The sequence below is a fragment of the Schistocerca piceifrons genome, chromosome 1 (genome assembly GCF_021461385.2).
Source record: "Schistocerca piceifrons isolate TAMUIC-IGC-003096 chromosome 1, iqSchPice1.1, whole genome shotgun sequence".
NCBI lineage: Eukaryota > Metazoa > Arthropoda > Insecta > Orthoptera > Acrididae > Schistocerca > Schistocerca piceifrons.
The window spans coordinates 1,243,951,235-1,244,095,413 of record NC_060138.1 but is presented as its reverse complement, the minus strand read 5'-3'; positions in this window follow the sequence as shown (position 1 = coordinate 1,244,095,413).

Below are 144,179 nucleotides of genomic sequence, written 5' to 3'. Positions count from 1 at the left end.
TTTAGATCTTTACCACCTAATTCAGCACATCTCAGTCAAACTCAGGACGTTTCGTTCGTTGCACCTCTCAAGAAATGCTGGAGGGAAATTCTAACAGCCTCCTCTGCTGTTGAAAAGGGACTGTTTCCTTGAAAGAAGAAAATCTCTTTTGAGGCCTGGGTAAAGACAGAGATAGGAAAAATGCTTTTTCACTTGTGGTACTCAGCCACGTAAGAAAATCAAGTTAACAGAGTGTGCCAGCCTGCATGGCATTGTCCCTATGAGTGATGATGTAGCTGAAAACAATGTAGTTAACACTTCACTTTTTAAGTACTTGAAGGAACTGATACACCCTACCAAGGAGGCCATCACATCACTGAAATAGAAGGAACTAAACGTAATTCCAGGAATATTTATTTCAGTTGGGAACACTCCAGTGAAAAACGATTCCACCAGGTCCAAAGATGTCACTTCAGCCACTGAGAAAGCTCGAAGGAAAGTGTATCAGGAATACTCTGCCAGTTCTGATGGGGAAGACGATGAAACTGATGGAGCTGGTAGTAAAGTAACTAACAGACGCGCCTGTATATTACAGTTTTCTTTGCTTATAAAAATTTAGTGGAACACAATGTGGAGAAAGTTCTTAGGAAATGCGAATGACACCTGGATGTTACATTTCTTCGTAGAAAGGAGTCTCCTTTTGTGTGACCAGTAATTTCGCGATTCAAACAGAATCGGGATTCCAGATGTTGTAAGAAATTTGCTAAACCCAGTACGTGGAAGAAGGGGGAACTTTTCTTGTCGGGGTTCAGTGTAGATTGAGCATATTTTTGGATGTTTTTGTTCGGAGTCTCAGAAAGCAAACTTGTGATCATATTTTTTGTCCTTAAACTTACTATTAAGATTTAATTATTATGCTAGATCTATTTTTCAGATATTAATAGAGTTTCAGAACAATTAAAGTCACCCTAGAGCCATAAAAAATGTACACTTATCTCATAAAGGATGAGCGGTTAAATTTATCCCTAGATGGGGTGAATTTGCCCGAAGGGTACTGTTTTTCTTATGTTCTGATCTCAAAAAATTGTTCAAATGGCTCTAAGCACTATGGGACTTAACATCTGTGGTCACCTGGCCCCTAGACTCAGAACTACTTACACGCAACTAACCTAAGGACATCGCACACAAACATGCCCGGGGCAGGATTCGAGCCTGCGACCGTAGCAGCCGCGTGGTTCGAACTGAAGTGCCTAGAACCGCTCGGCTACAGCGGCTGGCTGTTCCGATCTCTTAGAGCAAATGGTAAGGTAATAAAGACTAACAATTCTGTAACTACGGCTCAATACCCATGCTCTGAAAGACTAACCAATGTGTTAATTTTCTTTGTTTTCAGAAATAGTTCAGTTTTAAGCTCAAAATCTGTCAACTTCACCCCTTTGTACTGTCTGACACGGTTAAATAACATTTGCTGCAAGAATTGTTCTAAATAATCGTCTGTGTGGCAACAGTGTTCTGTTAGCTGTAGTGGATGTGCTACTTAATAATACGGTACGTTAAAAATAAAGTAGTGCACTTAACAGTGAACTATTATTCATAATTTGGATTTGCAACTCCTTGTGTTTTCCGTGTTTGCAGCAAAAAAATGTTGGATATAAGGTCCGCCAGTTACTTAGAACACCGTTTTTTCCAAGTTCCAAAACATGTTTCAGCTCCTCTGTGCAATCATCAGCGGGTTTAGATTTATTTAATCTTTACATTCGGTTAGCAAGGTTTTGCAGGACCACTTGCGTATTATTTCTTACAGGTAGCTTGTCATGTGTTTGTGTGACAAGTCCATTTTTATCAGCATCCTGATGAGGTTTTGTGAAGCACACGTAAATATAACAAATATTTTCGGGGATTTGGTCGTAAAAGCACTTCGCCTTTATGCCATGCAAAAACCATGCAAACAGAATGTAAAGATCAAATAAAACAGAAACTCACTGATGATGGCACAGAGATGCTGAAACATGTTTGGGAACTTGGAAGAAACGGTGTTTTGCATAACTGACGGACCATACACCCAACAAGTGAACTATTAATGTAGTTGTCAATGATAAAATCCGATGTCGTTGTAAAAACTATTTATTTATAAAAAGGAAAGCACTACCCGGTTTCAAGTGGTATGGCTCACCTTCTAGTGCATCTGAAAACTTTAAAAAAATAAAAATAACTACCAACACAGTTAAGATAATCAAAGCTAAACAGTACAACAGAAGTTCTTAGAAAAAAAAAGAAACCTATACGTACATTAAAGTAGGTGTCCAGAAGGACTCTCAACTAAGATTAAAACAGTTTAAAATATGTTAAAGTAGTGCATCCGTGGTACATGACAAGCAGGAGAATATCCTCTTCAGTCCTAGGTCTGCCAGAAAGCCTCTCGCTGAGTAAGACCTACATAAAAGGATAAAGGACCCCAACTAGAAGAGCGGAAACCACCGTTAGATGGAATAAAACATATGAAGAATTAACGGCCCGCAGTTAAAAGACTTACAACGGTGCAGGTTAAGGGGAGCGCCACTCATGTATCCACATGAAGACAGATGGGAGGTCTTTCGAGCACTGAAACGTGCAAAAAAAAGAAAAGAAAAAAAGAGGGGGAGGGGGTGTTACATAGACTGCGGACTGCGCACCTGTATGTGTGGGAAACAGTGTCACGCCCTGAGAGTAATGTTTGCGACTCACCAGTGCTTCATTGACACACATCAGACCAGTGCACAACACAACCCAAAGTTGAAGTGCCGGCGAGAGCAGCCGTGTATCCGTGACGTTAGCGAATGACCTGCTCACGCCAGATGACGATCAAAATTTATGTTAAAGTACACAACAAGGCTGGTCTAGAAAACCAACAACTGTCATCCGCTGCAGTGAAGGCGCATCGAGGCATTAATTACAGATTCTTGCACGTGAATACGCTGCAAACAAACTAACCAATTGGGTCAAACCAAAGTAATTGACATAATTCCTCCAGTGTCAGTCAAGAATTCTTGTGACACACTTAGGGAGCATAGCCTCAAATTGTCACTAGTTTGTAAAAATGTTCAAATGTGTGTGAAATATTATGGGACTTAACTGCTAAGGTCATCAGTCCCTAAGCTTACACACTACTTAACCTAAATTATCCTAAGGACAAACACAAACACCCTTGCCCGAGGGAGGACTCGAACCTTCGCCGGGACCAGCCGCACAGTCCATGACTGCAGCGCCTTAGACCACTCGGCTAATCCCTCGCGGCCACTAGTTTGTACATGCATAAAGTTGTGGAACAGCTAATACAAATGGAAGAAAACCCATAAAGCATTTGTAGCGTAGCAGCAATTAGGCCTATAGCAGAAGCAGCTAAGTTAGAGCACTATTGATCACATTAAGAATAGATTTTTTTTAGAATTTTTGTTGATTCTGTTTAGTTTTGATTATTTTAACCATGTGAATAGGTATTTTTATTCTTTCAAAATTTTGTAGATGCAGCTGAAGATGGCATATATGTTCTGAAACCGGTTAGTGTTTTCATTTTTAGAAATAAATAATTTTTACAGCTGTAGCTGATTGTATCATTGAAAATTTTTGGCAGTTGTTCGATTTTCCATTAATAGAACCGCGTATTAATTTAGTTCATTACCTTTAATGTAACAATTTTTTTTTTCATCTTAGATGTATTGTAAGAGATTCGACTGCAATAGTTTCATTATCGGCTCAGTAATTCCTCCCAGGTAAAATTTTAAGTAGAAATCATCTGATGAGTCTGTTGATATAGCGGAAACATCGTTTAATATTCAGGTGTTAGCAATTCCTAGAGGTAGTGGAGGTGATAAAAAAATAATAAATCTAGCTGAAGACAAAAAGACGAAGAGTTGCATCACAAGAATTACAAATGATGATAATCTGTGCTGTCCTAGAGCTGTAATTGTGGCTTCGACATATCAAACAAATAATATTTTGGGAAGAGAACTAACTAAAAACGAGATTAAGAAAATCAGAGAAGGAGGTGAATACAAATTACAGAAAGATTTAATTGATATATTATGTAATCAGTTGGGTGAATAGATTATACTAAAAATGTTGAAGAATTGTTGGATATCCAAATAAATGTCGTATGTGCTCAAAATGTCAATGCGGTTATCTGTAGTGGTCCTGAGAAAGAAATAAAGATTTGTCTGTATAAAGACCACAACCATTTCGATGTAATTAACAGTATGACTGCTTTCTTCGGATCTTCATATTTCTGTAACAAACGCAAGAAAGCTTATCACAACAAGGATGCTCACAGATGTAAAATAGACAGAAAAAAGTGCATATTATGCAAACGTCCAAACATGAAAGTGAAGAAAATAAGATTTATTGTGAGAAATGCAATAGATACTGTTATAATGAAGAACGCTTGAACAATCACCAAGAAGTTTGTGATACGGCTTACAAGTGTGAAGGATGCAAAAAGATTTGTTTAACATCTAAAGAACATAAATGTGGTTTTGAACTTTGCAGAAATTGTGAACAAGTAGTAGAAATTGGGAATCATAAGTGTTATATGCAACCTGTATTGCAAAAAGGTGGTATCTGTGAAAGAAAGGGATAGAACCTATGACTTCAGTAGCTGCGCTGCTGAATATCTCTATACATTAAACTTCCATGCATTTTGTACAAAGTCAGAAAGTAACCTCCGGTTGATTTAGAAATATACACCAAGTTAAATAAAAATATTTTAATATATACATCTTACAACTACATCTTTGCACTATTTTTCTACATAGTCTCCATAGCGATTGAGGCACTTATCGTATCTCTTCACAAGCTTTGAAATTCCTTCTGCATAAAAATCACCCGCTTGTGGAGCCAGCCTGTGACCGCATCTTTGAGCTCTTCGTCGTCATCAAACCGCTGTGACCCGAGCCATTTCTTCAAATGCATGAAGAGGTGATAATCACTTGGCGCCAGGTCTGGGCTGTAAGGTGGATGGTTGATAACGTCCCACTTGAAGGACTCAAGAAGGGCCGTTGTTCTGCGAGCAGAGTGATGGACGGGCGTTATCGTGCAAAAAAACGATACCGGAAGTCAGCATACTACGGCGTTTGTTCTGTATAGCCCGTCGTAACTTTTTTATTGTTTCACAGTACACGTCTTGATTAATGGTCGTACCACGTTCCATGAATTCAACCAACAACACCCCTTTGGCATCCCAAAACACCGTTGCCATCAGTTTTCTGGCAGAAAAATCTTGCGAGGCTTTTCTTGGTTTGGTAGGCGAATTTGAGTGTGCCCACATCTTTGATCGTTCTTTTGTCTCAGGGTTCACGTACTTAATCCAGGTTTCGTCACCGGTCACGATTCTGTTTTACAATGGTTCTCCTTCGTCCTCATAACGTGACAGAAAGTCTAATGCAGAGGCCATTCTTTGAGTTTTGTGGTGGTCGGTAAGAATTTTGGGCACCCATCGTGCACAGAACTTACGGTAACCCAATCTTGCTGTCACTATCTCGTAGAAGAGAGTCTTAGAAATCTGTGGAAAACCAGTAGACAACTCCGACATTGAGAAACGTCGATTTTCACGAACTTTTGCATCAACTGTCTGAACGAGTTCGTCAGTCACCAATGATGGTCTACCACTCCTCTCTTCATCATGAACGTTTTCTCGTCCACTTTTAAATAAACGTACCCATTCACGGACAACTCCTTCACTCATAACTCTTGGTCCGTACACGGCACAAAGCTCACGATGAATAGCTGCTGCAGAATATCCTTTGGCTGTAAAAAACCTTATGACAGCACGCACTTCACATTTGGCGGGGTTTTCTACTGCAGCACACATTTCAAACTGCCACAAAAACTAAACTAGCGCAGGTACGACGTTCTCTCGACCACGGCTTGATGCCGACTGACCTGTTGAGTGCGTGAACGCATAGATGGCGTCGCTACTCCCCCCACAACCCGCACTGTGACCAATCGGAGGTTACTTTCTGAACCGCCCTCGTATTTTCTGAAGCAGAACTACGAACTATCGCTACATATGGATTAGCAGCTAAAAACTCCCTCTTGGTTTTGTCTTTAGCTGAACCTGGTCAGTTTCTAAAAGTGTTGCTGGTGTCCTTGATCGATGCAGCGTAACAAATGGGAACCATCTTTATTCCTAAGTTCAACCTTCGTTTTTACGTAGGAGACGCAGAGGAGACAGCTTGGTTGGTCGATTTCTGTGAGCAACCCCATTAGCTGTTGCATGCGTCCCCCTCAGCAGTAGCGACGGGGTCGGCTTCCCGCCGATTGCCCTGCTGCTCCCTGTCTTGTTCGACACACACTGATAACCAAGTCGTCTTCTCTCTTCTGATATTCCTTGTCCTCACTGAATCGGAATCTTTTCCAGGATTTGGCAGTATTAGTGGCAGAGGGTGGCTGGATGTCCTTTCTACGCGTGCGTGCGTGCGGGTGGGAAAGGACGGCGGCTCTGTCCTTCTTGCTTCTAGTTGTCCAAGAATCTGGACAATGTACAGTAGATTTGTTATTTTTAGTGGACCTGAGTCTACTTGTTTACCTTCTGAAATACGTATTTCACGGAAAATTACCGGAGTGTATTAAATGTGGTGACTGCTGCCATGAATTCCGACTGCCTGGGTACACTTAGTTGTATTGACCCTACGACTTATCTTAGAAAATAGATTGAGGAAAGACAAACCTACATTTCTAGCATTTGTAGACTTAGAGAAAGCTTTTGACAATGTTGACTAGAATACTCTCTTTCAAATTCTGAAGGTGGCAGGGGTAAAATAAAGCGAGCGAAAGCTATTTACAATTTGTACGGAAACCAGATGGCAGTTATAAGAGTCGAGGAGCATGAAAAGAAAGCAGTGATTGGGAAGGGAGTGAGACGGGGTTGTAGCCTATCCCAGATGTTATTCAATCTGTATATTGAGCAAGCAGTAAAGGAAACAAAATAAAAATTCCGAGTAGGAATGAATATCCATGGAGAAAAAAACTTTGAGGTTCGCCGATGAGATTGTAATTCTGTCAGAGACAGCAAAGGACCTGAAAGAGCAGATGAACGGAATGGACGGTGTCATGAAAGGAGGATATAAGATGAACATCAACAAAAGCAAATCGAGGATAATGGAATGTAGTCGAATTAAGTCGGGTGATGCTGAGTGAATTAGATTAGGAAATGAGACACTTAAAGTAGTAATGGAGTTTTGCTATTTGGGGAGAAAAATAACTGATGATGGTCGAAGTAGAGCGATATAAAATGTAGACTAGCAATGACAAGAAAAGCGTTTGTGAGGAAGAGAATTTTGTTAACAGCGAGTATAGACTAAGTGTCAGGAAATCGATTCTGAAAGTATTTGTATGGAGTGTAGCCATGTATGGAAGTGAAACAAGGACGATAAATAGTTTGGACAAGAAGAGAATAGAAGCTTTCGAAATGTGGTGCTACAGAAGAATGTTGAAGATTAGATGAGTAGATCACATAACTAACGAGGAGGAGTTTGTGGCACAACTTGACTAGGAAAAGGGATAGGTTGGTAGGGCATATTCTGAGGCATCAAGGGATCACCAATTTAGTATTGGATGGCAGCGTGGAGGGTAAGAATCGTAGAGGGAGACCAAGAGATGAATACACTAGACAGATTCAGTAGGTTGTAGGTTGCCGTAGGTACTGGGAGATGAAGCACCTTGCACAGCATAAAGTAGCATGGAGACCTGCTTCAAACCAGTCTCTGGACTGAAGACCACAACATCAACACCGCCCTTCCAAATTCTAAGTTTCCTTGCTTTCCCTAAGTAACATAAAGCGAGTGTCCAATTCGTCCTTTGCAAAGGCAGGCTGAATAGTTTCCTCACGTTGTAAATTCTAAGCGTGTTCAATATCTTTCATAGCCGCGTCCTAAACGGGAACTTAAGCCGTAATTTTCCTTCTCCAAGATATATCTGCTCGTGACGGCTAAACCAGCCATTAAGCAGTTTTAAAAGGCACTCGCCGTCGCCGATAGATTTAGGTGCGGCCTCCCCTGCGTAACTTGTTTGCTCTGGGGAACTGCGGTATCCAACGCGCCCCCTGCTACTGGCAGTACAGTTCCACCCAGTCGCGGGCAGAGTCGGCAGTTGTGATTCATTGATTCCGCGAGCGGTCCTGAATAATGACTCACGAGGCCCTCGACCTGTACAGTATGACTCAGTGATATAACAGAGTTTGCCTAAAGGAGAGGGCCGCGCCCGCACAATGGAATAAGACAACTGGCCATTTGTTCCTCCCCACACTGCTCTCGCTCGATAATAGCGGTCAGAGGAGGCTGCTGGCTGGACGAACTGCTACCGCACACAGCAGCGATGCCTGACTGTATGGGGTACCGGATATTTCGCGCCGCTCACTTTCGTAGGGTTTTATTAGACGATGATGACAGATGCATAATTTCCGCGTCAAGCGGTATATATCGGCAGAGGAAAATATCGTTGATCAGTATACTGGCAGTGTTCTTTTGTAGAGTAGAGTATCGTGATAATAATTCGGACCATCCAGGAATGAGATTTTCACTCTGCAGCGGAGTGTGCGTTGATATGAAACTTCCTGGCAGATTAAAACTGTGTGCCGGACCGAGACTCTAACTGCGGACCTTTGCCTTTCGCGGGCAAGTGTTCTACCATCTTCTTTTTTTTTTTTTAACTCATTTTGTTCGCTTTTATTCGTTGCATCTGCTCGGGGCGGACGTCATAAGACATCCTTTTAAGTTCGTTGTTGATCTATTTACTCAGTTTTTTTTTATTAAAGAGGGTAGCTACCCCTCTGACCGAACACGCTGAGCTACCAAGCTACCGAAGCACGACTCACGCCCGGTCCTCACAACGTTACTTCTGCCAGTATCTCGTCTCCTACCTTCCAAAGCTTGCCCGCGAAAGGCAAAGGTCCCGAGTTCGAGTCTCGGTCCGGCACACAGTTTTAATCTGCCAGAAAGTTTCAATTCTGATTATGTTTGTACAACCTGGTTGTGGAGTAACAGCGATTGAAATAAATTAACTTAGTATTAAAAAACAGTCTTAATTCCGTTTTTTATTTGTTTACTGCCGATTATTCTTGTTTTTCTAATATCAGTGTGTAATGTAACAAAATAAAAATTATTTGTGACTCTTTTTCTTTGCTATCAGCGTAATGTAATAGAATGAATATGAGCAGTGACTTATATAAAAAAAGAAACACACATTAATGCAATGGCTCGGCATAAAAGAGAAATAACCAATGTAGGAATATTATTAACAGTGTAATATGTTGTTTAATTTAGCCGGACGTGTATAAGCACTCAGTAAACTAGCTCAGTTCTCAGGGTAGTTACGTAATCGTCGATAATTAATTGTCCTTTTCTTATTTACCCAACACTACAGATATTATTCCAGCCTCGTGAGAAGTCGTGTGCTTATTGCACCAGAGAATATTTGCCAAGTCTGTTCGATGAACACTACTTAGTACGTAACTTATCGTCGTTTCGTCTCGATTCCCCAATATAACAAGAGTGGCATCTACAAATGAAATCCTATATTGGAACTGGAATTCTGTGTCCAGACCTTTTCTGCCTGGGATGTTATCTCGTTACATAAAGAATAACTGTAAATAAAATTGTTAAATTAGTAGTAGCTGCCACCGGTCTCGTGGGATATGAAATAAAGTTAATTGTCCTAACCGATGGCACGTCTCGTAGTTGAGCTAAAGGAAAAGTGTTAAAGATTTTTCTAAGATGGCGCCTAACAATGAAAATTATTTGTTAAGGCCCATATCTACTTAAGGCAATAGAGGTATCAGACTCACAATAGATTGACCACATACACAAATTCTTTTGACAAAATAACCATTATATTTTTCGGGTTTTAGGTACAACTTACATTATCAGCTGGTACAGCAAGATGAGCTTCACACAAGAATGTCCTCTTAAGTCCGAATCCAAGCAGATAAGATAGTTCATGCATATAAGCGCAAGAGTCCATGGAATAACATTGTAGTTCTATTTCTTCTTCTTTGGGTGTACTTGTCGATTATTTATAAAATTTATCGTAGTATTAAGTTTACATTTTTTTAAACCCAAATCCACCCAGGAGAAACAATACAAGTGATATATTTCTCAGCTTATGTTTTTGAATTTCATTCTCTATTTTTATAATGTTATTTCCAATTGCTTCTATTTCCATTCGGTTTTCGGTGCAATAATGGTTGTGGGGAACTCTTTTTGGCAGAAGTACACATTGAATTTTGGCATAAAAGTGGAGGAAGATAAATAAACAGGTATGAGTTACCCTGACAACGACTCTCAACACAGCAGGAGGATCATGTGCTCTTCAACGGGTTGCCAATTGAGAGGGAACAACTTAGCATTACAATTGTGGTCATTTGATGCTGTCGATGATAAAGCTATGGCACTGTCGACTTTGATCGTTGATTCAGCTATCATCATCATCATCATCATCTTCTTCATCATCACCATCACCATCATCTTCCCTTCGAGGATTAGACTGTTGCCTTTTCTGAACTCACAAACAAAAACATTCCCATTTTTTCGACGTCTTCCAATATATCCATTCCCATTTAGCTTATAGCTGAGTATCTTCTGCTAAATACTATGACCTGGCATTCTCTTGAGGTGTTTTCTCCAATCTTCACGATATTTTTGAATCTATTCATTCATTTTGAAAATACGTAATTCTGCTCTAATATCTTCACTTGTAATTATGTCTCTACTTGTGCAGCCCTTTGTCGTTCTTAGTAATCTCATCCCTGCTGTTTAAATTTTACTTTCTTGTCTCTTTTTCTCGTAACACAGCTTTCGCTTGCATAGGGTAACGCAGAAACTGCAATTACTTTATGCCATTTCATGATGGTCTCCTACTGCACTTTATGGCCTAATGTTCTGCTAATGGTACCACAGACAGCCTGGAAGTTTTGTATTCTACTTTCGGCACAGCCTAAATAAGATATTTGAGACATTTGGTCTAAAAGTGAATTAACCAAAATAATTTTCCATCTGGATGTTTTCCTTGATATGCCATTCCTTCCGTTTTATTACTAGAAATTTTAAATATGTACTTCTTGCAAATTTCGTTCAGCAGATATACTGTTCTTTGGACGTCATCTTTATTCTTTTGTTTAATAACGATGTCATCAGGAAAGAAAATTCCATTCAGTTATTCCTCGTTCAGTACCTTAATTTCTTTATTTACCTTACATTTCCATTTGCAAAGAAAGAAGTCAGTGTATTTATTGAAAAGGGTAGGTGATGGTCCACACCCTTGTCTAACGTCTTGGTTAATAATTATTCCTTCTAATCGATTTCTACCAGTTTCTATTAGAATGTTCGTAGTTTTGTAAAGACTTTTCGCCACCTCTGTTAGGTGATAAGGATGTCGACATTCAGACATAATCTTAAATAGGCTTACACGGAGAAAGGCCTTTTCAAGTACGATAAAGGCCATATGGTTTCCTATATTAAATTCTCTATGTTTTCCTATATTGTTTTTAATTACAAACGCATTGATTATTCATGAATGACTTGATATAAATCCATTTTGTTTTTCAGAAATAATAGCTTCTGTGATATCCTTCATGTTGTTACTGAATATCTTTATGTATAGTTTGTAGCCAGTGTTTAGAATACGCATCAGTTTTTACAGTCGTTACGTTACCCTATCTTGGTAAGAGAGATTACTTCTGCTGTATACCCAGCGTATGGGATCTTTCAGTTCGTCAAACATTTAGTTACTAATCGTAAAAGTCTTTTATGTAGTGGTAACTCTCCTTTTTAATTTACTTCTACATTTCTTCCATCTATTCCAGTAGCTTTTCTGTTCTCCATGCCTTTCAACCCTCCCATGAACCGTGGACCTTGCCGTTGGTGGGGAGGCTTGCTAGCCTCAACGATACAGATAGACGTACCTTAGGTGCAACCACAACGGAGGGCTATCTGTTGAGAGGCCAGACAAACGTGTGGTTCCTGAAGAGGGGCAGCAGCCTTTTCAGTAGTTGCAGGGGCAACACTCTGGATGGTTGACTGATCTGGCCCTGTAACACTAACCAAAACGGCCTTGCTGTTGTGGTATTGCGAACGGCTGAAAGCAAGGGGAAACTACGGCCGTAATTTTTCCCGAGGGCATACAGCTTTACTGTATGATTAAATGGTGATGGCGTCCTCTTGGGTAAAATATTCCGGAGGTAAAATAGTACCCCCTTCGGATATCCGGGCGGGGACTACTCAAGAGGACGTTGTTATCAGGAGAAAGAAAACTGGCGTTCTACGGATCGGAGCGTGGAATGTCAGGTCCCTTAATCGGGCAGGTAGGTTAGAAAATTTAAAAAGGGAAATAGATAGGTTAAAGTTAGATATAGTGGGAATTAGTGAATTTCGGTGGCAGGAGGAACAAGACTTTTGGACAGGGTTATAAAAACAAAATCAAATAGGGGTAATGCAGGAGTTGGTTTAATAATGAATAAAAAAAATAGGAGTGCGGGTAAGGTAGTACAAACAGCATAGTGAAGGCATTATTGTGGCCAAGATAGACACGAAGCCCTTGCCTGCTATAGTAGTACAACTTTATATGCCAACTAGTTCTGCAGATGATGAAGAAATTGATGAAATGTATGATGAGATGAAAGAAATTATTTAGGTAGTGAAGGGAGACGAAAATTTAATAGTCATGGGTGACTGGAATTCGACGGTAGGAAAAGGAAGAGAAGGAAACGTAGTAGGTGAATATGGATTGGGGCTAAGAAATGAAAGAGGAAGCCGCCTGGTAGAATTTTGCACAGAGCATAACTTCATCATGGCTAACACTCGGTTCAAGAATCATGAAAAAAGGTTGTATACATGGAAGAACCCTGGAGATACTAAAAGGTATCAGATAGGTTATATAATGGTAAGACAGAGATTTAGGAACCAGATCTTAAACTGTAAGACATTTCCAGGGGCAGATGTGGACTCTGACCACAATCTATTAGTTATGAACTGTAGATTAAAACTGAAGAAACTGCAAAAAGGTGGAATTTTAAGGAGATGGGACGTGGATAAACTGAAAGAACCAGAGGTTGTACAGAGTTTCACGGAGAGCATAAGGGAACAATTGACAGGAATGGGGGAAAGAAATGCAGTAGAAGAAGAATGGGTAGCTTTGAGGAATGAAATAGTGAAGGCAGCAGAGGATCAAGTAGGTACAAAGATGAGGGCTAGTAGAATTCCTTGGGTAACAGAAGAGATATTGAATTTAATTGATGAACGGAGAAAATACAAAAATGCAATATTTAAAGCAGGCAAAAAGGAATACAAACGTCTCAAAAATGAGATCAACAGGAAGTGCAAAATGGCTAAGCAGGGATGGCTAGAGGACAAACGTATGGATGTAGAGGCTTATCTCACGAGGGGAAGATAGATACAGCCTACAGGAAAATTAAAGAGACCTTTGGAGGAAAGAAAACCACTTGTATGAATATCAAGAACTCAGATGGAAACCCAATATAAGAAAAGAAGAGAAAGCAGAAAGGTGGAAGGAGTATATAGAGGGTCTATACAAGGACGATGTACTTGAGGACAATATTATGGAAATGGAAGAGGATGTAGACGAAGATGAAATGGGAGATATGATACTGCGTGAAGAGTTTGACAGAGCACTGAAAAACCTAAGTCGAAACGAGGCCCCGGGAGTAGACAACATTCCATTAGAACTACTGACAGCCTTGGTAGAGCTAGTCCTGACAAAACTCTACCATCTGGTGAGCAAGATGTATGAGACAGGCGAAATTCCCTCAGACTTCAAGCAGAATATAATAATTCCAATCCCGAAGAAAGCAGGCGTTGACAGATGTGAAAATTACCGAACTATCAGTTTAATAAGTCACAGCTGCAAAATACTACCGCGAATTCTTTACCGACGAATAGAAAGACTGGTAGAAGCCGACCTCGGGGAAGATCAGTTTGGATTCCGTAGAAATATTGGAACACGTGAGGCAATATTGCCCCTACGACTTATCTTAGAAGAAAGATTAAGGAAAGGCAAACCTACGTTTCTAGCCTTTGTAGACTTTGAGAAAGCTTTTGACAATGTTGACTGGAATACTCTCTTTCAAATTCTGAAGATGGCAGGGGTAAAATACAGTGAGCGAAAGGCTATTTACAATTTGTACACAAAGCAGATGGCGGTTACAAGAGTCGAGGGACATGAAAGGGAGGCAGTGTTTGGGAAGGGAGTGAGACAGGGTTGTAGCTTCTCTCCGATGCTCTTCAATCTGTACATTGAGCAAGCAGTAAAGGAAACAAAGGAAAAGTTCGGAGTAGGAGGAGAATCCATGGAGGAGAAATAAAAACATTGAGGTTCGCCGATGACATTGTAATTCTGTCCGAGACAGCAAAGGACTTGGAGGAGCAGTTGAACGGAATGGACAGTGTCTTGAAAGGAGGATATAAGATGAAGATCAACAAAAGCAAAACGAGAATAATGGATTGTAGTCGAATTAAGTCGTGAGATGCTGAGGGAATTAGATTAGGAAGTGAGACACTTAAAGTAGTAAAGGAGTTTTGCTATTTGGGGAGCAAAATAACTGATGATGGTCGAAGTAGAGAGGATATAAAATGGAGACTGGCAATGGCAAAGAAAGCGTTTCTGAAGAAGAGAAATTTGTTATCATTGAGTATTGATTTAAGTGTCAGGAAGTCGTTTCTGAAAGTATTTGTATGGAGTGTAGCCAGTATGGAAGTGAAACATGGACGATAAATAGTTTGGACAAGAAGAGAATAGAAGCTTTCGAAATGTGGTGCTACAGAAGAATGCTGAAGATTAGATGGGTAGATCACATAAGTAATGAGGAAGTACTGAATAGGATTGGGGAGAAGAGAAGTTTGTGGCACAACTTGACCAGAAGAAGGGATCGGTTGGTAGGACATGTTCTGAGGCATCAAGGGATCACAAATTTAGCATTGGAGTGCAGTGTGGAGGGTAAAAATCGTAGAGGGAGACCAAGAGATGAATACACTAAGCAGATTCAGAAGGATGTTGATTGCAGTAGGTACTGGGAGATGAATAAGCTTGCACAGTATAGAGTAGCATGGAGTGCTGCATCAAACCAGTCTCAGGACTGAAGACCACAATAACAACAACAGTTTCTCCAGTATGATCTTTGGCCTTCTGTGTACACCACAAGTCTGTGTAATGATTTCTTCATTGTTCGCCCTATATGCACATGGCCGACTTCTGTGTAAATCGTGTTCCACGATTCTTATTAGCGGGTCCCACGACTTTTGGTATCCTTTGCGGAGTATTTGTTTTACAGCGTTTCTTTTCGTTTATCGAGCAAGGTGGTGCAATGACCAGCAAATTGAACTCGCATTCGGAAGGACGTCGGTTCCAACTCGCGTCCGGCCACTCTCATTTAGATTTTCCGTGATTTTCCTAAATCTCTTCACGTGAATGCCGATATGGTCTCTTTGAAAGGGCACGGCCCCACCCTTCCCTAATGCAAGCTTCCGCTCCGTCTCTAATGACCTCGTCGTTGATGGGACCTTAAAAACTAATCTCCTCCTCCTTCCTTCACTCCTTTCCGTTTTGTTTGTTTCCCAACTCTCACATGTTTTTGTCTGTAGGAGCTCTAAATAACCTATTTTTTATGCATTCTTTACTTTCCGTGTTCCAAACTCTGTGTCATTTTCTCTCCACCTGTTTTCTTCCTTTTATCAAGTCCTTCTGAGGCTGCTTCGATGATGCAGGTTTTGACAATATTAGTCTCCATTCTACATCGATGACTTTATTGATTGGTAGTGCAGCAAGTTTTTCTTGGAGTCCCTACTGACAATTCCCTAATACTGCATTCCGCTTACTTTGAACAACTCATGTTGTGGCTTCTTTGGGAATTTCTTTGTTTCCTTCCACTGTGATAGTACCCTATCTTACTTCCTAAAAGGAAGTGATAGCTACATATTTCGCTTCCTCTCTAAACGCGTATATCATGCATAAGATGTATGTATGTATTAAACCAGCGACCTAGAAACACGGAGAGAGGGTTCATCCTGCTGTAGTCCTCAGAGGTTCACCAGCACACAACAGGCCACAGCAGTCCACTCACCCCACCGCCGTCTCACACCGAACCCGGGGTTATTGTGCAGTTCGGACCACGGTGGACCCGCCCCCCCCCCCCCCCCCCCCCTCCACCGGGGAATGTCTCATACCACAGACGAGTGTAGCCCCGAATGTTTGCATGGTAGAGTAGAGTAACTGAGACGGAATAAGGGGAACCAGCCCGCAGTCGCTGAGATAGATGGAAAACCGCCTTAAAAACCATTCACAGGCTGGCCGGCACACCGGGCCTCCACACTAATACACCAGGCGTATTCGTGCCGGGAACTGGCACGCCTTCCCTCTCGAAAAGCAGCGAGCTAGACCAAGCGGATAGCCGGGTGGGCACATCCATAAGATTCTTCATCTTATCATTAATTAAGTTCATTTATTTCATTGAATTTACCGGGTGATACAAGTTATTTTCCAGAACTGAAAGTTGAGTTGCACGAGTAATATAAGCAAAAGGCAGGCTCCACGCTCTGGCCTTGATGGGCCATTCAGGGTCGACTGACAGCCGTGTCGCCCTTTATCAATGGCGACAGAGGACGTCGTATGGACGGGTGAGTCCTCAGCACACCGATCTGTGGGCCGTTGCCAGTTTTATTGACCTTGGATCCACTACTTCTCAAGCAGCTCATCATTCGACATTCCGATTCTGAGTGCACCCTGTACTAGTCCTCGCACCAAAGAAAAATCTCTAGCAGACCAGGAGTAAGACTCTGGTTCTCTGTATATGGTCAGACACTGAGTTAAATAGTTGGGCCAGGTCTTAATATGACCTGGATTAACGTTATACACCCAGAAAAATCATTGGCTATCTTGAAACAACATACTAAATGTACGAGCACAGTTTCACCAGAGAACAGAGAGAGAAGCAAAATAGTACATTGCTTTTTAAAAAGTACTGAGTTTTCGCTCATAGCCTAATGAGCACATAATAAGGAATGGGTGTAAAATAAAGAAAGACGAAAGTAATTGGGGAGGAGCAGAAATGAGATTAGTGATTAATTTAACGTCGAAATTGGGTATCACGCAGGAGATGACGCGAAGGAATTCTGCTAGCATGGAGGCGAGAAAAGAAGCAAGAAGAATATAGAAACCAAAATAGCACAGCCAAAAGGTGGTTTCTCCCTAAAAGAAGTCTACTAGCATAAAATATAAGTTTCAGTTTATGAATATGCGTCTGGCAGTTATTCATGGACAGTGGGACAATAGGAAAATAAGTGAAGTGAAGGAATTGAGATGTATCTTCTGGTAAACCTTCTGGGATGTAAGGTCGTGGTCCATGAAGCTCTTCACCTCCTAACGTTTCGTTCAGAGCTGCGCTAGACATCTTCAGAGGAGTGTTTCTCCTCCGGTAAGTCTTGCCGACTGACGTGTCGGACGTCTGAGAGCGACTTATGTATCGTAGAAAGTGGGCGTGACCAGAGTTACACGTGATATGCAGAGATAATCTTCGTCAGAGATAAAACTTAACTATCGATCGTAATCTCGTCACGGATAAAACTGTCTAGCACTTCTGTACTGCTACTGTCCAAATATCACTAAGTTTCATGGTCTCTTCTTTCCGATTAAAATTATCCCTATGTTTATATATTTCAATTGCTTCTCTACAAAGCCGTGGGTAATAGTTCGTCGTCGTAGATAAAATTTTTGTTTCGGAAAACTTCACTTGATGATTTCCTGACTGAAAAGCGTGTTCTGCTACAGCCGATTTATCTGTTTTTCCTAATCGGCAAAGACTTTTGTGTTCTTTTAACCGTGTATTTACGCTTCTTTTTTTTGTTCCAATATAAACTTTACCACATGTACACGGAATTTTATATACGCCACTGGCTGATAGAGGAGCGCGTTTATCTTTTGCAGACCGGAGAACATGACAAATTTTCTTCGTTGGTCTAAAAACAGGTCTAATATCATTTAAATTAAATTAAAAAAATAATTTTAATCGGAAAGAAGAGACCATGAAACTTAGTGATATTTGGACAGTAGCACTACAGAATTGCTAGACAGTTTTATCCGTGACGAGATGACGATCAATAGTTAAGTTTTATCTCTGACAAAGATTATCTCTGCGTATGACGTGTAACTCTGGTCACGCCCACTTTCTACGCTGTCAGACGTCCGACCCGTCAGTCGGCAAGACTCACCGGAGGAGAAACACCCCTCTGAAGATGTCCAGCGCAGCTCTGGGCGAAACGTTAGGAGCTGAAGAGTTTCATGGACCACGACCTTACATCCTGGAAGGTTTACCAGAAGATATGTCATCCGGTCGTGAAAGCCTTCATACTATGATTTGAGATGTGTTCCTGACCAGCTCGTTTTCTCTGTGGGCCACAACCATTCTTTTCTATGATGTCCACTATGACAGATAAGGGCAGCCTCCAGATGACATTCGCATCCTCTGCGGACAGTGTGACCAGAAATCGCACGCACGTGCGCGCACACACACACACACACACACACACACACACACACACACACACATACACACACACACATAGCACATTTGTCCCACTATATAACAGATTCATAGTTACAGCCGACGAGAGGCATCCTTGTACACATGCATGAGAAATCTCCCCCGTTACCAAATTACTATGAGCCAATCACAGGTCTCGTTACAAGATTGTGAACAAATATTTCAGCTGGCCTCCTCTGGGTCCCACACTAAAAGCCTCATGTTTTTTCTCCAGTCCTCCATATCTGTATCTTTGCTAAAAGAGATTACTTTCGCTTAATTCACCCTGAAGTTTTAGGACTGGCTGGCAGCCTTCACCAGTTGCTCCTTCTGCGCTCATTGTCAGTGGGCAGATAGCTCTCCATCTACACTTATCCGCACGACAGACTGATTTTCAGCAGACACATCCGTTCGACCTATGGTGTTCCCCCTACTCACTCTTCCCTATCACCAGCCAGCTACAAGCCCCAAGGCTGCATTAATAGCAACGCTCCTTCGCCATATTAAAAGGAAAAGAAACAGAGAAATTAGAACTGCGATCATTAGCAGTTGTTTTTGGTTTTGGTGCCTGTCTCACTGCTTTGTCATCTATTCAAAGTGCTGGACCGAATGATCCTCAAACGCATAACTGATTATGTGGACAAAGCCCTCATTAACGAACAAGCTGGATTTCGACCAGAAAAATCGTGCTGTGGCCAAATTCTTAATCTCACACAGTACATCGAAGACGGTTGTCAGAGAGGAGAAGTAACTGGGGTCGCGTTCCTGGATCTCAGTGCCGCATATGACTCAGTTAACCATAAGTCGCTTACCCAGAGAGTGTATAACGTCACTAAGGATTACACCCTTTCTATGTTCGTGCAATGCACGCTACAGCACAGACGCTACTATGTAACCTTACAATCTAAAAACAGCCGATGGAGGACATAGAAAAATGGACTTGCACAGGGCAGTGTCTTGGCTCCAATATTATTTAACATCTATACCAACGATCTTCCCATCAGCCACCAGACACGAATGTTCATATACGCTGATGATGCAGCAGTGGCCACTCAGGATAAAACCTTTGAACAAGTGGAGGAGAATCTCACAGGAGCCTTAACAGAACTTGCTACCTCTTACGAAGGCAATAATCTCAAACCAAACCCTAGTAAATCTCAAGTATCCGCCTTCCATCTTAGGAACAAACAAGGCAAACGGAAACTCCGACTCATGTGGCAAGGGGAAGAGCTGAAGCATACAAACAGCCCAAAATACCTGGGAGTAACACTGGACAGAGCACTTACTTTTAAGCAGCACTATCACAACACTAAAAAAAAGGTCTGTGGCAGGAACAACATACTGCGGAAGCTAACAGGCTCATCGTAGTTTCGCTTCGTAAGCTCTTTTCTGTTTATTTTGTTTTATTATTATTATTATTATTATTATTTGCGTAACAACGCATATACGAAAAGAGCCGCGAAATACCCTTTAGTAATGCTGTGCCATGAAGTTCTGTATAATCATTAATTCTCAACAAAACAGAATATATTGTATTCTTATTGTTCTGTATCTGGCTTTCTATTAAAGGAACATTTTTCGTTACTGTAACTCACTATAAAACTCAACATATCTTCCCTACTTTATAGTTATTGAAAATGTTAATGAAAATTACTTTGTTATGAATACTGATGTTACAGTTCGCAATGATTGTTCAACAACAAAATTTTGCAGTGGATTTTTGTTATCAGTAAAACACCAATAAGTACCACGACTAGCACAAGAACATGAGACTATTATCGGAGAAAAATACGTTTTTTACTATAAGGTTAGCCAGACCAGAACTAAGCACAGCAAGATTCCTATTATATAACGAAGGTAAATTATCTTTTTTGTACTGTTAGTAATATATTATCAGCAGTCCGCGTCAACCTGCAAAACACATCATAAAATCTGCTGCTCTGCTCTGCAAGTCCGGAAGCCGAAAGAAATAATTTTATTTCACTATTACCTTCCCGCTTCTTTACGGTATGATAGATTTCATTTAATGCAGTTTGAATACGCCGCGGCAGCGGCTCGTTCGTTCGTAGCGCAGCTCTGCACCACGGATAATATTTAAATAACTGAAAATGTCTTTAAGGGATGGGATAACATGCCAAGCAAGCTACTACAAATAATAATGCAAGGTTTCATTAAATAACTCTATTCAAAACATTTAAATATGTTAATTAATACACACCTTTAAAATGAGTACGTAATGGCGTACATCTCTCAGTCTCGACAAAAGAATGCTACGTTAGCATACAATACAACGTCACAGGCTATCCTACTCACGTAACTCCAAGAAGAAGACAGAGAAATTAATGTTCGTTCTGTATTATTTATACTAGTCACATATTCTCATCTTTGTTTGATATTTATCGTCTGTGGCCGACACAGATATTATCTCAAATAAATAATAAAAAAAGTACCTAATTTTGTACAATAACAAAACATGATACACGATGTTTTCTCTTTATCACATAATATGTCTTTTGCTAAGAGACGTTACAGTGGGGAGCTCAACCACGTGTTTTGCGAACCACGGCTCTGGCGCTGAGTATCTCAGCAGCGGAATACGCGGCGTCAGTTTGGAGGAACTCTGCTCACACTAAGCAAGTTGATGTCGTCGTAAACGAAACTGTTTGTATTGCCACAGGATGCCTCAAACCAACTCCCAAAGACAAAATTTATCCCATCATAGGCATAGCACCACCCACTATCCGCAGACAAGTAGCCGTCGAGATCGAAAAGAATGATCCTCGACACCCGATGAATATGCACCGAAAACAACGTGTCCTGCTGAAATCCAGCAGGAGTTTCATTGAAACTACTGAAGAGCTCGCCATCGAGCCCTTCGCAAGGCGGCTATCTCTTTGGGAAGAAATGGTGCCACACTCCACAATGGAACTACCTGAGGAGGGATCTGCAGGATTTCAACTACCTTTTACAACTTAGAGGTCATTAAACCGGCTGCGCACTGGAGTAAATGAGTGCAAATCAAACCTATTTAAATGGGGCTACAGTGATAGCGATATGTATGAATGTGGAGCAATACAGGACTTGGACCACCTATTGATTTGCCCAGATATGTCTATAACATGCACTAAAGCGATATTTTGAAAGTCAATGACAAAGGAACCTACGTTGCTAATTACTGGGAAGGGAAGATATAATTGGTGCATCCGGATACGGAAGAAGAAGAAGAAGCAGTTGTTTTTATTGTCTGCCGTTTTCATGCAGCGTTAGTGATTAAATTTTATTAAATGGCTGGGTCAAATGGCTCTGAGCACTATGGGACTTAACATCTGTGGTCATCAGTCCCCTAGAACTTAGAACTACTTAAACTTAACTAACCTAAGGACATCACACACATCCATGCCCGAGGCAGGATTCGAACCTGTAGCAGTCGCGCGGCTCCGGACTGAGCGCCTAGAACCGCGAGACCACCGCGGCCGGCAAATTTTATTAGCTGGCCAAATCTGTATATTGGATTATTAAACAGGTTATGTGACAGTTCTTGCAAGAAGCTGTCCCGTAACAGCTACACACCCACCCAAATTCTCGTTTCACCAGCGATATATGGCGCTAAAAGATTATATTAACTGCACTGAAAAACGTTTAGTTACTTGTACACCATGGCACATAAGAAGTTTTGCTTGTTAACCATCTGTAAAATTAGACAACTCTCATCTTTGGGTGATATCGTTTGCCAAATATTAATTTCCACACCTTGAACAGTTTATGAAATGTTATGGATGTCACATATGTATTTTTCGCAGGGAGAGCCGGAAGTGAGTGCACTATATATGTGGTAATCAGTTGCCTCAACGCTGGAGATAAACATAGATCTTCTCCCAATTTCAAAGAAAATTTCTCTATGTTAACTCCATTTCATACGCATCAATATATGAGCTAACAAGTACCAAAAATGAACTCATTGTAATTACAAATTACTAGAATAGTGTGTGGTGAGTTAGTTAACTTGAAAATATAGGCGGTTCACTATGAAGCCGACGAATGTGAAGGAATACTTTTTCCGACTTGTTTCTACGAAATCGTTTTTGGAAGATAGCAGAGCAGCCAGCATGTGTGTGCAGCCATTCATGCAATGTAGCCATTCATCCGGTGTAGTGAGTCAGTCAAAAATGTAGAAAGGTGTATATAACAATGACCGGCCTCTGTATGGACATCATACAGCTAAATTCAAACTGGAGTCCAGAGAAAAGTTTCTTAGCTGTACATATAATTTATGTACCATATTTAGCTTATCTAGACTCCATATGTGGCGAGATAGACTCAACGATTTAAAGAACAACATCTTTCCTACACTACTCCTACTATCTGGCATAAAATCTGGATCAGAAAATTTGGAGTAAGAAGAACAAAAGTTTCTGTGGTAAGATGGTGTATCCTTGGGGGCCAAATCGACCTGTGAGTTGTCAGAGAGCTGCAAACCGTCTAGCAGTTGGTCTGTTGCCTGTGTACATGGTTAGGGAAGGGAGTACAAGGTTGTTGGATTTCGCTTACGACGACAACGTACAGAAGGTCGAGCGGTCAGAACTTGTAAGTGGGTTTGCAGGGCTGTCGTTATATGACAGAACAAGAGATTAGGTAAAATAAAGACATATTTCAGTGTACGGTATATAAGGGGGGCGCATAGGTTCGTAAGTTACTAGGTTTAGGGCAGTCTAGGAAGTCGAACAACTAATTGAAATGGACAGCGGAAGAGGAGGTGCTTCATGTTACTTGATGTCGGTGGCCGGCTCTGCTTCCTAAGGAAGACGCCTGTCCTGTTCGAGGTCTGGATCAGAAGAGCGAGCGAGTGGCAACTGTGCTCTGCAGCAACTTGTGTCACGTAAGCACAGCCGAAGCTGCTCTGGGAGAAACATGCAAAGATTTGACTGGGCCTTTGAAATAAATTTTTTAAACAACTTTCCTAAAGTTTCCTCGACTGGTTGCCACATTGTTCAAAAAAATGGTTCAAATGGCTCTGAGCACTATGGGACTCAACTGCTGAGGTCATTAGTCCCCTAGAACTTAGAACTAGTTAAACCTAACTAACCTAAGGACATCACAAACATCCATGCCCGAGGCAGGATTCGAACCTGCGACCGTAGCGGTCTTGCGGTTCCAGACTGCAGCGCCTTTAACCGCACGGCCACTTCGGCCGGCTTGCCACATTGTATACCTGTTTGTGTCTCACAACATGTTCACTAAGCTCTACTTTGCCAAAGACAGTGCTGGGAACCCAGCAATCTTCTCGACTGAAATATTTAATACATTTGCCAGATTAATTATTATCGAAGTTTTGAACTCATATTTACTACCGGTTTTCATGTGAGGCTTGTTTGATTTTTGCACGCAAATGGGTTATCTATTCACTGCTGGCATGCTAGGCGTATCATAGCTTCAACGGTGGCCCAGTGGCCGTCGTTTTTCAAGTTCCTGTAAGACCTTCACAGCTACCGTTGTGGTCTCAGGTCACAAAGTCCCCACTGTACTTCGCCCCTACAGAAAATCACCTAGTTCATGTGATTGCCTCCGCGCGGGATTCGCCGAGCGGTGTAAGGTGCTGCAGTCATGGACTGTGCGGCTGGTCCCGGCGGAGGTTCGAGTCCTCCCTCGGGCATGGGTGAGTGTGTTTGTCCGTAGGATATGACCTAAGCAGTTAAGTCCCATAAGATTTCACACACACACACACACACATGTCATTGCCCTTCTCCGACGGCGTGGACGAGCGATGGACAAGTACCTGAACTGCATTGTAATAGATGGCAAGAAATGAGAATGGTTCAGAACAGAGGGATGCGACGAGGAAGCGTGCTCTCTCCAGCCCTCTTTAATGTAAGTCACGGACAGCATCGTAAGAAAAGTTCGTCAAGGGTCAGTGGCACATAATATGAAAATTTAGCATATGCAGATGATGTAATGATTTGGGAAGAAAACGAGCAGAAAGTGGAAGAGAAACTAAATATCTCGCAGAGAGTAAGAGAAGAAGCAGGCGTGGAAAAAACTTAAAAAAAGAGAAAAAATGGGGTAATGATAATCAGCAGGAGAAATGAAAAAAATGAAGGACTTAGGTTGTAATAGAAAAATTACTAAATAGTAGATGCTTTCAAATATCTAGGATGCGTGGACCAGAATTGTGGACTTGGACAAAGGAAGATCTGAGCGGACTCGTACAAGCGATAGAGTTGCCGTTTCTGAGAGAGATGTTGGGTAAGGCGAGAAGGTACAGGATAAGGAGTGAAACAATACGAAATACTCTTCAGATCAGTCCCCTAAAAGAAGCTACGGAGGAAGATAGGCTTAAACGATTTGGCTACGTTAAGGTGGTTGAAATGTCTCTGAGCACTATGGACTTAATTGCTAAGGTCATCAGTCCCCTAGAACATAGAACTTCTTAAAATTAACTAACCTAACGACATCACAGACGTCCATGCTGAGGCAGAATTCGAAGCTGCGACCGTAGCGGTCGCGCGGTTCCAGACTGTGGCTACGTTAAGAGATTTAGGCAAGAAAAACTTCCAAGAAGAATTCTAGAATGGACAGATTCTGGACGGGCACCAATTGGAAGACCACGACCAAGATGGAGAGACCAGATGTGGGATGATGAGCACCGAAGAAGGCTCCAGTGGGAGGGAATTGTGAAGGGTAGATTGTGGGAGAAAAGAGAAACTTGGAAGAGGCTCTGCGAACAGGAAGAATAAGAAGAAGAAGGAGAAGAGATTTACTATTGTTGCTATCCACTTTCTTTAGCGTTTTCTTGATGTTCTTCAAGTGCTCTGGCACATGTATAATTTATAAATGCAACTCGTATTGTCTTGTTACTAAAAGTGTAATTTACATGGTTACCGTATTAAAAATGAAATATATAATTGCGTTCAAAAAAAAGCACTCCGTCTTCAGGCCACAAGTGGCTCACCGGGACCATCCGACCGCAGTGTCATCCTCAACTGAGGATTCGCATAGGAAGGACGTGTGGTCAGCACACAGCTCTCCCGGTCGTTATGATGGTTTTCTTTGACCGGAGCCGCTACTATACGGTCGAGTAGCTCCTCAATTGGCATCACGAGGCTGAGTGCACCCCGAAAAACTGCAACAGAGATCTTGGGTAAGGCGAGAAGGTACAGGATAAGGAGTGAAACAATACGGAATACTCTTCAGATCAATCCCCTAAAAGAAGCTACGGAGGAAGATAGGCTTAAACGATTTGGCTACGTTAAGATGGTTCAAATGGCTCTGAGCACTATGGACCTAACTGCTGAGGTCATCAGTCCCTTAGAACTTACAACTACTTAAACCTAACTAACCTGCAACCGTACCTGTCGCGCTGTTCCAGACTGTAGCTACGTTAAGAGATTTAGGCAAGAAAGACTTCCAAGAAGAGTTCTAGAATGAACAGATTCTGGACGGACACCAATTGGAAGACCACGACCAAGATGGAGAGACCTGATGTGGGATGAGCACCGATTAAGGCTCCAGTGGGAGGGAGTTGTGAAGAATAGATTGTGGGGGAAAAGAGAAACTTGAAAGAGGCTCCGTGAACAGGAAGAATAGGAAGAAGAAGAAGGAGAAGAGTTTTACTATTGTTGCTAACCACTTTCTTTACCGTTTTCTTGATGTTCTTCAATTGCTCTGGTACATGTATAATTTATAAATCCAGCTCGTAGTGACTTGTTTCTAAAACTGTAATGTTTACGGTATTGAAAACGAAATATGTAATTGCGTTGAAAAAAAGCACTCCGCTTTCAGGCCACAAGTGTCCCATCGGGACCATCCGACCGCCATTTCATCCTCAGCTGAGGATTCGGATAGGAGGAACGTGTGGTCAGCACACTGCTCTCCCGGTCGTTATGATAGTTTTCTTTGACCGGAGCCGCAACTATTTGGTCGAGCAGCTCCTCAATTGGCATCAAGAGGCTGAGTGCACCCCGAAAAATGGCAACAATGCACGGCGGCCGGATGGTCACCCATCCAAGTGCCGGCCACGCCCGACAGTGCTTTTCTCCGGTGACCTGACGGGAACCCGTGTACCCACTGCGGCAAGGCCGTTGCCATGCGTTGAAAAAAGCACGCAGAGAATGTTTCGATTGGCCTACTCTCTGGCCGGCGCCTTCCCGGTGCTGTCGGCGCTGCCACTGTGTGTTACCCCGTTAACTAACACGTGGGCAATCCTCCGCCGCCTCAGGCTGGCCCCTAGTACACGGGCAAGCAGCTTCCCTTTTGTGTGCACTCCGTGTCGCCAGATTCTGATCGAGCCGGTGTCGCCCCGACGTCTGGGCGGATTGTTGCGCGACCAGTAGCGCGGTGCGCCAAGTGGATCGCGAGCGACTGGCGCGCGGCGGCAGGTGCGCTCCGCCAGCCGGCAGCCGGCAGCTGGGCGTCGCTGCTCCGCGTCGCGCCAGATGGCCGGCCAGCCACTCAGCGCGCGGATCAATACCCGGCTAGGGTAGGCCGTGCTGTGCTCTGCCGTGCCGCTCCGTGCTCTCTGCTATCGACCTGGCGCGAGGCCGCGCAGTCGACTAGGCCGCAGTCGCAGTCGCAGGAGCAGCTGCCCGCCGCCCGCTGCCCGCGGCACGCCGCACGCGTCCTCCGCCGTCGCCCACAGCGGCAGCGAGCCTCGCCTTCACTACTAGCACCCAGTGGTGGCTGTCGACGCTCGCCTTCCTCTCTTAAGATAGTACCCAGTGGCCAGCCAGGTGGTCGGACACCCTAACCACCTTTTCTTCAGATGTGAGCTCTGTCACAACTCTCTAGATGTAATGAAGTCAATGCTTATCATCATCTCGTAATCCGGCCGTTGTGACCGAGCGCTTCTAGGCACTTCAGTCTGGAACCGCGATGCTGCTACGGTCCTGCCTCGGGCATGGATGTGTGTGATGTCCTTAGGTTCGTTACATTTAAGTACTTCTAAGTTCTATGAGACTGATGACCTCAGATGTTAAGTCCCATAGTTCTCAGAGCCATTTGATTTGAACCATCATCTCTTAAGCTACAATCTGAATAGTTCTCAACAAACTAAAATCGTCTATGTAAAGCAGACATCTTCTCAGAATCATTTTCTGTATCATGAACCCAACTTTTGGAGCGATGTTCCTCAATATTTCTTTCAAATTTCTATAGCCAATCAATGATCCATCTTGAATCCCTAGGCTTCCCCATATACTTGTCTGCAATTCACTCTTGTCAAACCCTCAGCCCCCAGCTCCATTCACCACTTTTCCCATCCCCTTGTCAACGGTCCTGTATTGAAAATGCTCTTTCCTGACTGCTATTGTCACTGTCACTTCAAATTTCTCTTGTTTCATTGTCACTTCCATTTCTGATTAAACGTGGCTCCAAATGTGCGAAACTAATCGATATTCTCGTCAAACTTTAGGCCCAGTAAATAATTTTTATTGGTCCTGTCACATTAATGTGACCACCTGCCAAAAACCCTCCTTTTGCAGCCGGCCGGGGTGGCCGAGAGGTTCTAGGCGCTACACTGTGGAACCGCGTAACCGCTACGGTCGCAGGTTCGAATCCTGCCTCGGGCATGGATGTGTGTGATGTCCTTAGGTTAGGTTTTAGTAGTTCTAAGTTCTAGGGGACTGATGACCTCAGAAGTTAAGTCTCATAGTGCTCAGAGCCATTTGAACCATTTGAACCCTCCTTTTCCAGTTCGGACGTGAAGAAAGAGAGTCAGTGAGGTTCTGGAAGGACCAACAGGTACATGACGCCCTGCTGAGTCGAATGCCGTGGCCAGCTACACTGGGTTTCTCGGTTGAATATCCATCGTACAAACAGCCCAATCAGGGTGGTCCCACAGATTCTCGATTGGGTTTTGATCTAGGGAGGCACGGTAAACTTATCCTGGTGCTCTTCCAGCCACGAACGGACGCTGAAAGCTGTGTGGCAGTTCGCATTGACCTCCTTGTAGATGCCACTGTGCTGAGGAAAATCCAAACTCCATATGAGGGTGGACGTGGTCTCCTGGCATAGATGCATACTCATATTGATACATTGTACCACTTTGCCTTCCAGAATGACGAGAGCATCCAGGGAATGCTACCAAAACATTCCCCAGAACATAACGTTCTCTCCTCTCGCCTGAATCCTTCCGCCGTTTGTTGCAGAACCGTACACGCCATCTGTCCGATGGAGTGTGAAACGAGATTCGTCTGGAAAGACCACTTGTCGCCACTCAGTGAACATCCATTTGTAGTTCCACAGTGCAAATTCCAGCCTTCATCACCGATGAACAGCAGTCAGCATGGGTGCATGAAGCAAGCGCCTGCTGTGGAAGCCCATAAGTAACAAAGTTCGCTGAACACTTGAGGAGATTCTGTTCGTAGCCCGTTGATTCATCGCGTGGTCAGTTCCTCAACAGTTGCACGTTTGTTCGGCCGTGCACATCTCTGCAGCCGTCAGTTAACCCTGTCACCTAAGACCAGTGGTGCACCACGGTTACCTCGGCGCCGGTTTTCGGTGACTTGCACTGTATGCCGTTGGAAGGAACACATAGAAAATGTTATGGGGAAGGCTAACTAAAGACTGCGTTTTATGGGCAGGACATTTAGAAAATCTTACAGACCTACTAAGGAGACTGCCTACACTATGTTTGACCGTCCTCTTTTAGAATACTGCTGCGCGGTGTGGGATCCTTACCAGGTAGGACTGACGGAGTACATCGAAGAAGTTCAAAGAAAGGTAGCACGTTTTGTATTATCGCGAAATATGGGAAAGAGTGTCACAGAAATGATACAGGATTTGGGCTGGAAATGATTAAAAGAAAGGCGTTTTTCGTTGCGACGGAATCTTCTCACGAAATTCCAAACTTTCTCTTCCGAATGCGAAAATACGTTATTGACACCGACCTACATAGGGAGGAACGATAACCACGATAGAATGAGGGAAATCAGAGCTCGTACGGAAAGATATAGATGTTCATTCTTCCCGCGCGCTATTAAGAGATTGGGATAATAGAAAATTGTGAAGGTGGTTCTCTGAACCCCCTGCCAGGCCCTTGAATGTGATTTGCAAAGTATCCATGTAGATGTGGCACGTGCAATATTTCCTAACGTAGTTGTTTCAAAAATGCATCCACACTCGACCCGAAATCCAATGATCATCAACATTTGAACGTCAGACAAATCGTTCCGTTTCCACATTATGACAACGACTGAACTTTTTTCTGCAGTCCCCCCGACACGCTTAATGTATCCTCCGCTGCTTGTGCTGCCATCTGCCGTCTGTGAGTGGTTGTTGCACGTTGACGTCGAACACCTGTGGGGGTCACGTTAATGCGACTGGATCTTGTATAATTGTTATGTACCTACAGCACACTACAGGGCCATGCGAAGCGTCTACTTGATGTGAGATTTTCTCGGATACCCCCACTTCTCTCATCTTCTCACTATGCCTTTTCCTTCCTTCTGACCACGTTGTTCATCTCTTGTACCTCTTGACATTTTCGCTCACTTTCAACTTTCGAGTACTTTGTGGCTGAATGTCTGTCATGCACATTTAAGTCTGTTATACCAGCATCCTTCAGGCCTTTTTTGACAACAGTGATCAACCTTACGTTCCTAATGCCTTCTGTGTACTTCTGTTTAGTTTGTCGGGTGTCCGGGCATTCTCTTGATATCAGTCGACTTTCTCCATGTCTTGTACTATGTTGGATATCTGGTCGGTCTCTTGTATATTCTGCATCCGTCTTACTGGGCCCTAATTTTTTTCTCATCATTCTACTCTCTTGTTTCTTGATCTTTCCTACTCCACCTTTCCGACCCATGACTGATTCGTGTAAGTTTTCTGGCTTCATGACGGTATTCTAATGTCTCAGTTTTACATTACACGATGGGTATGACTTTAATGTAGATGTTTCCATTCTTCTAAAGTGCTCTACTCATCTTTTGATTTCTCAGGTCGCGAACTTCTTACTCTGTCGCGTTCGCCATATTGTTTATAGTGATTGTTGTTGCCGTGCGGGGTTAGCCGAGCGGTCTTAGGCGCTGCAGTTATGGGCTGTGCGGTTGGTCCCGGCGGAGGTTCGAGTCCTCCCTCGGGCATGGGTGTGTGTGTTTGTCCTTAGGATAATTTAGGTTAAGTAGTGTGTAAGCTTAGGGACTGATGACCTTAGCAGTTAAGTCCCATAAGATTTCACACACAATTGAAGATTTGATTGTTGTTTTTATTATTCCTGTTACTACTACTGTTATGAAGACCGATTATTACCACTATCCACTTTTGTTATTTATGTTAGTATTAATAAATGTTCCCATAATGACTCCTCAGACGTACGTAATTGAGTCAGAAGAATACACAGAAACTGAGAATGTTTTACAATATATATTTTGATACGTGTTGTTTCTGGTAGAAGAGTGCCTTACGGTCTTAACCTGGTTAGGCTAAACAAAGAATAAATAAATAAACAGTAAAAAATTGTAGACAGACAGAAAGTAGATGATGACTGACAGTTTTCAGCCTGGACTTAGAATTAGGCTGACTGCATGCAGTACATTTACAGTAATTCACAAGTAATGTATTACACGTTAAACATTGCAAAACAAAATAAAAGTCTTCACCAGACGGGCTTGTTTGCTGAAATTTGATACTTGAATCCTTACTCAAAACAAACTATATAAACAGAGGTGACGTCACTACTCTAAAGATATTTTGAAAACTATTAATGTTGAAAGATTTAAAATGCAGCATTACACCATTATTATTAAGACTATGACTTCCCTAGGACTAGGGAGATGGGAACGTAAAAACCATGGCCTACACCTGCACAGTAAGGAGAAGGGCAGAGAACTCAGCATTTTGCATTCCCTTCTTCTCATTATCACGAATACGGCTCTTTATAGGATTTCTAGTTAAGAAGCCATTCTGTACATTTAAATACGAAAGGTAAAAGACAGTTATGGATGTTATGCACCGCGGTCAGAATGGTCTGTGGGCAGCGTCTTTGACTAACAATCAAAACGTTCTGGGACAAGGTTCGAACATCCGAAGCTTTGCATAAAACTCCCCAACAATGGCAACAGGAGACTTTTAGCGTAAGGAATCACCCTCGATCTGCCCACGGCCTTGCCAAAAAGGGCGGAGGACCGGAAAGAGGGGCCAGCCGGAGTGGCCGCGCGGTTCTGGGCACTTCAGCCTGGAACCGCGAGACCTCTACGGTCGCAGGTTCGAATCCTGCCTCGGGCATGGATGTGTGTGATGTCTTTAGGTTAGTTAGATTTAAGTAGTTCTAAGTTCTAGGGGACTAATGACCTCAGAAGTTAAGTCCCATAGTGCTCAGAGCCATTTGAACCGGAAAGAGGCTCAGTGCACCCCCTTGCCCTTGGGGTGGGAAACTGCTGCTAAAAGGGGAAAGATCAAAGACTTTAGGACGGAGAAGGCAATGGGAACCACTTTCATAATGACATACAATTTGTTTCCACAGGACGTGTGGCCTGTAATCGAAAGAGTGTCGTAACGATTTCTCCATTGGCAAAGGATTACAGGTAACCCCATTAGAATATCTGGGAAGGATCTGCCAAGAAGGATCTGACCATGATAAAAACAGTCAATAACTAGCAGGAGGGTAACATATTTCGAGTCAGAAAGTGGAATGTAAGATGTCTGATCTTGTGTAAAGGTTCAGCCTAGATACAGAGTGGATCAGTGAAATGAAAGTGAAATCAGATACGTTTTTCTGGTCAGATGAACACAGGGTAATAACAGTAGAAATAACGCTACAGGTGTAGGATTCATACTCAATAGGAAAAGAGGGCAGAGTGTGAGTAGCTGTGAACAATGCAGAGGTCGGGTTGACCTTATCAAAGTCCGCAGCAAACAGACTGCAACAACAATAGTTGAGATCCATATGTCGACATCGCGATGAAGTGATAGAGGAAGTATATGAGGATATTGACCGGATAATTCAGCATGTAAAGGGAGATGAAAATCTAATAATAATGTGCAATTGAAAAGTTGCATTAGGGGAAAAGAAGAAGATATGTTTATGGGAAAGAACCAGACAGATAGGGTGGACCTAAGCCGTAACTCTTTACTGATGACGCTGTAATACGTTGTAATGGTCGTTGAGTGACTGTAAAAGGATACAGGATAACTTAGACTGAATTTATATTTGGTGTTAAAATATCACCTTGCTCTAAGTGTAGTTTTGTGCGTGGGTCTGCTCCTGAGATCTGCAAAATAGGCCGACTGAAGGAAGCGAGTAGGAGCAGGTGAGGTAAAGCACTTCGGTTCTGCATGTAAAGTTAAAGCACCTTTACTGGTGTATAAAACTATACACACACATTACTTAATTTTTGGTACAGATGCGCACGTAGTTGCGAAGCCGTTCGTGTATCAACGTTTCAAAGGCAAAGCCTATAATGGCTAGCCCCCCTACAAGTAGAAGCTAAGTTGCTAGGTCGTCTGCTCTTGATCAACTGGGCAGGAAGTAGAGCGGCGCTCGTTGAGTTCCACAGCGTCGGCTAGATGGCGCTGTGGTCGGGGTAGTTCGTCCGCTCTCGTAGTGACAACCGACGAGCGTGCACCCGCGCAGTGGCGTCGGAACCATAGATACCACATGTAGAAACATGTGAGTTGATACAAATGAGTAGAAGAAAACATGCTGTAATGTTCAAATGCTGCTTGGCACAGTCACGTCGTTTGTAATATCTGGACGCAACATTGTCAAGCGACATGAAATGGAACGGGCATGTAAGGACGGTAGTAGGGAAAACTAATGGTTGATTTCGATTTACTGGGAGAGCTTTAGGAAAGTGTAGCTCTTCTACAAAAAGTGTGTATATAGAACACTTGTGCGAAAAATTATTGAGTATTTCCCTGGTGTTTGAGAGCCCAGCCATATCGGATTAAAGGTAGACATCGAAGCAAGATAGGAGGATGCTGCTAGGTGTATTACTGGCAGGTTCGATCAACACACAGGTATTAAGATGTTTCGTGAACTGAAATGGGAATCTCTGGAGAGAAGTTCTGTTGGCGAAACCGTTAAAGTTTACAGAACACGCGTTTACGGCTGACTGAAGAACGACTCTGCTGGAGCTAACGTGCGTGCATTTCGCGTAAGGATCGCTAAGATATGATATGAAAAATTAGGGCTCATACTGAGGCATATAAACAGTCGCTCGGGTGGACTGGGGATGGAATGACTAGTAGTGTTAAATGATACCCTCCCCCATACAGAATATGGTGGGTTGCTGTGTGTGTATGTAGATGTGGATGTAGTTCTAGAATATGGGCTCCGATAGTAGGGAAGAGAGACGAGACGAGTAATAGATCTCTGAAGTACGATAATACCACAGGCACAGCTATTTCAAAAAAATCTAACTAACCTTGGTTGGTTGGTTGGTTTTGGGGAAGGAGACCAGACAGCGTGGTCATCGGTCTCATCGGATTAGGGAAGGATGGGGAAGGAAGTCGGCCGTGCCCTTTCAGAGGAACCATCCCGGCATTTGCCTGGAGTGATTTAGGGAAATCACGCAAAACCTAAATCAGGATGGCCGGACGCGGGATTGAACCGTCGTCCTCCCGAATGCGAGTCTAGTGTCTAACCACTGCGCCACCTCGCTCGGTAAACTAACCTTGTTGTCTCTTGACAGTATATGGTATTGTATCACTGATAGTAAAAATTGTAGACACTATGGTACTAGTCGTAGTTGTAGACAGATAGTGACTGCGACGTCGGAAGCAGCTCTTCAGAGCTCTGTCTGAGCCAACTGCAGGCACTGAAGTTAACTGTCTGACTGATGGTGAGGAAATGACTGAGTATTCGCTGTAGAAGAATTGCCAGGTTCTCCAGTATGAGACGCAAGCAAAGCAGTCCGCGGTCGACTGAATTTACTATTGGTTGTCCATATTATCGGCGGACGTACGCGATACGCCGGAGGAAGTGAAACAAAAGCAGGAAGAGTTTCACGTTTGTGAGCGCCATTTGGAGGTTGCTGCACAGAAGTGAGAGGTGCCAGGGGAGTGATTGTGACTTTGTGGCTGTGGCCTATAATGATATTTGTTGTTTTACCTCTTACTTGGTACACAACAGATTCTAAATTTCATTACGGAATAAATATATTGCGAAGCAACTGTTAGTCTCCCACGTTCCATGAACAGGCCTCTGCAGAATGTTATTTACTTTACACCATTAATGATTTATATTACACACTTGGAAAACTTTAACTTAGCTCGATACGTTACCTCATAAAATGATCCACTGTGACATTGTGAACTGGAATTAAACGAAATAAGCTAGCTCTTTTATTTTTATATCATCTATGTCTGACAATATCTGCATTACAATTAAAGATATCTGTAAGCGCTTCAGCAGTTCTGTGGTATGTTCCTCCCAATATAATCCACTTGCAAACCCAACAATTTAACGTAGTCAACCTCCTAACTCTATCTTGTATATGCAGAATTCAGGAAGACTCTGCTGACTGCTGTGGGTAAGCTGGTCATTGACTGGACTGTTTTTCGATCCGAGGTTGTACTTTCCTTTGTTGTTGGTAAACCTAGCGCAGTATTTTAACTGAGAAAGGCGTCTATTTTTTTTCTCCCGCTCTCTGGGGGTCTGTGTTCATCGAGGCGAGAATAACGCTGGGTTAGTTGTCTCTGTAAGTCACCTCCACCGTTAGCTCTAGACTGACGTTCCTGTATTTACTTTTATCTTCTGTGGACTGACTGATTCCATGTGGAGAATTGCTGAGTGCAATGAATGCACAAGCACTGAGTGCAAAGCATATCCTCTTTGCTGAGTTTTTTTTTTTTCAATCGTTCCGTTTGGCCTATTCTTGTTCAGTCGCATTGTGTCGAATATTCTTTTAAATCAAACAACGAGACGAGAAATATACATTAATTTGGGATTTATTGGGGTCACATAATCCACGACAAGGGAGAAATCGTTGTGTATTGGTGCTCCCAGACATTTAGGTCTGTCTTTTACGAATTGGCATAATTAATGACGGAGCAGTTTAGTCGATTCATAACCCTTTTGAAAGGTTGTCTTTTTTTCAGTACTTCCTTAGGTTAAAACAGCACAGTTTTGGTGTGTACTAGGTTGTTACTTACGGTTCGTGAGTGCACGACATACAAAGTAACAACCTAGGACACACCAAAACTGTTTCCACAACACTGCCGCAATCCCAGATGTATAACGCTGACATAGTTAACTGTTTGCTTACTGACAGCCGCTCACTCAGTTGCAGATGACCTAAAGTATGCCGAGAAAAATGGCAACAGAAAAAGCACAAAAAATATGCCGTAAACAGCGACAACAACTCTTAAAAACATGCTGCAAGGTACAATAAATAAGATAGTACGGAAGTATCCACAGAAAACTATATTCAAAAAACAAACAGAAAAAAAATGTAATAATATGTTACAGAGTTTAGTGTAACTATGCTATTTTCAGCATGTTTTAGATTTAAAGAACCCACTGATGATGGATTTATTGAGTCGCTGAAAATTAGTTTGGGGAATAAATAAGTAAATAAATAACAAAAAGTGTTTCGCATCGAGGCGGACTCTTCATTCCCATGCTGTTGTTTTTCTATGTAAACCAAATGGAAGAGTTCCAAGATAAAGGTATTGTCATCTTAAAAAGTGCGTTCAGTTGTGTTCAAATTTAACTTCCGTTGTTGAGAGAGAGAGAGACTGCGGCCCATGCACGTGGTACAGTATCGGTCATTCGTTCGTTCGTCTGTAAGGTCGGCGTATTGACTACATCACATACGCGTTCATTTAAATATGTTCATTTATTTATACATTTTTCCTATCTAATGGACTTGCGTATCACGTGGTCCATCAGAGGGAAAGTGTAATCTTTCATTTGTTATCTCAGTAATCTTGAATTTAACTAAAATATGTGCGATTTATTTTCCTTCTACAGTCATTCGAGTGAAACCCCTGCTAAAAATTCCGTTGCACACGTGATTTTGTATTCGCTTTCGAATTTGTATTTAATCTGAGCAGTAACTTCATTGTGAAAGCTGACTTCAGCAGATATTAATGAATACGAAGCCATTCTGAGATCAGCAGATGCGTTCTTCTATCTACTGGATGTCTTAACAGCTAAGGTAATTAGTGCTGCAGAGATTCCAAGGCTACCTGCTGTCTACCCGCTTCTGTTCCAGGCGCTGATGACCGCGCAGTTGAGCGCCACACAAACCAAGCATCATCATCATCATCATCATCATCATCACCACCACCACCACCACCACCACCCGATTCTGTTCGACGTGGTTATCATATTTCATGTTCTTGTATGGTCACGTGTTGGGCTGTGAGACAGACTCACATTCTAGTAACTCTCGGTCTGCCTGCAAGGAAGATGACCGACTCAGGTTACGAAATTTCTAGAAATAATGGTGATTTTAAATTTATACACATATCCATCCAGTCCTTCATTTCTTTCCGTTGCATCCTCTACTCCTGAATATATTTATGAAACCGTGGTGAGATAGCCTTATAGCAGATTATTTCTTTCTGTATAAAAGGAGCACGTGTTCGAAACGGTTTTAGTTTCGTTAAAAATAAAGTTAGGAGCCTCACAAGCTGTGGTGTGTAACATGTAAAAAATTGCCTAACCGGCTTATATGAGAGCCGTAAGATTTCTGATATCGATAAAGTTAAATACTTTTAAGAGATAAATAAGTAAAGAAATAACCAGAATATTAATACCGAAATTAACCTTGATGGTACTGTACAATACAGAAGTGGTTTTCTCGTGCACCGCGACAACGAATAACTTCTAAGATATCTTAATATTGAAATTATCTTTTCTTTTCTCATATGTCTCACGCGGTGATGGTGTATGCAACTGGCGTAGAAAGTGTTATCTTCCACGGATTGACTTTTGAGGGCGTTTCATACAACCTTGGAAGTCAGGAACGCCATATCGGGAGCAAGTTCCCTTTATGCCCTTTAGGCACGGAAGACATCGTCACGTTGGAGGGTGGCTCCAAAGGCACGCAGCCAGAAAGTTATTTGGCCCTTAAAGGCGAACAAAAGGGCTTTGCTGCAAAAGCGAGAGAACTGTCAGATAGATCCTTTACCCACTGTTACAGATTATTTCAGCTCGTAACTAAATTTAATCACTGCATCTGGGCCATTGTGACTCAGTTTCCTTCTAGATAATTCCAATACAATTGATCAGCAGTATGATAAATATTTTGGACAGTCTGCCTGCGTGCACCATTATTTTTTTTACTTTTGACGGAGTAATTGTTTGAATATACACTATTCCTTGTCGCTGTACGGTTTCGGCCATTTGAGACATTCTAAGGTATGTATCAGACATGTATTCAAAATAGTTATGTCCGAATGAAAGTCCATGTACTTGGTGTCACACAGTTCCCATCATAAAGTACTCGCCTTGAAAAATAATAATGAAATACAGAAAATAATAATAACATATTTTAATGCGGAAGAGGGGCGTCTCTTTGAAAATATATCGTTCGTGAAACTAATGTTTAAGAAAATAATATTTCACCATGAAAATGTGTCTGTCATTTTGTAAACTGCTTTCACAACGCCAAAAACAGATACTGAGCATCTATATTTTTGGAATATATGCTGATTTTTATTCAGTCCCCCTCCATCAGTTCCCGTTTCCAAAGAAACTTGCGGCTGAAAACGTTTCGATCATGTTGAAGAGTTTATGGCAGCCGTAAATGGGTATGTTTCAGGCCGACGAGGAAATTTTTCCGTACCTCACATAGAACGAGATTATTAGAGAGCACAAGTTGGAATTAGACAGACATGGAGCATCACGGGTGGATTTAATTTTCGTACGTGGCTGGCAGACGATGAAAATGGCAACCCTATCGGAGACAAGGAAAAAGCTGTTGCGATGTGGAAAGAGTACAGTAAGAAGTTGTAGTCTAGGATTAACAACAGTAGTTGAAAGGGTCCTGTACCCACCTTTCACTAGTCCGGTAGCCCATTTTCACCAGTATTTCTCTTTCTTTCCTTGTTTATCTTTTCTCATAACTCATAGTGGTGTGATTGAATGAAGGTCGTTGTGTGTCACGTTGCTAGACCGTGGCGTAGTCTGCTGCAGAAAGTCTGCGATAGTCAAACAGATTCAGCAGCAGTTGTACAGAATAGCCAACTCTCGTAGTGGTCAAGTAGGCAAAGACGTTTGCGCTACTTGTGAGAAATCCACCTGCGTTAGGTTGGTGGCGGAAATGGCATCTTTGGGTTTTCCGGTCCACGCGGAGCGTGGAGGAGGCTGGAGAGGAAACAGTCTGCCGCCGGTACGGGAAGCGTCCACAGCTGTGCTCCAGTCGAAGAAGGGTGAGTTAGACTGACCGCGTGGCGCGCTGTTACTTGGCGAGGGGAGAGCTGTTAGCCTTTGGTCTCGCTTTTCAAATCTGGAAGATTGCTTTGCCTTGTCGCAGTAAGGAATACAAAACTTTGGCAGATTTTTCTTTTAGCAAATTTCTGTAGCAGACTTGGATCCGCTGGAAGAGCGCCACACAAAGGTGTAGATAAGAACTGAGCACTCGCTTCTGTATGAATGTCTGTTTGCCTTTAGCTGTGTCTGCATAAGCTTTCACCTTTCTAAATATTTAGAGCTTTGCCTTCTCGTAAATTTTCCTTGCTTTCCGTGTCTTTCGTCCGTGGGGAGCCAACCACGTGGAAGAACATTATAGTTGTTGGGCTACCGGCATCACTAACTGTCCGATTTGTTTTAGATAATGTTAACATGGTTGTGTGATGTGATATTGTTGGAATTTGGGCACTATACCTAGAAATTGTGTCTCTACAAACCACGTGTTATCAGGAATCGTGTACATGCCTCACATCGTTATCTTAGGAATAAATGATTTTATCTACAATTTTCTCTTGTGTTCCGAGATTACGTTTATGCGCCTAAGCCACTTACTCCGTAGCTTTCCCGTTAGCACATCCAACGCGTTTCCTTATGCACAGGTCCAGTGATTAGTCTCCCCTTGTATTTTATAACAAATGCTTTAGATTAAGTCTTATTTTCAGGTGTGTTGCTGGGAGCTGATCTTCTGCACAGTGTTCTTGCATGTGCTATTTTATTTTAAATGTTTGATTGTCGTGAACAGTGCACGGGGAACACTATTAATTACATCGTATCCCCTATGAGCGACATCACAACGTATGCATTTTTGTGAGTTTTTGGTCCGTGATCAAATTAATTTATTTTCCGACTCGACCAAATCTTTGATTAGTTGTATGGTTAGAGTCGGTGGCGACCCTACTCTTCTCACGTTAATTTCATAAGCAATAAGTATTTCCATTCCCAATAATAAGGAATAACCCGTAGTAACACGTTAGTTACATAGTCACGAAATTGAGCAACTTACACTGGAACCTACCGCGTTATGTGACGAAATAGAGAACACGATACAACATCTGAAGAACTATAAATCCCCTGATCTAGACAATAGATCTGGTGAGCCGATCGAGGAAATGAGGCAGGAAGGCGCTGGTGTGCTGCTTTCATTGTGTACAAGAGTATGGGAAACTGAGGAGCGGCCAGAAGACTGGTCAAAGCATCTTCATCCGCCTACACAGGAAAGGGTCAGTCAGGAACTGCTACAGCTACCGCACCATTACTATCATAACCCACGCAAGCAAAATTTTACTCTACATCTGGAACCAGTGGTTGATGCCACATATTCAGCCTCACATGTCCACAGGACAAGCAGGTTTTGTTGAGGGAAAAGGGACTCGCGAACAGATTCTCAACATATGACAAATAACTGAGAAATCGCAAGAGTTTTGTGTTCCTTTCTCCATCTGCTTCCTTGACTGCACGAAAGCCTTTGTTTTGTTGTCTTGGAAAAGCTGTGGAAGGTACTTACAGATTTCGGTGTCTCATCACATTTGACAGCACTGATCAGTAGTCATCTTGGAGTTGAAGCTCTTTTTCCCGTATTTGCTTTAACAAAGCGTATGGTTTTGAATAGGGTCCGAGATGGAGCACGCTAAGGCGAGTGGCTATCAAGAAGTTTACCAAAATCTGGCAGAAGAGAGCGGTGACGAACACGGCAAAGGATTGTTGCAACATTCGTGTTTTCCATCTTGTTTTATGGCTGCGAGACATGGACCTTCAAAGCCAGAGACAAGCAGCACATCGATGCATTTAGCTTTGGTGCTAGTGCATAAAATGGACTGAAGGAACAACAAATATCCACACTGCAGCGGAGTGTGCCCTGATATGAAACTTCCTGCCAGATTAAAAGTGTGTGACGGACCGAGACTCGAACTCGAGACCTTTGCCTTTCGCGGCAAAGTGCTCTACCATCATTCTTTTTTATTATCAGAATGACTTGGTACTACCATGACACTTCAGTAGACCATAGTCAAATCATTGTGTAATAAAGACTGCAAAAGGGAGAAAAAATTAATTATAATAACACATTAACAAATAAAAGAAAAGAAAACCGAAAGCGGAGCAGACAAACCACCACCAAGTTCGCAAGATATGTAATTTTCTAATTTTTTTATTTTGTGTATTTTATATATTTTTATAGTACGTAATGGAATCTATAAGTAGAAGGAAAACGAAACAAGATTACATTCGAAATATGCAAACTAAAACAAAATCCCAAGTTGAGTGCAAAGATTGTATACGCTCACGTGTGTCTATACTTCGACGATACACATTTGAAAATAGAACTGGAGCGATGCTGAGTCAAAATACAAGACAAAACGAACAGGAAAACCAGGACAGGAGAAACCGAAGCACAACAGATGGGAACATACGTAACAAAGAAAAACACTTATCATCCCAATAAATTTAATTTGCCGACGCAAAACAATATTCAACATGTTGGCGAAGAGATCTCGATATGGAGCCATTCACAAGTATTTCCAATAGGCCGTGATCATGTACTGCATGAAGTTCTTCTGATCGTCCCGCTCGCCTTATACAATATAATGAACGAAGTGTCCCAGCAACCACATAACAGTATGGCTTCTCGATCGTGGAAAGAAAGAAGAATCTAGGCGCAATATGATGTCCGTAGTGTAGGCAGGCTCAGAAGATCGAGTTGTTGTTGTTGTTGTGTTGTTGTTGTGGTCTTCAGTCCTGAGACTGGTTTGATGCAGCTCTCCATGCTACTCTATTCTGTGCAAGCTTCTTCATCTCCCAGTACCTACTGCAACCTACATCCTTCTGAATCTGCTTAGTGTATTCATCTCTTGGTCTCCCTCTACGATTTTTACCCTCCACGCTGCCCTCCAATGCTAAATTTGTGATCCCTTGATGCCTCAAAACATGTCCTACCAACCGATCCCTTCTTCTAGTCAAGTTGTGCCACAAACTTCTCTTCTCCCCAATCCTATTCAATACCTCCTCATTAGTTACGTGATCTACCCACCTTATCTTCAGCATTCTTCTGTAGCACCACATTTCGAAAGCTTCTATTCTCTTCTTGTCCAAACTATTTATCGTCCATGTTTCACTTCCATACATGGCTACACTCCCTACAAATACTTTCAGAAACGACTTCCTGACACTTAAATCTATACTCGATGTTAACAGATTTCTCTTCTTCAGAAACGATTTCCTCGCCATTGCCAGTTTCCATTTTATATCTTCTCTACTTCGACCATCATCAGTTATTTTACTCCCTAAATAGCAAAACTCCTTTACTACTTTAAGTGTCTCATTTCCAAATCTAATCCCCTCAGTAAGATCGGGTAAGGAAGGCCAATTGTGTCGAGGGCCAGTTCGACAATATTTTCCACACAAGCGACGCATTACTTTCACTGGTGTCAGTTTTCGCTAGTAACCGTGATACAAACTGTATACAAATCTTATATGTGGGCACTCCACTCAGTGTGGCACCTCAAACAGCAGGTTGTGTCGCTTGTGGCTTAAACCGATCCTGACCCAGACCCCAATTGTGCTCATGAATTCACTGGAGATACACCAAGCCATCTGCATGCAAGCAAATAGAGGTGAAATTTCGCACTGATCTGCTGAAATACGGCATATTCTTCAGGGAACCCTCATCCCAGATATGATTCCCACGAGAAAATCATTTTGTACATAATACTTATCAACTCTTGGGTTTCAAAATTAGTGTCACAACTGTTTGAACTACGGTAGGGGAGGAATGGGGTGGAAATTGTTTAAACATACCACAAGCAGACTTAAACTGATGACAATTGATCTGTAACATCATAGAAGTGGGGAGACCAAAAGAATTTTTTTTAAATTTCTGGCCATTTTACGCTGAGGATAAGTGATCTGACAATTATACAGACTTGACCAGTACGCACCTATTCTGACACCTTATATTCTGCCCGCATCTAAGTTCTAGGGGACTTATGACCACAGCAGTTGAGTCCCATAGTGCTCAGAGCCATTTGAACCTTATATTCTAATGTCACTCAGTATGCTGTCAGAAGTGTCTGCTACGGTCGCAGGTTCGAATCCTGCCACGGGCACGGATGTGTGTGACGTCCTTAGGTTAGTTAGGTTTAAGTAGTTCTAAGTTCTGTGCCACTGATGGCCTCAGATGTTAAGTCCCATAGAGCTTAGAGCTATTTGAACCATTTGAAGTGTCTGCTGAGATCACATTTCGCCGCTTTTTATGTAAGTGCATGTAAAGTGAAGTAGTGGACGGAGATTTGTGAAAAACAGAGTGAAAACAATCCACTAAATAGCAGTCGATTGAGACACAAATCAGGGACACGAAACAGGACGAAAAATGTACAAAAACATACATAACCTCTACCCTCGAAACAGCTCTCCACAAATACCGAATAATTTTTTTCATGGCTAGTTTTCAGATGGCACGTTGTCAAAAAAAAAAAAAAAAAAAAACACCTACGAAATCGAGCGCTAAAACCGATAATACAGTTGAGTTTGCGATGTAACTTTATCGTGAGTCTCTAAACAAAACGAAGCAGGTTACAAATATTGTATTTCGTAGGCCTACAGCAGTTAAATTATTATAAATGTGATATTGTACTTTACAGATATAAAAATATTACCCACAGCAAATGACACATTGGTGTCGAAACATGTCTGGTTAAATATAAAAATAAACGAATTGTGTTTGCATAAGGCTGATTTCCAAAACAACCCAGTGGTCCTAAAATGCAGTCCACGGTAAAAGAAGAGTGGATTAGAACAAAAGATCTCTACCAGTTGGATAAAGCCATAGTTCACCAATTATGGTCCCATGTTCGCTGTCTGTTAACCCGGCGACTTGCTGCCGTGTTCACTGCAAACCTGTCTGTAACAGACTGCTCACACATCGCGTCTCCAAATGTGCGACTTGCCGCTTCTAACCGCAACATTCACACGGAATACACAGAGTACCTTCGAAAGAAACAGCCCTTCCCTTAGTTCTTGATTACTCGGTTTAATTCCTAAACGCTTTTATAGCATCGTGCTGTGTGTTGCTCGGCTAAGGGATGAAAAAAGGCGTGGGCGTATAATATGGCTGTCTGTTGCTCGGCTAAAGGATGGAAAAAGGTATGAACGTATAATATTGCTAAATATACCTAAATGTAGAACACTACAAGACTGAATTTAAATTGTAACTGACAGTGCATACTGTGAAACTTAAAAAAGAGCAGCGTATGCACTGACGAGCCAAACCAATATGACAGCCTCTGGAACGCAATACAGCAGCGATAAATGTTGGCATGGATTCAACAGAGTCTTGAAATGTTTCCGTTGGTAAGTGGAACCTGGTCTGTAGGCAAAGACGACAGAACTCTCGAAACATTACGGACGCGGAGGTGGGGCCGGGTAGCGCGCCACGTGTGCTCCACTGGAGTCAGATCAGGCGCCGCTGGTGCCCAATATGTCAATGTAAGTTTACTATCGCGTTCCTGAAATTAGTGTAGCGCGATTCTGGCCTTGTGACACAAACAATTATCCTGCAGGACACAGCCAACATCGTCGGGGGAGACAGCAAGCATGAAGAGCTGCCGGCCGTCTGCAATAACATTCAAGTATTTCACGTACACTATTACTTCACTCGTAATCTAGGGTTAGTGTATTTGACTAATAATCACAGCGTCGTGGGTCCTGGATCTCAACCGCGTCATTGCTCAGATTCTGAACAAAAACTATCAGAATTGGCGGCTGATGACTTCCGGCGTAAAAAGTCACCCTCATTCTGCCAAAGGTCTTGTCAAAGGGGGCGGAGAAGCGGATAGAGGTTCAGAGCACTTTCTTATCTTGGGGGTGGGAAACTGCCCATGAAGGCGGAAGAATCAGCTATGAAAAACGGCATGAGGATGCAGAAGGCAATGGAAACCACTTGTATTAAACACACATAATATGTATCCACAGGGCATGTGGCCTGTAATTGAAGAAGTGTCTAAATGATCTCTGCATTGGCAAAAGGCTCCGGACTAGTTCCCCATTCGGATCTCCGGGAGGGCACTGCCAAGGGACAGGTGACCATGATAAGAAGATTGGATAAGCAACGAGAAGGTAACTTTCTACGACTCGGGACATGGTAGGGAAGCTAGGAAATCTCAAAAGGGAAATGCTAAGGCTCAGTCCACATATAGTGGTTGGTTGGTTTGGGGGAAGAGACCAAACAGCGAGGTCATCGGTCTCATCGGATTAGGGAAGGATGGAGAAGGAAGTCGGCCGTGCCCTTTCGAAGGAACCATCCCGGCATTTGCCTGGAGTGATTTAGGGAAATCACGGAAAACCTAAATCAGGATGGCCGGACGCGGAATTGAACCGTCGTCCTCCCGAATGCGAGTCCAGTGTTTAACCACCACATGTAGTGGACGTCAGTCAAATGAAATGGAAAGGAGACAAGAACTTCTGGTCAGAAGACTGTAGGATAATATCAGCAGTAGCAGAAAATGGTATAACGGGAGTAGAATTCGTTATGGACAGGGTTGTTCATCTGAAAATCTAAGGAAATCAACTCCGTCAACAATGATTCAGGTACACATGCCGACATCGGAAGCAGAAGATGAGCGGACAGAGAAAGTATATGAGGATACTGGACAGGTAATTCAATGCGTGAAGGGAGTTGAAAACCTAATAGTCATGAGAAATTGGAATGCGGTTGTAGGGGATGGAGTAAAAAAAGGGTTAGAAGAGAATATGGGCTTGGTAGTAGGAATGAGAGATGTGAAAGACTGTGTTTTGCAATTAATCTACGGATTAATACCCAGGTCAGGATGTCTGTGCTAGGAAGGGCTGGGCCATAGGGAGACTGAACATCATCCGTGTTGTGAACTTTCTCTTTATTTCAACAGAACACATTGAGTTAGATTCATTAAACATCTACTGGAACACTTTCCGTGGTACTGACTACTAATAAGAGAATAATTTACAATCATAAAACTGTATCGGACTGAATCACTGCAAGCAGATTAAATACAGTAATATAAACTCTAGCAGTACAATAAAAGACCTAAAAATTCTTTTTCGAAAGAAACTCTTAAGATTTAAAACCCAAAATAGAGGTATCTCCGCAAATAAGCACCATATAAGAAAATTACTATACCACCCGACAGTGGAGGTGCGCAAGGCACGCAAAAGAAAGAACCGGACAAAGCTGACGTTAAATACTGCGCTTTAAGTGGTACAAACAGTCAAGGAGAACCTTCATGAAATTCACAGATCTTTAATCTCCTTGTGTTTGGCCAGTTAAAAAACCATCAGTGCATACAAGGAGTAAGATTAATAACCGTTCAATTGGCTCAGCCACACTTGCTTGAACACCCTTAAGTAAATAAATCTAGTAATTAATCAACTGGAAAATTAGCCTGTAAATACTTCAAAAATTTACATGAGCCAGAAATAAAAGAAAAAATTAAACGGAAAGCTGCAGTAGACGCGCAGCAATTAAGACTGAAATACGAGGGCAGTTCAATAAGTAATGCAACACATTTTTTTTTCTCGGCCAATTTTGGTTGAAAAAACCGGAAATTTTGTTGTGAAATATTTTCAAACATTCCCGCTTCGTCTCGTATAGTTTCATTGACTTCCGACAGGTGGCAGCGCTGTACGGAGCTGTTAAAATGGCGTCTGTAACGGATGTGCGTTGCAAACAACGGGCAGTGATCGAGTTTCTTTTGGCGGAAAACCAGGGCATCTCAGATATTCATAGGCGCTTGCAGAATGTCTACGGTGATCTGGCAGTGGACAAAAGCACGATGAGTCGTTGGGCAAAGCGTGTGTCATCATCGCCGTAAGGTCAAGCAAGACTGTCTGATCTCCCGCGTGCGGGCCGGCCGTGCACAGCTGTGACTCCTGGCTGAGGGTGACAATTTTTTGTCAAAGATTGTTACAGGCGATGAAACATGGGTTCATCACTTCGAACCTGAAACAAAATGGCAATCAATGGAGTGGCGCCACACCCACTCCCCTACCAAGAAAAAGTTTAAAGCCATACCCTCAGCCGGTAAAGTCATGGTTACAGTCTTCTGGGACGCTGAAGGGGTTATTCTGTTCTATGTCCTTCCCCATGGTCAAACGATCAACTCTGAAGTGTATTGTGCTACTCTTCAGAAATTGAAGAAACGACTTCAGCGTGTTCGTAGGCACAAAAATCTGAACGAACTTCTCCTTCTTCATGACAACGCAAGACCTCACACAAGTCTTCGCACCCGAGAGGAGCTCACAAAACTTCAGTGGACTGTTCTTCCTCATGCACCCTACAGCCCCGATCTCGCACCGTCGGATTTCCATATGTTTGGCCCAATGAAGGACGCAATCCGTGGGAGGCACTACGCGGATGATGAAGAAGTTATAGATGCAGTACGACGTTGGCTCCGACATCGACCAGTGGAATGGTACCGTGCAGGCATACAGGCCCTCATTTCAAGGTGGCGTAAGGCCGTAGCATTGAATCGAGATTACGTTGAAAAATAGTGTTGTGTAGTTAAAAGATTGGGAAATAACCTGGTGTATTTCAATGTTGAATATAACAACCCCTGTTTCAGAAGAAAAATGTGTTGCATTACTTATTGAACTGCCCTCGTAACTACATTCACGTGTTGTACAACTCTGTCTTGGCAATGCATAGCGGGCTCGGGAAGATTAAGTAGTGTAGGACTACCTGCACCCGGCTGGCTGTTCGATCGAACGCTGACGTGACTCCGCTTTCGGACGCTGCGATTTCACTCAAGTCACACCAACAGAATCACAAATGGTAGCCTAATTAACAGAGAAATACAGAAGTTAGTACAGGCCTCTGCTATAGACCGAACATCGCCGCCTAGCAGTAAAAATTACAGCAACAATAAAAACAAGTTAGCTATATTTCAGTGAGTTAACGGAGTCAAATTACTGAAACTTGTAACGCTTCCAAAATGTAAACACAGTTACAGAGCAGGAAGTTCGACTGTTAACTACATTTTGTACCAAACGCACGCCACTTGAGCGAGCGGTAGACAAGTGCCGGCCGCGGTGGTCGTGCGGTTCTAGGCGCTGCAGTCCGCAACCGCGGGACTGCTACGGTCGCAAGTTCGAATCCTGCCTCGGGCATGGATGTGTGTGATGTCCTTAGGTTAGTTAGGTTCAAGTAGTTCTAAGTTCTAGGGGACTGATGACCTAAGATGTTAAGTCCCATAGTGCTCAGCGCCATTTGAACCATTTTTTTGGTAGACCAGTAACCGCGACGCGGAGCGGAGCACTAAACCCCAAGCTAACGCGTTCAGTTGGCTAAAGAACACCCGGTTAACAGCAGATAGAACATAACCTTTTGAGTAACATTACATGCACGTATAAAATAGTAGCAACAAACTACAATTAAAGTCCTCACTGAGACAGACGTAGTAATTAACAGGCCCCACAAGCTTACAAACAAGGAAAGAAACACAAACTTGGTAGTGTAAACACCCAATAAAGCAACAGATGAAATTTTGCGCTCCAGTAATAGTGGTTGCAGGACGTGGCACAGGAAATGAACCCACGTAATATGTAAACGCGCGACGCCAGAAATCTGAGGCCTTACAGCAGGCAACTAGGATGTTGAGACCAAACTTGGCAAATAACAGTCCGAATGGAGCACTAAATAAAGAAATAAAACCAGTAGTTTTATAGGAGTGCACACATAACTTTCCTGCCTAGAGACAGAAGCGGATCAGTAATCAGAAGTCTGATACGAAAGTGCGCGGAAATATATATAAAAATATGTATAATATAATAAATGTTATTATTAATATTAATCGAATTACTTACGAAGCCTTGATTTACAAATTTTGTAAACTGTAAGTCAGTGGAGGCGTGGACTTACGTCGATTTTGCTTGCTTTACCCCGTTGAGATTTACGGCATTTGATTACATGCTTCTTCTTCCGCCATAACTACTTCTCAATTTTGTCCGTGAATGCAATACTGATTTTTATCGGACTTCCTCTTCAGATGCAAGCAGCTACAGTGACATGACATTAGCATAATGCGCGGAAGGAAACTTCGTGGTTTTGCACTATAAAGAACTCTCACACTTCGTACTTTCATAGAAATTATTATTCATGTAACACAATGTCTACTACACACTTCTTACAAGAATACGTGTTGTCCCCAAGAGAACTATAGAGAAAGTCTTCTAAATAATTGAGAAAAAAATTTAATGAAGTTTCTATCATTTGTATTTGTAGCAAAATACATCTTTTCCGATGCTTACAGCGGTCGCGCTAATGATCATTATCATTGGTTTTAAATTTTTGTCGTAGCTTGTTGGGGCTTCTCCTTATATACCGGGTGATCTAAAAGTCAGTATAAATTTGAAAAGTGAATAAATCACGGAATAATGTAGATAGAGAGGTACAAATTGACACACATGCTTGTAATGACATGGGGTTTTATTAGAACCAAAAAAATACAAACGTTCAAAAAATGTCCGACAGATGGCGCTTGATCTGATCAGAATAGCATAATTAGCATAACAAAGTAAGACAAAGCAAAGATTATGTTCTTTATAGGAAATGTTCAATATGTCCACCATAATTCCTCAACAATAGCTCTAGTCGAGGAATAATGTTGTGAACAGCACTGTAAAGCATGTCCGGAGTTATGATGAGGCATTGGCATCGGATGTTGTCTTTCAGCATCCCTAGAGATGTCGGTCGATCACGATACACTTGCGACTTCAGGTAACCCCAAAGCCAATAATCGCACGGACTGAGGTCTGGGGACCTGGGAGGCCAAGCATGACTAAAGTGACGGCTGAGTTCACGATCATCACCAAACGACGCGCGCAAGATATCTTTCACGCGTCTAGCAATACTTTGCTTTTTTTTTGGTTCTAGTAGAATCCCATGTCATTCCAAGCATGTGTGTCAATTTTTACCTCTCTATCTACATTATTCCGTGGTTTATTAAGTTTTCAAATTTATACTGACTTTTTGATCAACCGGTACAAATACAAGCAGACTTGAACCTCAAACACACAACCAGAAAACTACCTAACTTAACAGTAACAGTACTGGTACAGGAAATGGCGATTATTGGTATGATTACAGCCGATGCTCGTCTCACCTGCACTGGATAAAGTAAATCGGACACTTATCACACATATCCGTACAATGATCGAGGAATGAAAGCGTGAAGCCGCTGCCAGGTCCGGCCGGTCGCCGAAGCACACAACACGCTTCTTTCCTAGGCATGCGTCCCACACGTCCAATGGTTCGCTATCCAGTAACCCGTCTGTCTCTTTCCGGTATCGCTACTACCCTTAGAGCCAGTAACTGTTAACTGCCAGCAGACTACCTGTCTACCACTCGCTCAAGTGGCGTGCGTTTGGTACTAATTGTAGTTCCAACTCGGCCGCCTAAGCCCAAGCGATCTGTTTCACCTTCCCGGTCGCACAGTCACAGCCTCCGCGCCTTTGATCTCCACGCGAACCACGGCATACTAAGGCAAAGATGTTGTACTAGAGAACGTGGCGCGATGTATCGATAGCGTAACGGTTCAAATTTCAGCTAGTAACGGCGATTACTCGGTTCAATAATTACAAGAGAAAGAGGAATAATTGCAAAAGACCGGGATATGCGGGAAGATTAGAGTTAAATCACATCATGGACCTGCAGAGATTCCAAAATCGGACATTACATTGTAAGGTGTACCAAAAGCCGATATATACTCAGATAATAATTTAGCAATGGAAGGATCAAAGCGCAAAGAAGTGCGATACGCAGGTACTAAGGAAACAACCGATACATTTGAAGTTCTCTGGAGGCTATGGATACTGCGGTAATGACTAGGTTATAGGCAGTTTAGTTGAAAAGGAATGCATATCTCTAAAAAGGGCAATCACGGAAGTTGGAAAGGTAAACGTCGGCACAAGGAAGGTAACAACTAAGAAACCATGGCTAACAGAAGACATTCTAGTTCAGGGGCGGGCAGGAATCCTGCACATGTGCGGTGCACTTGCAAGCGTGCAGTTAACAGGTGTTCCGCGTGCACACAGGGGCAAGCTGGCCACCCGCTTACCTCCCCTCCCCACCATACCTTCTGTCCGCTTCTTCTGTAATGCGTTTTGTTTCCTAGCTTGCTTTATTGGGTGAATGAATAAGGTTAGTAGGAGTGTTTGAAGGCAATCATGGTTTGAAAGAGTACCTATTACCTACGATACGTTTTATTTAATTATCACAGGTGGAGTTTACAATACGCTTAATATCTGGAACAAAATTTCTACATACAGACAAACACAAACAGTTACGTAAATTTTCATCACTGATGTTTGCTCTTAACCGAGACTTATTAATTCAGCAAATGGTTTTCCAGCTCTCGCTATATTAAGCGCAGTCTTATTACTTGCACATTCCGCTGGGCTGTTATTGTTGTCGTCCTGAAAACTTGAAAACAGTGCTCCGTAAAATTTTAAATCAGTTAGATGAGAAACAAGACGAGAGAAAGTCGCAGATCTCTCGTGACAACAGCAACTACGACAAATTCAAATGGCTCTGAGCACTATGGGACTTAACTGCTGTGGTCATCAGTCCCCTAGAACGTAGAACTACTTAACCCTAAGTAACCTAAGGACATCACACACATCCATGCCCGAGGCAGGATTCGAACCAGCGACTATAGCGGTCGCGCGGGTCCAGACTGTAGTGCCTAGAACCGCTCGACCACTCCGGCCGGCCAACTACGACAGATTCATATGGTATCGTCAGATCGCTCTTCTTAAGCTCAGTCAATTCCCCATCCGCTCAGAATCTGACAATAAATTGTACTCGTCCTTGTGAAATTTATTATAATGGCCTTCAATACTAAACTTCCGTTGACCAGCGAGAATGCTGCCACATATTAAACATTTCGAATTTTCACGTTTTTGCACAAAGAAAAAATGATTCTCCCATTACTTTTTAAAAGATAGCAAATCTCCACTTCTCCGTTTCTTGAAATACAACGTTCACTACATAGTGCTCGCTTCGCATCAACGTCCGCAGCTTAGCCTGGCACTACACTGCCGCAACCTGCCGGCTGTCGCCACAGCCCCGGCCGACGGCTGCACGCGAGCAGCACACGTGCTGCGCTGTGCGCTCATGAGCCGCGAGCAACGTTTGCCCGCCCCTGTTCTAGTTGATCGACGAAAGAGTAAATTCAGGAATAGGGAAAAACAGATAACTTAGGAATGAAGTAAATACGAAGTGCAGGGAAGGTAAGGCGAATTGGCTTAATGAAACATGTGAACGAAATGAAAAGAAATGATTCTCGGAATGACTGACTCAACATACAGAAAAGTGAAAACAAAGTTTGGTGAATTTAATGCTGAAAGCAGAATTAATTGGGAGAAAAGGAAAAAAAAATATTGAGACTCGCAGCCTCTTTCCCACTCGTTTACACCGTGAATTTTGCTAACAACATGACCAGTATGTAACCACAGCCCTCCATAAAGAGCTTGTTATCTCTCCTGTTTCGTCCATTTCGAAGTTTCCAAAGAACGACCACAAACTCGCTTACAGCCTCGTGCTTTCACAGATATGTTTTGTAACACGAGTCTGGACGTCTGGGCGCCAGTGACCTCTCCCACGGAAATTCGCACAACGCACACAGATGTTGTGTCAGCTTCCTGCCTAACAAGGCCCCATCCTCTGCTTTATTGCAGGTCTACAATGCGCTGGCCATTGCAGTGGCGACTTCTCGGCGCTAGTCAGTCTACCTGGACGCGGATGCCGGCCGACTGGCGCCGTCCAACGTGTCTGCACAATGAGACCACGGAACTGCGCCGTCTGAAAATGTTTCCATCCAGGTTCCGCAGAAAAAACGCGCTTCCCTCGCCCACCGTCGACGTATGCTTTTACTGCAGTCGTTCAAATCGGCACACTGTTCGTTTGAACTCAGGTAAAGCTAGCCGTTATTCCTTCCCTACAGCACGCAAGCAGGAGCATTAACTAGTCCACCATTTCATCATGATCTATGAAGTCAGTTGCAATAAAGATCATATTCCCTAAGAACATGAAGTGGCGTAACACCGAATCAGAAGTGAGAGTGCCATGCAATCTCTCAATGCAAGGACAGTAACAAAAATGGCTCTAAGCACTATGGGACTTAACATCTGAAGTCATCAGTCCCCTAGAACTTAGAACTACTTAAACCTAATTAACCTAAGGACATCACGCACATCCATGGCCGAGGCAGAATTCGAATCTGCGGTCGCGCGGTTCCAGACTGAAGCACCTAGAGCCGCTCGGCCACACCGGCCGGCACATGGACAATAACAACAATACTGCAATGGCAACTCCACTGTTAAATGCAGAGGATAGAGTGGACAGGTGAAAAGAGGAGACGGACAGGGCTTATCTGACGACGAGGTGAAAGAAGAAACAGGAACCGACAGAGGTGGAAAGGGGATCCATATTAGAATCAGAATTTAACAGAGCCTTGGACGACTCAAGATCAAATACTGCAGAAGTGATGGACAATGTTCCATCTGAAGTGGCAACAAGTCAGTTACTCACGTTGGTGTGTAGAACGAATAAGACTGCGATATATCATCAGACTTTCCGAATAACCTCACGAACACAATTCTGAAGATAGCAAGAGCCAACATGTGCGAGAATTACGAGTATCGCAAAATCGGCTTTACAGCTCATGCATCCAAGTTGCTTACAAGAGCGTGCACATCTTGTTCAGAAATTTCCTTTAAAGACTTCTACGATTTACGGAGGGGAGTGAGTATACTATATTCTGAACAGGAACCCAAGTCCGAAAACGGACCGTTTCCGTGCTACGGCCATTCGAGGACATGTTTGTTGGATACGTAATCAACACGATAGTTATGATGGTAAGTGGTAACGTCGGTTCGGCTGGGGTCGTGTAACGCCTGTCCAATCTCTCTAAACTACTTCGAGCCTGATTTACGCGTCTGTGACTGTTACGGCTACATATTTCTGCATATGTTTACAGAATACACCGACATGATGCTTCTGAATGGCGAAGCTCACGGCAATGGAACAGCTACTCGGTGCCTTTATCAAGATCGTCCTCCACGCCATCCAACTCCATCGCATACATTTTTCTCCCTGATTACGCAACGACTTCAAGAAAGGTTCTCTTCACCGTCGGCAGGAGTGACTGTCGAGCTCCAAGGAGACGCTCCCCACCGAAATTCAAGGGACTGTACTGCATCACATTGAAGAGAACCTGTCAACGAGTACACGAACAATTCAGAAATGGTTCTGAGCACTATGGGACTTAACACCTGAGGTCATCAGTCCCCTAGAACTTAGAACTACTTAAACCTAACTAACCTAGGGACATCACACACATCCATGATCGAGGCAGGATTCGAACCTGCGACCCTAGAACAGCAGCGCGGTTCCGGACTTAAGCGCCTAGAACCGCTCGGCCACAACGGCAGGCACGCGAACACTTTATTTGGCTGTTAATGAGTGGAAATGCAAAACAAGTGGTTTACTACATCACGCTTATTCAGTTACTTCTGAAAGTGGACGTGCTACTAACAACTTTTCAAATGATTGTAGCACGGAAACGGTATGTTTCCGGACATGGCGTGCACTGTGTTCCTGATCTTTCGCTTTTATTATTCCCTCCAGGCTCTTGTAGATGGTACATTATTTCTGTCTTTCCCTATAGCTTATCCCCGATTGTCCTCAGAATTTCGAAAATCTTCCGCTAGGTATTTAGTTCAACCGACAACCTTTACACATTTATGAGTTATCGTGTAACCAAAATTTAGCAATTTCTTTATGGTACTGATGTAGATTAGCTCATACTTTTTATTGTTTAGGGTCAACTGCCAATTTGCACACTACTTGGTTCTGATCTTCTGATGACTTTACTAGAAGGTAAATGACAGCATCACTTGCAAGTTAAGAATGCTGCTCATATTGTCTCCTCAATAGTTTTCATATATTACGAACAGGAAAGGGCCTATAACACTTCCTCGGGGAATCCCAGATATGACTTCGGTTTCGCTAAATAACGTCCCGTCAGTTACCACCAATTGTGATCTTTCTCACAGGAAATCACGAACCCTGTTGGACGACTGAGAAGATATCCCATTTTTTTTTTTTTTTTTGGTCATCAGTCTACTGACTGGTTTGATGCGGCCCGCCACGAATTCCTTTCCTGTGCTAACCTCTTCATCTCAGAGTAGCACTTGCAGCCTACGTCCTCAATTATTTGCTTGACGTATTCCAATCTCTGTCTTCCTCTACAGTTTTTGCCCTCTACAGCTCCCTCTAGTGCCATGGAAGTCATTCCCTCATGTCCTATTCCCAGATGTCCTATCATCCTGTCCCTTCTCCTTATCAGTGTTTTCCACATATTCCTTTCCTCTCCGATTCTGCGTAGAACCTCCTCATTCCTTACCTTATCAGTCCACCCAATTTTCGACATTCGTCTATAGCACCACATCTCAAATGCTTCGATTCTCTTCTGTTCCGGTTTTCCCACAGTCCATGTTTCACTTCCATACAATTCTGTACTCCAGACGTACGATCTCAGAAATTTATTCCACAAATTACGGCCTATGTTTGATACCAGTAGACTTCTCTTGGCCAGAAATGCCTATTTTGCCACAGCGAGTCTGCTTTTGATGTCCTCCTTGCTCCGTCCGTCATTGGTTATTTTACTGCCTAGGTAGCAGAATTCCTTAACTTCATTGTTTCTCGCTGTTCTCATTTCTACTACTTCTCATTACCTTCGTCTTTCTCCGATTTACTATCAAACCATACTGTGTACTCATTAGACTGTTCATTCCGTTCATCAGATCATTTAATTCTTCTTCACTTTCACTCAGGATGGCAATGTCATCAGCGAATCGTATCATTGATATCCTTTCACCTTGTATTTTAATTCCACTCCTGAACCTTTCTTTTATTTCCATCATTGCTTCCTCGATGTACAGATTGAAGAGTAGGGGCGAAAGGCTACAGCCTTGTCTTACACCCTTCTTAATACGAGCACTTCGTTCTTGATCGTCCACTCTTATTATGCCCTCTTGGTTGTTGTACATATTGTATATGACCCGTCTCTCTCTATAGCTTACCCCTACTTTTTTCAGAATCTCTAACAGCTTGCACCAGGTCGACAAATCCTATGAAAGAGTCTTGATTTTTCTTTAGCCTTGCTTCCATTATTAGCCGTAATGTCAGAATTGCCTCTCTCGTCCCTTTACTTTTCCTAAAGCCAAACTGCTCGTCACCTAGCGTATTCTCAATTTTCTTTTCCATTCTTCTGTAAGCAGCTTCGATGCATGAACTCCTAAGCTGATTGTGCGATAATTCTCGCACTTGTCAGCTCTTGCCGTCTTCGGAATTGTGTGGATGATGCTTTTCCTAAAGTCAGATGGTATGTCGCCAGATTCATATATTCTACACACCAACGTGATTAGTCGTTTTGTTGCCACTTCCCCCAATGATTTTAGAAATTCTGATGGAATGTTATCCATCCCTTCTGCCTTATTTGACCGTAAGTCCTCAAAAGCTCTTCCAAATTCCGATTCTAATACTGGATCCCCTATCTCTTCTAAATCGACTCCTTTTTCTTCTTCTATCACATCAGACAAATCTGCACCCTCATAGAGGCTTTCAGTGTATTCTTTCCACCTATCTGCTCTCTCCTCTGCATTTAACAGTGGAATTCCCGTTGCACTCTTAATGTTACCACCGTTGCTTTTAATGTTACCAAAGGTTGTTTTGACTTTCCTGTATGCTGAGTCTGTCCTTCCGACAATCATATCTTTTTCGATGTCTTCACATTTTTCCTGCAGCCATTTCGTCTTAGCTTCCCTGCACTTTCTATTTATTTCATTCCTCAGCGACTTGTATTTCTGTATTCCTGATTTTCCCGGAACATGTTTGTACTTCCTCCTTTCATCAATCAACTGAAGTATTTCTTCTGTTACCCGTGGTTTCTTCGCAGCTATCTTCTTTGTACCTATGTTTTCCTTCCCAACTTCTGTGATGGCCCTTTTTAGAGATGTCCATTCCTCTTCAACTGTATTGCCTACTGCGCTATTCCATATTGCTGTATCTATAGCGTTAGATAACTTCAAACGTATCTCGTCATTCCTTAGCACTTCCGTATCCCACTTCTTTGCGTATTGATTCTTCCTGAATAATGTCTTGAACTTCAGCCTACTCTTCATCACTACTATATTGTGATCTGAGTCTATATCTGCTCCTGGGTACGCCTTACAATCCGGTATCTGATTACGGAATCTCTGTCTGACCATGATGTAATCTAATTGAAATCTTCCCGTATCTCCCGGCCTTTTCCGAGTATACTTCCTCCTCTTGTGATTCTTGAACAGGGTATTCGCTATTACTAGCTGAAACTTGTTACAGAACTCAATTAGTCTTTCATTCCTTGTCCCAAGCCCATATTCTCCTGTAACCTTTTCTTCTACTCCTTCCCCTACAACTGCATTCCAGTCGCCCATGCCTATTAGATTTTCGTCCCCCTTTACATACTGCATTACCCTTTCAATATCCTCATACACTTTCTCTATCTGTTCATCTTCAGCTTGCGAAGTCGGCATGTATACCTGAACTATCGTTGTCGGTGTTGGTCTGCTGTCGATTCTGATTAGAGCAACCCGGTCACTGAACTGTTCACAGTAACACACCCTCTGCCCTACCTTCCTATTCATAAAGAATCCTACACCTGTTATACCATTTTCTGCTGCTGTTGATATTACCCGATACTCATCTGACCAGAAATCCTTGTCTTCCTTCCACTTCACTTCACTGACCCCTACTATATCTAGATTGAGCCTTTGCATTTCCCTTTTGAGATTTTCTAGTTTCCCTACCACGTTCAAGCTTCTGGCATTCCACGCCCCGACTCGTAGAACGTTATCCTTTCGTTGATTATTCAATCTTTTTCTCATGGTAACCTCCCCCTTGGCAGTCCTCTCCCGGAGATCCGAATGGGGGACTATTCCGGAATCTTTTGCCAATGGATAGATCATCATGACACTTCTTCAATTACAGGCCACATGTCCCATAGGCACCCCATTTGATTAGAAGCCGCTTGTGAGAAGCTATGTTAAAAGTCTTCTGGAAATCTAGAAATATGAAAACAACCTAAGATCTCCTGTCGATAGGACCCATTACTCCGTATTATTGAAGAGTCGATCGTGTTTCTTAACACCGATTTTTTCTGAACCCGTGCTGATTATGTGTCAACAGACAGAACGCCACTGAAACTAATAAAATAAGCCGGCGGATGAGAGAAGAATCTCGCCTCTGCGTCTGGGAAGCAACGTGAGACAGATAGAGACGTCCTGTGGGAGGCAAGTGTGGCGCGCGTGTTCACAGCCCAGGGCAGCCTCGTACAAAGAGGGACCTGTTCTGTAAGGCTGGTTGCAGGCGTCAGCCACTGCTGCTACCGGCAGCAACTCGTGGGGCGCCATGGCTGCCGTACCTATCATGCACTACGGTCTACGAGGGTGGGTGGGACAGACCAAATACACTCCTGGAAATTGAAATAAGAACACCGTGAATTCATTGTCCCAGGAAGGGGAAACTTTATTGACACATTCCTGGGGTCAGATACATCACATGATCACACTGACAGAACCACAGGCACATAGACACAGGCAACAGAGCATGCACAATGTCGGCACTAGTACAGTGTATATCCACCTTTCGCAGCAATGCAGGCTGCTATTCTTCCATGGAGACGATCGTAGAGATGCTGGATGTAGTCCTGTGGAACGGCTTGCCATGCCATTTCCACCTGGCGCCTCAGTTGGACCAGCGTTCGTGCTGGACGTGCAGACCGCGTGAGACGACGCTTCATCCAGTCCCAAACATGCTCAATGGGGGACAGATCCGGAGATCTTGCTGGCCAGGGTAGTTGACTTACACCTTCTAGAGCACGTTGGGTGGCACGGGATACATGCGGACGTGCATTGTCCTGTTGGAACAGCAAGTTCCCTTGCCGGTCTAGGAATGGTAGAACGATGGGTTCGATGACGGTTTGGATGTACCGTGCACTATTCAGTGTCCCCTCGACGATCACCAGTGGTGTACGGCCAGTGTAGGAGATCGCTCCCCACACCATGATGCCGGGTGTTGGCCCTGTGTGCCTCGGTCGTATGCAGTCCTGATTGTGGCGCTCACCTGCACGGCGCCAAACACGCATACGACCATCATTGGCACCAAGGCAGAAGCGACTCTCATCGCTGAAGACGACACGTCTCCATTCGTCCCTCCATTCACGCCTGTCGCGACACCACTGGAGGCGGGCTGCATGATGTTGGGGCGTCAGCGGAAGACGGCCTAACGGTGTGCGGGACCGTAGCCCAGCTTCATGGAGACGGTTGCGAATTGTCCTCGCCGATACCCCAGGAGCAACAGTGTCCCTAATTTGCTGGGAAGTGGCGGTGCGGTCCCCTACGGCACTGCATAGGATCCTACGGTCTTGGCGTGCATCCGTGCGTCGCTGCGGTCCGGTCCCAGGTCGACGGGCACGTGCACCTTCCGCCGACCACTGGCGACAACATCGATGTACTGTGGAGACCTCACGCCCCACGTGTTGAGCAATTCGGCGGTACGTCCACCCGGCCTCCCGCATGCCCACTATACGCCCTCGCTCAAAGTCCGTCAACTGCACATACGGTTCACGTCCACGCTGTCGCGGCATGCTACCAGTGTTAAAGACAGCGATGGAGCTCCGTATGCCACGGCAAACTGGCTGACACTGACGGCGGCGGTGCACAAATGCTGCGCAGCTAGCGCCATTCGACGGCCAACACCGCGGTTCCTGGTGTGTCCGCTGTGCCGTGCGTGTGATCATTGCTTGTACAGCCCTCTCGCAGTGTCCGGAGCAAGTATGGTGGGTCTGACACACCGGTGTCAATGTGTTCCTTTTTCCATTTCCAGGAGTGTATACCATTACATATTTCGTTTTGGCTGTATTACAACCAGTGTCTTTTATACGCCCGCGGGCAAAACTTATGGACGAAAGATCTTTCACACGATAAGTCACTGACAAGTAAAGTACCTCGATGAGACTACGACACACGTACAAAAAGCTGATACAGTGTAGTATAATATCGAAGGTAACTGAAAGAGACTGGCAATGAGACTAACCGAAATGGCAAAAAGACAGTGATTACAAAGAAGTCAACGCGATTCATGACAGTCCTCTGGACATACAAACGACGGAACGTGGGTATGTGATCACCACAGACGGGAATGCATACTTCCGTGCTGGCTACAAGGTTGGCAAGGAGTTCTTGTGATAAGTCGTTCCATTCCTCTACCAGCTCCGTTGGGTGGTCGTTGACACATCGGGACATTCTGCAGTAACTTTCTCCAACGCGTCCGACACGTGATCAACATGTTTTAAGTCAGGGGAAGAGGCAGGCTACGCCTTTCGCCGAAAATCCTATCGTTGTAGGAGCCCCACCACGTACGCCGTTCGATGCGGTCGCGCATTGTCATCCATCAAAATGAAGTCGGGGCCGGATGCGCCCCTGAGAAGATGCACTTGGCCAAGGAGCAAAGCTTCACATTGGTCAGTACAGCCAGCCATATTACGCCTCACCAGACTATAAGACCTGGACACCAAACGATAATGTTAGACTATTCTGGACTTACCCTATTATGAAGAGAGGTGGGAACGCGTAATGCACCAAGGAACAGTAATTATTCTTGTCACATACACTATTGTGCAGAGCAATGAGTATTTTTTAGATTAGTTTACTGATACTGAGCTCTAAACGGCAATCTTTAGTGATTACTTAGGTGAAGAAGAACTTCTTAGCCGAGATCGCTATAAAAAATTTTGTTGTAGATAATCGATTTAGGTAAGACTAAGTTACCGTCTTCAGATTTGTAGTAAAATTACAAGAAATTCCGTAAACTATTATACAAATAATGCAGCATTATTCCATAGAAGAACGTAATGACAAAGTACCTTCATAAAGGATATTAAAAACGTCTTGTGCCATATACACACCAAATCTTTCCATTGAATTTTCAGGTACATAAAACATTAAGTGAGTGATGCGTTGACGTGTTAAAATTAAAGTTACTACGTAAGCCACAACTAGCCAAAAAATCGTTCCGGCAACATAACATGCCGTGTTATGTTATGGGAACGATGTTCTGGCGAATTGTTATGTACATTGTAATTTTAATTTTGACGAACCAATGCATCGCTCATTTCATGTTTTATGTACCTCGAAATTCAAAGGAAAGATTTTGTGTGTAGCTGGCACAAAATGTTTGTAATAACCTTCATGAAGGTACTTTGTCATTTGGTTCTTCTGTGGGTTAATGTTCCATTATTTGTATAACAGTTTGTAGCATCTCTTCCTAATTTTATTACAGATTTGAAGATTGCAACTTAGTTTTACCGTAACCAGTTATCTACAATAGTTCCTTACAGGGATCTCAGTTACGAAGTTCTTTTTCTCCTACTCTGTAGATAGTAAAATGTAAATCACCCCGTGAACCATGGACCTTGCCGTTGGTGGGGAGGCTTGCGTGCATCAGCGATTCAGATAGCCGTACCGTAGGTGCAACCACAACGGAGGGGTATCTGTTGAGAGGCCAGACAAACGTGTGGTTCCTGAAGAGGGGCAGCAGCCTTTTCAGTAGTTGCAGGGGCAACAGTCTGGATGATTGACTGACCTGGCTTGTAACACTAACCAAAATGGCCTTTCTGTGCTGGTACTGCAACGGCTGAAAGCAAGGCGAAAATACAGCCGTAATTTTTCCCGAGGGCATGCAGCTTTACTGTATGGTTAAATGATTATGGCGTCCTCTTGAGTAAAATATTCCGGAGGTAAAATAGTCCCCCATTCGGATCTCAGGGCGGGGACTACTGAAGAGGACGTCATTATTAGGAGAAAGAAAACTGTCGTTCTACGGATCGGAGCGTGGAATGTCAGATGCCTTAATCGAGCAGGTAGGTTAGAAAATTTAAAAACGGACATGGATAGGTTAAAGACAGATATAGTGGGAATTAGTGAAGTTCGGTAGCAGGATGAGCAAGACTTCTGGTCAGGTGAATACAGGGTTATAAATACAGAATCAAATAGGGGTAATGCAAGAGTAGATTTAATAATGAATAGGAAGATAGGAATGCGGGTAAGCTACTACAAACAGCATAGTCAACGCATTATTGTGGCCACGATAGATACGAAGCCCACGCCTACCATAGTAGTACAAGTTTATATGCCAACTAGCTCCGCAGATGACGAAGAGATTGATGAAATGTATAATGAGATAAAAGAAATTATTCACATAGTGAAGGGAGACGAAAATTTAAGTCATGGGTGACTAGAATTCGACAGTGATAAGAGGAAGAGAAGGAAACGTAGTAGGTTAATATGGAATTGGGCTAAGGAACGAAAGACGAAGCCGACTGGTAGAATTTTGCACAGACCATAACTTAATCATAGCTAACACTTGGTTCAAGAATCATAAAAGAAGGTTGTATACATGGAAGAACCCTGGAGATACTGGAAGATCTCAGATAGATTATATAATGGTAAGACAGAGATTCAGGAACCAGATTTTAAATTGTACGACATTTCCAGGTGCAGATGTGGACTCTGACCACAATCTATTGGTTATGAACTGTAGATTAAAACTGAAGAAGCTGCAAAAAGGTGTGAATTTGAGGAGATGGGACCTGGATAAAGTGACTAAACCAGAGGTTGTAGAGAGCATCAGGGAGAGCATTAGGGAACGATTGACAAGAATTGGGGAAAGAAATACAGTAGAAGAAGATTGGATAGCTTTGGGAGATAAAATAGTGAAGGTAGCAGAGGATCAAGTAGGTAAAAAGACTAGGGCTAGTAGAAATCCTTGGGTAACAGAAGATATACTGAATGTAATTGATGAAAGGAGAAAATATAAAAATGCAGGAAATGAAGCAAGCAAAAAGGAATACAAACGTCTCAAAAATGACATCGACAGAAAGTGCAAAATGGCTAAGCAGGGATGGCTAGAGGACAAATGTAAGGACGTAGAGGCGCATATCACTAGGGGTAAGATAGACACTGCTTACAGGAAAATTAAAGAGATCATTGGAGAAAAGAGAACCACTTGCATGAATATCAAGAGCTCAGATGCTAGTCCAGTTCTAAGCAAAGAAGGGAAAGCAGAAGGGTGGAAGGAGTATATAGAGGGTCTATACAAGGGCGATGTTCTTGAGGACAATATTATAGAAATGGAAGAGAATATAGACGAAGTTGAAATAGGAGATATGATACTGAGAGAAGAGTTTGACAGAGCACTGAAAGACCTAAGTCGAAACAAAGCCCCGGGAGTAGACAACATTCAATTAGAACTACTGACAGCCTTGGGAGAGCCTGTCCTCACAAAGCTCTAACATCTGGTGAGCAAGATGTACGAGACAGGCGAAATACCTTCAGGCTTCAAGGAGGATATAATAATCCCAATCCCAAAGAGAGCAGGTGTTGACAGATGTGAAAATTACCGAACTATCAGCTTAATAAGTCACAGCTGCAAAATACTAACACGAATTCTTTACAGACGAATGGAAAAGCTGGTAGAAGCTGACCTCGGGGATGATCAGTTTGGATTCCGTAGAAATATTGGAACACTTGAGGCAATACTGACCCTACGACTTATCCTAGAAAATAGATTTAGGAAAGGCATACCTACGTATCTAGCATTTGTAGACTTGGAGAAAGCTTTTGACAATGTTGACTGGAATAATCTGTTTCAAATTCTGAAGATGGCTAGGGTAAAATACAGGGAGCGAAGGGCTATTTACAATTTGTATAGAAACCAGGTGGCAGTTATAAGAGTCGAGGGGCATGAAAGGAAAGCAGTGGTTGGGAAGGGAGTGAGATAGGGTTGTAGCCTGTCCCTGATGTTATTCAGTAAAAGAAACAAAAGAAAAAATCAGAGTAGGAATTAAAATCCATCGAGAAGAAATAAAACTTTGAGGTTCGCCGATGACATTGTAATTCTGTCAGAGACAGCAAAGGAGCTGGAAGAGCAGCTGAACGGAATGGATAGTGTCTGGAAAGGAGGATATTAGGATGAACATCAACAAAAGCAAAACGAGGATAATGGAATGTAGTCGAATTAAATCGAGTTATGCTGCGGGAATTAGATTAGGAAATGAGACGCTTAAAGTAGTAAAGGAGTTTTGCTATTTGGGGAGCAAAATAACTGATGATGGTCGAAGTAGAGAGTACATAAAATGTAGATTATTAATGGGGAGGAAAGCGTTTCTGAGGAAAAGAAATTTGTTGACATCGAGTATAGATTTAAGTGTCAGGAAGTCGTTTCTGAAAGTAATTGTATGAAGTGGAGCCATGTATGGAAGTGAAACGTGGACGATAAATAGTTTGGACAAGAATAGAATAGAAATTTTAGAAATGTGGTGCTACAGAAGAACGCAGATTAGTTTGGTAGATCACATAACTAACGAGGAGGTATTGAATAGAATTGTAGAGGAGAGAAATTTGTGGCACAACTTGATTAGAAGAAGGGATAGATTAGTAGGGCATATTCTGAGGCATCAAGGGATCACCAATTTAGTATTGGAGGGCTGCGTGGAGAGTAAAAATCGTAGAGGGAGACCAAGAGATGAATGCACTAAACAGATTCAGAAGGATGTAGGTTGCAATAAGTACCGGGAGATGAAGAAGCTTGCACAGGATAAAGTAGCATGGAAAGCTGCATCAAACCAGTCTCTGGACTGAAGACCACAACAACAACAACAAAATGTAAATGTCATGTGACTAGAGCCTCCCGTCGGGTAGACCGTTCATCGGGTGCAATTCTTTCGATTTTACGTTACTTCGGCGACTTGTGCGTCGATGGGGATGAACTGACGATGATTAGGACAGCACAACACTCAGTCGCTGAGCGGAGGAAATCTCCGACCCAGCCGAGAATCGAACCCGGGCCCTTTGGATTGACATTCTATCGCGCTGACCACTCAGCTTCCGGGGGTGAGCTTTAAGGTAGTGATTCACGTGAATAATTCGGTAACATTAAAAAGTTTAAATGTAGGTTCAACGTAAGAGTGGGGCAGCTGCTCTACCACCACACCCTCCCTAAAAGAAAAAAGGATAAAGAAACACTTCCGAAAAGGTCATGAAGGCCCAACGCTACCGACCGGCCGCTGTGTCAACCTCAGCAATTATGCGTCACCAGATGTAGACACAAAGGGGCATGTGGTCTGCACAGCGCTCTTCTGGCCCTTGACGGTTTTAGTGACCGGTGCCGCTGCTTTTCAAACAAGTAGCTCTTCGATTCGCCTCGCAACGGCTGAGTGCACACACTCGACAGACCCAGACGGTCACCCATCCAAGTGTAGCCAAGCCCGACAGCTCTTAACTTCGGTGATCTGACGGGACCTGGTGTTACCACGGCCCTCGCTAGAAAATAAAAATCGCTGAACAGAAAGATGTATCAAGGTAACAATTTAATCAAGTAATAATTTCACGAAAGCAGGGAATTCAGTGGATAGTGACTATTGCAAAGTAATTACAACCAATTCCATTCGTCATTCACCCCGCAAATTTTAGTTAGTCCTTATTCTTTATGCGTTTGGAATAAACATGGCTTCATCATCAGAATTACATTAACACAAAACTCTCATTGCACGGAAAGCATTAACAAAGGTATCGATTGAAATTTTCGTAAAACTCGACTGTACTTACTATGAATTATCATATCGCAGCCGCGACCATCGTCTAGTACTAATCGCTTTGCTCAAAGGCAGCGCCAGTTTTGGGATTCTGGCGGACAGGGACGATTGTCCAGCCTGGAGATAATGGGCTGGTCTGCCTTTATTCCAGTCACGTGCTGATCTCATCACGCAATCTTCCGTGATATACACAGGATGTTCAGTCAACACATTTTTGAAAAAGAACTTCTTTCAGTCTCGGCAGAAAGCAGCACCTCACAGGGGTAACAGGAAATTTAAGAATGATGAAGGTTGATTTCACCTTCCAGGAAATGTAAACAGCCCCGCTAATCGCTACTAGTCTACTGAGAATCGTCACAAAGTGCGTCAAATTTGTCTTCACGATGCACTGTTTCTGATAGTAGAAATATTTGTCCGACTTTCTTTGAAACCACTGTCAGTGCAGACGTTTATCTTCAGATCGTCGAGAACTTCTACTAAAAGCTAAGGTAGTACTGATTTTTCCAGTAAAACGGAAGTAGACGCCACACATCTCTTCAGTCACTGTTTCATGTCCACGAATCCAAGAAAGAACAACGCCGGACTTGTCTGTTGGCAACTTTCATTTCACGAGATGTTTAAAAGAAAAGAGTGCAGAAGTAACCCGAAATTCGTAAATGAACTGAAGGGAAACATAAGCCGGAATATTAAAATAATTGATATTACAATTCTACGAAAAGTGAGTCTACGGCAATTTCACGAACACGAAATGCTACCTTTTTCATCATCGCTGGCCGAAGTGGCCAAGCGGTTAAAGGCACTTCAGTCTGGAACCGCGCGACCGCTACGGTCGCAGGTTCGAATCCTGCCTCGGGCATGGATGTGTGTGATGTTCTTAGGTTAGTTAGGTTTAAGTAGTTCTAAGTTCTAGGGGACTGATGACCTCAGATGTTCAATCCCATAGTGCTCAGAGCCATTTGAACCATTTTTTTTCATCATCAAGCTTTTTTATGTCCATCCTTTTAGCAGGAGGTCTCTAGTACGACGGCCGTTTACTGCCGTGACAAAAAATAAAAACACCTACAGCCGTCCTTATAATTTTATTTTATTTTGTCGCTACCAGTTTCAGCGCTTCATTACGTCATCTTCAGGCTGTATTTGATGCGGTACAGGTTGATATGATCCCCATGCATAACGAATCAGTTGCCAGCATTATTGGATACACAGATAATGTGTCAGCACTCAACCATCATCTGTTATAACTGAACCATACATAGTTTTAATAGTATTCTATATTTTAAAATGAAACTAACGATCCCAGCAATACTTCGCAATTGCTAAATATGTATGGGAATTGCATATACGTCCTTAATTCCTTGGCCCCCTCCCTCTGCACATCTCATTCCCCCCCTCTCTCTCTGTTCATCTCCTCCCCCTCCACTCCCTGTGCATAAACTCCTCCCCCCTCTCTCTGCCCATCTCCTCATCCCCTCTCTCTATGTCCATTTCCGCATGAACGTTCATTAGAGTATCAAGAAAAATTTGAAATAAATCCGTCAAGACCTTTATCCATATTATTGCTAACAATGTTTCCGATTTATATATTACAGATGTATTTATATACGTCATTCATTACAAAAATCTATAGCCTATGTCCGCCCAAATGTTCATTAGAGTATTTAAAAAATTTGAAGGAAATCTGCCAAGAACATTTCGAAATTTGTGATAACTGAGCTTATGTTTTATATATTACATACATTACAAAAATACTTAGCCTATTTCCATCTAGACGTTCTTAGAGTGTATTGTTGAAATGGATGGGTTCTATGCTAGAGATCATGTATTCAATCCCACATTGTTACAGTGACTGCGGTCTAATAGTAGGAAGCCACAGTTACAGTACGTGTTGAAAATGGTTATCATGTGCCTCAACACATGTGTGTACGCACCGTAGCACATTCTGTCTCTTGCGTTCACATCGGCCAGGCTGCACCCGAACAGTGTGAAAGGAGCCTGAATACGCTGCTCCAGTGTCTCCACATCTGGAATGGGTTCTTGTGGTGTGCATACTGTAAGACCTTCGGTACACACACCATCAAATTATTTGACTTGTCGCTCTAACGAAGGAGGCGAGTGTTAGCAATATGTCTCGTGGTCTTATCGTGGCGTGTTTATCTTCTGCCGTTAGGTCAGACGATAGAAATGCCACTTACACGCTTAGAGTAGCGGGTTGACGGTGACCAACTTTAAACAGAACTTGATTAATTTTCACACACTTTTATTAAAATAATAAAAAGCATAAAATTACTTAACTGGATTCTGGATGCTATTTACAATTGACAATCTGAAGTTCCTTTGGTCTTGGTACGTTAATCTTATTCTCACATATCTCTGATACTTGACAAAGTGTCTATTCATTTATCTTCATGGCTACGTACAGGAATATGGTAATCTTATTAGGCGCAGACTGAAACTTGACTATAGACTGGTACAGACTAATGCAGACCCGTACAGACTGGTGCAGACAAATGCAGATTGACTAATCGGAGGTCTGTACACTCGTTATAATACCTCGTGCGTTCAGGTATCACTGAGTGAGTGTGATCTGTGAGGAAAAAAGGTTCTAAGTTAGCAGCAAACTCATCGGCTGCATTACATATTAATATGCGGATCGGCAGAAGCAGAATTTGGTCCGTCTCTAAGGCAGCGCCATCTCGTAGTGCGGAGACGGACGAGTGCTGCGCCTGCGCTGTTGTGCTTAGTGGGGCGTGCTCTAGTGGGAAAGTTGTGTACGCGCTGACTACGCGGAACTATGTACACAACAGTTCTGCATACACGATACTTTTGAGACGGCCCCATAACCAGAGATGTCCATGCAACTGGACCCCTCTTCCGATCCATTAACTGGGTAACGCATGACTGAGAAGCGTCCGGACTTTGATGGCGAAGTGGGCTGGAGCACCATGATGCAGCAGTCACGTAAGCCTTTGAAAAACAATGGCACCTCTTCCAGCAGGGGAGGCAAAGTACCCGCAATAGATCCGGCCTGTTAGGCGACATGGAGGGTAGACTGGTCCCAAAATACGGTCGCAGTTATCGAGGCCCACGCGCTCCAGCTGCACCGATACTGCTGATTCGCTGTCACCATACCACGGATCTTCGGCTCAGATGACTTATGCAAGTTGAAGACACAGCTCTGCGTAAAGGTGACCTCGTCTGTGAAGAGGATGGGTGACACAAACACCGGGATCGTGGTTGCCTGGTGAAGAAACCAGTGACAAAGCTGTTTTCGATGTGGAAACTCTGTCGCTAGTAAGCCCTGCACACGCCGTAAGTGCTAAGGCTAGTAACAGTTGTCATGTACTGGCGGTCCAAGTGCCCGGTACTGACACAGAGGTCACCTTCCACAGTGTTAATCACATTTTCCTCCAAGTCTGGTGTTCGAACATTTCGTGTACGTCCTTCATTATTTCCTGCTTCCTTAAACGACACTCTCTCAGATAAATGGCGGAATAATATTGCACTCATTGAAAGCTGTGGTTGGTGTCGGCAGGGATAGGTCTCTTGATACAACCGCGCTGTCCGCCACCTGTTGCCATTAGCGTTTCCGTAAGTAAATACAATGTCGGCGAGCTCTCGATTCGAATACGGAACCATTGTGTACATCGACGTATCCCATCCACTACAAGGTGAGTCAGCTAGAGAAGTGAATCGGGCACAACATTACCAATTACTGCACCACGGAAGGGCGTTAGGGCTTGACGTATGAGGAACAGCACCACCCTCTAGGAGGAAACCGCGCATACCATACCTGTGGCTACATGGTACAGGGCGATAAGACCGCTGTCTCTGTAACAAAGGATGATTGAATAAATGGTCTCTAGGATGGAAAGCACACATTTCCGGACATAAGTTCATTAGACCTTTTTTGTTCCGTATTCTCTCATCGATCAATCCCTAGCGTTTGCACCCAGCGGAAAAAATCACTCTCTATAAATAACGATTAAACAGATTTTTATTGTTATGGAAACATGTGGCAGCAGAACTGTCAAACTGTTGGCAATTTTTTTTATATTTTCATTTTCATACCAAAAGTATTGTCACCGTCCGCAATTACGAAAATAAAAGAAAAAAAATCAACCAAATAAGTCCAGCCGGCCTCAAACGATGATTTTAACAACTGTTTTTAAACGTCAACATTTCCGTTGGATTTTCCAAAACGTTTTTCCATACAAACCTTGTCCTGACAATTACGAACACAACAAAGACAAAAATCAATCACGTATGTCAAACAGTTGTTAGCTGATGCTACGTAATACATGTGGAAATTAATACTTATATCCGCCTTTCCATTGGATTTTCCAAAATTTTATTTTCATGCAAGCTTTGTTCTGACAATAACGAACACCACAATAACAACAAAATCGACCAAATCGGTCAGGTTGTTCTCAGCCAACGATCTTTCATATATGCGGCAATTGATTTTTATTTATATGCCGGCCGCGGTGGTCTAGCGGTTCAGGCGGTCAGTCCGGAACCGTACGACAGCTACGGTCGCAGGTTCGAATCCTGCCTCGGGCATGGATGTGTGTGATGTCCTTAGGTTAGTTAGGTTTAAGTAGTTCTAAGTTCTAGGGGACTGATGACCACAGATGTTAAGTCCCATAGTGCTCACAGCCATTTGAACCATTTTTTTATTTATATAGATGATATTTTTCTGTGACTGAACGTGTGTATTATAGACGCAAGGCTGCTTTTATTAACACTTTATGTTAGGGGAAAGTCGAAAAAGTTAACGACATTATGATTTTTCTGGCCTTAACTTTGAAGGCGAATAGTTTATTCCCTCTAGAGTCAAGCTCTTAAACATATCCTAAAACTAAAGAGTGTATACTATAGATACACCTATTTTTCTTAGTGAGTGTGCCATTCGTTAACTTGGCCCACAGGGTAGGTAAGGTAAGTTTGTACTATGGTAAGATGGAGAACTGAATATTTTACTTAGAAAACGAGGAATTTTACTGATGATTATATAAGAAATTCACAAATATACATTTCTCCTTTGCTTTCTTGTAATATAAGCCCGCACACTGAGGATGAATTCACTCTTTGCATCAATATTCAATGTCGTTCTGCTTTCCTTACGCACACTCTTCCCATGTTTATTACGTTTCCAGTAATCAGAATGACGTGACTACTTACAATGACAAAGAAATTAGAAGCATGGCAACAGAGGAAGGCGGGTAACATGAATTCGCCATCTTAGCCTATTCATAATTGGCTATCTTACAAGGGAGCCTCCCCATCGAACCCCCCTCAGATTTAGTTACAAGTTGGCATAGTGGATAGGCCTTGAAAAACTGAACACAGAACAATCGAGAAAATAGGAAGAAGTTGTGTGGAACTATGAAAAAAATAAGCAAAATATACAAACTGAGTAGTCCATACGGAAGATATGCAACATCAAGGATAATGTGAGCGCAGGAGCGCCGTGGTCACGTGGTTAGCGTGAGCAGCTTAATTTTTTGTTTTCAGACAATTATCAAAGTTCAGGCACTCACACATAATCAACTTCGCTCTCCAAAATTCCAGGACACGTTCAGATTTGCTTGGACATATGCAGGATTTGACGGTCTACATACGGAAAAATTTGAAAACGTTAAAAACATATGATTTGACAGAGCACAGGGAAAACTGTGCGACTGTGAAACTGTTGCATTCATTTGTTGCAGTTTATCTGACAAACTCTTATGTTTTCATCACTTTTTTGGCAGTGATTATCACATCCACAAAAAAACCTAAATCGGGCAAGGTAGAAGAATCTTTTTACCCATTCGCCAAGTATACAAGTTAAGTGAGTCGACAACATATTCCTGTCATGTGACGCACATGCCGTCACCAGTGTCGTATAGAATATATGAGACGTCTTTTCCTGTGGAGGAATCGGTTGACCTATGACCTTGCGATCAAATGTTTTCGGTTCCCATTGGAGAGGCACGTCCTTTCGTCTGCTAATCGCACGGTTTTGCGGTGCGGTCGCAAAACACAGACACTAAACTTATTACAGTGAACAGAGACGTCAATGAACGAACGGACAAATCATAACTTTGCGAAGATAAAGTAAATAAACTTTTCACTCGAGGGAAGACTTGAATCAAGGACCTCTCGTTCCGCAGCTGCTCACGCTAACCACGGGACCATGGCGCTCCTGAGCTCAAATTATCCTTGATGTTGCCTCTTTTGCGCTTGGACTACTCAGTTGGTATATTTTGCTTATTTTTTTCACAGTTCCACACAACTTCTTCCAGTTTTCTCGATTGATCTGTGTTCAGTTTTTCAAGGCCTATCCACTGTGCCAACTTATGACAAAATCTGAGGGGGGTGCGATGGGGAGGTTCCCTTGTTAGTAACAGTCGACATTTTGAATACAGATTTGAACATGCAAAAAGTCTTACATAATAATTTCATCAAACCGATATTTAAACATCAATAAATTTATAAGGCCTACGTGGAATCAAGTGGTATCATTATTACAGAGGTATTATTTACATGAAACTTATCTAAACCGTAGGTGAAACTGTTAGAAATTCAGCGCCCATTTCCAAGCCCTTGTTCCCTTCAAGCAATATGACCAGGCGAGTTTAGTTCAACAGGCATTTCTGCAGAGCGCGCTAAGAAAGCAATACCATAGTACGCATAGCACCATCTGTAGAGTTATCGGAGGAACTCACTACTCGTTAACTTATCCGACGTTCCCCTATACAGTTTAATTGCAACTACTTACCTGTTGCAGCGACCATGTAAACGACAGGTTATGGGGTAAGTTACACATCTTTTTGTCCTTTCTTACGGTGTTCGGCATTTGCCTGTTAAGTTATCTTATTCAGTACCTCTACTTTTTGCGGTTAGTTTCTGTTTTATCTTGCAACGTATCAGGTGGTTTCAGGCAACAGACAAAGGAAATGAAATTAATCGTTGCATAATATTAATTAGTTACCTAACGACCGGAGGGCGAATACATAACCATAACTCAATTTAATGGCATTTTTGTTAACTAATGCGTTTGTTTGTACACTAGTGTATTGTACCCTTATGAAATCTTTTAAATAATCACAGCCCTGCCTAATGAACAATCGGTGAATAAATTATAAATCACAAATAAATTTCAATCTGAAGAACAGCATCCGTTTGTTTATTTGTTGTTCATACAAATCAACAGTGTTATTTCGATCTTGATGAAATTTTGCACACCTTACCTTCAAGACATGAGTAACATCACTGTCTACATAAGATTTCGAAATATGACTTGAAACTTGTGAATATATAATACAAAAGGGTAAAGCTTGTTACCAAAAACCTCTAAAAGTTCTTGGTGCATTCATTTCATATTTTTACACGATCCTCCAATGCTTGGGCGGATATAGGCTATATATTTTTCTAAGATACACAATATATCAATATACATATAAAATATATAAAAGAGAAACGTTGTCACTAAGCATCTCGAAAAGTACTTTTTGCATTATGGACGCATTACGTTAATTTCTTACTTAAGAATAAATCAAAGCATAATCTATGATGTCATTGTTATTAGTAAACTTTTGGTTTGAAATTGGTGTGTATCTGAAAAAGTCAGAACCGGAAGTTTAGGACCTGATTTTTGTGGATGCCACAGGCGAAAACTTATTCATTCGTCGCATTCCGTTTACACCCAGTGATTCAAATATGCACTTCGATTTAAAGCGATTGCAGTTTCCCATGCGGCTTGCATTCGCTATTAGAATCAACAAGGCAAGTGTCCAGTTACTTTGTGTGGCAGATGTTAAACGTTCCAGGCAACTCTAGACATTGCAGCTAGTTATTAAAGAAAGAAAATAAAGAAATAGACCCCAAAACAAAAATACACCTCGACTGCAATATCAAATTTCGCTCTCAATATTATTTATCGCATGAAAACAAGTTATACTGCATGATAGCCTTATACGTGCCAATAGTACAGAGAGTGAAAACATATACTATTTGAGACAAAAGACTCAGCAGAGAAAGCAGAGTGTAATCAGGTGGTCACTAATGTATGCCAAAAACATTTAGGAGTTTACCAGTTTGTTAATCTGAACAAATTCCTAAAACTAGTTCACTCAGGACTGTTTCCAATAACTAGTACTTTTTAGAACAGTCCTATAAAAAATGTCAGTTAGTGATTATGCATTCCCAAACCTGCAAACTGTTTGACTGAAAAACGTCTGAGACCAAGCTAACTGCACACTACAATATACTTAAACACACGGAGCTCACAGGCCTCACATGAGCTTACCAACCTTATCCAGTCAGACTACACAATCAAGAGACCACTACCACAGTTGTACTTGCTTTTTTTTTAAGTCTCTATCATGTCACCTAATTCAATGGTCAGATGAATATGTGCATGCCTGAACACCATTGGCATAGATCCAATTCTTTACGTCTTTAAATATTCTAAATGAATAGACTATACATGTTTCAAAACTTTCAGTGAATGTCATTTCATTTTAGTTACTCATTAGCAAATAACTAACATTAAGTTACATTTTTATTCTTCTGACAAACCAGAATGGTAATAGTTGGTCAAGTGAGCATCTTTATTCCTCTCGACAGTTCCTCACAACATTAACAAGTAGTTACTTTGCAATCATTGATTCACAAATTTCTTAGTAAATATAGGTAAACAGCTAGAAACAGTAGCACCCATCTTTTATGAAGAGGCTAACCTATTCGTGTAACTGTACGTAGATCCTTGTTTAGTATTTCATAACAATCATACAGCAATTTATTTAAAATTGTTGCTCTGCTTATTGGTATGTTACATTTTTGTAGCTGACTTCAAAAGTTATCAAACGGTATATCATAAGTATGTGTAAAATTTCTGTTTTATCTGTTGCTTTTGTTATAAACTACACACATCAAAAAGTTTTGCATCACCTCAGTTCCCGGAACTCCTGAAGATAGACGTTGATTGTCGATATTGTATAACAGACACAGTCCCTTTGACAGTTCAGAGAGGTCTCTAAACCCGCCCAAAGATGTAAACAACCATGCTTGAGCAGCGCCTATTAGAGGGTCTAACAGCCGATCAGTTCCAGTCATTCCACCAGGAAGCAGGTACAAGGTTGTCTGTAGTTCAGCCATGCCTAGACGGTCAACACCGAGGTTCGATCGCGTCCGCGTTGTTACTTTGTGAAAAGAGGGGCTCTCAGCATGTTAAGTGTCCAGGCGTCTCGGAGTTAACCAAAGCGATCTTGTTCGGACATGGAGGAGATACAGAGAGACAGGAACTGTCGATGACAAGCCTCGCTCAGGCCGGCCAAAGGCTACTACTTCAGTGGATGACCCCTACCTACGGATTATGGCTCGGAGGAACCCTGACACCAACGCCACCATGTTGAATAATGCATTTCGTGCAGCCACAGGACGTCGTGTAACGACTCGAACTGTGCGCAATAGGCTGCATGATGCGCAACATCACTCCCGACCTCCATGTTCAGGTCGATTTTTGCAACCACGACACCGTGCAACACGGTACAGATGAGCCCAACAACATGCCGAATGGACCGCTCAGGATTGGCATCACGCTCTCTTCACCGATGAGTGTCGCATATGCCTTCAACCAGAGAATTGTCGGAAACGTGTTTAGAGGCAATCTGGTCAGGGTGAACGCCTTAGACACACTGTCCAGCGAGCGCAGCAAGGTCGACGTTTTGGGGTGGTATTATGTGGGGCCGAAGTACGCCGCTGGTGGTCATGGAAGGCGCCGTAACGGCTGTACGATACGTCAGTGCCATCCTCCGACCGATAGTGCAACCGTATCGGCAGCATATTGGCGAGGCATTCGTCTTCACGGACGACAATTTGCGCCCCCATCATGCACATCTTGTGAATGACTACGTTTAGGATAACGACATCGCTCGACTAGAGTGGCCAGCATATTCACCAGACATAAACCCTATCGACCATGTCTGGGATAGATTGAAATGGGCTGTTTATGGACTATGTGACCCATCAGCCACTCTGGGGGATCTACGCCGAATCGCCGTTGAGGATGAGTGTTACAATCTGGACCAACAGCGCCATGATGAACTTGTGGATAGTATGCCACGACGAATACAGGCATGCATCAATGCAAGAGGACGTGCTACTGGGTATTAGAGGAACTGGTATGTATAGCAATCTGGATCACCACTTCTGAAGGTCTCGCTGTATGGTGGTACAACATGCAAAGTGTTTTTTTCATGAGCAATAAAAATGGCTGATATGATGTTCATGTTGATCTCTATTCCAGTTTTCTGTACAGGTTCCGGAACTCTGGGAAGCGAGGTGATTCAAAACTTTTTTGATGTGTGTATATTTTACAGAAACGATTGTGATGATAATTTTATTAGAATCATCTCTTCATTAAGAATTTGTTGCTGTATAGAGGTGTGTTGTAGCTTGTCTGTAATCAGATTTAGTATTTTTGGTGAGTATTTAAGACTTCATATATTGTGCCAGTGAGACATTTACCAGGTTAGCTCGTCGCTCGGAAGCAGCCGCTCTGCGTTCGTAACGATGTGTGATTTCCAGCTCGCTCATTGTGGCGCCATGCCCTCCGGCGGTCCGCATCCCCTCTCACCCCCCTATTTTGCTCCCTCAATGAAACTCGCCAGCAGCATGAGGCTCCGGATTACCATATATTTCTTGCATACGGTTTGTAACCTCACAAACTCTCCTCCTCGTTCTTGGTCTGCCTATTGACCTTTTCGGTATTGGTCGTTAAATAAGTCATTATTATTTTAGGTATTCTATTTTCTTTCACTATTGAGACCACATTTCTACATTTATTCCTATACTTCTTGATTTTTTAATTTATGATTTTAAGTCCTAGTTCTCATATAACTGATGTATTCCTGAATATGTGAGATAGTCCATAGCCAGCAGCTCTTCTTAAGAATAACTCATCTTCGCAGCTTCTATTTTTCGTTGATTTCCACTTGTTACTGTCCAAGTCCTACTACCACAAATTATAGATGGTACTGCGATTATTTTGAATAACTGTGCTAGGATTCCTTTACTCTCCTTTTTATTCAGCGTTCTGCACATGCTTTCATTAATATAATCGAATGTTTCCATTTTTTCGAATGTGAAGAAATAGCTACTTCTTGGTAAGTTCCCTGCCCATTTGTTGCTATTTTACCTCGGACTGACCTTTAAATGTCACAACCTTCGTTTTATGGATCAATAATATTAAGTCATAGCTCTTGAATCTTCTATACGACGTATAAGTGGCTTTTTAAGGTCGTTCTCGAAGTCAGCTTCAAGAAATTCGTCATCAACAAAAGTGTTGCCATAAGAGAATTATGTTTGTTGAATTTATGAGTGTAAAACCATTCCTCTTAGCCATATTATCAATACATGCAGGGTGTTTTAAAAAAGTGTCAGATATTTATGCAAGAGGTTAAACTGGAAGAAAAGTTCCTGTAATGATATCCGACAATCGATACCTGTTGATAAATGGGTAGTTAAAGATTATTAGTTCACAGCCAGTATTTTATTTACGAATGAGGCAGAATTCACAAGAGATGGACAGCAAATTACCACAACACGTACATGTGAGCAGATGCAAATCGTCGAGCAATCATGGGTGTGGGGCATCCGGCTTGTTCCAGTAACAGTGAATGGGCAAGAAATGTCAGTAAGAAGAGTCACAGGACCATACTCCCTACCAGGTTAAAGTCGATGTGTATCACCAAATTGTGCAAGGTGGAATATCTGCGCTACTGAAGACCGTTATCCTCCAAGAAAGAAGACTTCAGCTTATGCACGACGGAGCGACTCACCATTTTAGACGAATCGTGCGACATTACCTCACTAAAACGTGTCATAGGCGATGAACAGGTCTCGGAGGTTCAGTAGCACGGCCTCCTCATCCGCTGGACGTGAGTTCTTGGGTCTCTGGCTATGAGGACATTTAAAACCACTAGTATTAGCCCAACCCATTGTCAATGTTCTGACCTCACTGGAGCGTCTGCCAATTGGTTGTAACGCGATCTGACTGCAGCCACTTGCTCTCGAAAGAATGCGTGATTTATTGCGAAGACGGGCTGAACTACATGCAACACTGCCTACAGTGTCTGCTTCTTCGTAACAGACGGGACTGAGAGTCTGTGCCGAAAGGGTATTGCTTCCTTGACAAATCATTATAGGAACTCCTCTTGTGATGTTGACCAATACTACCTCCTGTAGCAGTATGTGTCATTTTTTTTTTTAGTTTGAATATTAAAAAGTAATGGAGAAAAAATGCATCCTTGCAGCAAACCTTAATAGTTGTTACTTTAACTGGTATGGTAGGAGCTATGAAGGAGTGGTACAGTCCCGGACTAACGAATTCAGACATTCTTTAAAGCAAATTTATTAGGAAATAATTCTTACTCAATAGTTATTAGATAACATATTGTCCGACTCCTTCACATTTTTAACGATGCCCATCAGAGGGCATTCTCTTAATGAAATTTACACTGATACAACATGTAAGGTAAAATATCGGTGATACAGTAGTGCCAATTTGAGCCAAATGCGATTACAACATCAGTTAAAATTTTCAGCTCAAGCTCGATAACTATTGTGATAAAAAGTTAAAAATGCCTAAGGCTGCCTCAAAGCGCATGTAGTAATCTTTAAGCAAATTTAATATGACAAACTGACAGCAATTCAAAGATAGAAACGATATTCAGAAAAATCCGATTTAGCCAAAGCACTTCAAATACACAACAACAAATTACAGTGGAACCCCTTTATCACAAGTTTGTACACCCCAGTTTTCTCATGCTACAGTTTAAAATTTACTGGTTTACTGTACGGAAGTACCGAACTAATTACAAACGGTAATTACTTAACTCAAGAGCAAATCCGCAGCACTAGCATTCTTCCGCTGCTATCTCAATGGGTTTGTAGAGCCGTAATCTTGTATTCCTATTTTATTTCAAACTGTAGTCTTGCGCACACGTACTGGCAACGCATTACAAACATAATTAAATTGGCGTGATAGGAGCTGAAACATTAATCAGTTACCACTGGTCTCCCACCAGGACAAACTCAATGACAAGCTTGTAACATGAACAGTTAAAACAAACAAACGACCAGTCACGAATTAGTGGATTATTGGCGCTCCTCAAGGGCAGACTCAATTACACTATTGCAAGATGAACAACTAAATCACACAGATGCGCAAATTCTCAATATTAAGGCTACTCAGTTTCACGTGGAGTTATCCAGTACTCTTGTGTGAATGTAATCAGGGTGCAGCGACAGTGTAGTGTTGGCTGTATAGACCTCCAACCGTTATTTTAACCACCGATGCCCTCGGGCAACACCAGTATTGTGCAACCGAAGTGCTCTTGCATGCAAAAGGGGAGCTCCTTTCCAAATTACAGCTTCCCAGACAGCGGCTCTCAACTCTCAACTACCTCTAGCCGGCCAGAGTGGCCGAGCGGTTCTACGCGCTACAGTCTGGAACCGCGCGACAGCTACGGTCGCAGGTTCGAATCCTGCCTCGGGCATAAATGTGTGTGATGTCCTTAAGTTAGTTAGGTTTAATTTTTTTAATTTCATTTTCTTTTTTTTTTTTTTTTTTTTTTTGAGCTACCACTAGGTCGTGATTTCACTCCAGATGCGGGCAAGTTTTTTCCCGGCACGTACATGGACTGCTCCCAACACAGGGCCCCACTCGCCACATTCCTCGTGCCGCTGCACACTCAACACTCCTTCGGTGCCCGTCACACGCACCATCGCAGACCACATTCGCAGCACAGGCCTCTCTGGTAAAAAGATCGTAAACAACCAGCGATTCCACCAGAGAGGAACAAAGTCGAAAAAAGCAACTTTGCGGAAGGTTTCGACGCACTGTTATATTTTAGTTCTGTTAGTTTATTACTAAGGAAATTATTAAGGTTAATAAGATTATTAAATTTTTAAGATTAAGGAAAGGCAAACGTACGTTTCTAGCATTTGTAGACCTAGAGAAAACTTTTGACAGTGTTGAGTGGAATACTCTCTTTCAATTTTTGAAGGTGGCAGGGGTAAAATGCAGGGAGCGAAAGGCTATTTACAATTTGTTCAGAAACCAGATGGCAGTTACAAGAGTCGAAGGGCACGAAAGGGAAGCAGTGGTTGGGAAGGGAGTGAGTGAATCTGTATATTGAGCAAGCAGTAAAGGAAGCAAAAGAAAATCCATAGAGAAGAAATAAAAACTTTGAGGTTCGCCGATGACATTGTAATTCTGTTAGAGACAGTAAAGGACCTGGGAGAGCAGTTGAACGGAATGGACAGTGCCTTGAAAGGAGGATATAAGATGAACATCTACAAAAGCAAAACGAGGATAATGGATTGTAGTGGAATTAAATCGGCTAATACTGAGGGAATTAGAATAGGAAATGAGACACTTAAAGTAGTAAATGATTTTGCTATTTGGGGAGCAAAATAACTGATGATGGTCGAAGTAGAGAGGATATAAAATGTAGACTGGCAATGGCAAGGAAAGCGTTTCTGAAGCAGAGAAATTTGTTAACATCGAGTATAGATTTAAGTGTCAGGAAGTCGTTTCTGAAAGTATTTGTATGGAGTGTAGCCATGTATGGAAGTGAAACATGGATAATAAATAGTTTGGACAAGAAGAGAATAGAAGCTTTCGAAATGTGGTGCTACAGAAGAATGCTGAAGATTAGATGGGTAGATCACATAACTAATGAGGAGGTAATGAATAGAATAGGGGAGAAGAGGAGCTTGTGGCACAACTTGACTAGGAGGAATCGGTTGGTAGGACATGTTCTGAGGCATCAAGGGACACCAATTTAGTATTGGAGGGCAGCGTGGAGGGTAAAAATCGTAGAGGGAGATCAAGGGATGAGTACACTAAACAGATTCAGAAGGATGTAGGTAGCAGTAGGTACTGGGAGATGAATAAGCTTGCACAGGATAGAGTAGCATGGAGAGCTGCATCAAACCAGTCTTTGGACTGAAGACCACAACAACAACAACAGTTTATTATCCCCAACAAAATTCTACACTTGTTGAAAAAAGAAAAGCAATCCATCTTTTGCCTGGCTGGCTAGACTGGAGTGTGAACCAACTATTGAGGTTATTGCCAGGTGGATATAAGAATAAATTGAGATAAATGCAGGGCTGAAAAGTCAGCCTCTTTTCTCTGTTCCTTGCTGCGTGTGATGTTCACCACCACCACGTAGGGAGTACATCCCCTCTCTTCTGAGATTGGGAGAAGTTTATTGGTTCCAGCGCGAGACGTCATTCCTCCTCCCGGCGACAATGTTGCACTGTGTGGCGCGGCTCCCCGCGCGAGTGGAGTTGATCAATCTGTCTGCTGCGCGGCGCTGAGTCAGCCAATAACAGCTGATGGCCGGCGAGCGCTCCTGTCATTTCCTGAGGAGCTGAACCCTCTGGCGGGGGTAGCGCAGGCGCGTCTCCACAGGCGATAATCGATACTGCCGACGGGAAATGAGATCCATGCGAAATTATTATGGATAACTTGGGGGCGCAGTAAAGAGGAAATATGATGTTTTTATAGAAACAATGTGAACCGATCCAGACTGTTAAAATAGCGCACCGAAAATTACGTTCGCTAAGTGCAACAAGCATGTCTGCTGTGAAAGAAATACTGGAAGCTACTAGTCTGACACTATCTACAGTTGTATGATGATTCAGCGGCAGATTCTTCTCCCTAGACTTGATACTAGTTAGGATTGTTTTATCCAACTAAACACTAAAATTCTTTGTTGTGATCTCAGAAAATTTAAAAATTTAATTAACAGTCACTTCGAAAAGATATTTGGTTGAGGGTGGCGTAAGTACCTTGGTTCGCAGGAGTACATGACAAATTTGACAGCTGACGGGATATTTGGAGAAGATAACGCCACTTTTAACTGGAGGCCACTCGTCACTTAGGCAACAAGACTGCCCACAGACGCTAGAGCAGGTGCCAAGACAGTAAGAGGACAAGGTTAAACAAGTCTGAGGAAATATTCCACTGGCTCATAAAATGTACGACAACAGAATTAACCTAACGTTAAGGTAGTCCCATGAAGACGAAATTCTCCCAAACAGAGAGTCCACCCGGGCAATACAGCATTAATGCACGTGGTGGAAAACTTCTTAGCAGACAACCAAATCAGTTATGAAGCACATAAAAGGCGCAATTTTCAGCAGAGATGAGATTCGCTAATCAGTTGCAGGGCGGAGCATTTAGCGTGCGGAGTGGTGACGCCGCTGTTGCAGCAGAGGGAGACTTAGTTTCTTGAGCCTGCAGAAGCCAATGGAAAGACCCTGTGGACACATCTGTGAGATAAGTAGTTATTGTACATTTCTTGCAACAGTACTGAACAGCGAATGCCTGTCTTCAGCATTTCAGCAAAGGACAGGACCTTGAGCAGTTAAACAGAGAACCGACTCGTGGCGATAACATATTAGACCTTCTGGTGACAAACAGACCCGAACTATTTGAAACAGTCAACGCAGAACAGGGAATCAGCGATCATAAAGCAGTTACTGCATCGATGATTTCAGCCGTAAATAGAAATATTAAAAAAGGTAGGAAGATTTTTCTGTTTAGCAATAGTGACAAAAAGCAGATTTCAGAGTACCTGACGGCTCAACACAAAAGTTTTGTCTCAAGTACAGATAGTGTTGAGGATGAGTGGACAAAGTTCAAAGCCGTATTACAATATGCTTTAGATGAGTATGTGCCTAGCAAGATCGTAAGAGATGGAAAAGAGCCACCGTGGTACAACAACCGAGCTAGAAAACTGCTGCGGAAGCAAAGGGAACTTCACAGCAAACATAAACATAGCCAAAGCCTTGCAGAGAAAAAAAAATTACACGGAGCGAAATGTCGTGTGAGGAGGGCTACGCGAGAGGCGTTCAATGATTTCGAAAGTAAAGTATAAGTATTTCTGAGCACTATGCGACTTAACTTCTGAGGTCATCAGTCGCCTAGAACTTAGAACTAAGTAAACGTAATTAACCTAACTAACCTAAGGACATCACACACATCCATGCCCGAGACAGGATTCGAACCTGCGACCGGAGCGGTCGCTCGGCTCCAGACTGTAGCGCCTAGAACCGCACGGCCACTCCGGCCGGCTTTCGAAAGTAAAGTTCTGTGTACTGACTTGGCAGAAAATCCTAAGAAATTTTGGTATTATGTCAAAGCGGTAGGTGGATCAAAACAAAATGTCCAGACACTCTGTGACCAAAATGGTACTGAAACAGAGGATGACAGAGTAAAGGCCGAAATACTAAATGTCGTTTTCCAAAGTTGTTTCACAGAGGAAGTCTGCACTGTAGTTTCTTCTCTAGATTGTCGCACAGATGACAAAATGGCAGATATCGAAATAAGCGACAGAGGGATAGAGAAACAATTAAAATCGCTCAAAAGAGGAAAGGCCGCTGGACCTGATGGGATACCAGTTCGATTCTACACAGAGTACGCGAAGGAACTTGCACCCCTTCTTGCAGCGGTGTACCTTGGTCTCTAGAAGAGCGTAGCGTTCCAAAGGAATGGAAAAGGGCACAGGTCATCCCCGTTTTCAAGAAGGGGTGTCGAACAGATGTGCAGAACTATAGACCTATATCTCTAACGTCGATCAGTTGTAGAATTTTGGAACATGTATTATGATCGACTATAATGACTTTCCTGGAGACTAGAAATCTACTCTGTAGGAATCAGCATGGGTTTCGAAAAAGACGATCGTGTGAAACCCAGCTAGCGCTATTCGTCCACGAGACTCAGAGGGCCATACACACGGGTTCCCAGGTAGATGCCGTGTTTCTTGACTTCCGCAAGGTGTTCGATACAGTTCCCCACAGTCGTTTAATGAACAAAGTAAGAGCATATGGACTATCAGACCAATTGTGTGATTTGATTGAAGACTTCCTAGATAACAGATCGCAGCATGTCATTCTCAATGGAAAGGAGTCTTCCGAAGTAAGAGTGATTTCAGGTGTGCCGCAGGGGAGTGTCGTAGGACCGTTGCTATTCACAATATACATAAATGACCTTGTGGATGACATCGGAAGTTCACTGAGGCTTTTTGCGCATGATGCGGTGGTATATCGAGAGGTTGTAACAACGGAAAATTGTGCTGAAATGGAGGAGGATCTGCGGCGAATTGACGCATGGTGCAGGGAATGGCAATTGGATCTCAATGTAGACAAGTGCAATGTGCTGCGAATATATAGAAAGAAAGATCCCTTATCATTTAGCTACAATATAGCAAGTCAGCAAATGGAAGCAGTTAATTCCATAAATTATCTGGGAGTACACATTAGGAGTGATTTAAAATGGAATGATCATATAAAGTTGATCGTCGGTAAAGCAGATGCCAGACTGAGATTCATTGGAAGAATCGTAAGGAAATGCAATCCGAAAAAAAAGGAAGTAGGTTACAGTACACTTGTTCGCCCACTGCTTGAATACTGCTCAGCAATGTGGGATCCGTACCAGATAGGGTTGATAGAAGAGATAGAGAAGATCCAACGGAGAGCAGCGCGCTTCGTTACAGGATCATTTAGTAATCGCGAAAGCGTTACGGAGATGACAGATAAACTCCAGTGGAAGACTCTGCAGGAGAGACGCTCAGTAGCTCGGTACGGGCTTTTGTTGAAGTTTCGAGAACATACCTTCACCGAGGAGTCAAGCAGTATATTGCTCCCACCTACGTATATCTCGCGAAGAGACCATGAGGATAAAATCAGAGAGATTAGAGCCCACACAGAGGCATACCGACAATCCTTCTTTCCACGAACAATACGAGACTGGAATAGAAGGCAGAACCGATAGAGGTACTCAAGGTACCCTCCGCCACACACCGTCAGGTGGCTTGCGGAGTATGGATGTAGATGTAGATGTAGATGCAGACCAAGTTATAACTAACGACTTGTTTCCTGTACTGCAAAGGCAAGTGGCCATATCCTAATATTGAAACAAGCTCAGGGGGCCAATAGTCAGCAAGACGTTTGCAACTGAGACCACTCGTTTCTGATTCATTTTGATAGCTAACTGACTGTATGGGAAAGGGTAATAGATCTGACACCTGATCTACCTAATACCCTACAATCTCACTTGTATACAAGTCAATAAAAATGGTACATCAAAATAATAACTAACAACTTCAACAGAATTTATCTGTAAAGCTGCTCCTATATAGTTGACAATGGCCAAACTCCCAATCAACGAAGGAGATTCTTTCTCCGATAATCTCCATTATAAACGTTGTGAAGAGTAAATCCCATTTCAGAAAGGCACCCCTATGTCGCCAACGTCATGACTGTCCCACACAGGTAACACCGACTGAAGATTGGTGAATGACATCACCTGGGCCAATACGCGACATCTTTGTACACTCCTAATATCTGCAACTATTACAAATAATTCGATTTTAAACCACTTCAGCAAACTAATATTGAAACATTATGTAACAGAAAGAAGACAGTTTGTAGTCGGTCATACTATTGATGACGAGTAATTGGAAAAAGTAACAATCGTAAAATATATGAGAGTAAACAAACGAAGCACGACCGCATCCAGACCTGATGTCACATTCAGGTCCACTAGTAGAGTTATCAGTCACGAATGAATGCACCCATTCGATTGATTCTTGAGTTACCTGAAGAAATACAGTAACCAGCGACAATTTATATGACTTTGTTATTGCTAAGACGCTTTCAGATTCTCATTTGTGTAATACCTTTAAATCTTTCTTGTGGTGGCCATTTTCGCAGCAGTTGTATATAAATTTCCTTAGATTATAAGAAAAACGCCATTTGACTGCTACACATTAAGATTTTCATTTTATTTGTGCACCCAGACGCGTTTCGTCATATTTACAAGGCATCTTCGGTTGGAGTTCTAAAATATTACATGCTGTTTTTTTTTTTCATTTACAAGTATAGGTTATACATTTAAGGCAATTCACGGAAGTTATTGTAATAAAATGGAAAAGTATTCACAGAATAGAGCCAAATTCATCGTTTGTAACCGAACAGCTTCCTGTCCTATGGAAACCTGCCTGATTGCTTGCAATTTGTCTTGTGGTTGCTCTCTTTTGATTTAATTGTTAAAAAATATCATGAACTTTTCTTAAATCTATAACCTATATTCAAAAAATGGCTCTTAGCACTATGGGACTTAACTTCCAAGGTCATCAGTCCCCTAGAACTTAGAACTACTTAAACCTAACCGTAGCGGTCACGCGGTTCCAGACTGTAGCCCCTCGAACCGCACGACCACCCAGGCCGGCATAACCTATATCGGTGAACGGAAAATCATATTATACATTATGTAATCAAAAGGTTCCGGACACCTGACTGAAAATTACTTACAGGTTCGTGGTGCCCTCCATCGGTAATGCTGGAATTCAATATGGTGATGGCCCACCCTTAGCCTCGATGACAGCTTCCACACAGCAGGCATACGTTCAGTCAGGTGCTGGAAGGTTTCTTGGGGAATGGCAGCCCATTCTTCACGGAGTGATGCACTGAGGAGAGGTATCGATGTCGGTCGGTGAGGCCTGTCGCGAAGTCGAAGTTATTAGGTTAAGAATTGGAATTTAGAATAAAGGCCCAATCATGGCAGAAAAAAATTGTGGAAAGGTCTTATGGGACCAAATTGCTGAGGTCATCGGTCCCTAAGTCTACATACTACTTAATCTAACTTAAACTAACTTACACTATGCACAACACACACACCCATGGCCGAGGGAGGACTCGAGCCTCAGACGGGGTCAGCCTCACGGACCATGACAAGGGGCCTCAGACCGCGCGGCTACCCCACTCGGCAGCATGGCAGATTTAAATAAGTTCCTTACATCCACAGAACGGATACAAAGACAAATCAAGCTCAAAAAAAGAATAATGAGTTATATTTAAAAATATAAATCTAAGGCGATGGCACTCAGAACAGAAATTACGCTAAAATTTTCCTCGGCACATCAAGTATACACACAAATATTTGAACAGGCAGAGGAACTACCTTACAATTGAATTACATCGCTCACATATAGGCCTTTTTTGACAGAATATTTAGAAGCTGAAGCAATCACATCAGAGCCTTAAGAAGGTAAAGGAGAAGCTTAAGGGAGGCAAGCCGCCAAGTTGAACAGTTCCACTATAGCAACAGCGGACACTCCTAAAACACAGCCGCCAGGCGCTTGCAGGGGCACAACAGCAACTGGCCATCGCAGCCAGCAGCCGCCGAAATATCGGGCTCGCGCTTGTCAGGGCTAATAGGAGCTGTTAACAAACGCCAGGCTCGCGCTTCACAAGGCAAAAAAGCACTGCTAACAGACACCACGTAGGTGCGATACAGGCTACAGAAATGGCAATTACGAGTACATGAGCAAGAATCGCCACCATGTTAAGGGATCGAGGTTATAAGCCCAAAAACAATCATAAAATAAGGTAGAAAGTCTTACTGTCAAAAAACTGCGTAAAGGAAATAGATCTTAAATCACTGGTAAAAGAGTACAAAAATATAATAATTAACGTGACAAAAAATAAAAACACCTACAGCAGTCCTTATGATTTTATTTTATTTTGTCGCTACCAGTATCGACGCTTCATTGCGTTATCTTCAGGCTGTTTTGATGCGGTACAGGTTGATACGATCCCCATGCATAACCCATGTGTTGCCAGCATCACTGGATTTGCAGATAATCTGAAACTTACGTGTCAGCACTTCAACCATCCCAGTGACGTCCTGCTAAAAGGATGGACATACACAAGCATAATAATTAACGTCTGCGCAAACAGTTTAGGTAAACTATTCATCAAAATTGCGCGGCCAGGTGCCTACTGGAATCAAACAGATAGAACAAAACTCACCCCTCCAAGGGAGTACTTAGTGACTAGGCATTACAAACAGTGTCTCTTTGAATCATTCCTCAGGATTGACAGCCCTCTAGAACCTAGTTTCAAAACACACATAATAAAATAATTGAAAGGGAAAATTACAGAGCTTATAAAATGTAAAAATCCTCAAACTCAGTGGACAGGAATTAAGCCACACGGCTCATGACCGGGTTAATAACACCCAATAAAGAAATTCATTCATTTGCTGAGACAGGAAACTGCCATACACGCGTGGCGAAATTTAAGTTTCACTAGTAAACCACTAAATTCGAAATTGCTGCATGGCTCACGCATGGCATTGGAATCCGAAGCAAGTAAAGACCTCAGTGATACACTTTACCGCCAACGCAGGTTCAAATGGCTCTGAGCTCTATGCGACTTAACTTCTGAGGTCATCAGTCACCCAGAACTTAGAACTAATTAAACCTAACTAACCTAAGGACATCCCACACATCCATGCCCGAGGCAGGATTCGAACCTGCGACCGTAGCGGTCGCCCGGTTCCAGACTGTAGCGCCTAGAACCACACGGCCACTCCGGCCGGCCGCCAACGCAGGGACAGTATCTAATTTCCACCCAAAATTTCCACCAATGAAACAAATGTAAAGCTATAACGAGGTTGCGGCCAATATCTATTACAATAAACTAAAATGTTATAGTGATCCATAAGGCATCAACAGCAGAGGCACAAATATCAGAGCGCGAGCAATACTGACAGCGCTCTGACACCACGTTGAATAATATCCCAGATGTGTTCGTTCAATCGGGTTCAAATCTGGAGAGTCAGGGACCAGCAAATCCATTGGAACTCTCCACCGTGTCCTCGAACCAATCCATCACACTCCTGGCCTTATGACATGGTGCGTTATCTTGTTGAGAAATGCCGCCGTCGTCGGGAATCATGATCATCACGAAAGGGTGTACGTGGTCTGCAACCAGTGTATGACACTTCTTGGCCGTCATGGTGCCTTGTACGAGCTCCACTGGATCCATGGTTTCTCACGTGAATGTTCTCCAGACCATAATGGAGTCGCTGCCAGCTTGTCTTCGTCCTGCAGTATAGGTGCCAACATCACTGCATCAGCAGGATGAAAAACGTTCGGGATTCATCAGACCATGCAACCCTGTAGTATTGCACGAAGGTCCAGTCCCAATGTTCACGTGTCCGTTGAAAGGTCTATGTTGGATGCCTTTCATGTTAATTTCTAAAATCTGTTGTCATTTACGGATACATTTACTGTGGTGTTTCTGACTATCTGGGAGGAGACTAAGCAGTGGAACGCGTTACTTTTACATATAAACAAGAACGATCTGTCGTACTACTACACTTTAAAACACAGTTTATATGTAATGTATGTCACACAGTCTCATATGGAACCTACATCCGCTTTCTTTTATATACTGAATATGATAAGATACTGTCATCCCCCTTCCCTTTTGTGTGAAAGGATGAATGAGCAAATGTATTTCTAGTTGCATGCTTGATGGTAGCAGACAAGCCTGTCTGCTAGAGAACAGTAGGACCAAAGTCGGAACAGGTAGCTACGCTTTCTAAAAGCAGAGATGTTTCTATTCTTAGTATGGTCCTGTCCGTCCCTTGTCATGTTGGTATAGGAAGCTGCCTCTCTGGTCACCTCCGTTTTGTATCTGGAAGCACCCTTGGTAGGGGCCCACAGGCAGTCGGTCCGCGGCGAGCGTCTGATGTGGTAAGATCTCCGGCTAAGCGCGTTTCTGCTAAGTCCTTAGGACAATGGATTTCTTAAGTTCAGCCTAACTCAAAATTTAATCACCTTTATTTCAGGTTTGGATCTAAAATATCTAATGTTATCTTAAATTGCAACGCAGTGTAATTCGAGTGTGAAGTTCAGAATATCTTCCGGTAGTTCCTTTGTCACTAATTTGTGATGATCCGTAACTCTAAGATCATCAGTCTTAAATGCCAATGTGCGTGAAATTATAAGTCTCGTCTTGACAATATTTTTCAATATAGTAACTTTTTTTTATGTTCAACCCATGTGGGATGTACTTTGTGGGACCAGTAGCACGTGCTTATTGTTTGACCCACCAGGTTAATAGTAAGACGATAGTAACCAGTTCGAGGTTTTTCTTTTGTAAATTCCGTTTCGATGTAACTCATTTTAATTATCAAAATTATTGTGGAGTTACACTCTTTGTGTAAACCAAGTTGACCACGTGAAGCATGTAGTGTAATCATAAAAGGAGCCCTCAGCTATTCTTTTCGGGAAGATTTCACAGAGTTAGTATGAATTTAGTGTACCAGTGCGTGGTAATTTCATGACGGACATGATTGCGCTATGACCGTAACTTCTTTGGGTGAAAACTGAATCGGTTGGTTGTGGTTAATTTCCTCTTGCATGTGTTTCAACGTTCCTCGTGTGTTATTTTATGAATGCAATGTTGTATGCAGTCTCCCAATCTTGGCTCCATATTTGATGTGTTCCGTAAGATTACAAACTCACATTTTCACAATCCTAAATAAGGCACCAGTTTAGTTATGAATCAAGTTTAATATGCTTAAATTTCAACGGAACAATGATCAATGTTAAAATAAATGTCCAAATATAGACTGATTTATCTCTTTTTATTTAAATTGTCTTTATATATATATATATATATATATATATATATATATATATATATATATATATATACACATTATTGTTATTATTCTCGTTTGGGCCCTACTGGACCACGCGAAGTACAATCACGGGGCATTCAGTTATTTTCTTTTAGACTTTCTCTCTGCCCAAATTGTTTTCATTCTCTCGGAATGAGCTCTTTTCCTTTCATCAGACCATGTGGTTCCAGTTTTCTTTGGTTTTTCAGCTTGACCAACTACCCAGTCATGAATTTTTTGCCCAAATAATTTTCTGTCTTGAATTTCATCTTGTTTTATATCTGCCTCTTTCATGTCCTCTTTTATAGCAGCAATCCATTTTATTGTCTCAAATTTAGCTTTACTTCGATTTTCGTAGAATTCCACTACTTGTTTAGTTAGTCTGGTAGCATCCATTCTTTTAATATGCCCATAAAATTTTAATCTGCGTTTTTTCATATCCGAATATATGCTGGTGTATTGTTGAATTTCACTATTTGCTCTTAGCATATATATATATATATATATATATATATATATATAAAAGTAGGTTTACAAATTTCGTTTCAAAAGACAGAATTTTTCTGTACGAAATTCCATATACACAGTTTGAACACAAAATATGGAAAAATAAATAGAGTAAAACATTTTAAATACCTAGGTGAAATTTTGGAGCCAACCGGAGGAGAGAAAGTTGCACAGAAGATCAGACAACAGAAAATGAAGAGAGTATATGGTATGACACATGAAATATACAATAAAAAATGCATCTCCTCGAACACAAAAATCAGACACTACTGCGCAGTAATTAAGCCAGCAGCACTATATGCTAGTGAAACGCTCACACTCCACACAAAATGTGATTTAGAAAAAATACTAAAAGAAGAACGCAAAATTATGAGAAAGATTTTAGGTCCAAAATTAACAGAAGAAGGATACCGGATACAATCAAGAAGAACCACAGAAACTATATCAAACCTGGCAGCAGACATAAGAAGGCGAAGATTAAAATTTTATGGGCATGTCACTAGACTTCCCCCCACACGACTCACCAACAGAATTCTCACTTACATAGAAAAAGTCAAATCAACAACACCATGGATTAGCCAAGTAAAATTAGATTTACAAAAAGCAAATATTGAACTTAAAGATGTCAAAGATAGAAAAACTTTTAGAAATAAGGTGGAAAAGTGGATTGTATTGTCGGAGAAGGAAGCACTAAAGAGACCAGGAACAAAATGGACAAAAGAAAGAAAAAGAAAAACATGGAGAACGAATGAAAGAAGTATGGAAGAAACGACGTCAGAAAGCTTTGCGTGATCCTTCTGGGTCCATTCGCGATAAGTAAGTAAGTATATATATATATAAAAAATCACCGGTTATCGTAAGATGATTACTAAAAGATTATAATTAATGTTAATCTGGTTGGGAATTCGGTAAGCTAGACTGGATACCTGGTGAAACAGTTGCTCAGTAATGCAAGATTAACTTCCCCAAATAGCTCACAGCTTTTAACCCGCTTTTATTGTCTTGAATATCAGCACCGCTTTCAGAACAAATTAATGCATCAACATTACACCCTTTCAGTAGTAGTTGCCGATGTTGTAGTGTTAACATTGGCACATGCATGGGTCGTCGGTACGTCTTTCAAGTGAAGACTGCGTAGCTTCGCGAGCAAGTACGTTTCCTCATCAGAGCTGCTGAGCTTCAAACACAAGTAAACACCCGAACCGTACAGGAGTTTACCACAGTGTGGCGGACGAGACTCAGACTCGGAATGTTAGCGGTTCAGCGCCCCCCCCCAAGCTGATCTACCCAAGCACCACGAAGTTTCGGATCATCCCATGCTCCGCTCCAGTGTGAAAATTTCATCCTGGAGTTAATGCGTTTGCTCACGTGTGGTGTGGTAAGGCAGGCGTTTACGGGACTCCTTTTCCTGATGACGGGAGTGTGGTTCGTGGCGCTGTGTTCTTGTTACTAGTTGATCGATTTGCACATGTTCAGTGCAACTGAAGTCCTCTTCTCAGGTCATTTGCAGTATAACAGAAAAAAATTTGCCAATTACAGAAAAAAAATGTATCATAGTTCGGCAGATATGAAACATTAAAAATTACATGCGTACGTGAGAAAATTTGCCACATTTTCCGTTCTAACTTTGTGGAAACAGCATCTTGATCTATCAACTCCTTCTGGATATATTTAGGGATAGCGTGTCATACCTGCCTCACCACTGATACACTGAAGCGCCAAAGAACGTGGTATAGACATGGGTGTATCAAATAAAGAGATATGTAAACAGGCAGAATACGGCGCTTCGGTTAGCAACGCCTATATAAGCCAAGAAGTGTCTGAAATCGTTGTTAAATCGTTTCTGCTGCTACAACGGCCGGTTATCAAGATTTAAGTGAATTTTAACGTGTTGTTATAGTCAGCGCAAGAGCGCTATGACTCAGCATCTCCGAGGTAGCGATGAAATGCGGATTTTCCAGTACGACCATCTCGCGTACAGCGAATATGAGGAATCCGTATAATATCAAAGATCCGACATCGCTGCAGCCGGAAAAAAAATTTCCTGCAAGTACGGGACCAATGAGAACTGATGAGAATCGTTCAGCTTGAGAGAACTGCTACTTTTCCGCAAATTGCTGCAGATTTCGATGCTGAGCCATCAACAAGTGTCAGCGTGCGAACCAATCAACGAAACATCATCGATATGGTCTTTTGAAGCCGAAGGCCCTCTCGTATGCCCTTGATGACTGTACGACACAAAGCCTTACGCCTCGCCTGGGCCCGTCAACACCGACAGTGGACTGTCGATGACTGGAAACATATTACCTGGTCGGAAGTCTCGTTTCAAATTCTATCGAGCGGATGGACGTATACGGGTATGGAGACAACCTTATGAATCCGTGGATCCTGCATGTCAGCAGGGGACTTTTCAAGCTAGTAGAGGTTCTGTCATTGCGTAAGGCGTGTGCAGTTGGAGTGATATGGGACCCCTGATACGTATACATACGACTCTGACAGGTGACACGTACGTACGCATCCTGTCTCATCACCGGCATCCATTCATGTCCATTGTACATTCCGACGGACTTGGAAAATTTCAACAGGACAATGCGACACCCCACACGTCCAGAATTGCTGCAGAGTGGCTCCAGAAACACTCTTCTTTGTTCAAGCACTTCCGTTGGCCACCAAGCTCCACAGACATGAACATTATTGAGCACATCTGGTATGCCTTGCAACGTGCTACTCGGAACAGACGTCTATCCCTCGTACTCTTACGCGTTTATGGACAGCCCAGCAGGATTCATAGTCTCAGTTCCGTCCAGTACTATTTCAGACAATAGTTGAGTCCTTGTCACGGGGGTGTTGCGGCACTTCTACGTGCTCGCGGGGGCCCTACACGATATTAGGCAGATGTACCAGTTTCTTTGGCCTTCAGTGTATAAAGTCTTTAGGTAAGTGATGCTCCGACGTACTACTTGACAAAAACCGTGAAACCCGCAAGTGGAGGGAGAAACGAAGTGAAACTTGACGGGTTGCGATGTTTCACAGAGGAAGACTGCACTGTAGTTCCTTCTCTAGATTGTCGCACAGATGACAAAATGGTAGATATCGAAATAGACGACAGAGGGATAGAGAAACAATTAAAATCGCTCAAAAGAGGAAAGGCCGCTGGACCTGATGGGATACCAGTTCGATTTTACACAGAGTACGCGAAGGAATTTGCCCCCCCCCCCCCCCTTTTTGCAGTGGTGTACCGTAGGTCTCTAGAAGAGCGTAGCATTCCAAAGGATTGGAAAAGGGCACAGGTCATCCCCGTTTTCAAGAAGTGACGTCGAACAGATGTGCAGAACTATAGACCTGTATCTCTAACGTCGATCAGTTGTAGAATTTTGGAACACGTATTATGTTCGAGTATAATGACTTTTCTGGAGACTAGAAATCTACTCTGTAGGAATCACCATGGGTTTCGAGAAAGACCATCGTGTGAAACCCAGCTCGCGCTATTCGTCCACGAGACTCAGACGGCCATAGACACGGGTTCACAGGTAGATGCCGTGTTTCTTGACTAACGCAAGGCGTTCGATACAGTTCCCCACAGTCGTTCAATGAACAAAGTAAGAGCATATGGACTATCAGACCAATAGTGTGATTGGATTGAGGAGTTCCTAGATAACAGAACGCAGCATGTCATTCTCAATGGAGAGAAGTCTTCCGAAGTAAGAGTGATTTCAGGTGTGCCGCAGGGGAGTGTCGTAGGACCGTTGCTATTCACAATATACATAAATGACCTTGTGGATGACATCGTAAGTTCACTGAGGCTTTTTGCGGATGATGCTGTGGTATATCGAGAGGTTGTAACAATGGAAAATTGTACTGAAATGCAGGAGGATCTGCAGCGAATTGACACATGTTGCAGGGAATGGCAATTGAATCTCAATGTAGACAAGTGTAATGTGCTGCGAATACATAGAAAGATAGATCCCTTATCATTTAGCTACAAAATAGCAGGTCAGCAACTGGAAGCAGTTAATTCCATAAATTATCTGGGAGTACGCATTAGGAGTGATTTAAAATGGAATGATCATATAAAGTTGATCGTCGGTAAAGCAGATACCAGACTGAGATTCATTGGAAGAATCGTAAGGAAATGCAATCCGAAAACAAAGGAAGTACGTTACAGTACGCTTGTTCGCCCACTGCTTGAATACTGCTCAGCAGTGTGGGATCCGTACCAGATAGGGTTGATAGAAGAGATAGAGAAGATCCAACGGAGAGCAGCGCGCTTCGTTACAGGATCATTTAGTAATCGCGAAAGCGTTACGGAGATGATAGATAAACTCCAGTGGAAGACTCTGCAGGAGAGACGCTCAGTAGCTCGGTACGGGCTTTTGTTAAAGTTTCGAGAACGTATCTTCACCGAAGAGTGAAGCAGTATATTGCTCCCACCTACGTATATCTCGCGAAGAGACGATGAGTATGAAATCAGAGAGATTAGAGCCGACACAGAAGCATACCGACAATCCTTCTTTCCACGAACAATACGAGATTGGAATAGAAGGGAGAACCGATAAAGGTACACAAAGTACCCTCCGCCACACAATATGGATGTAGATGCAGATGTAGATGTAATTCAGTGATTGCAAACTCACGACAAATCTAAATTGAACTCGCCAATATGAACCCCTAAATCAGTCAAGACAGATCCAAGAACCAGTTATATTCTTGTACGTATTTCTCCATTTGTGATACTGTGCCACTTATTGTGATACTGACAATATGCTAAAGTAGGAATACTTTCGTATGCAAAGTCAATGTAACAATTCCATTCTCGCTTGATGTAGAGCTAGAGGAATATTTCAGGCAGGTAGTTTACAAAGACCTGCGGTTCGATGAACACGATGAAGGCGATTAGTTACTACACCTAACCTGAATTCATCTAGAATGATTTTGGGAAATTTCGAAATATTTATATCATGATTATTTGTACCGCACCCACCGCTCTTAACCACTGTGCCACGTGCGCAGTGAAGAAATGAGGTCATTACCCGTGTCGCTGAACGAGACGGCAGTGTTTAGTGTAGAGTGAGACACGAAAGCGGCGGGGCGTCGAGCGAAGTGCTGGGCGTGGCCCGTCCCACCAGACGGTCAAATAAGGCCAGGCCGGCACAGCACAGCTCAGCCCTATTCCGTGACTCATTAGCAAATGCGATCCCCAGGTCGCACGTGCTGCCCTAGCCCAGCTGCTTAGGCGGAACCCAAAATTATTTTAATCCCGCGTAGAGCAAGCAGAGATGTTACGTATATCCCTTCGTGATAATAGTGATCTTTTCACTGTTGTGCTTCGCGAAGTGATTCCTGAAAAGGATTGTTACCGATTCGCGCGCCTGAGATGACCATGTCATTCCTTGATGATCACCCCTCTCCAATTTTGGGTGTTTGTCTCACAGATGCGTTATTTCAAGAATTTTAAGAAAATATAATATTAAAAGTGTTTTTCCCGTGTGGAGTTGATAGTCTCCCATCGGGCGCCTCCCAAGGTTGCGGATAGGGGAATGCTTTCCAGATATGGAGGGTACCGGGGAAATAAAATACCCGGGGTGGACCAAAATTATCAACCGAAATCCACTAACGTCTGCCTGGTATCCAGCGGTTAGGGTTCAGCGTCTGTTCGCCTAGATGGTGCGGATGCAGCAACCGTCTTGATCTCAGCAATCAAGTCGTATTCCTCGTGATCTTTCCTCGGAAGGACCACCACCAAGTTAATTTTCAGCTTGAAAACCAAACATGATGATAACACAAGGAATGAATCCACTACCCCGGGTACCAGTCGCAAGGCTGGCTTTACCTGGTCATCGGATTCCGGGGGACCAGGAGCATCGTGTTACGCCTAAGGTTGAGAACCAGACGACGTCCAAATTATTACACACAAAACAAAGACACTTCATCGGTACACTTAATACCAATACTCTCTTCAAACTGGACAAGATCAAACAACTTACAGACGTGCTGCAAAAATTCCAGATCAAAATCCTTGCAATCCAGGAAACACGATTTACGGACGAAAACCATTTTGATACAGACAACTACAGGATCTTCAAAGGAAAACCAGCAGTTAAAACTAATGAGAAAGCACTCAAACACTTTGGCACAGCATTTGCAGTCCACAAATCTATCAGCGACTCTGCCATTGACTTCCAGTCTGCCTCAGAACGTATATCAACGCTCTCCGTCAAATCGGCAAACAACGCATATACCTTGATCAACGCACACGCACCCACAAATACCTATAACAAGAAGAACTGCCAGAAAGTGGATGACTTCTGGAATGACCTTGAAGAGACGACAAACAAAATTGCCAAACACCGTGTAATAATCTTGTTAGGCGACTTTAACGCACAATTAGGTAAAGAGAAAAAATACAGGAAAATCACCGGAATCCATACAGCTCACAAGAGAACTAACAAGAATGGGGAAAGATTGATAAGCTTTTGCGAAAATTTCGGCCTCGTAATTATGTCAACACAATTCAAAAAACCCAACAAGAAACTGTATACTTGGAAGTCGCCCAACACAATGTTGGGTGAATTCCAGATAGACCATGTGGCCATCTCCAAGAGTAACACAGCAGAAATTCTGAATGTGAAAAGGAGAAGAGGATTTTTTGACTCAGACCACCATCTTCTACAGATAAAGAGCAGATTACAACCCAATAGAAAAAAACCAAAACTAAACAAAGTGCTGAGACAAGACCACGAATACATAAAACTCAACAAGGAAAACATCTTACAGGAAATCAGCCAGACAAACACCACAAACTGGACAGAACTTGTGGGCGTCCTCAAATCCACGATGAAATTGGGTCAATCCCCGAGAAGGAGAAAACACAGGTGGTGGAATATAATATGTGACCATGCAATGCAAGAAAGGACCAATACCTGGAAAAACTTCAATAGTCACAAAACATCAGAAAAATGGCAACAATTCCTAGTAATCCGAAAACAAACATCGAAAACTATTCGGAGGTAAAAAAGAAATTATGAGAAACGCCGACTAGATGAGATAGAACAAGATTTTAAGAAAAACAACACCAGGAATTTTTATAAGACGTTTAAAGCACATATTGCAGGATACCAGCCACCCAATCTTCGTTTCAAGAAACCGCATGGTTCACTAGAAACTAACACGTAGAATAACTGTCAAATCCTCGCAGACTATTTCAACAAACTGCTCAACTGCGAAAGACCCACAGAGGATATTCACTACGAGACGTCTACACCAAATCCTGACACTAAACCGCCAACCATCAACGAAACAGTAGAAATTATCAAGACACTGAAAAACAATAGAGCCCCAGGAGAAGATGGAATTATTGCAGAACTATGGAAACTAAATGATGAAAGATTAACAGGAAAAATTCACAAAATCATATTAAACATTTGGGAAACAGAACAGATCCCTTCTGAATGGAAATGCGCACTCATCCATCCACTCCACAAAAAAGGGGACAAAACTGAACCAAATAATTACAGGGGTATCTCACTCGTACCGGGCACATATAAAATCCTATCAAAAGTTCTCAAGAATAGATTAGAAGAACAAGCTGACCCACAAATAGGAGAATACCAGGCTGGTTTTCGCAAGGGACGATCATGCATAGAGCAGATCTGGACTCTGAAAATGATTCTCCAGATGAGAAACACCCGAATCACAGTGGTTACTTTTGTAGATTTTAAAATGGCCTACGACTCAATAGACAGAGTAGCGCTCTGCAAGACGCTGGAAGGATTCAGCATTGACAGAAAGACAAGAGCAATCATTCGGGAAACATTAACTGACACAGTCTCCAAGGTTAAATTTATGGGGGATATCTCGGAACCATTTGAAATCCAAACTGGAGTGCGACAGGATGACGGACTTTCACCATTACTCTTTAATATCATTCTTGAAAAAATTATCAGGACATGGGGAAAAGAAGTCAAAGGAATCCAAATTGGCATTAGAAAAGATAATAGATTCAATGTGAAGTGTTTAGCTTTTGCGGATGACCTTGCAATCCTCACAAATAATAGAAAAGAAGCCACTAACGCCATAGAGAAGTTACACGAAATTGCAGAAAGAACTGCCCTGCAAATCTCATATGAGAAAACCCAGTACATAGAAAGAGTGCCACAAGACAAATTGCCTATTGTGACAACCCATGGGAAAATCGTACAAGTACCACATTTTAAGTACCTGGGAGAAATCATTCAGCCATCAGGGATCAACCTAAAGGCCAATGAGGAAAGATTAAAAAAATCTACAGAAAGCATATAAACTCACGTGGAACTATCATAACAAAAAGTCCATATCTATTAACGCAAAATTGAGGCACTACAACACTGTCGTACTTCCGGAGGCACTGTATGCATCTGAAACCACACAAATAGGTGGGCAAACTAAAATCAAAGAAATAGAGAAACAAGAAAGGAAAATTCTTAGGAAAATTTTTGTCCCGATACAAGAGCAAGGAATCTGGAAGAAGAGACCAACATCAGAATTATATAAATACACAGACAAGATTACGGATACAATAAGGAAAAGAAGAATGCAGTTCTACGGACATATCCACAGGATGAATGAAAACAGAATTTCAAAGCGAATTCCTAAAGTCATCAACTCAGGCAGGGGAAAAACAAAATGGATAAAAGAAGTTGAAGAGGACCTCAGACAAGCACACATAACAGTAAACGATGCAGAAAATAGAACTGAATTCAGGAATATCATCAAAAAACATAAATTTGATACCACAGCACAGAAGAGACCAGGATGCAAATGGACAGCGGAGCGAAAGAAACAACACAGTGAACACACGAAGAAAATTTGGGCTCAGAAAAAACATAAACAATCATCATAAAGGAATTCAAGTTCAAACGCTCTCTTAAATGGGAATAATCGAAAATCAAAATAATAATAATAAAAGTGTTTTTACGCCGGTGGCCAAGACTAGAGCCCTTATTGGCTCAGTTAAAGATAATTTGGGCTTGAGGAGGCCCGGGTTTATGAAATTCCGTGTCACTGTGGAGAGAAGTATATTGGTCAAACTATTCGAACCATTCAGGACCAGTCCGCGGAACATCATTGGCACCCTCGGTTGTTCCAGCCTGAGAAGTCGGCAGTGGCGGAACGTTGCCTTAACGAAGGACACACGATGATGTATGACACTACAGTCTGGAACCGCGCGACCGCTACGGTCGCAGGTTCGAATCCTGCCTCGGGCATGGATGTGTGTGCTGTCCTTAGGTTGGTTAGGTTTAAGTAGTTCTAAGTTCTAGGGGACTGATGACCACAGCAGTTAAGTCCCATAGTGCTCAGAGCCATTTGAACCATTTTTTGATGTATGACAAGACACAATTGATCTCTCCTGCTACTCGCTATTGGGAATGTATTCTTAACGAATCCATTGAAATTAGATTATCCAATAATATTATTAACAGGGATAAAGGTTTTCCTCTAAGTAATATATGGAATCCGATTTTGTCCGACATTAAACAACAACGGTCTTCTTTTCGATCATTGGATTCTTCCAACTAGTGCTGTTGCGATTTATCGTTTCTGCCGTCTTCTCCCACCGGCGTGCTCCGTGTCTACTTGCCGCTCCGGCGAGGCAATGCACTAGCATTAACTCACCTGAAGATGGCGGCCAGGGGGTCAGCCGAAATATTGTGTCTGGACGACGACATGATCCGGCTGCAGAAGTTATTACGCCGGGAAAGTCTACGAAATCAGATGCGTTATTTGTTCATTATGTGGGGTGAAACAAAAATTGGGCGGATGCTTTCATAGCGGGGACACAGCATGTTATTCATCTCGAATGGAACCACTGATAGATAGATGGATAAATAACTTCAGGCGTGACCTTTCATTGGCTTGAGACCATTGTTGTTTGTCTTTCAACTAATAAACTGGCAAACAATATTAACAGTAGTGTCATACTTTTCACAGATGACGCTTTTATCTTTAATGAAGCACTGTTCGATAAAAGCGCTACTTCTATTTAGTCGCGCAGTGGTTAGCACACTGGACTCGCATTCGGGAGGACGACGGTTCAATCCCGTCTCCGGCCATCCTGATTTAGGTTTTCCGTGATTTCCCTAAAATCGCTTCAGGCAAATGCCGGAATGGTTCCTTTGAAAGGGCACGGCCGATTTCCTTCCCCATCCTTCCCTCACCCGAGCTTGCGCTCCGTCTCTAATGACCTCGTTGTCGACGGGACGTTAAACACTAATATCCTCCTCCTCCTCCTCTATTTAGTCAGATCATTACGAAGTCTCACAGTGATGGATATATTATAAACCCGTTTGCGCATTTTACAGAACCTAAACATTGCTATCTAATGGCGATAATATTAGTGAGACACGGTTGGAAATAATGAGTCAGACTATTAACCACATGTGACAGTAAGTGGGAAATGGAACGGAATTACCGTATAGGCTCAGTCTTAGCTGGTGGCAAACTTCGTTTCATTGGTAAGATAATAAAAAAATGCGCTCAATCTAAAAAGAAGGTTGGTTACGAAACTCTCGTGCATACCTATATCATTGCCAAAATGCTTGAGAGCATTAGCAAAAATAGGACTAACGGGGATCATTGAATATTTTGTTAAGAATGGCAGCACGAATGGTCGAATGTATGATATACTTACAGGAGAGCATCATCGGAATGCTAGAAAACGTGACCCGGACATCACTAATAATTGAGGAATCATAGAAGGTACTGCAGCCATATGTGTCAAATAGGGACCGAGAAGTCAATATTAGATTAACTAAAGGGCCTAGAGATGCATACAGCGTGTAAGGGGTGCAAGTACAGTTATTTCTATTGACGACCGACGACACCGTACTGAATTGCATTACATCAGTATTAATTCATTTGAACTAATCATTATACACTACTGGCCATTAAAATTGCTACACCACGAAGATGACGTGCTACAGACGCGAAAATTTAAACGACAGGAAGAAGATGCTGTGATATGCAAATGATTAGCTTTTCAGAGCATTCACACAAGGTTGGCGCCGGTGGCGACAACTACAATGTACGGACATGAGGAAAATTTCCAACCGATTTCTCACACACAAACAGAAGTTGACCGGCGTTGCCTGGTGAAACGTTGTTGTGATGCCTCGTGTAAGGAGGAGAAATGCGTACCGTCACTTTTCCAACTTTGATAAAGGTCGGATTGTAGCCCATCGCGATTCCGGTTTATCGTATCGCCACATTACTGCTCTTGCTGCTCGCGTTGGTCGAGATCCAATGACTGTTAGCAGAATATGGAATCGGTGGGTCCAGGAGGTTAATACGGAACGCCGTGCTAGATCCCAACGGCCTCGTATCACTTGCAGTCGAGATGACAGGCATCTTACCCGCATTGCTGTAACGAATCGTGCAGCGACGTCTCGATCCCTGAGTCGACAGATGGGGACGTCTGCAAGACAACAACCATCTGCACGAACAGTTCGACGGCGTTTGCAGGAGCATGGACTATCGGCTTGGACCCATGGCTGCGGATACCCTTGAAGCTGCATCACAGTCAGCAATGGCGTACTCAACGACGCACCTGGGTGTACGAATGGCAAAACGTCATTTTTCCGGATGAATCCAGGCTCTGTTTACAGCCTCATGATGGTCGCATGCGTGATGGCGACATCGCGGTGAAAGCACATGGGAAGCGTGTATTCGTCATCGCCATACTGGCGTATCACCCGGCGTGATGGTATGGGGTGCCATTGGTTACATGTGTCGGTCACCTCTAGTTCGCATTGACGGCACTTTGAACAGTGGACATATTTCAGATGTGTTACGACCCATGGCTCTACCCTTCATTTGATCCCTGCGAAACCCTATATTTCAGCATGATAATTCACGGCCGCATGTCCTGTACGGGCCTTTCTGGATACAGAAAATATTCGACTGCTGCCCTTGCCAGCACATTCTCCAGATCTCTCACCAACTGAGAACGTCTGGTCAATGGTGGCCGAGCAACTGGCTCGTCACAATACGCCAGTCACTACTCTTGATGAATCTGGTATCGTGTTGAACCTGCATGGGCAGCTGTACCTGTACACGCCATCCAAGCTCTGATTAACTTAATGCCCAGGCGTATCAAGGCCGTTATTACGGCCAGAGGTGGTTGTTCTGGGTACTGATTTCTCAGGATCTATGCACCCAAATTGCGTGAAAATGTAATCACATGTCAGTTCTAGTATAATATATTTGTCCAATGAATACCCGTTTATCATCTGCATTTCCTCTTGGTGTAGCAATTTTAACGGCCAGTAGTGTATTTACCTATACCCCTAACACCCCGCAGACACTGCAGCCCTTGTAAAGCAGTCTCTCTTCACAATCTCCACACCTGTGTGAAACAGGAAGAAATCCTGACATATAGAACTCTGTAAAGTACCCTTTGTTCAGAGAGGCTTACGTTGTATGCTTGTAGATGTAGACAGTAGCGCCATATGTCTAGAAGATTCATACTACCTAATAATCGGCCTAGACAAAATCTAGGGTCTCGGAAATATTAGATCTGCCTACAAATTTGAGCTAATGCCCTGGAGGATCGATGACTGGTAATGAGACTGTAACACTTTCATCCAGTCACTCATGACTCAGTCTTGTGTTCCAACAAAATACAAAATAATTCTGTATGCAAATGCCTTCACACAGGAGTGGTTTACTGTAGTATTTCCGTCTGAACGCATAAGTCGTAAATTCGTGATCCCTGAGATAAAAAATGAGGTATGAACCTTTCACTCCACATTGTTTTGAAATATCTGGCCAGATTAAAACTGAGTGCCGCACAGCGACTCAAAAAGTGACTTTCCTTTAAATACGAACATTTTAGGTTAGGATTCACCGTGACCGTTATTGAAATTAAATGAAAGAACAAGTTTGCTGTTACTAGTATTATATTATCTCCACGACGAGTTTCAAAAGGTTTAAACCCATATCTTCAGGAGGATTTACATTTGTTAGCGTGTCATGTGTGTGTGTGTGTGTGTGTGTGTGTGTGTGTGTGTCGTGTTACGATTTTTGGAGGAACTTATGGCCGCGTCTCCAGTGGTCACAGATTCCTTTCACCGTCATAAAACATCACATGTAACTTGTCATGTCTGTTTACAAACTATGACAGGTTACATGTAATGTGACGATTTACGCCCAGCTCTTAGAGAATTTCCTACTATTCTCCACACACACACACACACACACACACACACACACACACGCACACACGCACACAAGAACACAAATAGTGGGTGATCCAGCATAGCTGTTTCCTGAACCCTTTAATATATCGTAATTCTGTTTCCAGCCAAATGAATTACAAGAAAGTCCTAGATAAATGACCTAGTCTCCTTTCATCACTACATTAATTACAAAGATATTTGTATAAACTTGCCTTTTAAGATAGAATTATAGTAATTTCTGTTGCAGATTCGGAGAAATTACAGTGTTCGGTATGGATGCGACAGCATACGTACCTATCATGTTCCAGTCCCCATTCCTCGGATTGTCTTGGTGATAATAAAGTAGGGTCAAGTGTTTCGGGTAGCCTTGAGCCACATACTGTTTATATCCTCAACAGAAGAATCGTTTTAGCGTCACTATCTTACAGTATAGGGTTAAAGTAAGAATATTATATACTTCTAGCTCCATATGCAAATGGAGCAAATCGGCTGGTTCCTTTGGTATTTGATGGAGTCTAACGTGGGCTTGATGGGGGCACAACTAGTTCATGAGCGATTCCTCGAAAAACCCAAGAAAGGGTTCTTTTAGGCAACTATATTTCCTCCGTCACAAGGGGACAAAAACCCAGCCGATGATCCCAAGATAGCTCTGAACAGTAAACGGATGTGAATTGTACGACGTATTCGTAAGATCCCAATGTCGAACAACCTTGATAAATTTCTTCACGTCTTTATCCATTTACAAAATAGGAACGTTCAAAGTTACCCTACCTATACACATAAAATACACATATAAAATCCGTTTTAAGGCGAAAACGTAGCTTACAAAGTAATTTGGCACCGAAAACTATGTTGTAAAGTGTCTCCGTTATCATCTGGGAAAACAATGTTCTAGTACTGAAGCACATGCACTTTTTCACCTAAAGACTGGTCTGAGGAGTAAAACTGGTTTTGCGTCATTTCAGTTTCAGGTAAGTGAACTATCTAAATCGTCTTGACCAACATGTTTTATTCCCATATGAGTTACACGCGCTGCTGCAGCAGTGCAAAGAAGTGAACCAGTGGAAATACGCTCCTATCAGAATACAAAAAAATGCCAATATGTGTATTTAAATAAAATGCCTCTCACTGAATAGTGCGGTACCAGCTGTCTCATTCCGCCTTCCTCAGCGTCAGTAAAAATTTTCCCAAAAACTTTGGCATGCAAACGTATTCGTGCTTTTTTATGCTGAGTGAGACAGTGACAGAGACAGAGACATGGGGAAAAAAAGAAATACTGCAAGATAGTAGACGGTGTAGTGTTAGCGAAGGAGACAATGGTAGTGTGAGAGAAACAGAGGGTCGCAGTGGCAGTAGAACGAAGCAATAGTGGTAAGGAAAGGGTGAAACAGAAAGTACGAGGGGGTAGGGATAAAGAGAAGGTGGAAGTGGGTGAGAGCCAGTAATAAAGAGAGAGACAGAGTATATTGTAATGAAAAGGAGGAAGGGAGAGGTAATGGGAAGAGACAGCAGCAGTGGGAATGGAGGAATGAGATATACGTCGTAAGAGAGATCAAGAGGGAGGCAGTGAAAGTGAGACGAGATTGTAGTAGCAGGACAGAACACAGTGGGCTGTGGCTGTTGTACGGGAGGCAATGACAGAGAGGCAAAAAGAAATAATGGCAATGAGTTGGGATGATTAAGTGAGCAATAAAGGACAACTAGGAGTGGATGGGTAGGAGTGACTTACAGCGATGGATGTGAGACAGTTATAGTCAGGGGAACTTGTGGGAGTCTAAGATGAGTTGGAAGTTTAAAAATAGTGCGAAAATTTTGGGAAAAATTTTCAAGGTGCTGAGAAACGTAGAATGAGGCAGCTGGTACCGAACTTTTCAGTCAGAGCCTTTTAAATAAACTGGAACATTTTCGAATTTTGTCTACTCTGATAGGAACATTTTTCCGCTGGTTAGAACTTGTGATTAATTGTTTGGAGCATGAAAACGAGAGCCGTTTCATACGTCAGGCTTATGAGGCTCTCGAGCTTGACGCAGTTAAGAAAGTCTACATGCAGAAGCTGAATAGTGAAGAAAAGTTTAATTTAAAACTGAGACGAATCACACTTGCCTAATGTGACAAGGCCAACACACCAAGTGGTAACACATGGCGTCTAAGGATGATTCACTAGTAATAGTAGTAGTAGCTTTATTCATCTGTAGATCTCTTTTTTACAAGGATGTAGAACATGTCAAAGTATTTACAAGTTCAGATCAATTTAAAATAAAATAATTCGTATACACATACATTTACGGACTTCTATTTAGAGACAATCATTAGATTTACTCCTGATATACAGTACTTCTTTTACAAATAACTTATTAAATAATGTAATCCCACACTGTTCACTTATATCTCACTATCAGTCACTGAACGCACTAAACACACATTGTTTCATAACATTTCACCCACTACACACACACACGCACACTGGCGATCTCTGGGCTATTTTTTGTACCACAACTTTCCATTTGCGTTCCTGAAAAACTGTGTCAGCATCCCTCTATGGTGAGTGAGATGATCAGCTCAGAAAGAGGAAGAGGCATTAGTATTAGTTGACTGCGGTAAGAGTTTTTTCCAGTTTCTGCCAGTACCTTGAGGGAAGGTACATGTCAGTAGTTTAATGGATTTCTAAAACTAGGAAGTGCGGTGTACTTTTAAATAATAGCTTCACGTCATCGGTTCAGTGTCAGCACACACTCTTTCATTGTGAAGTTACAACAGCAAAAAAGGAAAATATCACAAAGGAACGTGGTTGTAAATACTTCTCAAAATTTCGATTTACGTCATGTCTTCTAACTGCCTGCCACCTATTGCTACACATGTTTGCGGTCACTGGAGCGAGGAATTTTGAACAAACTGAAGAGTTTCTGTTGGCATCATGGCAAGTACTGTCCTCTTAAGTCGCCGATAATTGCGTATAGCTTTCCTATTCTTGTTTACCTAAGAGGAGAAGCTCCATCGCCGTCAAATCTGTGCGATCGTAGAGGTCAACTGATAAAGTCTTCATAGGTCCTGCCCAGCAGTCACGATAGAGCTGGATCAGCGATTTCCTAGCCATAAGCAGTTAGTGTGTCGGTCCTCCATGTTGCTGGTACCACATTCGTCTACGTATATTAAGTGGTTTTTCGTGTACGAGAGCCGGTGTCCCATTTCCCCTGTTAAATTTTCTTCAATGAAGTAAGTGCAAATCAAACAGTCTGCAATAATCATGAACCAAACTTTCACACTCTGTTACGTATGATGTTCAGCCTTTCACTTCGGATTGTCAGCGACCTAATAATGCATTTTTTTCATTCAGCTCTTCAGGATTTGTAGAGGCAGCGTCGTCGGTAAAGAGAATTCAGTGAAAGCCGTAAAGGCGACGCCCCGGGGCTCAATACGCGTTTGGCTCACTTCCCCCTTTCGCGTGCAGCGCATTCCGCTATGCTGGTAGGATAGGGTACGGTCAGAAGCTGACTTGATTAAAAAAAAATTAAGTACATCCACATAATGCCGAAGATAACAAGGGCTGATAAGTGCGACAGCTATCACAAGAACAGTTCTTTCTTCTAATATGTTGACGTGGTAAATATACTCGTATTATTATAGGTATACAGGAAAGGGGCGAATAATTAACAATGAAACACCTAAATAATCCTAATAAACATAGGTCTTGAAGCCAATGGTTTCCCCAATACGACATACTGAGAAGTTTCTTTCGTCCGTCCCTCAGAATTGCGTCATTGGTTATTTGACTGCTAAGGGGAAGAAAACCAATGTGCACTCCGTGTGCATACCGGGGGGAGTCATTCCAGATGTGGAAAGGGTCCTTCCGGATGCCATGAAGAGTACAGGGTGCACCCATCTGCAGGTGGTCGCTCATGTCGGCACCAATGATGTGTGTCGCTATGAATCGGAGGAAATCCTCTCTGGCTTCCGGCGGCTATCTGATTTGGTGAAGACTGCCAGTCTCGCTAGCGGGATGAAAGCAGAGCTCACCATCTGCAGCATCGTCGACAGGACTGACTGCGGACCTTTGGTACAGAGCCGAGTGGAGGGTCTGAATCAGAGGCTGAGACGGTTCTGTGACCGTGTGGGCTGCAGATTCCTCGACTTGCGCCATAGGGTGGTGGGGTTTCGGGTTCCGCTGGATAGGTCAGGAGTCCACTACACACAACAAGCGGCTACACGGGTAGCAGGGGTTGTGTGGCGTGGGCTGGGCGGTTTTTTAGGTTAGATGGCCTTGGGCAAGTACAGAAAGGGCAACAGCCTCAACGGGTGCGGGGCAAAGTCAGGACATGCGGGGACCAAGCAGCAATCGGTATTGTAATTGTCAACTGTCGAAGCTGCGTTGGTAAAGTACCGGAACTTCAAGCGCTGATAGAAAGCACCGAAGCTGAAATCGTTATAGGTACAGAAAGCTGGCTTAAGCCAGAGATAAATTCTGCCGAAATTTTTACAAAGGTACACACGGTGTTTAGAAAGGATAGATTGCATGCAACCGGTGGTGGAGTGTTCATCGCAGTTAGTAGTAGTTTATCCTGTAGTGAAGTAGAAGTGGATAGTTCCTGTGAATTATTATGGGTGGAGGTTACACTAAACAACCGAACTAGGTTAATAATTGGCTCCTTTTACCGACCTCCCGACTCAGCAGCATTAGTGGCAGAACAACTGAGAGAAAATTTGGAATACATTTCACATAAATTTTCTCAGCATGTTATAGTCTTAGGTGGAGATTTCAATTTACCAGATATAGACTGGGACACTCAGATGTTTAGGACGGGTGGTAGGGACAGAGCATCGAGTGACATTATACTGAGTGCACTATCCGAAAATTACCTCGAGCAATTAAACAGAGAACCGACTCGTGGAGATAACATCTTGGACCTACTGATAACAAACAGACCCGAACTTTTCGAATCTGTATGTACAGAACAGGGAATCAGTGATCATAAGGCCGTTGCAGCATCCCTGAATATGGAAGTTAATAGGAATATAAAAAAAGGGAGGAAGGTTTATCTGTTTAGCAAGAGTAATAGAAGGCAGATTTCAGACTACCTAACAGATCAAAACGAAAATTTCTGTTCCGACACTGACAATGTTGAGTGTTTATGGAAAAAGTTCAAGGCAATCGTAAAATGCGTTTTAGACAGGTACGTGCCGAGTAAAACTGTGAGGGACGGGAAAAACCCACCGTGGTACAACAACAAAGTTAGGAAACTACTGCGAAAGCAAAGAGAGCTCCACTCCAAGTTTAAACGCAGCCAAAACCTCTCAGACAAACTGAAGCTAAACGATGTCAAAGTTAGCGTAAGGAGGGCTATGCGTGAAGCGTTCATTGAATTCGAAAGTAAAATTCTATGCACCGACTTGACAGAAAATCCTAGGAAGTTCTGGTCTTACGTTAAATCAGTAAGTGGCTCGAAACAGCATATCCAGACACTACGGGATGATGATGGCATTGAAACAGAGGATGACACGCGTAAAGCTGAAATACTAAACACCTTTTATCCAAAGCTGTTTCACAGAGGAAGACCGCACTGCAGTTCCTTCTCTAAATCCTCGCACAAACGAAAAAATGGCTGACATCGAAATAAGTGTCCAAGGAATAGAAAAGCAACTGGAATCACTCAATAGAGGAAAGTCCACTGGACCTGACGGGATACCAATTCGATTCTACACAGAGTACGCGAAAGAACTTGCCCCCCTTCTAACAGCCGTGTACCGCAAGTCTCTAGAGGAACGGAGGGTTCCAAATGATTGGAAAAGAGCACAGATAGTCCCAGTCTTCAAGAAGGGTCGTCAAGCAGATGCGCAAAACTATAGACCTATATCTCTTACGTCGATCTCTTGTAGAATTTTAGAACATGTTTTTTGCTCGCGTATCATGTCATTTCTGGAAACCCAGAATCTACTATGTAGGAATCAACATGGATTCCGGAAACAGCGATCGTGTGAGACCCAACTCGCCTTATTTGTTCATGAGACCCAGAAAATATTAGATACAGGCTCCCAGGTAGATGCTATTTTTCTTGACTTCCGGAAGGCGTTCGATACAGTTCCGCACTGTCGCCTGATAAACAAAGTAAGAGCCTACGGAATATCAGACCAGCTGTGTGGCTGGATTGAAGAGTTTTTAGCAAACAGAACACAGCATGTTGTTATCAATGGAGAGACGTCTACAGACTTTAAAGTAACCTCTGGCGTGCCACAGGGGAGTGTTATGGGACCATTGCTTTTCACAATATATATAAATGACTTAGTAGATAGTGTCGGAAGTTCCATGCGGCTTTTCGCGGATGATGCTGTAGTATACAGAGAAGTTGCTGCATTAGAAAATTGTAGCGAAATACAGGAAGATCTGCAGCGGATAGGCACTTGGTGCAGGGAGTGGCAACTGACCCTTAACATAGACAAATGTAATATATTGCGAATACATAGAAAGAAGGATCCTTTATTGTATGATTATATGATAGCGGAACAAACACTGGTAGCAGTTACTTCTGTAAAATATCTGGGAGTATGCGTACGGAACGATTTGAAGTGGAATGATCATATAAAACTAATTGTTGGTAAGGCGGGTACCAGGTTGAGATTCATTGGGAGAGTGCTTAGAAAATGTAGTCCATCAACAAAGGAGGTGGCTTACAAAACACTCGTTCGACCTATACTTGAGTGTTGCTCATCAGTGTGGGATCCGTACCAGGTCGGGTTGACGGAGGAGATAGAGAAGATCCAAAGAAGAGCGGCGCGTTTCGTCACTGGGTTATTTGGTAACCGTGATAGCGTTACGGAGATGTTTAATAAACTCAAGTGGCAGACTCTGCAAGAGAGGCGCTCTGCATCGCGGTGTAGCTTGCTCGCCAGGTTTCGAGAGGGTGCGTTTCTGGATGAGGTATCGAATATATTGCTTCCCCCTACTTATACTTCCCGAGGAGATCACGAATGTAAAATTAGAGAGATTAGAGCGCGCACGGAGGCTTTCAGACAGTCGTTCTTCCCGCGAACCATACGCGACTGGAACAGGAAAGGGAGGTAATGACAGTGGCACGTAAAGTGCCCTCCGCCACACACCGTTGGGTGGCTTGCGGAGTATCAATGTAGATGTAGATGTAGAAGTAGCAGAATTCTTTAACTCCATCTCCTTCGTGACAATCAATCCAGATGTTAAGTTTCTCGCTGTTCTCATTTCTGCTACTTCTCATTACATTCCTCTAATCAGCAGGTCATGTAATTGTTCTTCACTTCCACTCAACATAGCAATGTCATCAGCGAAACGTATCATTGATGTCCTTTGACCTTGACTTTAAATTTCACTCCTGAACCTTTCGTTTATTTACATCATTGCTTCTTCGATGTACAGACTGAAGTCTAGGAGCGAACGACTACATCCCTGTCTTACACACTTTTTAATTCGAGCACTTCGTTCTTGGGCGACCACTCCTATTATTCCCTCTTGGCTCTTGTACATATTGTATATTACCCGTCTCTCCCTATAGCTTACCCCTATTTTTCTCATAATTTCTAACATCTTGCACCTTTTAACACTGTCAGACGCATTCTCCAGGTCGACAAATCCTATGACCGTGTCTTTATCTTTCTTTAGTCTTGAAACGTCCCCTTAGAAAAATTATATATGACTGTGCTTAACCTGACACACAATATTTTTTAGCGCAACGCAATCTGAATTTCAAAAATCCCTACAAAAGAATGGCCCTGACTAACATTAACCTATACGTTTCCCCTTTGAACAAGTATACAAGACTGTGCTTATACTGATACACAATATTTTTTAGCGCAACGCAATCTGACTTTCAAAAATCCCTACAAAAGAATGGCCCTGACTAACATTAACCTATACGTTTCACAAATCACGTACCTCACAAAAATCTTCGTTACTCAAACTACTGCAGTACAGCGAGCGCCACTACTGCCAGCTAAATAAAAGATTCAAACTACGGAAGGCACTAACTACTGATAGGCATAGTTAGCAAATGAAAGATTTTAATAGAGAACAAACGATGTATTTACCTTAATAATATTGAAAACTCATAATATACATAGCAGTTCATGACACCCAGTTTTAAAAATTTCACAACTCCGCCATTTCTCTCCCCACATCCACCACTGCTGGCGGCTCACCTCTAACTGCGCAACGCTACGCGCTGTTCACATCCAGCTGCCGCTGCCCAACACTACAATGGCAGACAACAATGCAAACTAGCCACAGACTGCACACAGCACAGCCAGAGCGCTACGTAACGTTGCCAATAAGAAAACATAAACAGCCTACTTACAGTCTTACTGCCAGTACCGTACCAACCATAACCTTAGTGCTACTTCTCTTGTCCTTTTCTCCTAAAGCCAAATAGATTGTCATCGAACACATCTTTCATTTTCTTTACCACTGTCCTGTTTAACATACTGGTCAGCAATTTGGATGCATGAGCTGTTAAGCTAATTGTGCGATAATTCTCGTACTTGTCAGCTCTTGCAGTCCTCGCCATTGTGTGGATGATATTTTTCCAGTGTTACAACGTTCTTAATATCCAAGGCTACTTTTATTTCTAAACATCAAAAGCTAGGCGTAAATTACAAAATGACAAACTGCCACCCCTGCCCCCTGACTTAAACTCGTTGCATAGTTTTGCGCAGCGATATTGAAAAGCTTCAGAGTCTTCCACCCCAGTGATAGTGCTAATGAACGCTATCAGAGACGCTGCCCAACACATCTGTGCAAAGATTAAACGGATTTTCATAGCGGTTGGCACTGCGCGACGGATCGAAACTTAACTTGCGCGCGAAGTCATGCTTGTGGCCGCGGGCAGATGGGCAGCGAGCGAAATTAATTACGCGACGCACTGCTCCGCAGATTTAATTCGAAACGTTTTTTGGGAGATCCAGATAAATTCCCTGCATTTCTACACACGTAAAATCAGTACAAATAAGAATCTCCAGCCTCGCCTTGGCCCGCAAGACAGAGTTAAACTTCTCACCCCTCCAAAATCAATACTTAAAACCTCTGTTGTTAACTGATTGCTTTTAGGTAAGATTCTGAGATTACTGGACTTGATTACGGTCACCGCTAACAGTTTAATACACCAGAACCAACAGATTACTGGCAACTCTGGCCGATAACCTCAAAAACAAAACAGGTATACAGTTAAAAGTCAACAGGGATAGAAGCACATGTAAATATTGATCTCAAATTTGCATGAACATAAATGAAGGTTATTCCTATCAATTAACACTGGGTAAGTCCGTCGCTTTCATCTAACGCAGCCTCCATCTAGCAGATGTCTCTACGCCCTGCTCTCAGGCATCAATAACCTGCGACACTCGCACAGAGGAATGTGCTTACGATAGGGTGGCCAGATTTCCAGAACCAAAAGATGGAAGGCAAATTAGATGTTGAAATGAGTCGACATTTTCTGGACACTTTTGTTAATACTGTATACGTATGTTAGGTTGGTTTTAAGACGATTTACGATACAATTACGTAGGTAAGCGTACATTTTTGCTAAAACTCACCCCTCCTAAAAAAAATACCTTTCCGACTAATCGAGTAAATATTTTATTATTTTATTATTGTCACATGCAAACACACTCTAACATAACTCGGTCTTCACGTAGGTTAGGCAATGGTTATTACTTACGTAGATCACTTATTTCTCACTCTTATTGCCCTAGAAGTTTCGTGGTGGGTCTTTTCTTAAAAACCTTATTTCTTATACTTTGCAAAAGAATGCAAGCATTCAGGAATTTGAAAATTTCAAATAGATTTTTTATAGAAATAAACATGTGAAGTATCCTGAAAATGAGAGTTAGTCATAATTATTTCCTTTACAGTTTCCACACTAAAACTGTTCTTATCATCAGATCACAAAGCATTTGTGATAGAGAACACGTTTTCTGCAGCAGCATTAATGCCAGATAGAGCCAGCACAAATGCAGTAATTTGCAGCAGATATCTTGAGATGCTATGAAGTTGAAAATAATTTTTTCACAACAAATGAAACAGTTCCTTAATAAATGGTTTTTTTCACTTCACATTCATCTTGGACATGGTTTACTTCCCCAAAAAGTTCTGGCACGGGTGAATTTCTGCTCAAACAGCTCCCTTATGGTTGCAGCAGTGCAATCCATTAACATGATGGAAAGGTCATTTTTCACTGCATTGGAAGCTTGCACACCTTCCTCAACAGCAAGACGCTTTTCTTCATCATTTATTAAGGCACTATTATCTCGTTTTGTAGCAAAAGACGTCACACTTCCTGACAAAGTTGTTGAACAAGATAGTTTGCTTGAAATACGTAGCGTGTGTTTCTCCATACTAACGTGATGCACTTTAGATCGATCTTCAAGATGCAAAATAACTTCTCAGTTTGCTGTCCCAATTTCAGGAACCGAAACTCAGCTTCAACTTTATCAATAAATGCACAATCTCTTTTTTGCATTTCCGTGAAAAGTTTACATTGCATCACATGAAGCAACGTAAACTCTGAGTAACGGTTTACAACCACACATCTAAACGTGGCTACCTTACGCAATAGGCAATGCAGAAATAAAGTGGTAGTGACAAACTATTAACCGTGTGTAAGCATTACATAGCACTAACCGAAAAATTTCAAGAGTCGTGGCTCGTTCAGTTTGGTTTAGTCAGTGAGTGTATTTTCTTCAGTCTTTTGACATGATCACAATTGCTCTCTATTTGGTGATACATACGTTACTTAAAACACAGTATTTTAAATAGACACGGGACGATTATCGAAAAACGGGACAACACACCTCCAGTTTTTAAGAGGGCTTTTCGGAAAGTCAGTTCCGATCGGTCACGAAATGGAAACCGCTGTGAAAATCCGATGAAGCTTTGCACAGATGGCCGCGCGGGATTAGCCGAGCGGTCTAGGGCGCGGCAGTCATGGACTGCGCGGCTGATCCCAGCGGAGGTTCGAGTCCTCCTTCGGGCATGGGTGTGTGTGTCGGTCCTTAGGATAATTTAGGTTAAGTAGTGTGTAAGCTTAGGAACTGCTGACCTTGGCAGTTAAGTCCCATAAGATTTCAGACACATCTGAACATCATCTTTGCACAGATGTGTTGGGCAGTGTCTCTAGTAGACTTCATCAACACTATCACCGGAGATGGAAGACTCCGCAGTTTTTCGATATAGCTGCACAAAACTATCCAACGGGCGTAAGTCGGGGTGCAAGGGTGGCATTTTATCATTTTGTAATTAACTCGTAGCTTTTGATGTTTAGAAATAAACGTATCCTTAGATATTAAGAAAGTTGTAACACTGGAAAAATATCATCCACACTATCCCGAAGACTGCAAGAGCTGACAAGTGCCAGAATTATCACACAATCCGCTTAACAGCTCATGTATCCAAGTTGCTGACAAGAATATTAAACAGGACAGTGGAAAAGAAAATGAAAGGTGTGTGAGATGACGATCAGTTTGGCTTTAGAAAAAAAAAGGCACAAGACAGGCCGTTCTGACATAACGGCTAGTACCTTACTGGTAGCAAGACGATAGGAAGATTAAGACACGTTCATAGGATTTGTCAACCGGCGAAAGAGTTAGATAGTGTTAAAAGGTGCAATATGTTCGACATTATGAGAAAAATAGGAGTAGGCTATAGGGAGAGACGGATAATATACAATATGTACAAGAGACAAGAGGGAATAATAAGAGTGGACGCTCAAGAACGAAGTGCTCGGATTAATTGTATAAGACAGGGATGTAGTCTTTTGCCCCTACTCTTCAGTCTGTACATCGAAGAAGCAATGATGGAAATAAAAGAAATATTCAAGAATGGAATTAAAATTCAAAGTGAAAAGATATCAATGATACGATTCGCTGATAACATTCCTATGCTGTGTGAAAGTGAAGAACAATTACAGATTTGTTGAGTGGAATGGACAGTCTAATGAGAACAGCATATGGATTGAGAATAAATCGAAGAAAGAGGAAAGTAATGAGAAGTAGCAGAAATGAGAACAGCGAGCAACTTAACATCAGGATTGATGGTCACGAAGCAGATGGAGTTAAGGAATTCTGCTACCTAGGCAGCAAAATAACCAGTAACACACGGAGCAAAGAAGACATCAAAAGCAGTTCAGCACTGGCAGAAAGGGCGCACGTTGGAGCTGGCAGCAGTCTCCACACGCAGAGGTGTGTTGGTGCATGTCAGAGCACGGTGCAGCGAGTAAGTGTGCAGATGTTTTCAGACGTGCTAATGGTATCTGTGTGTTGAAAATGGCTCAGAGAACACATGTTGATGAGGTTATGAGGGGTAGAACACTAGGGCGACTGGAGGCTGGTCAAACACAGCAGGTCGTAGCACGGGCCCTCCGTGTGCCACAAAGCCCGATCTCCATATTATGGCAACGATTCCAGCAGACAAGAAACGTGTCCAGACGCTGCAGTACGGGACGTGCACAGTGTACAACACAACAAGAAGACCGATATCTCACCATCAGTGCCTGCAGACGGCCACGGAGTACTGCAGGTAGTCTTGCTCGGGACCTTACTGCAGCCACTGGAACAGTTATCTCCAGACACACAGCCTACAGACGATTGAGCAGACATGGTTTATTCGCCTGGAGACCTGCAAGGTGCTTTCCGCTGAAACCTGGTCAGAGGAGAGCCCTTAAAGCCTGGTGTCAATAACACAGTACATGGTCATTGGAACAATTATCCTATATTATGTTCACGGACGAGTCCAGTACAGTCTGAACAGTGATTCTCGCCGGTTTTTCATCTAGCGTGAACCAGGAACCAGATACCAACCCCTTAATGTCCTTGAAAGGGAGCTGTATGGAGGTCATGGCGTGATGGTGTGGGGTGGGATTATGATTGGTACACGTACACCCCTGCATGTCTTTGTCAGAGGAACTGTAACAAGTCAGGTGTATCGCGAAGTCATTTTGCACCAGTATGTCCGCCTTTTCAGGGGTGCAGTGGATCCCACCTTCCTCCTGACGGATGATAACGCACGACCCCACCGAGCTGCCATCGTGGATGAGTACCTTGAAACAGAAGAATGGAGTGGCCTGCCTGTTCTCCAGACCTAAAGCCCATCGAGCACGTCTGGGATGCTCTCGATCGATGTATCGCTGCACGTCTTCAAACCCCTACGACACTTCAGGAGCTCCGACAGGCACTGGTGCAAGAATGGGAGGCTATACCCCAGCAGCTGCTCGACCACCTGATCCAGAGCATGCCAACCCTTTGTGCGGCCTGTGTATATGTGGACGGTGATCATATCCCATACTGATGTCGGGGTACATGCGCAGGAAACAGTAGCGTTTTGTAGCACATGTGTTTCGGGTCGGTTTTCTCAACTTATCACTAATACCGTGGACTTACAGATCTGTGCCGTGTGTGTTCCCTATGTGCCTATGCTATTAGCGCCAGTTTTGTGTAGTGCCACGTTGTGTGGCACCACATTCTGCAATTATCCTTAATTTATGAGCATGAGTGTGTATAGCAGAAGCCTAGTTATTGACAGATTAGAGAAATCCGTGCAGTTTCAAATCTCTCTTCGGTAATGTAGTCATTGTTTACTGAAAATTCTAGGTTTTCCGGCAGGTGGCGTTACGAGGTTTTCATTGGCCGCCATCGTGCACGACAAGTGAAATTTCAGGCACGGTACGTCAACTTTCATTATTGGCCAGATTCTATTTTGTCCAAAACTGACATGGTGAGACCGTGGCTGTGTACAATTAATGTAGGTTAAATCTTAGAAAGAAGAAAACAGCAACCAGCCACTATTAATACTGCTATTTATTTAGGTAAATAGCGCCGTTACCGGTTTCGAACTGGCAAGTTCATCGTCAGTCGGCTGTTCACATGATTTTCAAGATACACTTTACATTATCGTCCGTTTTCGATTTTTATTATTCCACTGTGGCGAAGTATTTTTGGTGTGTTGTTGCCGTCGAAAATTCCGCGCGATTTTGTTGCGAAGTTGCAGGATTGTATTTTTCGAATCTTCCTGAATACATCCAGCACTTACGTAATTTGAGCATCACCATCTCGTGCAAACACCACACACACACACACACACACACACACACACCAAAAGAATTTGCCACATGTGAAGTTATCACAGAGATTGCAGATTTGTTCTGTTGTGTTGGTAAATCCGCAATCTCTGTGATGACTTCACATGTGGCAAATTCTTTTGGTGTGTGTGTGTGTGTGTGTGTGTGTGTGTGTGTGTGTGTGTGTGTGGTGCTTTGCACGATATGGTGATGTATAAATTACGTAAGTGCTGGATATATTTAGGAAGATTTGAAAAATACAATCCTGCAACTTCGCAACAAAATCGCGCGGAATTTTCGACGGCATCAACACACCAAAAATACTTCGCCACAGTGGAATAGTAAAAATCGAAAACGGACGATAATGTAAAGTGTATCTTGAAAATCATGTGAATAGCCGTCTGATGATGAACTTGCCAGTTCGAAACCGGTAACGGCGCTATTTACCTAAATAAATAGCAGTATTAATAGTGGCTGGTTGCTGTTTTCTTCTTTGTAAGAATTAACCTACATTAATTGCCCAGATGCTTATGCAGTGACGAATATCTATGCAAGACTTCCACCTAGTCCGCTCCCTAGCCGCCAGCACCCAGTGTACGAGTGGGCTCCGTATCCAGATTCCGGAGGATGCTGCTCCCGTAGGTGTGGAAGGACAACACAGGCCGCGTCGTCCCATCGATCGCAGCGCAGCGCAGCGTGGCTCGGCTCTGCTCGCTCAGATTTGACTGGTGCCGGCTGGCCCGCAGTCTGCGCGTGCGCACCGAGGCTCATATCGGCCCCGCCAGCGGCGCGCGGGGTGGGGGGGAATGTATCACGCGGCAGGTAAACATCGCAGGCCAGACTTCCGCAGGAAGCTCCACCACCTGCAGCCTCCTTTCATTCTGGCCCCCGCTTTTTATTCCTCTCCATGCCTCTCTGCCGGAGTAACTGTGCTCTGTGGCTTCCAAACTGGCTCCGGAACGGGACGGACGTTGAATACACTGCCCAGTCAAACCAAGACCTTCGCGCAGAGTACGACATAATTGTTGTTTCGGAATGAGCCCTGACTGTTGCAGAACTTCTTCTTTTTTTTCCCTTTCAAGAAATTTTACACCATTCGCAGCTATTTCTAGGTTTTCGAATGTTCCTTCGACCTACCCCCTTGCACGGAGGCGACCAACACCTAAACGGTTTATTGTTATATCTTCCTGGCAGATTAAAATTGTGTGTCGGACCGAGACTCGAACTCGGGACCTTTGCCTTTCGCGGGCAAGTGCGCTATCGACTGAGCTTCCCAAGCACGGCTGACGACCTGTCCTCACAGTTTTACTTCCGGCAGTGCCTCGTCTCCTACCTTCCAAACTTCACAGACGTTCTCCTGCGAGTTCGAGTCTCGGTCCGGCACAGAGTTCTAATCTGCCTGCGGTTTCGAAATCGGGGCACACTCCGGTACAGAGTGAGAATTTCATTCTGGGTTTATTTTTATTTTTAATTTATTTTTTTGCCTAAGTTGACAGCACTGAGTCGCTAATAATAATTATTAATATCGCTGTTGTTCCCGTGAATTAACTGTGATGTTTTACTGAATTGTTGAAATCGTAGCAAAATCTTCTTAACATCATGTTTCAAAGATTTCATAAGTAACATTTTGTTGTAAATAATCAGCACAAACTGCTAGGAGTTCTTTTTATTTATTTTTTTTATTACGAACAATCCTGTTGGAGGAAATCCACAAACGAGCAATATAAGAGAGGTTTGAAATACGCTTCAGATGTGAAGTTCCCTGTTTAGCGCTCATAGGTAGCAGACTGCGCCTAGTACACGTCCACCGCGGCGCTCGGGGCCCACAGCACCAAGTTACGACACCTGAAGATAGGCTTATAAGAGCCCGAAACTGGTGGTCTGATAGAATAGAACTTCACAACTGAAGCGGCATTTTCAACCTGTGGTCAACTTTTATTATTTTGTAGCTATTTTCAACCCTGACTTCATAATCTGATAGAATATTTGACAGAGAGTACTGTCCGACCCCATTAGCTGAGTGGTCGCCGTCACGGTAGCTCAGCGCGTTGGGTCAGAGGGTTAGCAGCACTCTGTAATAAAAAAACTGAGTTAATCGATCAACGACGAACTTAAACGGGTCGCTTAAGACGTCCGCGCCGAGCAGAAGCAACGAACGAAAGGGAACAAAATGAGATTAAAAAAAAAAAAAAAAAAAGTGGTCAGCGCGGCGGAATGGCACGGCAAGGGGCCCGGGTTCAAAAATGGTTCAAATGGCTCTGAGCACTATGGGACTCAACTTCTGAGGTCGTTAGTCCCCTGGAGCTTAGAACTACTTAAACCTAACTAACTTAAGGACATCACACACATCCATGCCCGAGGCAGGATTCGAACCTGCGACCGCAGCGGTCTCGCGGTTCCAGACTGTAGCGCCTAGAACCGCTCGGCCACTCCGGCCGACAGGCCCGGGTTCGATTCCTGGATGGGGCAGGGTATTTTCTCCGCTCAGGGACTGGGTGTTGTGCTATCCTCATCATCAATTCACTCCATCTCCGACGCACAAGTCGCCCAATGTGGCGTCGAATGCAATAAGTACTTCCCCTCGGCGGCCGAACTTCCCCGAATGGGGGACTCACGGCCCACAATACCGTACGCCCATTTCCATTTCCACGGAGCATACTGACTGTTTGGAACTTAATCATCTCGTGCCATAGCCCGGGGCTATATACAGGTTGACAATTATTCAACTACTTGAAATAAAATCGTTATAACTTCTGATAGGTTTGCTTTAGGGCGTTCAAACAGCATGGTTGGCAGCAGGGCACGATGGGAATTAGTATGCGCATTATGGTTTGGTTTAGCCACCCACTTTCATTTGGATGTGTTCGTCAGTAAGCAAAATTGGTGCAGTTGGGGACTGACAACCCGTATTTCGCGATCGAGAAGTCTTTTCACCCTCAACAGGTGTGCATTGTCCAGTCCCGGAATATTCGGTGCGATCGTCCTTGATTTCGACAAGATGTGGTTTATGCGAGACGGAGCCCGACCCCTTCGAAGCAAGAGAGTGTCTGACGTCCTAGAGGAGCACTTTGGGGGCCGCATTCTGGCTCTGGGGCACCGAGAGGCCACTGGCGTGGGCCTCGATTGGCCGCCGTATTCTCCGGATCCGAACACATGGGACTCTTCTTTGTGAGGCTATATTGAAGTCAAGGTCTACAGCAATAACCCCAAAACCACTGCTGAGCTGGAAACAGCCATTCAGCAGGTCATCGACAGCATCGATGTTCCGAACTTCAGAGGATCGGGCAGGTTGGCGTCGTGTATTGGGACTGTCACCTCTCGTTTTCTTAGTCTGTTCACTGGCGCCACTAAGTTTGCTCGTTTTGTTTGTCCGTCAGTGGCAGCAGCAGCAGCGCTTGTCGGTAGCAAGCACTGTGGTACTATCTTCGGAGCGACCTCTAGTATTTCCGGGTCGTCGTGTGTCAGGCAGTTCGCTTAGGACGGAGGAGCAGTGATGTCCGTACAGCGCCAGTACTGGCCGAGGCAGATGGCGATACACGCACTGGCCGATGGAAGGATGTGGTCGCGAGAGTGCACGACCACGTCACGGTCCGGAGTCAGCGAGTTTAAGTTGAATGGAACGTTATATTCGAGTAGTGCAACCTTCACTTGTGTGTTTGTGTCCTTCTGTGGAAGTGACCTCATGGCAATAAGTCGTCTGTCGACGATCCGCACTGGGGCTTTTCCTTTGCCTGACTTGAACGGGGACGACGGTTGGTTGGTGCTTCGGTCGGTCGTCTCAACGGACGACGTGTATTTGGTCTTCGGAGCGATTCAGGATTCTCTGTGTTTGTGTCGACTTGTGGTTCGTGCATGTTGCTCCACGGTGATTGGTTTTAGTATTGTTTGAGTTGTTTGTGGAATTGTTTTTGCGGATCCATGTGTATCTAGTCAATTTAACTGTGTCTGCGTACTGGATTCGTGGAGGCAACTTGTGATTAACTCGGATTAATCTTGTGTGTGAACATGCTCTCTTGTATAACATTTGTCGTTTTTCTATGTCAAGAGCGTAGTCCGCCCGTCTGCCTAGCATGGGTTACTCCATCGTTGTACTGGGCATCGGACGTTAGGTAGATTTTGCTACAGTGTTGGTCTTGCGTTAACTGTGACTGGTTTGAGTTGTCATACTGTTACATGAGTATAACACTGGGCTGCCTGTCTCACCTTACTTAACGTTTGAGGAACTTTTCCAGGTCGATCCCTGGAGCACTGTCTGTGGATCACTCACTTGTTTACTTGGTCTGATTTTGTCAATTGTTTAAAAAATAATATTTTGTTTAAATTATTCCTATTACTTGTGGCCTTCATCCTACAAATAATTTTTGAATTCTTTCGTAATAAGGCGTTCAGCCGTCACTGTAGCTTGTGTTACAGTCTTTTTTTTTAAAAAAAATGATTGTTTTTAAAAAGTTTCCTTAGATAAAGTGTACATGTTTACTGTGCATCCAGCGGTAACTGCTTAAGCCCCGTCCACAACTTTTCCTGGCTTCCCTAAGTCCCACGTCTCAGGTACCACATTCAAATGGAATAATACAAGATCCTACACAGCAGTTTCCATCAGAAGCGCTTTGAGGAACGTACAGGTTCTTGACTGGCCTGCCAATGACCCTGATTTGTACCCTCAGGAAAAGTCTGGAATACAAAGGGAAGTCGTATATTGTCGCACCTGCCTCAGCCAGCTATCTTCATGAACTGACACGGTATGCGTTTAAGGCATTGCAAGGAAATTTTCAGCATGATATTCGAAGGCTACTTGCTTCCGTGCTAAAAAGAATACTTGAACATCATTGCCGAACTGGATAAAAATTAAGTCATTAAATGCACCTAATGTGATGAACAGCTCCAGAATGTTTGATAAATAACGCAATGATGTTTCTTTGCGCAATACTTTCTATTCGTGTTAGTGTAATTATTACTGAGGCTTTGGTGGTTCAATTTCTTAGGCAGTAAGGTAGTACTTTAAAAATTCATATCCCAAAATGACCTAGGAATTGAAGAGAGGCTTCTCCCTCTGGCTGTATTTCTGACAGCGCAAAAGTAAATTTGTCTGTGGTTTGCGGTGTACATTAAATAATTAGTTCTCCCTCGCCCTACATCTAAAGAAATGTAGTTTTTTTATCTGGAATGTGAGGAGACAATTATGCAGTGATCAGCATAAAAATACCTAAACCATTTTTCCCAGTTCAGCAAATATTGGGTGAAACATCCCCTTAGAAAAATTTATGAATGACTGTGCTGATAAAGCCCTTACGTTATTTGATCTTCAAACAGCTGAGCAAAACTGAGCGTACTCAGACATTTCGCTCTTTACTTATTCTGATCAACACCAGACTGACACACAATATTTTTAGCGCAACGCAATCTGACTTTCAAAAATCCCTACAAAAGAATGGCCCTGACTATCAATAACCTATACCTTTTATGAATCACTTACCTCACAAAAATTTTCGTTACTCGAACTACTGCAATACAGTGAGCGCCAATACTGCCAGCTAAATAAAAGGCTCTAATTACTGAAAGCACTAACTACTGATAGGCATAGTTTGCAAAAGAAAGATTTTGATAGAGAACAAACAATGTATTTACCTTAGTAATATTCAAAAGTCATCACATCAGTTCATGACATCCAGTCTTACAAATTTACTGTCTCTGATGGACACACGTCCAGATCATCCGCTCTCAAAACTCCGCCATCTCTCTCCCCACATCCACCACTGCTGGCGGCTCACCTCCAACTGCGCAACGCTACAAATTCACCTGTTTGAATCCCGCCAGTTCTGATGAAATTCAGGTCTGTCGTTACGATTATATCGTCTGACGTCTTGTCGGTAGATTCCATAGTTTCTTTCTTGTCGGTCACGTGGTGGAGAATTTCTCCCTGAATCGTAACTGCGCGCTGAACTGTTGCGTCTGAAGTTATTCTGTCTCCCTTGATAATAATTGTTTTGGTTCCCATACCGTCTGTTTCTCTGATTGTCTCTGTGATAGTCATTACCGCGGGGAGGTGATCTTTCCTGTAATTATTACTACTCTGCCAACGGTTGTCATACGGGTGTTGTCTGTTTTGGTCACAATTTGCGTTGTAAGAATAGCCTTGTCGTCTCCAGTTATTATTTCTTTCATCGCGGAATTGTGACGGATGTGACCTGTAATTGTTGTGTTCTTGTTTTCGCGTCCCGCGATTGTCAGTGTCAATTTCCAATTCTTGTAAGAGTCCCTGAAAAGCTTCACTGTCATCTATGCAACGTCCTGCCAAAATAATATCTTAAATGTTCAGGCAATTTGATTAAGCAAATGCGGATGAGTTCTGAGGGGCTGTATGGGTTTTGACAGATACTGATTTTTATGCAAAATGTCTTCAAAATATTTCACAAGACTGGAAAATTCTGATTGTTCGAAATGTTTCATCATTATGATGCTATGTTTTACGCGATCTTGAGTAGCTTGAGACCAATATGCTGAGAGGAAGGCATGATAAAATTCTCCTTGACTGTGACAATCGTGAATGACCGATCGCACGAAGATTTTTGTGAGGCAAGTGATTCATGAAAGGTATAGGTTATTGTTAGTCAGGGTCATTCTTTTGTAGGGATTATTGAAAGTCAGATTGCGTCGCGCTAAAAATATTGTGTGTCAGTTTAGCGTTGATCAGAATAAGTAAAGAGCGAAATGTCTGAGAAGGTTCAGTTTTGCTCGGCTGTCTGAAAATTAAATAACGTAAGGGGTTTATCAGCACATTTTGTAAGGGGATGTTTCATGGGTAGTTTAGCTCCTGTTTCATTTCTTGAAATTCGAGTGTGACTTTTATCCAAAACACTTTAATATACTGGTTGGTGGTTGTGAGTTTTAATATGAGATTCGTGACATACGGTACCGAATGAGTTGCTCGTCCACTGTGCAGGTACCTCAGCAGTTCAAGCGGTGAACTGGAATCAGAGGAGTTTCTAGATGTAATGAAGGGCTCATTGTTATTCAAGAACTCGGTTACCCGAACTGTTTCAGCATAAAATGCTACAGTGTAACACGTATGGCTGTCTCAAAATTAATGTAAAATGGCATTTTAACGTCGGGGTAGCCATACACGGGAACTAAACTGAAAAGTACACAAGATGGAATGCAACGCCCGAAATCGGTAATCAAAAATGTTCAAATTTGTGTGAAATCTTATGGGACCTAACTGCTAAGGTTATCAGTCCCTAAGCTTACACATTACTTAACCTAAATTATCGTAAGGACGAACACACACACCCATGCCCGAGGGAGGACTCGAACCTCCGCCGGGACCAGCCGCTCGGCTAATCCCGCGCGGCGAAATCGGTAATCGCCTATATTAAATCGTAACTGTTGTAACGTCCCCTTTGAACAATTATACATAACTGTGCTTTAACTGACACACAATATTTTGTTAGCGCAACGCAATCTGACTTTTAAAATTCCCTACAAAAGAATGGCCCTGACTAACATTAAACTATACCTTTCACAAATCACTTACCTCACAAAAATCTTCGCTACTCAAGCTACTGCAATACAGCGAGCGCCACTACTGCCAGCTAAATAAAAGATTCAAACTACTGAAGGCACTAACTACTGATAGGGATAGTTAGCAAATGAAAGATATTAATAGAGAACAAACAATGTATTTACCTTAATATCATCACAAGTCATAATATATATATCAGTTCATGACAAATTGCAAACCGCCATCACTCTCCCCACATCCACCACTGCTGGCGGCTCACCTCCAACTGCGCAACGCTACGCGCTGTTCACAGCCAGCTGCCTAACACTACAATGGCAAGTATTACAACAATGCAAAGCAGCCACAGACTGCACACAGCACAGCCAGTGATACAATAACAAAGAAATCAAATGCACACACTTATTGATACAATGTTGGTCAAAAGCTAAAAATTTCTCACAGTCCATAAAGACAGTCCACATTGTTCATCACAGTAAAAATGCAGAGTTTTTCTCAAAGTCTGAGCAGTTAAAGAAAATGCACATAGAAGTAGTGGATTTCCATGCAGTCTTGAAGAAGTAGTGTTGTCCTTCCAACGGAAAGACAGTGCTGACTCTTGACATGCAGACAGGTAATGGGCCACAACATAGCAAACCCACAGCAGAGTCATTCGACGTTTTGAAGAATATTGGTAGGTAGGTCATCACAGAACAGACCCACTGTAGTCCTGGTAGAGATTACGGTATTGGTGGGCCACCAGAGGTGCAGTCCCACTGCAGGCCTTGTAGAAATAATGGTACTGGTGAGTCAGCAAAGGTGTAGACCCACTGTAGTCCTTGTAGAAATGGCCAGCAGCCATCTGTTGCGACTGTGCAGGTGCACAATCACCATCGAAGAGTCTTGCAGAGAATATAGCAAGTCCATAAACCACCACTTGTGCACTCACAAAGTGTTTGGAATTGTCCTTAGAACCAGCAATGCTGTTATCCAGTCCCTTGCTGAATTATTAACACACATGCAAACACTATCAGTCCCTACTTCTCACATATTGTCCATGTACTATGACCAACAGAAACGTGTGCAGTGAAATGTTACTTAATTTGAAGAACTGGTAACAATTACAATTTGGTAACATAAAAATACAATAACAAAGGTACGAAATACATCATTAAAGAACATAATAATACAGATAACATTTGTAGTACAGGCTTTACAAAAGAATCGAAATAACATATACGTCAGTGTTCCAGGAATTATGACATGAGTACATACATAAAAGATCAGAATAACTTTCGAAACACCAACTTCACACATGAGCATTAACACAAAACAGAATAAATAATGTCTAATCATCTTTACAAAGTAAATAACATATTATTAATGCCAATTATATTCGAGGATAACAGTATTCCTCATCATAGTGAATGTAGCTTAATATTAAAAGAAAAAAAAATTCTATGAAACTACACAGAGACAGGAAGAAAACAAATACACAAGGGTACACAAACACATAGTGGGATAACACCAATAGGAAAGGACAGGGTTCGTTTTCAGTGTAACATTTGGTACTGCAGTCCAACCCAAAACTTCATATATCTTTCCTCTTATTTCATCCTTTGTTTCCACCAAAAAAATTCTATCTAAGCATGCTTTCTGTATTTATATGTTCACACATTTCTTACCTCAACATTTATTTCCAAGAAAATCCTACCTAAACCTGTTTTCTCAATGCATTTCTTCCAATTCATCGCAACTCATTCTCTTAGAGGCTACCCCCTCTTAAGCTAACTTAAATCTACTGAGCTCAGATGCTAAACTAAGGGACGAGGCAATGCAGCATCACAAAATAAGTAACACAAACAGCAATGACCAAAAAATTGGAAAATTGCAAAGCAAGCTACAGTAAATCTAAATAACCAAGCAATGCAACATTACAACTAATATGAGCCAATGTGCAGCAACAAAAAAATAAATCTGGCTTAGCAGAGTAACACAAATTAAAGTTCAGTAGCACTATGCCTGGCAAACAGCAGCTTATATCTAAACCTGACATAGCTCAAGCAGAAAAAATAGTACACTAAAGATAACAATGCAGATAAGGGAAATGTATAATCACATCTTAATGTCTAAGTAATTAAAGTGGTGCACCACAAGAAGTTATTCTACCAAAAAGTTACCAATTACTTGAAAAGAAAATTATGAATGCAGTTCCTGTGAAGGTAAATGTCATTTTGTGCTCCCTCATTTTTTTAAAAAAATTATTATTTACTCGATCTGTAGACAGAAAATATTTATATTAGTACATCTATAAAATTTTATTTTAACCAATGCTGCAGTGCAGCTAGAAACTAGATATCAAATGAAATAAGCAACTATGTACAAAGCAAAGCATAAGAACATCGTTCAATAGTCATGTGGCATTTCATAAGTAGTAAAAAAATCTCTCATCTAGAAAGACAGTAGTCATAGTCAGGTGTGTAGACAAACTATTTCTTGTCATTTCATTAGGCATTTCAGTAAATATCAGAAAGTACGATATGTTTCCAAGTAATAAGTGTGTCGGATTTGCGATGCTTTCTCTAAAGGAATGACAATGGCCAGGATAATGGCCTTCCTTTTTTTTTCTGTGCTCTGAAAGGCACGCGCTAATGGCTTTTTCTCCAGGCGTCTGACACAGCTGGGTGCCCACGACGCATTACGTGCAGGTGGTCACTTAATTTTCTTACGGAAATATTTACGACAACAGTTTCCGCTACAGTGGCAGTCTCATATAAAAATATTTCACAGGTCAAGAATTAGCGTTGCAAATCTGTAGAAAGAAAATCCTATAAATATAAGTGTCCAAATAAAATATTCGTCAGCATTGTGATACAGTCACGCATTTACGCACATTTCATAACTCTTAAAGTACGATTCTTGGTTTCCAACATACTTCTTATTCCTCATATACGGTAGCATCATCTTATTGATCATAAACATATCTCAACAGCATAGTACACATCGTCGTCGTAATAATAACATCATAACACCTTAGTCAAATCTCAAAAACGTCGTAGCTTTCTGTAATAATTTCAAAATCTAAAAAAAATTCTCTGCTCATTTCAATAGTGTCATCTACCTGAAACGTACTTTAAAAATCATGATCTCATACCAAATACATCATTCAAAGCTCTCATAGTATCACAATGGGTCCGAAAAAATATGAACAGTTTACAAAGTACAGACAAAATACAGTGTCATAAGTGTGAAGTTACCCAACTGTGTATTGCGTAAACATGTGTCACTGATGTAGTAAAAAAATGTTTATCTCTCAGTTAAATAATCAGATAGCTGTGTAATTTGTGTGTTAGAGAAATATGGTACTGATGTGTAAAGTTGTATAAGCAAATACCATATTAGCTAGGGTTCCTTGTGCTTGCCAAACACATGGTACACAAAGTAGGCGTGTACCCCCCTGAGGATTAATGTAATTATACCCTCAGGTGTTACAGATTACAGCAATGGAATGAAATGTATTACGGAAAACCTTTGTATTATTGTACTTCAAATATCTTTAAAAATAAATGTTTTAAGTACAAAATTAATCACTCAAATACGTGTACTGTAGCGCTAAATGTGCGTCTTGTTGCAACATAATCTGTGTGGAAGTGTCGTAGTTATCGTCCTCCGAAAGCTAAATTATGCAGAAGTCAATGTACTTACCTCATAATACACAAAAGTGAAATGCTTTGCGTATAAATGTCTTAGTTATTACGCTTATTGCCGTGATGAGGAAAGTACTGTGCTATAACGTATTGTTGTGCTATGGAAAAGGCAGTCTCATTGTAGCTATACCACAAAAGTTACTACTAAAACCTGTTTTACTTTCCAGAATAAAACAGAAAACTGTGCAGATATAAAACAGAAACACTGCAAAAGCAACATTGTAAATTGTCACTCATTAGTAGCGTCGTGATATAGTCGTGTAGCTGTCAAATAAACTGACCACTGTGCCATCTGGTATCTCACTGAAAGTACTTTAAATCCAGAATATATTTTCAAGTAAACCAAAATGTTGCATTAAAATCTCATTAGCAGTACTGGTAAATGTTCTAAGTATGTAAGCCTTATAGTCGTTCCATAATCGTGCAACTAACAAGCAAGAATGTACACACACAATAACACTGTGACGTCTGTTCACTATAACAATGCATTCGTCATTTCTGTTTCAATAAGTTCTCTTGGTTCTTGACTGGATATTTAACTTCAAACATTGTTGCATGTTAACAGATTCTAAGTCTGACAAAGCATACTAGCAATGTAAAGTGAAAAGTTATATGGCAAAGACAAAGTTAAAAAGCAGATTATCTTTCAATAAACGGTTTTACATGTGAAATGTGGTGTAAACTTTTACTCTTCCTAGTACGCAGAGTTTCAACTTCAACGCAATTATCATGTGGTATACGTCGGATTCTATAAGGTCCATTGTAAACCAGAAAGAATTTGTGACTCAAGTGTTTCTTCTTATGTGACAATGAATGAGCTTTAATGAGAACTTTCTAGCCGATATCCAATTTCTTTGCATTTGCTTTACCGTGTAGTTTTCTCCTTTTGTCTGCTGCAGATTTTATATTTTTAGGAGCCAAATCAATTATGTCTTTGTGTCGAAGTTTACGTGTATTCGGGAAAGGTACAAGCTCTCTGATTCTGTTCGGCGGTTCTTCATTCTTCAGTACAAGAGTAGGTGGTAAAGCAGTGGAATCATGAGGCATTTCATTCAGCACATTTTGAAATAATTGTAGATATCTGCCCCAATGCTGATGCTTTCTGTGACAATAAAGTCTGCAAAGCTTATTGATTTCTTTCATAATCCGTTCAGACGGGTTTCAATGTGGTGAGTACAATGAAATAAAAACAGATTTGATTTTATGATTCTGAAGCGTGCGTGACCAAACAGCAGATCTAAATTGCGGTCCGTTATCTGAAATGACTTTAGCAATGTGGCCAACTTCACGTAAGAAATTTTTAACAAAGGCGTTGGATACAGATCGTCCAGTGGCTTTACATAACGGAGTGAAAGAAACAAATTTTGAAGTAAGTTCAACAGCGACTAGAACGTACGAAAATCCATTGGATGTTCTGACAAGCGGTCCCAAGAGATCAACAGCAGCAAATTCTTTTAATTTAGAAGGAATAATAGGAAACAACGGAGCACGATGTGAGACAGTAGATGGTTTCGCCTTTTGACAAAGTTTACAAATAGACAAGACTCTTCGAATTCTTTTTTCCATATTGTTAAAATAACAAGTCGTTCGAAGAATATGATAACATTTTCGTGGACCAAAATGTGCGTAGCTGAAATGAATGTACCAAATGAGCTTATTAACAAAATCGTCAGGAATGCAAAGTACCCATAGCTTGTCATCAACAGTGCAGCGTTTGAACAGTATGTTGTTTCTAACCAGATAATAATGCCGAATCTGTGTGTGTGTCTTTTCATGCCATTTGCTCTTGATGTCTTTCCAAATCGGATCTTTATCTTGTTCATGAGCAATGTCCTTTAAAGATTTGGTGATGAAGTTTTCAAAGGCGACTTTCTGAATGTAAAGAATACTGAAATTTTTCTCGAGGTTACCTTCTGTGGTACTTTTCTCAAGCCCAGCCGGTGCGCGTGACAGTGCGTCCGCAACAATGTTCTCCTTGCCGGGAATGTAGACTATTGTGAAGCAGAATTCTTGCAGAAACAATGCCCAACGTTTTAACCTGTCATGATTTAATTTTGAAGACATAAGAAATTGTAATGCACGATGATCACTGTATACTTTTACGTGCTTACCAGAAAGAAAGAAACGGAATTTGTTAAATGCCCAAACGATAGCTAAAGCTTCTAATTCAGTAACGGAATAATTTTTTTCAGATTTTGTTAGCACTCGGCTAGCAAAAGCAATGGTTTTCTGAACGGTAGTGTCATTTTCTATGGCTTCTTGAAATAAATGGGCACCAAGACCGACTTTAGAATAATCCGTGCTAAGGCAGAAATCTTGTGACAGATCTGGATGAGCTAGTATTGGCGCGTTAAGTAGCGATTCTTTCAAAGAATTGAATTCCAACTGTGCTTGTTCGTCCCAGTTCCAAATAGTATTTTTTCCAGTGAGAGAACAAAGTTTTGGTGTAACAAGAATTTGCATATTCAGAAAACGACGGTAAAAATTTACGAGACCTAGAAAACTGCGGACTTGTCTTTTTGTAGATGGAACTGGAATGGCTCTGATTGCTTCTAACTTTTCAGGATCCGGCTGAATGCCTTCAGAAGAAATAATATGTCCCAAAAACTTCACCTTTGTCCTACCGAATTCAGACTTTTCCAAGTTATCTGTAATTCCAGATTCTGCAAAAATGCGTAACAAACTGTTGAGGATGCGAATATGTTGTTCCCATGAAGCTTCTTCTATTAGAATATCGTCCACATATAAGGTGATGTGACGTTTTAAGAACTCAGGCAATATGGAATTTAGCCCGCGAATGAATGCTGCTGAAGAAATGTTCAAACCAAAGGGAAGTTTCCGAAACTGATAACAAACGCCGAAACAAAGGAAAGCTGTGTATTTTCTACATTCTGGATGAAGTTCGATCTGATAAAAGCTGGATCTGAGATCAATGGAAGACAACACTTTTACACCATTAAAATTTTGAAGAAGTTCTTCCAACGTTTGCGGCCTGTCTGTTTCAGGAATAATGACCGTATTGATTTGTCTCGAATCTAAGACAAGCCTGATCGATCCATTTTTCTTCTCAACAACATGTAATGGATTGTTGTATGAGCTTACTGCAGGCTCAATAATGCCCTTGTCAAGCATAGATTGTATTTCTGTTCTAACACGGTCCCTATAATGTGCTGGAATTACATATGGTCTAACACAAAATTTAGTATGCTCACGAACACGAAATTGGTATTGAAATCCCTTGATTGTTCCTGTTTTATGAGTAAAAACTGTGGAATGTTCTTGTAAAATCTCAAAAAGGTCCTGCCTATCAGTGTCATTACAATTCTCAATTGTTTGAATTTTATTCTGAATTAACTCATTAATTTCAAATATGCCGTCGATATCATCCCTGTCAGTTCTTGCAGAGTGATTGTTAGTGTCTAGTTCCGTAGAAAATTCCGAATTGTTGTCCAACAGAAGGTAAAGCCGATTGATTTCTTCGTCATGGTTTGAGAGCCAATCTTCAAATTTCAAAGCTATTGACTTACCTTCCTTCTCTAAACTTATTTCAGCATCGTGAAAGTTTAAGATTGCTTTGAATTCATTCAAAAAGTCTACTCCCAATATAAGTTCCGTCGACAATAATGGAACAATAAGAAAGTTCGTAGAGAAGCTGTGGCTTTGACAAAAGAATTCTAAGTTGGTTTGTTGGCGTACATCTACACATTTTCCAAAGATTGCACCTTGTAATTTAATCTTACGTAACGGAAGTGTGGGGCAATCGTTCGATTTGTTGCATTTGCTAAAGGCTGTTTCACTAATCACTGAGATGGGACTGCCAGAGTCAAGTACTGCCGTAAATTTTACATCATTTACTGTAATGTGAATCACAGGATATGCAATGTTGTTATGTTTTATGTCGTGTTCCTGGAGTAAGATGTCCCTAATGTCTTCCATTTTTACGTAATTACTAGCTACGGCAGCTGCGTCGTCAGTTTCATAAGTATGTTTTGTGGCTGCCAGCGGTGTGAGTCATTGCCTATTGTCTCTTTGTTGGCGCGCGTCGTTATTGGGATTTGGAGACCTAACTTCTACAAATTCACTCTGACGAGAAGGCCCTGCTCTGTTTGAATCCCGCCAGTTCTGATGCAATTCAGGTCTGTCGTTACGATCATATCGTCTGTCGTCATGTCGGTAGTTCCTGTAGTTTCTTTCTTGTCAGTTAAGTGGTGGAGAATTTCTCCCTGAATCGTAACTGCGCGCTGGACCGTTGCGTCTCAAGTTATTCTGTCTCCTGTAATAATAATTGTTTTGGTTCCCATATTGTCTGTTTCTCTGATTGTCTCTGTGATAGTCATTACCGCGGAGAGGTGATCTTTCCCTGTAATTATTACTACTCTGCCAACGGTTGTCATACGGGTGGTGTCTGTTTTGGTCACGATTTGTGTTGTGAGAATAGCCTTGTCGCGTCCAGTTATTATCGAGGAATTGTGACGGATGTGACCTGTAATTGTTGTGTTCCTGTTTCCGCATTCCGCGACTGTCAGTGTCAATTTCTAATTCTTATAAGAGTCCCTGAAATGCTTCAATGTCGTCTTTGCAACGTCCTGCCAAAATAATATGTCGTAAATGTTCAGGCAGTTTGATTAAGCAAATGCGGATGAGTTCTGAGGGGCTGTATGGGTTTGAAAGATACTGATTCTTATGCAACATGTCTTCAAAATATTTCATAAGACTGGAAAATTCAGATTGTTCGAAACGTTTCATCATTATGATGCTATGTTTTACCCGGTCTTGTGTGGCTTGAGACCAATATGCTGAGAGGAAGGCATGGTAAAACTCTCCTTCACTGTGGCAATCGTGAATTACCGATCGCATTCTTACAGCTGGTTCATTCTCCAAGTAGCCACACATAAATTCTAATCTGTGTTCTAACGACCAGTTGGGAGGAAAACAATGCGAGAATTGATGGAGCCATGCTTGCGGATGAATGTCGTTGCCAGAATTCTTAAATGTTTTGAATTTACGTGTAGTAATGAATAGCTTATAGTCAAAATCATCATGTCGGCGAGTCGCATATCGGTCATTGTTAGGTCGTGTCGGCCGTTCCATCTCAAAATTCGGTGCACATTGCCAATTTCTTTCATAACTTCCGAAATGCCCTGTGTTATTATATTGTGGCTGTTCCGTATTTCTGTGTCCCTCTTCCCGTATTGGGGCGCGAGTATCCTCTGAAATACGTAATTCTTGTATTACCTGTGTCAGCTGATCTTGTACTTCCCGGATTTCTCTTTTGTACTGTGTATTGATTTGATTTTGATTCTGTTTGAATTTTCTAATTTGTTCATACTCTTCTGTGTCAGTGAAGGCTACAGGTCTTGTGTCATTCAGATCATCATCTACCTTTGTAGATAAGTTAGTGACCTGATCCGAAAGTTCGGCTACTTTCTCCGATAGTGAACACATTTCCTCAGTGTGTTTTTCTGAACCAAGTTTCAGAGTGTCCATTTGTGTTGAAATCGAATCTACTGTGTCCTTTAAGTTTTCCTGAGTTTTTGCAAGTTGCGTAACCGAATCGGTAGATGCAACTGAGTCAATTTTAGCTTGCAGGGTGTTGTGATTTTCATGAACAATAGTTTGCAGTTCTTTTATGGCTGCTTCATGATTCTGTAATGCATTTTCATGCCGCGAAAAAATAGGTTGAAAATGCTCACAAATTTGTGTTTTTACGTCATTACAGACTTTTTGACATTTCGATTCAAAGTTATGGAACTCAGTAGTTAAGTCTTCACGTGTTTGTTCAAGAGTTTGTTCCAATGAGTCTAACTTTTTAAGATTTTGTTCCACTGTGTCTAACTTTTTGAGATTTTGTTCCACTGTGTCTAACTTTTTGAGATTTTGTTCCACTGTGTCTAACTGTTGCTGTGTTTGTCTCTGATGTTGTTCCATTGTGTCTAACTTTTCAAGCTTTTGTCCCATTTGTTGCATTAATTGTAATAACAATGCACTGGTGTCTGAAACATGTTCCTCAGTGCTTTTCGGCAGTGAATTTGCACCGGCAACATTCACATTTTGACAAGCGGAAAATGTGTCTTGACTCATTTGAAAAAACAGTGAGGACGCAAGCCCTGAATGCACAGTATTTGCAAAATTGAGTCCTGTCATTTCGGATTCCTGAGGCGAGCTGTTGCCGAGCGATCGATCAATAATGCTTCCCTGTTCACTACTTGTTTCACTGTCTATACCATTATTTGACGCCCGCTCCATTTCCCTATGCACAGTTACCAAATTACCACTTTGAACGTCTGTTAATTCGTTACACAGTGGTGCTGGCAAGCTACGCTCGTCGTCACTATTATTTCTCATTTTACTTTGGAGCCTAGTGTTACGTTTTTCACACGCCATTATTGTCACAATATTTCACGCGATAACACAGAAAAACACAATTTGAAGATCAAAAATAAGAGAACACATTAACATAGCACTGAAAATAATATCTAGTTAATTGCAGCTGCGAAATACTTGGTGCAAATCTACATGCATGCCACAACTGTTTTACTGTACAACAATGAAAGACTGCAACTACAAAGGAGATTTTCTCTACAATTACGCGCTAGCAATAAACAATAGCTACACTAACTACACAAACTACAAGAAAAAAAATCAGAAGATTCCAGTGAGGTATCCTAGGCTAAGGGTCGACATATGTAACGTCCCCTTTGAACAATTATACATAACTGTGCTTTAACTGACACACAATATTTTGTTAGCGCAACGCAATCTGACTTTTAAAATTCCCTACAAAAGAATGGCCCTGACTAACATTAAAGTATACCTTTCACAAATCACTTACCTCACAAAAATCTTCGCTACTCAAGCTACTGCAATACAGCGAGCGCCACTACTGCCAGCTAAATAAAAGATTCAAACTACTGAAGGCACTAACTACTGATAGGGATAGTTAGCAAATGAAAGATATTAATAGAGAACAAACAATGTATTTACCTTAATATCATCACAAGTCATAATATATATATCAGTTCATGACAAATTACAAACCGCCATCACTCTCCCCACATCCACCACTGCTGGCGGCTCACCTCCAACTGCGCAACGCTACGCGCTGTTCACAGCCAGCTGCCTAACACTACAATGGCGAGTATTACAACAATGCAAAGCAGCCACAGACTGCACACAGCACAGCCAGTGATTTTCATACAGAGGTGGCGTTACCAATAAAAACACCTAAACAGCCTACTTACACTGTGACTAGCAATAACCAGTCACTTTAGACTATAACGAGCTCACTCCATATTCCACAGGGCCCTTAGAACTTTTTGTTTGAGATTATGCTTATGTAGCACCACGCCTCGGTCTTGTGGTGAGCTGGCCGCTGTGGCCGAGCGGTCCTAGGCGCTTCAGTTCGGAACCGCGCTGCTGCTGCGGTCGCACGTTCGAATCCTGCCTCGGGCATGGATGTGTGTGATGTATCTCGGTTAGCTAGGTTTAAGTAGTACTAAGTCTAGGCAACTGATTACCTCAGATGTTAAGTCCCATAGTGCTGAGAGTCATTTGGACGATTTGAATCTTGTGGTGAGCTCGAATTACTTTGGAGCAGCGCCCTTTGGGCGTCGCATGCGATCAGCAGAAAGACTGCTTATGCGCTATACTTCCCGCCTTATCTTTCACACAGTCGTCATGTAGTATCAATGATGGCAGCGTGAGGAAGGTCTCTGATGAGGTGAAAGTGATGGAGTTGGATGGGTAACTTTGGCAACTGGCACTGTCCAACATGCTTACCGACATTTATCTTGTAATGGCAACTGCAAAAAGCTTCTCTAAAAATGCATTTTATTGGACGACCGGTTTCGACAGAGCTGTGCTGCCGTTATTTGATTTATGTTCTTGAATTTTTACAACAGATTATCGATTATTGTTGGAAATCGCCCCACACTGCATACTTGTAACACTAATGGATCATATGTTGCAAAAATTCTGAGAGGCACCCACATGCCTTGCTCATAGTGTGGCATCAAGCAGTCAGGCCTGCAAGATGAGTGGTCTGCCAAGCGAGTGGATTTATTCATATTTCTCAATGAATGATTATGAGCTCTAGTACTCACAATTAAGCTACAAATTCTTCTCATGTTTGAACATTACGCAACGGAAACGTTTACGCACATCTGACTATTAGTAATTTACACAACTCTGATTGTTCACTATGCTCTGGCAATACCACATTTTCTTTCTTACCCAACGGCTTTGACCAACACGTGGCCATCGCACTGAATATGAATGGCGCACACATTATAAATTCTGGGTATCATGACTACACGCTACTCGAAGAACAAGGCCACCAATCTTATTCTTTTCACTATCCTTTTTATTCCGATAAATTATATTATGATTCAAAGATTAAACACACCATTACATTTTATACAACAATTACACACGAGAAACTCCGCCCAGTGGGCAAGGCTTTACATTGGTGATTCTCTATCTTATGGTCTCGTAATCATTTAACGCTACAGTTCACTTTCTGGATAGGATGGTGCTACAGTCTGGAACCGCGCGACCGCTACGGTCGCAGGTTCGAATCCTGCCTCGGGCATGGATGTGTGTGATGTCCTTAGGTTAGTTAGGTTTAAGTAGTTCTAAGTTCTAGGCGACTGATGAGCTCAGAAGTTAAGTCCCATAGTGCTCAGAGCCATTTGAACCATTTTTAGAGGGCATGTTGTGGTGGTCCGGAGGCTCGGCACGAGCATTTCGGAAACTGCACAACTTGTCGGATGTATCGAGGAATGCCGTGGTGAGTGTCTACAACACATGGCGAAACCGATGTGAAACCACGTCCAGACTTCGTGGGGCTGGGTGGCCACCCCTTGTTGCAGATGGCGCACGTTGTTGGCTTGGCAGACTGGTAAAATAGGAAAGAGGCGAACTGTGTCGGAACTAATACCAGACTTTAATTATGGGCAGAGTATAAGTGTGTCTGAACATATAGTGTACCAAGCTCTTCTAACGGTGGGCCTCCGCAGCTGACGACCCTTGCATGCGCCAATGTTAACACCAGGTCATCGGCAACTACTATTGAAATGGACACATGACCATCGGCACTGGACGTTCGCGCAGTGCCAGAGCGTTGCGTGGTCTGATGAACTCCGATAACTTCTTCATCACGCCGATGGGAGTGCGGCAATCAGTCGTGTACTAGGCACCTGGCCTTGCCTTGCTTGCTTGCTTGCTTGCTTGCAGCTCTCTGGTATCGACAACCTCCTCTGAGGTGGTCTACAATATTGGAGTCTGTTGTCAATTGGCATTTACTCCACAAATATAAAGGTAAAATTGGCTGGAATAAAAAAGGGTTTGCTAAAACTTGTCTGAGCTCGACAGGATAAAATACAAAGAGTGCTAGAAAACTATCGGCGAGAGGAAGAGGAATGTTTGTTCTTCTTCTGCTTAACTCTCGGAATAGCAGCGATTATACGCTGCCAGTCATAATCGGTAAAAATAGGGAAGCGGTTTATAAGGTCCAAGTCCCTCTTAGGAATGACGGCGGTCAGATTTGCAATTGCCCATCCGAAATCATAAGGCTTATGGGGTACAGGTGGTTTAGGAACATTGGAGGCGGTAAAAGGGTACGGGGTATTGTGATGCGCGAACGTCTTGTTACGCAATGATTTTGCGACCATCTTCAGCAGTTCAGGCGCAGTGATCTCTGTCTCTGCAGGCGGCGTGTGGACTACCTCTTCTGTGTCCAGGTCTTGGATGGGCGCAGGTGTTGTGACTTCTTCTCCCAGCAGCGGCAATCCCGCCTTGTCCGCGGAAGGGCAGGCGGGCATTTCGATGCCTTTGGTCACGTCATCTCGTATTACTGGTGGAGCTGATTCGGAATCTTGCTTCCGCTGGGCCTCCTCCTTCGAGGAGGGGGCAGACATCTTGGGCTTCCCTGGGCTTCTTACAGTCGCGAGTGACGTGCGGCTTTGCACACTTCAAACACGCGAGCACTCCTGTGCAATCCGCGGCGAAGTGCCCCAACTTCTGACAGCGGAAGCACTGTAAAGGTTTCTTCCTCTTCTGCTTGCTGTCCAGTCCAAGCGCTTGGCCCAGGAGGCTGACGATTGCGGCAGCTTGTTCTCCTCGTCTTCCATGGCGCCCAGACATGTTGGCGCGGCGAGCGAGAATGCTAGGCACCTGGACTGCGGGACGGAAACAAGCTGGCGGCGGCTCCACCATGTTCTGACGAACATTCACGTGGTCATTCATGGGTCCAGTGGAGCTCGTGCTGACAGCCAAGTAATATCTGCTTGCAGACCACGTGCACCCCTTCATGACGATCATGGTTCCCGACGGCCGTGACAGTTTTCAACAAGAAAATGCGCCATATCACAATGCCAGGAATGTGACGGAGGTTTGAGGAACATAGTGGCGAGTTCCAATTGATGTGTTAGCCTTCCAGCTCGCCTGATCAGAACCCGATCGAATAAATTTGGAATGTGAATAAATGTGGCGTCAGAGGTCATCATCCCCCTCCCTGGAATTTAGGGGAATTTGTGTGTGCGGACGTGGTACCACCTCTCTCCAGCGACTCACCAAGGCCTCATTGCTTCCATGCCACGGCGCATCACCGCTGTTATCTGCGCCAAAGGTGGAAATACCGGCCGTTAGATAGGTGGTCACAATGTTTTACCTGATCAGTCTATATTTGTCTTACTATTTGCCGGCCGCGGTGGCCAAGCGGTTCTAGGTGCTTCAGTACGGAACCGCGCGACTGTTACGGTCACATGTTCGAATCCTACCTCGGGCATGGATGTGTGTCATGTCCTTAGCTTAGTTAGGTTTAAGTAGTTCTAAGTTCTAGAGGACTCATGACCTCAGATTTTATTTAAGTCACATAGTGCTCAGAGCCATCTGAACCTTCTTATTATTTACGGGAAACATCTGCTGAAAGAAATGGAAGTAGGACACACACCCACAGTCACAAAAGACTGCACCACTGGTACTGCTGATGGGGACGCTAACGATGAAGATGATTCGAGATCCATAATGGATACTGCTGGGAGCGGAGACGGATGCTCCGTCGGCGGGTGGGATTGTTGTTTTGTATGCGGTAGAGCATAGGCGGGCAGTGGTCGGCATCCATGTGCGTTGCGGCGGCATATGACCCTTGCGACTGAATTTCTCACTTCGGCAATGGGTGCGCACTGGCAGTGGACTGGTATCCTCGCAGCGTCTACTAAAAATAAAATTACATGGCAGGTATCAACGAGATCGGAGTGGATTTTGGTGCCGTGGATGTGAAACTGTAATGTTCTGAATTGTATAGTTTGCTCACCGTGTCTTGCGAGCGACAATTCGTGACATCCTGTTGGGTGGTTTGTAGATTCGAGAGAAGGTTTCGTAATTTTTTTCAATTTCACTGTGAAATTTTTTTCGAAATTTTTGATAATGATACACTCACCCTTAGTGCCAATCAGGTGACCAAGATATTCAGTTTTCGCGTTGAAGATAGGGCATTTTGGTGGATTGTATTTCAATAGGCTAGGCAGTCAGTGAGAGACGACCTGCATTCCTGCTGCAGATAAGGCTCGTACACAGTTAGTCTGCCAATTACGTTCACGAGTACTGTGAGTTGCTACATCTTTTCATGAGAAGTGACTTCTTTTAAATTTCGTCAGTGTTTTTTTAGCTTCAGCTCCTATATTTGGTGCGTGTTTCTTTATTTGTCAGTGTCAGTTCCGTGCTTTATTAACTGTGCAGTTCATAGAACCGCTGTTTGCTTCGCGCCAGACATTTGTTTCTGTGTTTGCAAAGCCAGTTTCGGTAGTTAGATCCCCCAGTCGAGTGACAGTTTTCGTAGAAGAAGCAAGAGTGCATTAGAGTGTATGGTGGCTATAATTTCACACCTTACAAGCACTCATCTACACTCCTGGAAATTGAAATAAGAACACCGTGAATTCATTGTCCCAGGAAGGGGAAACTTTATTGACACATTCCTGGGGTCAGACACATCACATGATCACACTGACAGAACCACAGGCACATAGACACAGGCAACAGAGCATGCACAATGTCGGCACTAGTACAGTGTATGTCCACCTTTCGCAGCAATGCAGGCTGCTATTCTCCCATGGAGACGATCGTAGAGATGCTGGATGTAGTCCTGTGGAACGGCTTGCTATGCCATTTCCACCTGGCGCCTCAGTTGGACCAGCGTTCGTGCTGGACGTGCAGACCGCGTGAGACGACGCTTCATCCAGTCCCAAACATGCTCAATGGGGGACAGATCCGGAGATCTTGCTGGCCAGGGTAGTTGACTTACACCTTCTACAGCACGTTGGGTGGCACGGGATACATGCGGACGTGCATTGTCCTGTTGGAACAGCAAGTTCCCTTGCCGGTCTAGGAATGGTAGAACGATGGGTTCGATGACGGTTTGGATGTACCGTGCACTATTCAGTGTCCCCTCGACGATCACCAGTGGTGTACGGCCAGTGTAGGAGATCGCTCCCCACACCATGATGCCGGGTGTTGGCCCTGTGTGCCTCGGTCGTATGCAGTCCTGATTGTGGCGCTCACCTGCACGGCGCCAAACACGCATACGACCATCATTGGCACCAAGGCAGAAGCGACTCTCATCGCTGAAGACGACACGTCTCCATTCGTCCCTCCATTCACGCCCGTCGCGACACCACTGGAGGCGGGCTGCACGATGTTGGGGCGTGAGCGGAAGACGGCCTAACGGTGTGCGGGACCGTAGCCCAGCTGCATGGAGACGGTTGCGAATGGTCCTCGCCGATACCCCAGGAGCAACAGTGTCCCTAATTTGCTGGGAAGTGGCGGTGCGGTCCCCTACGGCACTGCGTAGGATCCTACGGTCTTGGCGTGCATCCGTGCGTCGCTGCGGTCCGGTCCGAGGTCGACGGGCACGTGCACCTTCCGCCGACCACTGGCGACAACATCGATGTACTGTGGAGACCTCACGCCCCACGTGTTGAGCAATTCGGCGGTACGTCCACCCGGCCTTCCGCATGCCCACTATACGCCCTCGCTCAAAGTCCGTCAACTGCACATACGGTTCACGTCCACGCTGTCGCGGCATGCTACCAGTGTTAAAGACTGCGATGGAGCTCCGTATGCCACGGCAAACTGGCTGACACTGACGGCGGCGGTGCACAAATGTTGCGCAGCTAGCGCCATTCGACGGCCAACACCGCGGTTCCTGGTGTGTCCGCTGTGCCGTGCGTGTGATCATTGGTTGTACAGCCCTCTCGCAGTGTCCGGAGCAAGTATGGTGGGTCTGACACACCGGTGTCAATGTGTTCTTTTTTCCATTTCCAGGAGTGTATATACTTTGCCGTGATTCACAACCGGAATTAGTTATCATTTGATAGGTTGTACATCGCACATATGAATATTTGAAGACCAACATTGTCACGTTCACCTTGTAAATAGTTGGTGGCACTTATTGCATGAAAGGTGATGGAGTGTCTTTATTATCAAAATGGCGTAATGAATGATTGCCTGTACTAGTAGAAGTAGGGACGCCAGTGGAAATGAAACGGCAGGCGCAACTCAAGCCCTGGATGGAAAATCCCACACAGGTGTGTTGGTCCTTCTTGACACAGAAGTAGCCAAGACAGATGGTCAGGGAGACCTGAGCGCTGAAGTACAATACAGTGGCATCCAGCCGGTATTGTAACTGGGCCAGAAGGATAACCTGATAATACTTCGGAAACTCTGAAGATCTTGGAGGTGGCAGGGAGGAAAGAGGAAGCGTTACTTCGGAAATCACGCAGGTTGGGTCATTTATTAGGATATTTACTCTGAGAAGAGTACCATTGTATGTATTCTTAATTAAAGGAGATAGGTATTTCCTCGCAAACTTTCTGTGCTGGACGACAAAAGACTGAAATATGGTTGGTCGGCGTTCTGAAGAATCTGTAGAGAGGGAGAATAATCTGTGGTTTCGAGAATATGATTTGCTTTCTGCAGTTATGACGGAGGGGAACTGAGCTTTGCTGGGAAGTCAGCGGTGGAGAGAAAGAGTCTTCCGTTTGGAGCGCCCGTGTCTGACGGTCGCTCAGTATCAGGTTTATTGGCACAGACAGACTTGCTGTCTTTGCTCTCACGAGATATTATAGTTAGACGGTTAGGCACTGTACTATTGCGAACTTATACGATTCTGGACTTCGCCTCTGGGTAGTTCAGTATGTAGTGTTCAGTGATTGAGAGCACTTCTTCCGTCTATACTCACGTAGAGACGTTATCTGAATTCCGCCCTTGTGGCTGGGAGTTCGCGTTTCTTGTTTGTAGAACACAGAGAGGAGAAGACAGTATTAGATTATACTAGCCAAAGACCTTCTGCCGTCCTAGTGTTTGAGAGAGTTTTTATTTCGTGGCTGGAGGTCTTCCATTGTCGCAGACGTGTACGAGAACTATCAATCCGATGCACTGGACGCAGTACACACGGTGATATTGCTACTTGCTTCGGCTTATTAGGGCTATAAGGCTAAACAGCTGCGAACACCTAGGTCGTATTTTCACTGAGGTTGCACACCACTGTAGATCATCTTTGAAAGCATTGTCTTCTAGTGTTTGGTACGTAGATGTTGTTAGTCATCTCGCGTTATTTATATTAAATTGTGTAGCCATATAAGGGGGCAGATTTGGGCAATTTGATCGATCACATTAGTTAGGAAATTCATTTGTATCTCTTTATCTCCATTAGATATTGATATATAAACATTTTCAATATTTAAAAGGGTTTTTAATCTCCAATAAATGTATAAGCAGAAACTACAATTGTCATTTTGTAGTTACTAGTTCCCTTAACAATTCATTTATGTTTATTTTGTAATTTATACTTTAAAGAGCAAGAAGGAGGAAATAATATCACAATTGACAGATCCTAAGATCTGATGTGGGGGTAGTCAGACAGGGCCAAATCTTGATTTGGACCGTCCAAGCACCTAGTTCAGACTAACAATGCAAGTACACTATCCATTCGGAATTTCACACGGTAAAATACACCAAACTCCACTAATTATATAGAACATTCACTCTAG